At 37.2% G+C, this 126,501-nt stretch overlaps 3 protein-coding genes across 3 annotated transcripts; 2 read left to right on the plus strand and 1 right to left on the minus strand.

Annotated features, from left to right (window-relative positions):
• The first annotated feature begins 2,261 nt into the window (after window positions 1-2,261).
• LOC306866641 (genetic suppressor element 1-like) lies at window positions 2,262-51,679 on the plus strand. The gene is made up of 16 exons (XM_079411908.1): window positions 2,262-2,368; window positions 19,074-19,271; window positions 26,207-26,388; window positions 28,524-28,687; window positions 28,772-28,972; window positions 35,858-36,025; window positions 36,330-36,652; window positions 39,128-39,398; window positions 40,620-41,023; window positions 41,847-41,959; window positions 42,101-42,374; window positions 43,170-43,283; window positions 43,622-43,930; window positions 44,017-44,271; window positions 45,323-45,426; window positions 50,024-51,679. Exons 2-16 carry the CDS (start codon window positions 19,076-19,078, stop codon window positions 50,159-50,161), a joined length of 3,216 nt encoding a protein of 1,071 aa, XP_079268034.1. The 5' UTR covers window positions 2,262-2,368; window positions 19,074-19,075; the 3' UTR covers window positions 50,162-51,679.
• Window positions 51,680-54,861: 3,182 nt separating this feature from the next.
• Window positions 54,862-64,877, plus strand: LOC306866494 (single Ig IL-1-related receptor-like). The gene is made up of 9 exons (XM_079411735.1): window positions 54,862-55,327; window positions 58,312-58,513; window positions 60,007-60,134; window positions 60,243-60,383; window positions 60,468-60,611; window positions 60,777-60,879; window positions 61,846-61,996; window positions 62,074-62,251; window positions 63,622-64,877. The coding sequence occupies exons 1-9, from the start codon at window positions 55,270-55,272 to the stop codon at window positions 63,792-63,794; spliced, it is 1,278 nt and encodes a 425-aa protein (XP_079267861.1). The 5' UTR covers window positions 54,862-55,269; the 3' UTR covers window positions 63,795-64,877.
• A 6,070-nt stretch (window positions 64,878-70,947) lies between these two features.
• LOC306866888 (plakophilin-3-like) lies at window positions 70,948-88,267 on the minus strand. The gene is made up of 13 exons (XM_079412306.1): window positions 87,890-88,267; window positions 84,772-84,878; window positions 83,330-84,144; window positions 80,354-80,477; window positions 80,060-80,264; window positions 77,868-78,042; window positions 76,804-76,921; window positions 76,538-76,702; window positions 76,274-76,456; window positions 75,243-75,396; window positions 74,958-75,153; window positions 74,785-74,872; window positions 70,948-72,191 (listed from the first exon to the last, which is right to left on the minus strand). Exons 1-13 carry the CDS (start codon window positions 88,113-88,115, stop codon window positions 72,150-72,152), a joined length of 2,598 nt encoding a protein of 865 aa, XP_079268432.1. The 5' UTR covers window positions 88,116-88,267; the 3' UTR covers window positions 70,948-72,149.
• Between the last annotated feature and the right edge of the window lie 38,234 nt (window positions 88,268-126,501).

The raw sequence follows: 126,501 nt of genomic DNA on the forward strand, positions 1-126,501 counted from the left end.
TAAGTATGTGTGTGATCTGAGCTTTTTGGTGAACACCAAGGTCAAAGCAGTGAGGTGCATAAATGCATTGTGGGATGCTGGGAGATTGTGTTCCCGCTGAGTAGAGATAAATCATGTCAGTTCCACACACACACACACACACACACATACACATGTTGGTTTTTGTGGTTTATGGGGACTCTCCATAGGCGTAATGGTTTTTATACTGAACAAACTGTGTGTGCTATTGCCCTACACCAACCCTACACCTAAACTTAGCCCTCACAGGAGACTTTGTGCATTTTTAGATTTTCAAAAAAACACCATTTAGTATGTTTTTTAAGCCTTTTGAAATACGGGGACATAGGCAGTGTCCACCTTCATATTGTAATACCTCTGTCACACCCATGTCATTATACAAATTTGTGTCCTCATAAACCACATAAACATGCACACACACACACACACACACACTCTTAAAAGCAGCAGGAGCACATGTGCCGCCCCACAATCCTTCCTTCCTATAGTCTCTCTTCATCTTCCTCTACTGTGTGTGTGTTTCACAGTTACAGGTGCCTCGGTAATCAGTTAACTGTCATGCACACACACACACACACACACACACGTGCAGAGAGACACAGAAACAGGCACAGATTAGGCTGCAGGTAGCGTTTATACCACACACATAAAAGCATCCTCCTCTCCTCACCATTAGCACTGTGGTGTGTCATTTGATCGCACATTAGACACACACACACACACACACATGCATACTAACTCAAGGATGCCCTGCAGGTGTGTGTGTGTGTGTGTGTGTGTGTGTGTTTGTTTGTGTGCCCAGAACACTCAGTTGGAAATGGAGTCTTATATGTGCCAGGTTTAAAACACTTCCTTGTCTTGTCTTCCTGAGAGAGAGAGACTATGGTACATTCTTAAGGGAATACAGACTTGCATCATCATTTTTACATCGTCATTTATTTTGCATAAATAACTCTGCATTATTTACTGTATAGTGAGCTTGTTTTTTTTCATGGGATTCTGTTGTTTAAGATCCATGAATCAAAGTATTTGAATGTTGTCTTTGTTAGAAATATTATTCTGACATAAAATATGTAATATTTATTTTAAATGCAGACAAGAGTTTTGAGCATATACTGGATGGTTTTTGCATTTATTGTGGTAGCAAATCTTGTAAGCACTCTAATTAATTCTGGTGGGCTGTTGCTTATATTTATTATGTTTGTACGTGTTTATGTTATATATGAAGAAAAGGTTTTTATATTTTTAAGTTATATTTATTATGTATGGTATATTATGTATATATCAGATTGTATCTTTTAAATCATTATTGCATTAAATTTTATATATATATATATATATATATATATATATATATATATATATATATATATATTATACATATATATTAGTGCTGTCAATTAATCGCATCCAAAATAAAGGTTTTTGTTTGCATAATATATGTGTTTATTATGTATATATATATATATATATATATATATATAAATACACCCACACATACAATATATATTTTGAAAATATTTACATGTATTTACATGTCTATATTTATATTCACATAATTTATATTATAAATAAATATATTTAAAATACAAGCATAACATATTTTTCTGAAATATATACATGCATGTGTGTGTATTTATAAACAAAAAAAATTATTTTGGATGCAAATTATTGAATTATATAAAATGATATAATTTTAATTGTACCATTTAATTATTTAAATTATTTCATTAGATTATATTATGTAATTAAATTATATGTTTTAAAATTATTTAATTTTTTATTTTTTTTAATTTAATAATTGGTTTATTCAATATTTTAATAAAATTTTAAGTATTTAAATTATTATTTAATTTAAGTGTGTTTAATAAAAAATAAGTGTTTAGAAAATAAGTGTTTATTTTCAAAAAAGTTTTTTTTTTTTTTTTTGTCGAACACTATAGTGAATAATAAAAAATATATATTGTAGAAGAATATAGCATTCTATAGCTTAAAAACGCAGAGATGTTTGTGTTTGTAAATTTACAACATTTACATACAGCATTCCACCGAGAGAACACACACACACACACACACACAGAGAGAGAGAGAGAGAGAGAGAGAGAGAGTACGCTATCTATCTATCTCGGTGTGACATGACCCCCGTCTGGAGGAGGTCCCTCACCCCTGGCTGTGGCTCTGCCCCGGGGGCGGATCAGTGGAGCAGGTGCTGCTGAGTCTCTAGCGCCGCCTTCACTCACTCCACTGCGGCTCACTCCGCGCTCTCGACCGCTGCGCTGCCGCCGGAGCACCGCCATGGATTTACTCCAGCTCTAAATGCGTGGGAAATAGGCTTTTCTTCAGTTTTAAGGTGAGTTCTGTGATAAAGAGGCTCGGGCTGAAGTGTTTTGTCGCGTTTGTTAAGGGCTCCATCGCTCGCCGGAGAACTGCGTGATGAGGGGCGCTTTGTTTTCATTCACAGTCGTTCGCGGTCCATCCTGCAAGTGTACAATTAGCTGTTTTTTGTTTTTTTTTACTTAGTTTAAATATATTACAGTCGCTCCATTTGAGCCCGGAATACTATGGTCTTCCGTGACAGATATTGATTTTATTGGCTTTGTTATTAGAAATGATACGCTTGGTGTGACCTTTGGGTCTCATTCATATTCAAAACTGTTTAACAATAGTCTCTGAGTAAAATGTTGGGTTTTTTAGGCTGAGAGTAAGTGTTTAGAGAGTCGTGCTGAGTTAGATGACCTTCTGCTATTCTGTCACCTCAAGGTTAATTTCCGTCCATCTCAGACCTCCCTTCTGGATCCTGTGTAAAGTGGGTTATTAACTGAATTTGATGTGAATGTGTCGTCTTATGATTAAGCTTGAGCTCATAAAACGAGAACTTATCACTCAAATATTGGTTACATTTATTAATGTTATAGATTTTAGTGTACAATATGAAAACTAGGTCAATATATATTGGTTAGACTGATTATTTGGCCAATTTGAGATTTACAGACATCCTTGTCAATGAATAATGAGCATTTTATGAATTTTGGTGAAGTATTGTGCGTCCATCTGACCGGCCGTCCAAAATATCAGTATTGGCCAAAATGGCAAAAACCCATCATGTTAAACCATAGTTGGTTTGTTCACATCCTGTCTGTTTTACACATGTCAAGTTTTCGTTTTTGAAGTCTCTTGTTTCCTTTTCTGGGTTTTTGTGTGGTCAAGTAAATGTCAGTGTACTGTGGAAAGTCATATTTACCCAGAAGCCTGTCTAGATATATGTACAGTGTATACTGGCACAATGTGAGTTTGCATTATCCTGTCACACTGACTTCCAGAGATCATTTCTAAATAACTAACGGCTGAGGTTTTATTTGATTAAGTGCGAAACTGAAATGTGAGTTGTAGTTTGTGTTAAACTGGAAAGACTGGACGAGTTGGAGGTTATGAGGAGGAGTATTTCAATGAGAAGTTACTGTAATTACATGCTCAACATTGTAATTGAAGATCATCAACAACTGACAGCAAATCGAATGGAAAAACTAATGTCACCGCTGGAAAATATACAAATGTAAAAGTGTTTTTACAGTAAATATGATCTTGTACTGTGGTCCAGTGCTACTCTAATGGTTTGATGTGAGTGTATCTCGGGTGGGGATGGAGGTGAGGGGTTGCAGACGCCGTATAAAGAAACTCCTCATTGACCATCTGACTCCATTAGACTCTTATTTGCTTATGACCAGCTTGATAACGGATATTTGCATTCTTGAATGCTCATTTGACCAGCCAGTCTTTTGTTCTTTGACCTCTTTAAGCCTTTGAGAGTTGTAGGTTAATACACATAAAGGTGTTTTATGTATAGAGCATGTGTTTTTTTTTGTTGTTTTTTTAAGCCACGGTTGGGTATACAGACAGGTGTAAAATATGTGCATAAAAAAAAAAAAAAAAAAAAAATATATATATATAAAATTAATATTATTATTATTTACATTTACACATTTATCAGTAATTGTTATCCAAAGTATCTTACAACAGAGGAACATAAACAATTTGGAATCATTTTTGTTTAATTAAAAAAAAATAATAATTAGAATACTTTATTCACAAATTGTTTAAAAATGTATAACGACATTTTATGTATAAAGCATGGCTTTCTTGATTATACTATATTATAGTGTATTTTATTATATTTACATTTATGCATTTAGCAATTGTTTTTATCTGAAGTGACTTGCAGTTGAACAACATAATTTGTTGTTATTTTTGTAGTTGCTTTTTATTTTTAAATAAGTTTACAGAATGTTGTTATTAAATGTAAAATATCTTTTAATGTTACTTTATGTTACACTTAAAATCTGCACTTTATTGTGCGATTAAAGGCTGGAGTAGTGTTTTTTATTTTTGTATTTATTTTTTATATAATCTCTGGTTTCGCGATTGATTAACAGGGTGTTGAGGATGGATTATAAAATGAAAACCCTTGTACCATGTGTGTGTGTGTGTGTAGTCAGCAGTGTTAAACCCTCAGAGACAGACTATTGGGATTAGCTCAGATTTCTGCTTATTTAACTGTTGGTCAGCTGCTATATGTATTTACACACACACATCGGCTGTTTGCACTACAGTGGTCTTCATTTTAGACATCTCTGTTGGGCTGAAGAGACAAAAGAAAGTGATGATTTTTGGCACCTTAAAACTGAGGGAACTTCTAACTTCTTAAAGGTGGGAGCAGAAAGTTAATGTGGTCTTAGAGGAGCCACATGTAATAAGATGTCAAGAGAAAAGAGGGGAAGAGAGTGGTCAAAAGACAAGAAACCCCCCATCTTTTTATCCTATTTTTGGCATCAGAAATGCTCTCTAGATATTCAAAATGACCAATCAGCGCCGCATACATAGTGACAGTGGGAATATTCCCAAAGCATAAACACTTACCCAGCATACTTTGATGTGTGTCAGCAGTTTTGGGGGCTTAAGAGATGCCAAGTGTCCCTTAGAGGGGACAGCGTGGGATGTAATAAAAGCTTTTACTTTTTTGTTAGACTTTTCCTGCTGCTCAAACACAGACAAAGCTGTGGGACCAACTGATACGAGTATTTATGTTGTAATTGTTTACACCGTATCAGTGAACTGCTTCCTTACCTGCCAGATGAAGCTCCAGTGAGTGTGAGCTCGGTGCCTTAAAGCTTTTGTGCAGTTTAATAATATAACTGCTTAATTCTTTTGAAATGATAAATTCTGTCGTTATTCTGTTATGATTTATGCCTCATCATGCACACGCACACAAGTCTCTAGTGGAGCACCCGTTTATCAGGGATGAAGATGCTTGTGATTGCATGATACTATTTGTTTTATTATTTTTATTTATTAATTTTATATGTTTATATATTTATTTATTTATTTATAAATAACAAAAGAATAAAAAAAAATGTAATATTAAGAAATTTGGTCAAATGTTGTTGTAGAGGGGACCGCTCAAGACCCCCATGATCAAGGTATGAATAAATTTGTAAAAATACAATAAATATGACGTTTTTATGGCAAAGCAAGGTTAGTTCAGGTAGCAGATTGTCATTTGGTTGGACATCCTAAAGCTTCATGTCATTTAGAATCTAAGTCATTTACGATATTTGTAAACAAAATACTTTCTTGGAAAAATATAGGCCTTTTTAATTTTTTTATTTTATTTTTGTTGGAGACTCCTTTTTGGGATTTTTGCCTACACAGCAGCAAAAATAACTTTATGTATGTAATATTATGTCCATAAAGTGTGGGCAAAGCCATTTTATTTGTTAATTAAAGAGAAATATGAGAGCTGTTACATAAGTCTATGCTAGGAGAGTCATCGACATGCTGAACATACCATGCCAAACCCAATAATTACACCGATTTGGATTTTTTGGAACTTGTTGCATTAATGCATTAACCATGTTTATTGCCAATGCAAACCCTTTTTTATCATATCAGTGAAGGGTTTGAAGGGTTGTTGGTGATCTGCATCTTTTATAGTTTAATGTGGTAACTTTGAGGTACCTTGCATGTCTGATGTGGTTCTGTGAGTAGAAATGTTCATCAAAACCTGCTGAAGATTACTCGGGTTTGCTTTTGCTTTCACTTTTAAAACAAGGCTAAATGGTACAACAGACTTTAATGCTTCATTTATGTTCAGAATCCTTACAAAATGACTAACAAGAAAGTACACATGTAATGTAAGCAGTAATTACCAGAACAGGAGGCCGAGGTCATATGCTAAGGTTAGACCACAAGAGCCTTGATTATCAAGACCTGTAAATGCTACAACAGTTGTGTGTATATATAGCTATGCTCAGGTGGCTAAAGATGAATCATCTTGTGTCTTCAGATCAGTCAACCAATTGCAGTGCTGATGGACCGGTGCATAATGAGAAAAAAGGAATGTTAAGTATGCCAGCAGGAAATCTGTGGTTTTGTTTGTTGTGCATTATCATTAAAATATCTTGGGTGTGAGCCTTAAAGAGGTTTAAGAGGTGAAACCTGAAAAGGTGTGTCTCAAGGTTCTAGGTTAAATGTTTGACTTGGGAGACATCTGAAATATACAGTGTTGAGGGTACTCCAGGACCAGTGTTGGGAAACACCAAGCTAGGAGACTAGAAGTAGCGGATCCCTGGGGTGTACGCTGTGTTAAATGATTGACATTACTTCCAGGAGCCTCCAAAACCTCAGGCTGCACTGCTCGAGACTACCAAAAGAAGCTGAACATCAGGGCCCTCAGTGAATACAGTGTGAGCAGACCACAATGCCCCCGGGATGCTCCAGGGATGCTAGGGCCTATGGGCTCCTTTGTACATACAACAAATGTGGGACATGTGGGCCCCTTGGCATGTATAGTGACAAAGGCCCCTCAGAGAGTACAGTCTGATCTGAACACCAGGGTCCCCAAGTACAGTACAAGCTTAACTCCAGGTCACCTCTATAGACATCTGCCCAGGAACCTCTTGGGATAGTCAGAAATGGTGTCTTAAATTTGATTGACTTTAGAGATCTGGAAAGACGCGTAAGATGATAGAATTTCAATAAATAACAAACTAACATAAATGTTAGTGGACAATGACTAGAGTGTGGGTTGTTGGCTAGGTTGGCAAAAAAGACCTTTGTGTATGTCCTGGATGGAGCCTGATGCTTCAGGGCTGGGAGAGCTGGTTGTATAGGGCAACGTCAAAGGTTTTTTCGCACCTAGAGGGGACGACACTGAGACCGTCACCTGAGATAACGATTGTGACCGTGGGAATGCTCATGAGTGGGAAGCAAAGTAACCTATTTGTGACGCCAAGGTTATTATCAGAGAGGTTTATCAGACATGTTCAGACCAAATTATAAGACCTAGGCCTAAAAGAGAATGAGAAATGAGTCAAGTGCAGTCGTAGTAGTAGTGATTAGAGAAGCCACACAACTGCATGATGCACTCTTAAAAATAAAGGAGAATTTCACAGTGATGCTGTAGAAGAACCATTTAACATATATGAAAATTTTCCATTGCAAAAAAGGCTCTTTAGATTATTAAAATGTTCACACTGTCTGGCGGCCTTTTTGAAAGCTGTCTAAAAACTTTCACCAAAAGAGGACGTTTAAGCCTTTATTTTGGGTAAATTTCACTACTTATTGTAAAATTAAGAGATTAATGTTCAGACTTTTGCATATTTTAACCTGGAACTTGGATGTGGGAAATAATTATATTAGATCCAAAATATAGTTTTAGCAACATAGCGCAGATGCTACAGAACACAGTTAGCTGACTAGCTGTACGCTAACATATTACTTCACAGGCATTACTGGCTTGTACTTTTACATTCATAATATTATAAACTGACAGTTTATTGCTGGTCTGTCGTTTTACAGTGCTGTAATTTTTTAAAGATTTCATATTATTTTAAGGTGAGCTTAAAGGGGTCACTACTATGAAAATCACACCGCTTCAGTGTGACATCAATAAGAAAAAGTATAATTTCATAGATATTGTTAATAATAGTTGTTCATATTAAAATAATTATGAACTTAACACATGACCTAGACTATTTATTTAGCACAAATCCTGTCATTTTAATAAATATTACATGAAATTTATAAAAAATTGTTGCTGCTCCGATTAAGCTCAGTGTGCTCTCTTTAAGCTCTTCCACATTGAACGGCTATGTAAATACTTCATAAACACACTTTAAATATTAACTGATGGTCGTCACGTTAAGTTAAGTTAATCGATTTTCTATGGATTCTGTCAACTCAAATCTGCAGACTGGCTCTGATCTTTGGTAACTAGCATCAATGTCTCCAGACTGTAAATCTGTGAAAAATCGGGCAAAAATCGTGTAGTGTATTCCAGCCTTAAGAGACTATAGATAAGTTGACATCCATTTAAAAAAGAGGGTTATAATGAGGCTAGTTTCTGCGTTCATCCCCATGAATTTAATGTTTTATTGGTTTGTTCTATTTGATTTTTTAATGTGTGTTGCTTAGCTGAACATGGACTAGTCTAGAGGTTGCAATGTGCTTAAATGACACACTGAATATATAACTGATCGACTCGAATGCCTTGTTGCTTGATTTTAGTGTTCTGTTTTTTTTGTGATTTAACTTTGTACCTTCAAAAAAACAATTTTTACAATTATTCTTTAAAACTTTTCCTTAAAATAAACAAGAAGTTTTAATAAAACATGATGTGAGCTTAATGGGAACAGGAGTGTGCTTGATAAAGGGTACAAAAATGTACCCATTAAGCACTGCCTGACTTTTTGAATATAATGGTGTATATCTTAATTTAAATGCTTTTGTAATTTAAAATAAAATTAAATATTTTTGTGTGAGAGATTAATATTTTATTTTAACATAAACTTTTTTTACTGAAACCAATATCTTGTGCACTAAAAATGTCTCAATGTAGATTTTGGTGAGATTAATAGGTACGTTTACCCTATAGCTCTAGATCAGGGTGAAGTTCGCAGGATTTTGCCCACGAAAAGATAAGAGCACACATTATTTTAACACAGTTTCAGTTTAATTGAGTCAATCTTTTTTTACCCCCTTTTAACATGGATTTATTTGGAGACCTGAGCACGAGAGCAAACAAACAGAAGTTAGAATCCATCATAGCGGCGCTCACTCAGGAAAAAGGTGGATAATAATAAATAATAATTTGTTACATTTATATAGCGCTTTTCTGAGTACTTAAAGCGCTTTACATGGAAGGGGGGGATCTCCTCAAATACCACCAATGTGCAGCATCCACCTGGATGATGCGATGGCAGCCATATTGCACCAGAACGCCCACCACACACCAGCTTACTGGTGGAGAGGAGACAGTGATGAAGCCAATCAGTAGATATGGGGATGATTAGGAGGCCATGATGGTCAGAGGCCAATGGGCAAATTTGGCCAGGATGGGATTTTCAATGACCACAGAGAGTCAGGACCTCAGTTTAACACCTCATCCGAAGGAAGGTGCTTTTTACAGTATAGGGTTCCCATCACTACACTGGAGCATTAGGACCCACACAGACTGCAGGGTGAGCACCCCCTGCTGGCCTCACTAACACCTCTTCCAGCAGCATCCTATTTTCTCAGGAGGTCTCCCATCCAGGTACTGACCAGGCTTAACCCTGCTTAGCTTCAGTGGGCAACCAGTCTTGGGCTGCAGGGTGATATGGCTGCTGACAAACATTTCTGAAACCCTTATTTTTAAGAGAACATTTTGTGCAATGGAAAGGTTCCATGGATGTTAAAGGTTCTTTATTGAACCATTGATGCCAATAAAGAACTTTTTTTAAGAGTGTGATATAGAGTGATCTGGTCTAAATGAGGAAGTTTAAGGGACTTATTACCGAACCTTGTGGGACACCGGTGTTTGGGGGTGGGCAGAGTGAGCCTTTCAAGGTAACCTGGAAAGACCTGTTAAGACCAAAGTATACTTCACTTTTTACGCTTACACGAGGGACAGCGTACAGTGCGTGTGACGCGAATTTCGTCATCAGAATAGTACGCGCGTACTGTACACGTACCGCCAGATTTTTGTAACCGCTTGTACATTGTACACGCAAGTCGCACATGTGCATTTAACTCTCTCGCAGTAATTAATTTATCTGCAAGGTGGCAACCCTGCCGTGGGGGTATCGATTCACAAGGTAGCCGAAGAAAAACTGCATATACAGAACAAATCGGAATGCGGGTTAGCTACAGCGACAATGGAGGCCTACATAGATGAGAGATTGTGCAAAGAGGTTAGAAAGTATCCTCATTTGTACCACTGTAGCATGAAATAATACAAAGATATTTATGTGGGTTATAACTCATGGTGAGAGATTGCGCAAACACTGTCCTCGTTAGGCCAGGAGAGGTATTGCAATTTGGTGCAAAGCGCATGCGTCGAACGTCTGTGTACGCGTACGAGTCAAATGAAATTGGCCTATACTTTGCAAGGCTGTGAGTATGCTAACCTATGCATAAAAAAGAAGTATACTTTGGCCTTTATCCCAAGAAAATGCAATTCTAAACACACTCTGTCAGCTTTGAGATCAACAGGTTGTAGATACCAGTGTAAATTACAGCAGACAGATCCAGAAAAATCAATACAAAGTAAATCAAGGACATGCGTAAGGGCTTCAGTTATGGCAAGTGGAGTTGTTTTGGTACTTACACATCAATGTAAGGTCTTCAACCTTCAAGCCCTTTGTAACCAGTAGCTTTGTGATCAACATTCTCTCTAGTTATCAATCTTTATTGTAGTCACAACCAATTAGTGCATTTCACTCTCAAAGTAACAGTACTATTCTAGTCCTCATCCATCTTTAATACTGGCAGTGAAACACGCGCACATACACACACTGGGGTTAATGAGCAGAAGGCAGGTGTGTGTGAGGTGCTTTATCTAGTCTTAATGATTGCCAAGGGTAGCAGATCTCTGTAGTCGCCCATGCATCAATGCTTGTCTGTCATCATTATGGACATGTATGTGTGCGACTTTGTTGTGGTCAACAAAGGGCTTTGACACATCATCCATCACCCAGTCTTTTATCCCTGCTGTTTCTCCCATTGAATTTACATGAGCCGGTCATGTCGACAAGGGCTGGGTCAATTTACATTGGCTGTACTGTCTAATGAACAAGCTTATTAGAGAGCCAGTGGGGAGCAGAGGACTGTGGGACTGTTTTTTGCTGACTCCAACCACAGCTAAACCCTCTGGGAAAAACAGCACAGCAGGATTTCATCTTTGAGAGAGAGGAGATCTTCGCATAGCAAGCCTTGGGTGCTTTTAATGAGCCATTTTAAACATTTGGCCATTCATTCTGCATGGCCAGCTGGAGATCTGATGATTTTCGTACAATATCGTTTTTGTGTTTTTATATGTGACTATGCTTAAAGGTGTGAGGTTAAAAAGCCACAGACCTACAGTAAATCCTCCTTGATCAGGGATTAAAATGCTTCTTTTTTGCCGTAGTTTGAGGTGTAGGTGCATCTGTGAGTGCATAGATGTGTAATGATGTGGAATATTTCAGATGACCAATTAACTCCTTTAATAAGGTTGTAGTTCATGCTAAAAACTGCGATGAAGAAGCAATGTTTATTGTTGTCAGAGCAATAATATAGTTTAGGGAGAGAATCTGGAATCTATATGAACTAGGAATCCAAATTTCCTTCTATAAGTACTTTGATAGTAATATATGCAAAGAGAACATCATGATGACTTATGGTACTGTTATGTTGTTTTTGGAGCTTGACAGTCCTACAGAAATTCCCATTTACTTTAATGTAAAGAGCAGCTTGGACATTCTGCTAAATATCTCATTTTTTGTTCCTTGGAATAATATATATATATATATATATATTAGGGATGTAACGGTATGAAAATTTCTAATCACGATTATAGTGACCAAAATTATCACGGTTATCAGTATTATCACGGTATTGTTAAAATGTGCTGGAGATGTTCAAAAAGTACCGAAACATAAATCACTTCACCAAGTTTCATACTTAAAAATCAACAAACAGCAAATAAAATGACTTTTTGTTTGCATAATCACTAAAACAATAACATTACCAGTGAGGTCTGGATTTTAAATGACAATTTGACTGACACCAGTTTAATAGCATGTTCAAATAAATAATGTAAATGTTCAAATAAAGCTTTGAAAAAGTTTAACATAAAGGTAGACCACACATTTCAGCCTTTAAAGAAAAGGGTTAAATTAAAATGATAATTAATAAATGATTATATGTATTTTATCTGCTCCATAAATAATCCTATATAGCTTATCTGAATTGTTTAAATGTACATAAGTTTGTTTTTCATCAACCGGTTAAAATTTACAGCAGGTCATGCAAATTTGGTCAATTTTTTGGCCAGACAGAAACTGCACACAGACTGAATGTAATTAAGTGTCTGTAAATCCACTCTCTGGCAGCAGGTGGCGCTTTATACGGAAAAGCTGAATTACAGCTGATTCCCGTGAACTCCGCGAACACTTCCTTTAGGTATTACATGGAGCGAAGATGAAAACAAAATGCCATCGAATTGTTTCTGAAGACAGTCAGATCCTTCAGAGGTACATTCATATGATTAATTCATTGATATATTAATTTGTATAATTCCCTTAGCACTCTTTTAAAACCTCCCAGCTTTTCCGCCCTATTTTCACTCAGAACGAAACTACTCTGCTGCTGTGCGCACGTGAGACTGTTACTGAAAACTCTGCTTTATGCTGGACAGTATTTATTTATCGCGAGTTGTTTAAATCACGGTAATCGAATACGGTTTTAATGATAATTAAAATATGAAACGGTAATACTAACCGCGGGGAATTTTATCATGATTTATCGTCAAACCGGTAATCGTTACATCCCTAATATATATATATATATCATGTGAGTTTGGAAGAACATTGATGGGTGATTAAATGATGACAGAATTGTTGTTTTGGGGTGAATGAGTCCTTTAAAGCATCCGAGATAAATAAATGTTATCTCTGTCCCACTCCTTGACATAACCGCTTATAAATCGCTCTGTGTTGAGAGGGCCTTCTCTCTCAGAATGGCTGTGGGTTCCGGAAGATACCTGTGGCTTTTCTCATTTCCTCAGCGAGCAGAGACCCTCTGTTATCTCTGATTGACACTATCCTGGAGGGAAAGTGTGAGCGGCAGAGATGAGAGGAAGGGGGTGGGAGCGTGTGTGAGTTCAGTAGCGGATTGATTGAGAATGTTTGTCAAGAGAAGGAGAGAATGAGGGAGATAAAGACAAGAGGCCTGGTTGTAGCACGCAAATGAGTGGAAGGGATACAGCTGTGTTTCATGAGCACATGATATGATGATTTGATTGATAAGCCCTTAACAGGATTGGAGAGCGACAGATTTGCGGTTTGCTTAATGGCAGGGGGAAACCAGTGTCTCAGTTATGATGCTGCACTTGTTTATTATCCTACATGTGAGGATTATAGCTAATTGTTTTGTGAAGCCTATTTGCATAGATATTCTTAATTTACTAAACTTTTTGTTTTGTTTTACTTTTATTTTATTTAAATTTTTAGTTCACTACGAAAGCTCTAAGTAGCCGTAAATGTTTTTTGTTTTATTGATTTTTACTTTTTAACTTATTTAATTTATTTTGTTGTATTTTACTTTTTGTTGTATTTTATTTTTTAGTTCATTACGGAAGCTCTAAGAGCCCACACTTTTGTATTTATTGTTTTTATTTTGTTTTATTTTTTAAAAATCTCTAAAGAGGTTATTCATGTTGTTTTGTTTGTTTCGCTGTATTTTAGTTTTTATTTTGTTTAGTTTTTTTATTTTTAGTTCACTACAAATGCTCTAAGAGCCTTACGTTTTTATTTTGATTTGTGTTTTTGTTTTGTTTAACTTTGTTTCTCAATGAAAGCTCTAAGGCCATATGTTATATTTTGTTGTTTTTTACTCTTTTTAGGGCCCAAGCCAGTAAGGCGCAGGGCCCTATTGTTCTTCTAAGGATTATTATTATTTTTTTTTTTTTATTTTTTTTTTTTTTTTATTTCAATCATCCGGGCACTTTTGGGGGCCTTAACGTGCCCGAAAACTCTCGAAAATTGGCACGCACATTGGAACCTGCGGCCATTAGGACGCCGCTGAGGCTGGGACCCGGGCGTGGCACAGGGGCTCTACGGCGCCCCCTGGAAAATTGTCAGAAAACTTGATGTATAGCTCACACATACTTGCACGTATTCATATGAAACTCGGTACACATATAGAACTCATTGAGCTGAACAACTTCCGCGCAGCATGTCATAGGCTCCGCCCAACAGGAAGTCGGCTATTCAGGGCTGTTTAAAAAGCGCATGCTCTGGAATTTGATATACTCCTCTGAGGATTTCCATACGATTGCCACCAAACTCGGTGAACATGATCTCAAGACATTGGGGACGCTAAATTGCGAAGATATTTTTGATATGTCGAACGGTTTGCCCGTGGCGAGGCGATGAAGTTATGGCGAAAAATGAGACCCAGGAAATGCCTAATAACGTCCACATACATTGTATGATGTAGATCAAACTTCAGTGATTTGTTCGTTGTATGATGCCGATCGGATAGATGTGACTATTATGACTGAAAGTTATAGCGCCACCAACTGGCTGCAGGAAGTGTGTCGTTTTCAAAATGCTTTGAATTCAGCATCTTATTTTTACTCGATTTGCTTCAAACTTCACCAGAATAATGTCAAAACACGGCCGATGTAAAACTGTGAAGGCAATATTGATATCTAAAAGTATGTTGCCATGGCAACGTGTCAAAGTTGAAAATTCGTTTCTGGTGATTTTGAGGCAGATAACATGTTTAGAATGTCATGAAACTCAACACACATATGAGTATTAATGATAGTTAGACACTGGAAAAAGCTCATAAACGGGCGTGGAAGAGGCACTCTATAGCGCCACCTTTTGTCAAAAATGGGGGGGTTAGTTTTAGCTACAGACACCAAACTCGGTACATAAATTGTTCTAATTAATCCGGACAACTTTCTAATTTACAGTCATTAGCTACGACCAACAGGAAGTCGGCTATATTTATTTTAATGTGGGTTTTTTTTAAAAACGGGCTGTAAACAAATTAATACTCCTCCAAGCAGAAACACGGAAATCACACCAAACATTTTTTATCATGATGCCAAAATACTGAAGATGCTAAATTGCGGACGTATTTAGGATATCTTGAACGATGATTTAATGGCAATTTATTAAAGTTACAGTAAAAAAGATAATTTTTTTTTTTTTTTTATCTTTTAAGAGAAGCTTCCAAACACTTCATAAAAAATTACATACACAGAACAATATAGTCTGAGGATATGTGATTAATTTCATGAATTTACAATACACTATGCTTAGGAGAAAATTTAAAAACTATCAGAAAGCTGTTAGACTGCTGAGTGAGAGATCCCTGTCACTGCAGCTGAGTGAGGGGTGGGGGTGGGGGTGGGGTGGGGTGTGAGTGACTGTGTGGATTGAGGAGCTGGGTGAGAGAGAGAAAGAGAGAGAGAGGGTCTGTTTTTTAAAATCTTTAAAAAATGCTTATAAATCATTAAATAAGGTCTCAATTCTTAACATTAGGAAATGCATTAATTAACGTGAACTAACAATGAAAAATATATTTTTACAGCATGTTAATTCTTCCATGATAGTATGAACTAACAAAGAACAATTTTTTTAAAGCATTTATTAATCTTTTTAATGTTAGAAAAATAGTCATGTTCAAAAGATAAACTTTAAAATGTAATAATATATTAACACATTTTGGAATTAATATTGATCAACATTAAATGGTATATAATTATTAATGTTTATATATATATAATGATAGCTACAGACACCAAACTCGGTACATAAATTGTTCTTATTAATCCGGACAACTTTCTAATTTACAGTCATTAGCTACGACCAACAGGAAGTCGGCTATATTTATTTTAATGTGGGTTTTGTTTTTAAACAGGCTGTAAACAAATTCATACTCCTCCAAACAGAAACACGTAAATCACACCAAACATTTTTTCTTATGATGCCAAAATACTGAAGATGCTAAATTGCGGACGGATTTAGGATATCTTGAACGATGATTTAATGGCAATTTATTAAAATTACAGTAAAAAAGAGAAAACTTTTCATTTTTTTTTTCTTTTAAGAGCAGCTTCCAAACACTTTATAAAAAATTACATACACAGAACAATACAGTCTGAGGATATGTGATTAATTTCATGAATTTACAATACACTATGCGGAGGAGAAAATTTAAAAACTATCAGAGTTCTCCTGTCTCTGTGCTTCTAATGTTTGCGGTAGGTGACTGGGTGGGTGACTGACTGTGTGAGTTCAGTGAGTGTGGAGGGGGAGAGAGAGAGAGAGAGGGTCTGTTTAAACATCTCAATAAAATCCTTAAAAAATGCTTATAAAGCATTAAAGGTTTTGATAACACTTTATAATTAAGTCTCATTTGTTAACAGTAGTGAATGCATTAATTAACATGAACTAACAATGAAAAATATATTTTTTACAGCATGTTAATTCTTCATTGATAGTATGAACTTACAATGAACTAACAATGAACAAAATATTTTTTATATTAGAAAAATAGTCATGTTCAAAAGATAAAACTTTAAAATGTAATAATATATTAACACATTTTGGAATTGATTTTGATCAACATTAAATGGTATATATTTATTAATGATGTAAATTAACAACAGTTAAATAATGTTGTTTTTTAACATTGGTTAATTCACAAATAACATTAAATATTAACAATATATTTTTTACTTTATTAATTTGTGTTAGAAAAAATTATTCATGTTAGTTAATGGAAAAATAAATCATTAAAAAATGCTTATAAATCATTAAAAGCTTTGGTAACTATAATAATTTCTCATTTGTTAGCATTAGTAAATGCATTAACTAGCATCAACTACCAATGAAAAATATATTTTCACAGAATTTAAAGTTTTATATGTTCTGTGTGTGTGTGTTTCACAGAGTTGATGGTTTGGATTAACCCTTTAATTGCCGTATCCCTTAAAACCAAACTGCCAGAGGGTTACTGTGATGCTTGTGCTCGCTGGGCACCGTTTTATCGATGCCACCGGGGTGGCGTATGCTGACGGCTTGGGCCCGTCATCGCTGCTCGCAGCTATATTGTTTAATTTTTAGTTTAATATGAAAGCTCTAGAAGCTATACATTTTTGTTTTGTTTTGTTGTGTTTTATTTTATTTTACTTTTAATTTTGTTTTATTTTTATTTGTTTTATTTAAAATCTCTGAAAGACTATGCTTTTTTGTTTTATGTTTTTAATTTTCCTTTATTTTACTTACATTTTACTTCACTACAAAAGTTCTAAGAAGCCATGCTTTTATTTTGTACTTTACTTTTTTGTTTTATTAATTTTTTTAGTTCACTACAAAATCTCTAAGAGGCCATACACTTTGTTATGTATTGTTTTTATTTCACTACAGAAGACAGAAGCTGTACATTATTGATATCTTTTGTCACGTTTTGTTTTGTTTCATATTTGCTTTGCTTTGCTCAAAAGTCTCATAAGATATTTTTGTTTGGTAGCTGATATGTAAAGAGAACAAATTGAGTGTTATATTGTGCCTGAATTATAACACTATTTAAGATTAATCAGATTAATCTGTTCAGTTCAACCACAGGACATATTATGTTCTCTTACTCTGCATGTTTGGATGCGTAAGGCTCCATTAAGTCGTAATGAAGTTGTGGCTGATGGCAGAGGATGCTGCTGCCAGCTCTCCTAACTGCCCTAAGTTCATTATTAATTGTTTTGCTCGGTTCAGCAGAAGGGCAAGGGTGAGGCAGAGTTTATCACGATAAAGCAAGCTTTTGTTTGTTTCTGGTAGAAATTCTGGCAGTGAGTGATAGCTGGAGGTGTGAGAGAGAGATACACAAAGGAAGGAAGTTGTTGAAAACTCACAGTTCAGATCTGGAACTTGACATGTGAAAAGTCTAACATGTCTGTTCTCCCCTCCAAACCTTTATTTTAAGAAAAAAAAAAACCTTGTTCTGTTAATCCTTCATTTCTGAAGTACTGTAGCTTGTACTTTTCTATTCAATTTTTGACCTTTTTTCCCCAGCACCTCTGATGTTATTGTCACTTTAATATGAATCGCTTCAGTTTTAGTCATATACTTTGGATAAAATTTGATAAGTCGGCTAAATATAAAATGCAATGTAAATGTAAAACTATTTTCATACAGGTGGTCTGACCTTGTCATAGTTGAATTCTGGTTGCCGATCAGGTTTTTTAGGCAAACCAGTTAATGTATCAGGCGCTAAATCATTGCAAGCAGCACATGCAAATAAATGTGGTTATCAGTTTATGTAATTTTTACTAGTAAACTCACTCTTTATGCTTAACTGGAACTTATGGTTTATTGGAACTTTAGAAAGGAAAAGGAAATTAAAATGTTTTGAGTATGTTGATACATCAGGATTTTATGGCTGATATATTAAGAATATGGAGCTCAACTCGAGGAGGAAAAAACACCTTTGTTCAGAGTCACAAACTGAGCAAAAATATGCAATTTGATTCAGTTGCTGATTTTTGTATGGTCAAAAAGTAAGATGAAAGTAGAGATCTCAAAAAGTAGAGACACGTGAACCACAACCTCAAAATGCATGTTTTATACTAAAATATATGTACTTACTAAAAAAGTATGAGCTATAAATTAGATGTCAGAAGGTATGTAGTAGATTGTGTATGGTACAAGTACATGTTGATGATTTTCGAGACCTTAGAAATTTGAAAGAAATATGCTTGTAAATGTTATACAGTAGGCTTTTACAGGGTTAATTTTAACAAAACCTGTTTTGTACACACACACACACACACACACACACACAAACACACACACACACACTCCTTCATCTTTGTATCAGAGCTTGTGCAAATCAAAGCATGTGGTTCTACTCACTTGGAGTGGAAATAAAAATAGCGTGAGAGTTTTGATTTGAACTCAATCTTAAATTGAGTCTCTGTGATAGTGAATTTAGTTTTGAACAGAAGCAAAATTTTTCTGTCTCTGCAGGTATGAGCCATGAGCCAAAGTCTCCATCATTAGGCATGATTTCGGCAGCACCATGCAGCATGGCGACTGTAAGCCCCCTCACTCCCTCCCCCATCAGCGGAGCAGTGGTGGCCAACGGGAGCCCCGCGGCCCAGTCTGCACACTCGGGATTCGCCGCCGCTCTCCGCAAGCTCGCCAAACAGGCCGAAGAGCCACGAGGTGAGCGCCCTTTCCTCTGCTCTTTACCCATCAGTCTTTATCACCTCACCCGTGATGCCATGATGAACAGGCAATATGTTGCTGTAGTCAGCAGACCTTTACTAGTAGTACAATAACACTATTTCACTTATATGTCCTGATTCACAGGCAATTTCTACCCATGTTCATGTGCACACACAACTAAAGATCTTTCAGAGTAATTAGCGTTTTTATATTATTTAGATAAGAATCTTGGTAGATATTAATAGATGATGTGTTTTGGGCTTTTGTGTTTGCATTCATTCATTCGTTTGTTTGTTTGTTTTGTATTTTTTATTTTGTTCATTTTCAGATTTTTTTTTACTTTTGTTGTTTTTATTTATTTATTTATTTTTTTAATTTGTTTATTTTTCAGATTTTTTTTGTAATTTTATGTTTTATTTTAGATTTGTGTTGTGTCTGATTTGCTTTGTGATTTATTTCATTTTCTTCTATTTTTGTTTTGCTTCTGTTTTGCTTTTTTATTTCGCATTTTCATGTCTTTTTTGTTGTTCTTCTATGTTTTTGCGATTTTGTTCTGTTTTTATTCTGCTTTTTGTTTTTTATTTTATTTAAATTTTTGTATTTTTGCGTTTTCATTTATTTTTGTTTTGCAATTTAGATTTGTTTGGTGATTTTTGTGTGTTTTCATTTTATTTTATTTGACTTTGTTCTATTATTTGTTTTTTGTTCTGCTTTTTGTTTTGTATTTTGTTTTTTTATTTTTTATTTTTCTTCATTTTTTTTCATTTGCATCTGTTTTGCTATTTGTTTTGTTTTTTGTTTGTTTAGTGATTTTTTTTATTGCATTTTGTTTTTTTGTTTGTTTTTCCTGATTTGTTTTGAAGTTTTGCATTTTCATTTATTTGGCTTGTTTTTGTTTTGCTCTGCCCTTTTATGTTGTTGTTTTTTTCTGATTTCTTATGTGATTTTGTTTTCATTTGTCTTTTGGTATTTTTTCAAGCTGTTTGTTTTTGTATAGTTTTGTTTTGTGATTTTTCATTTTTATTTGTTTTGCCCTTGTTTCTGTTTTGTTTTATGTTTGCTTTGTTAATTTGTTTAGTGGTTTGTGATATTTGCTTTGTCACTTACTATTTTTTCAATTGTTTCTGTTGTGTTTTGCCACTGCTTACATGGCCACTGATAGATTATGCATTGTAACGTCATTACCATTAGCGTAGTTGCAGTAAGTCTTTTAAAGCAGCATGTAAACAAGCCCGCCGCCATATGCACGCGTGTAATATGGACAGCCATTCTTTGCTCAGCGTGTGTATGAGTGTGGGTGGTGGTTTCTGTCAACAAATTGTGAATTTATTTGAATAATATTTGCATATGGGTTTGCAGCATTTCAGATGGCTGGCACAACATTTAGCTGCCCATCTGTCTGTGTAATTGTAATAGTCGACGCCAAAAAAACCTGAACACACACAAAACCTTACATACAATATCAAGTTTTAGACAGTGTTTTCTACTGTTGTCTTGGCATTTAAGATCTACAAAATTGTCTTCTGTCAGAAATGTTTTACTCTTCATTAAACCAAAACAAAATCAGCTGAAAGACAAGACATTCAATGCATTATGATTTGAAGAAAAACAGTGCCGTTTAACAAGCGTCTTCTTGAATGAGCTCAAGCATACATGGTTTGGCCGTGTGTTTATCGACATGATGCATTGTGAGTGATCATTATATTCGTCTCTCCAAAGCTCTGAGACCGAGAGAAAAGGATTATATTGATTGGTTAAGAGCTTGTATGCCAGTAATTTCTATAGAGCTTCTCTAAGTGTCTTTTTACTGCTGTCTCTGTGAGTTTATCACGCTGTGCATACGGCTCTGCCTCTGCTTGTCACTTTATGCGCTCGTACACTCTTTGACTAGGGTAATTCAAAGACAGTCAATGCTCTGTCTCAGATTGCTAAGCCTGTTTGGAAAAGCTGTCTTTTGTTTAAGGCTTTGGTGGCTTTGGGGCTTTTCGTATTGTAACTGACATCCCCTCCAAACTCAAACATGCACACACAACTTTCTTTCTCTCACTTTCTTGTTCCCTCAGTGTTTGACCGATAGCATGACTGCAAACTAGTAAAATATCACCAAAGCTTTCATATACAGATATGGTAAATGTATAGCCTAAAAGAATACAGTAAAATTGTTTACATTTTTTTTGATTCGCATCTGCCTAAGATGCTGTAGGTGGTTGTTTGCTTACTGTAGGGTTTTTAAGGTTTTCTGAGTAGTTTTAGCTCATTGTGAAAAAGATGTACACTATAGCATACTTTGAAAGAACACTTAGTACAGAAACAATATTTTTTAAAAGAATATACTTAAGTGTGAGCTGAATGTAATGTTTTCGGACACTTAATAACTGCATGTTATTTACAGTTAAATTAAAATGATTATATTTGGAGTTAAATTTGTATTAAATACAGTTAGTTGAACTTAAACATGCTTTTTTAACCCACTTAAATACATCTTTATATGTAATTTCATAATTCTCTTTGAAATATGCTTAAAGTGTTACTTCTGAATGGACTGACAAGCATTTATGGTAAACTACAATATACCTTAATATGTATGTCAATTGAAATATGTTTGCATTTCTGTTTTGTTTGATGTTTTTTTTGTGATGTTATATGTATAATTTTTTTCTTCTGCTATATGTTTTTTTTTTTTTTTGTAGTCGGGGGGGAGGGGGGGTTGCATTTCTTTTTTTACTTTGTTCCTTTTTTGCTATTTATTTGATTATGCATTTTGTTTTTTGTTTTGCATTTTAATTTGTTTGCTTTTTGTCTTTTATTTAGTTTGTTCTGATGTGTTTTTTGATGTAATTTGTGTGTGTGTGTGTATCTATCTATCTATCTATCTATATCTATCTATATATATATATGAGCAAAGCAAAAATAAATGAAACCACAATATATATGTGTGTGTGTATATATATATATATATATATATATATATATATATATATATATATATATATATATATGAGCAAAGCAAAAATAAATGAAAACACAATATATATTTATTGAGTTTTCATTTATTTTTGCTTTGCTTATATACACACACACACAAATTACATCAAAAACAAATCAGAACAAACAAAATAAAAGACAAAAAAGCAAACAAATTAAAAAGCAAAACAAAAAACAAAATGCAAAATCAAATAAATAGCAAAAAAGGAACAAAGTAAAAAAAAGGTATGCAAAAAAGATATGGGTGTTGTTAATAGATGCTGATTTACCAAGTGTCAACTTTCTGTTTTATAAATATGGTCTTCAATGAAAGTCTAGGGGATTTTTCACCTGTTTTATTGTTATATCCGTTATATCGCATGATATGAGGTATCATACACGCCTGTAGCAGAAACAGTGTGGGATGAGTGTCTTTGACTTTTGAAAAACCCCTAACCCTGAGTCCTGCCGACAGTAATAGCAACGCTGCCCTTTGTATAAACCACTTAGTATGAGTTGTCAAAGCTTTCTAGATAGAAATGCATCAGATATGTGAAAAACTAAAGTAAAATTGACCACAGAAGGGGTGAAATATAGAAAAGCGTGAGTCTGGAGTCGTCTTATCAGCTCTCGGGCAGACAGCGGCGCTCTGAGGAGGCCTGACCTACTTTACTCTTCATCTTGGGTGTCTTATATAGATACTGCTCTTAGCGGCTGTGGGGTTTTTCTGTGCTGTGTGGTTTTCGAGCTTTGTGTAGGTTTCTGGCTTAATAAGGAAAGTCATTTCTCACACGCACTCGCTGCAATCGAAACCGCAAGAAGTGCATATTATGGAGGGAATGATGTACAGTCTGCTGTTCATTGTCAGCGGCAGGGTGAGCAGAGCTTGTGTTTGGATGCACGTTATCCTGCTTTTTACACAGCTAGGTGCCAGATAGATGAATGTATAGATCTGAACTATTGATTGGAATCTAAATTGTTTCATTGTCTACTACCCCGCATTGAAAATCCCAATCTAAACCATCTGCCTAGCAACTATTACGTGTTACAGTATTAATAGATTAATGCATACAGTATGTTACATAAACTGTTAATCTGAAATTCAAGTTCACTTATTTGTGTGTTTTCCGCTCTCGTCCAGGTCTTTGTGTCCCTCAGCGGCGCTTTCTTCTTCTAAATGACATTTTAGTTTTCTTGCTTCTAGTCGTCGCTCAAAAGTTCATGCTTATTATGAAATAAATACTGTCCTCCAGGGCTGTTTTTACTGGATATGGCAGCTAATAGCTTTGATTCATAAGATGGCAGCAGTTAATATAGATATAATAGATATAATTTTATTTTAATATAGAATTTGATTTGATGTGAAACTATAGAAAGATTGCAGAATGATAATTTTATAAAAAATGTATATGATTTAATCAATTACATCTGATTAATTTTAATTTTAATTAATGAAAATGAATGTTTATATATATTTTTAATATCATATATTATATGGTATTAAAACAATATTTAAATAAGTTATTTATGATGCTATTAATAAACAAACAAACAATTATAATATTTCAAAATCGACTCTATTTTTGTTCAGGTTCCATTAGCCAGTGCATATTTCATCGCATGTTTTCTCCCCAGTAAAATAATTATGTTAATAAATACATTTATATTTGATAATATATAAATATAAATGATGCTGGTGCTGGTGTGGAAAGCAGTAAAACAGGGGTGAATTCAGGTAAATTGGGACACTTTTGTTATTGAGATGACTGGGAAAAACGTCCCACTTAACCTGAATTCACACTCTACTATTCAGCCAACGTTATACAAACATGTTTGAGCACTAAATGCTGATATTGACCGATCGCAATGAAGTATTCTGGAGCTCTGAGTAATAAATAGTGATATAATGTTCACGTTAGGCTTCTCTTTATTCATTTGGTTGTGAGACACAAAGACTGTCTTTGTTTTGTAGTCTGGAGTGTCATAGACCACTCAGACATGTGTGAGTGTGTGCTTGCTTACACACACACACACACACACACACACAAACGGTGTCTGATCACAGTAAAGCGCTGCATTACGGTAGTGTGTGTGTGTGTGTGTGTGTGTGTGTGTTGTTGTGTGTTTACCGCAGGGAGATGGCAGTGTTTGTTTCTTTATCTCTTTAAACTGGCATCTGATCTGACAGCCCAGAGGGGCCTTTGATAGCGGCGAGGCTGGCAGTCAGGGAAGTGAGGATGTATGTTCACTTCATCTGACAAGTTGTTAGTTCAGTCTGGCATGCAAACACATATAAATACATCCCTTGCTTTGCCACTTCTACTGGTCTAGATAGTCTGCTGCTGCCTCTGATATTATTATACGGCACTCTCAGATTGTTGAATGTTGCAGTTCATAAGAAACTACTCTTGTTGAAACCTTAGCACATGAACGGCAAGCTGTTTGAGCTGGGAGAGGCAAACTGTTTGTTTGTTTACTGAAATATTTATAATATTATTAATTTATGTTTTGATAATATATGAATAGAATTTCATAAATTTACATCTAACTTATTTTAATATAAACAAATCACTTATTTTATTTTAATATATGCTTTATTTTAAAGTGTTATTTTAATATCATGTATTTAATATAAATAAATAATATATTAAAATATGTGAAACGAAATCCAGTATTAAAATAAAATATTTATTCATTGTGGTTCTTTTTCAAAATTGTCAAATCTCCTGTCTTACATTTAAATTACAAATAAATTAATATATAAAATGTGTTGTTAATTTATCTAATAAGTTAAATAAATGTACTTTATAATATATATATATTGTGACGAGTCGGCTGCCTCCCCCCTGTCCATCATCACCACCCCGTCCCGTATTCGCCGCCCTTCACCAGGCTCCCGACGGGAGTGGGTGTGTGAGAGAGGAGGGGCGCTGAACACCCAGGGCTGGCGGCGTGTGATGAGGCGCACCTGATGTGAATAGAGCCTCATCACCGCCGCTGTTTAAACACCAAGCGCGCCTCTCCTCGGGAGACCAGGTGTGTTTGATTAGGGAGACATGGAACACATGCAGTGTTGGGGGGCCTCCAGGAACGTGGTTGGGAACCACTGCTCTAGGACCAGGCTTGGGATCCACTGGTCTAGCATAAGAGAAAATTATAGAAGTAAATTTTCTATTAAAAAATTGGATTTTGTGGCTTTTAGTCCATGTAGCGCGCCTCTCCTCGGGAGACCGGTCTCTTCCCCGTGCATGCACGCTGGTGTCCTTGTGGGTCCAGGAAGGGTGCGTCGAGTAGGAAGACTGCCGCACCCGTGAGACGGCTGACGGGCCAGGATGCCGGGCCGTCGAATCCCCCAGAAGCGCCGGGGGCCCAGGAGATGGAAGAAGCCGCGCAAGAGACGCCGCCGCCGCCGCCGCCACTCGCTCCCGGCCCCGAGAGGGGAGTGCGTGCGGCCACCGGACTCCGCCCCTTCCCTGGACCCTTCCCTTCTGAACACTACCCTCCTGCACAAGCCCCGCGGCACAACGAGGACACCAGATTCCCCGTTTAGTTGGACACTTTTCCCCTTTGGACACTTTATTTTCCCTTTTTATTGTTAAATAAAAACCTCTCCGAGGCTTGACGCCACACCCACTGTGTCTGTCGTTTGCTCCTCCCGCCACAATATATATATATATATAATAGTTGTGTATATTATAATATTTATTTCTATTAAGGTAAATAAATAAAATAAATAAATGTGACAAACTAAAATAGAATTAAATATTAATTCTTTTTTTTTTCATTTTTCAAGACTGCTTTACTGTCTTATATTTAATTAAATTCAGTTGATAATGTCTAATTTATTTTAATATAAATGAATGATTTCTATGAATTAATGATATATTATGTTATTAAAATGATTTATGAATGAATTATTGATGTATTTTCTGTTTTCTCCTATAACTCCTCTGTCTTCTCTTTCACAGGTTCCATTAGTAGCGAGTCATCACATGTTTCCTCTCCGGTGACCAATCACATTTCTCCTGTCAGTACACCTAAGCGGGTTGCCATGGGTACGAGCCTGGGCCCGCCCACGAGCACCCCTCCTGTGGTCACCATTGCCCCGACTAAAACCGTCAATGGCTTCTGGAGGTCTGAGGGGCGCCAGGTATGACAGAGTCTCTGCCTTGGCATATATTCTCTAGACCAGTGCTTCCCAATCCTGGTCCTGTTGAACCCCCAACACTGCATGCTTTTGATCTTTCTCTTATCTGACACATACATTTGAGATCTTGGAGTCTCTACTAATGAGCTGATGATCTGAATCAGGTGTGTTTTATTAGGGAGACATGGAACACATGCAGTGTTGGGGGGCCTCCAGGAACGTGGTTGGGAACCACTGCTCTAGGACCAGGATTGGGATCCACTGGCCTAGCATAAGAGTTAAATTATAGAAGTAAATTTTCTATAAAAAAATTGGATTTTGTGGCTTTTAGTCCATGTATGTTTTAAGTTAATCTGTATATGCTAGTGTATTCATAAAAGTATATATATATATATATATATATATATATATATATATATATATTGGTATTTAAATAAATATATAGCATAGGACATTTATTCATTCATTTTTCTATTCTTCAGTATTGCCCAACTCCTCTGTCTTACATTTATTATTTGATAATATGTGAAAGTAAAAGAATATATTTACATTTAATTTATTTTAATAGAAATTAATGATTTCTGTGAACGAATTATATGACAGTAAAATAATATATTTAAATAAATGATAAAAAATGATGGTATTAAATGATATGGTTATACAGTTTATGTGCATTATTTGCTCTTCGTTATGTAACACAGAGAACTACTGTTGACCAACAACCCAATGACGAAAAACGTCGGAAAAAGGCGATCATATGACTTTAAATAATCTTCAGAGATGTCCTGGTGTCCTTAAATATCTCTGTTCATTCAAATAATCTGTTATCTGACATGAGCACAAAGAACTGGTCCAGGCTGTGTGAGGTCATTCATTTGGTCGTGAAATGAAACCCGTATGTTTATGACGGTGACTTTTCCTTTATCTTTGCCAATCGATTCAAACAGAGCCATCTCTCAGACTCTGCAGAGGGACTGAGGGGTTTCAGTTGGGCTGGATTAGTGCAAACGGGCTGATCTGTGGGGGTCCTGCATGTCCATTATTTTGGTGACTCTCAGGCGCGACGGCAAGATCATGCCAGAAGTGTGTGTGTGTGGTTTGTTCAGCTCTCGTTCTGTGTGGCTTTGTGAGTTTATTTAGTGCTGCAGTCAGGGGACATCAGGAAAGACAATAGGCACTTTCCCCTGATCAAACTAGCCTCTCTCTGTTTACACAAAGAGTCTTCTGTAGCTCAGGACTGGACGGGATAGAGGAGCCAAAGCTCCGGATATATTCAGTGCGCTTTCAGTCGCACTGTCTCTCTTCTTTGTGCCTGTCTCGACCCCCCACACACACACACCGTTTCATCCACTGTTTCATCCACAGACTCTATATTTGGCACATATTTGCGATTGAATGGAGTTGTTTTAAAAATAAATACATATGGGTTTCTATACATATTTGTTTGTATAGCAGCAGAACAGTTGTCAGTTCAGCTTGGCCGCTAAATATGGTTCACACACAGTTTGCCTGTGAAGTGAAGAGACTTTTGAATGGCTGTCGAAGGAGAAAGATGTATTTAACACCAGTTTTGTTGTTGTTAACTAAAACTATTAAAAATGATTTTCGGGTTAGTGAAATAAAACTGAAATTAATAAAATATTAAAAGCTAAAATTATAAAACTGAAATAAAAATTAAGTGCAGTAAGCGAATTCTGAGAAACGGCGTTCAAGTTTGAAATCACCAAAACAAACACGCCCCTACCTAAAAGGAACACCGCTCCGTCCCCAAATTCACAAACATGCTATGTAACACAGGCACCTCCCCCTTCATGAGTGGACACGCCCCTTACTACTGATTGGCTACAAGTGTTTTGGTGCTCAGTCCGATCCAGTGTTTCTCAGAAATCACGCACTGCGCCTTTAAGAAAGAACAACTTAAAATTAAACCTCCAGTTTCACTGACAAAGATTTAAATCTAGTCCCAGACAAAGATGTAAATCTGAGCTGTTACATATACTATATATATATAGTATATGTAACAAAAGTATAAATAATATTTTTAATAACATAAACAAATATTGGTGTACAGTGGTATTAATATCTCTGCAACATATTCCCATGATGCTCTAGCCATAAATGTTTTTTTCCTCTTTTAGGCTGATGCAGGATTAAGAGGGTCCGGTCAGGAGCGTCTGGCCCCCGACCGGCCTTTACCAGGCCAGGAGAAGCCCTCCCTCTCTCTCCCGCCGTACCTGGGTTCAGCCCATCCCTTCAGCGTGACGTCGAGTGCTCTGGTGCAGGACCCACGTCTGCAGACCCAGTCAGTACAGCGGCTGTCGCTCACATACTCACACCTGCACATCCTACAGCGCTCTGTCACTCATCCGCTGTTCCTCTCTCTCAGCTTGTCCCGGCAGGTTCCTCATATGCTGCTCTCAGGAGCTCAGGACGAGTTTGTTCGCGATGGCTTTCGCCCGTACGCCTCCGCTGATGAGCTGCGTGTGCCTTTAGGACTCCCTCTAGGGCTCAGCCCAGGAACTGCAGCCGACGCTCTGGCGTACTTTCACTCAGGATATTTGCCTCACCCCTCGCTCGCTTCATACAGGTGTGTGCTGGTTCTTTCGAATAAACCTTCCTATATTAGAAATTTCTGTTATATCTTAAGCAGTGCATGGGTAGTAACTCATTACATGTAATCTGGATTACGTATCAGATTCCAAAAATTAAATACTTGTAATTAGATTACATATTAAAATGGTCATAAACAGATTAGGGTTGCAAAGGGGTGTAACATTTTCGGTAAATTTCCGTAAACTTTCCAAAAATCCCAGGAAGTTAATAATAATAAGAATAAACTTTTTTGCAACCCTAAAACAGATTACAGTTACTTTTTTATGGATTACATGATTAAATATTATTCAAACAATGGCAGTAAATTATTTTAATTTATTGATTCTCCCTAATTCTTCCTTTTTTTTCGTCTTTTAAATTTTCCTTTCTTAAAAGTCATGCTGCTTGTCATACCATTTAGCTTTGACTATATGTACAAATGTTGTGCAAATAAGATTATGGAAGTCTGGACAACAATATTTCAAACCTGGAAATCTTTGAGAGTGTAATGTATGTCACTGCTGTTTTCATATTTGCTCATAATGCAAGTTTAAAACAAGTTTGATAAAAAGTAATCTAAAAGTCATGCATCTAAAAAGTAGTCAGAATACATTACCTAAAACGAGTAACTGAGATTACATTGCTAACTACAGTTTTCAGGATGTAATCTGTAATAAGTAATGGACTACAATTTGTTAGTAATTTCCCCAGCTCTGATCTTAAGTACACTTCAGTTTTGATGCAAACATTTAGCGTATGCATGCAGCAGAACACACCTGCTGCCTTTCAAAGTGTATTTGATATCGTGCACAAACAGGTGATCGTCACATCTTTGTCCAGTACTAGCAATATTTCGTACACTATTAAACACATTATTATTTTCGTACTCTTTTAAACTATAGTTGCATGTATCTGTTAACCGTCTCGGTTTGTTGTTCTTCTGCCTCCTCCATCTCTTTTTCAACTGTGAAACAATGACCCGGACAGTGGCGCCACCTTGTGGACAAACTCATTTTCAGTAGGAATCTACACAATCCAGCAAAAAAATTCTTCACGCAGATTTCACATCAGGATCATTTGGTCATGCATATTCGCCATGTTGCCCTGCAGAATGCTGCTTGGTTTTAAAGCGATATCTGTTTTAGCTGTGCTTCATAGATCACTACACAACTGATAATAAACAGTGGACCGTAATGTCACCAGAATTTCAGCTAAAGTATGGTTTAATTTTGACGTGAATATTTATGACTCAAAATAGCGTACTGCCAAACGCACAGCCTTTCAAAGTGTAATCCATGTGTCAGTGTGTGCAAACATAGCCGCTCGACACATGAGCGCTAGAAAAATTCATCCTTGTCCAGTGTTTGTGCTATTTCTCTCCAGAAGTAATAAGCGATAAAATATCTTTGTACTCTTTTAAACTAGTTGCATGTATCTCTGTCAGTTGTTCTTGCGTCTCCAGTAGTTTGTTGCTTTTCCGTCTTTTCAAATGCAAAATTACTCGTACAGTGTCGCCACCTTGTGGACAAAGAAATTTGTGCTTGAAAAAATTGCCATCAGGTTCATTCGGTCATGCAAATTCACCATGTTGGTTTGAAAGTGATTTCTGTTTAAGCTACTCTACTGATAGAAAAAAAAAAAACTTTTCTGTTTGCTAAGTGTTGCCAAAATTTCATTCAAAATAGACTTTAATTTTGACGCGAATGCTTAGCGTTCACATTCAGAACTCACAACCATTTGTCAGTGTGCACGAACACAGGCGCTTGACACATGCAAAAGATTCATCCTTGTCCAGTGTTTGCGCTATTTCTCTCCACCGATAAAATATCACCATAGTCTTTTAAACTAGGGTTGCATGTATTTCTTAACTGTCTCAGAGGCGTTAATTTTTGTTGCGTGTCCAGTAACTTGTTGTTGTTCCATCTTTTCCGTCTTTCTGTCAACTGTGAAATACCACCTAAAGGACAAACTAATTAATGTGAAAAAATTAAAGGTGCATGCGTAAGATGAGCGTACTAAGTAAGCATGGTTAGAAACAATCTGGATGTGCATGTACAGGAGTACTATGCTGATGATTCAGTTTACTTAATGCACTCTCTATGCAAAAAACAAAGTATACTTTGAGTTTAGTAGTATTATTGGGTCAGTAGACTAATTGGACTAAATGTCGTCTTGTTAAAGGGGTCCTATTATTGATTTTGTTTTGGGGGTGTACTAGAACATGCTCTCATGCATGGTGGTTCGAAAATCGCATTATTTTTCACATAATTTACATTATTACTATACCTTTCTCCCCAGCCTGACACAAACGGCTTGATTAGTTCCGGGTTTGATGAAGGCCCGCCTTCCGAAAAACTAAATGTGTTGTGATTGGTTAGCTGTCCCAGTGCGTTGTGATTGGCGAACAGCTTAGATGGCGTTTCAGTACTGCCCCGCCCCTTGCCAAAACAGCAAGTTTTTTCAATATTGCCATATCAATTCAGACCTCGAGAATATTGAACAAGAGGATCGCGCAGAACCTTTGCACACACGGATATAGCAAGACATATTAAAGTGGTAATGTTATAGTTGTTGTTGTTTTTTGGCTTAATCACGTTTTAGATAGGATGTCAACAACATCATAAAATAACTGCATTGACTATGTACAGATAAGTGCGATGGTGATATGTATTATGTTTATTGTTCTTTAATTCTAACATTATAACATGAATTGCACTGAAACTGTTATACAGTTGAATTTATTTGTACCATAGTCCCACAGACTTACACTATTTGTGGCGGCATATATATGCAAATTAATTTTCTGTCAGCAGGAGGTGCTGTTGGAGCGGGAGAGAGCGAGATTTCCCCGTTAACACTGTACACAAAACAGAGCTCTGCTCACAAACGCTGCTTTATCAGACATTATATTCAAGATTAAATGAAAATGACATCCACAATTTTCTGAAAACAGTTGGTTTCCATCAGAAATACAATGATATAAAAACGCCCGCACTAGGTTTTCGATATTGAAACGTGCAGTTCTCAACCAAGTGTTCTCCCCACCCGTCAACCATTCAAATTTCCGCAGGCGGGATTTAAAATTTGTGATGTCATAAATACAGGAAAACAACTTTGTAGTCCAAATTTGCCAGGTTATTTGCCACATTACACTGAATTAATAACCAATATTACTTCATAGTTTATCACAGTTTAACAGCAATGTGGCACTAACAGCACTAAGGTCATGTATTCACTGAACTCATTCTCAGGGTAAAAAAATGTGTGAAAAATGCTTTGGATAAGTGTCTGCCAAATGCATACATGTAAATGTTCATCTCAGAACTATTTTTGTATGTGTCCTCTGATCTGGCCATTGCTTATATTACACCACAGTTATCACATTGCTGATAGTTGCTGATAGATGAGTCAAATGTTTGGTTGCGAGCCCAGATATTTGACCTTAGTGTTACACCACCAGAGATGGTTACTTGCTTTATAGGGATTTTTAAAAAATGTTTTGATGACACTTTCTCAGCGTGTATTTTAGTTGACACGCAAGGTTATAATGAAATGGCATGAAGTATTTCAAACTGTATTAATACAGTATACTGTATTTGTGTGACTGAACCTTCGGATCAGCTCAGCTGTTCTGTGTGTGAATGTTTGGCATGCTGTCTCGTCTCCTGCACATGATTTAATGGCTTTAATGAGGGAAGTGAACCTCAGGCTTGGACACACACACACACACACACACACACACACATGAACAGATGTATTCCTGTCTGAGACACAAAATCCCAAGATAAAATACACACACGTATCCGAACTTATGTATGTATATATGTCTGTTCTTTTTGTCAGATTTTTCAGTCCTTTAACAAAAATCACTATATTTCCTTAATGTATATATTATAATAGACATTTATTAATATATACAAATATACAATGCAAATGGTATATATATATATATATATATATATATATATATTTGGACACTGACACAATTTTCTTAATTTCAGCTGTGTACCACCAGAATAGAATTAAAATGAAACAATTAAGATGCAATTAAACTGCAGACTTTAAGCTTTAATTCAAGGGGTTAAATAAAAATATAACATAAAATGCATAGCAATTACAACCATTTTTATACACATTCCCCCCATTTGCAGGGGCTTAAATGTAATTGGACAAATAAATATAATCATAAATCAAATGTAAATTTTTTATATTTTGTTGAGAATCCTTTGCAGGCAATGACTGCCTTAAGTCTGGAACTCATGGACTTCACCAGAGACTGGGTTTCCTTCTTTGTGATGCTTTGCCAGGCCTTTACTGCAGCTGACTTCAGTTGTTGTTTGTTTGTGGCTCTTTCTGCCTTTAGTTTTGTCTTCAGCAGCTGAAATGTTGCTCAATGGGGTTGAGATCAGGAGATTGACTTGGCCATTGCAGAATATTCCACTTTTTTACCTTCAAAAACTCCTAGGTTGCTTTTGCTGTATGCTTTGGTTCATCGTCCATTTGTACTATGTTGACTGAATCTGGGCAGACAGTATATCTCTATACATCTTCATCCATATATATATATATATATATATATATATATATATATATATATATATATATATATATATATATATATATACACAATATTATATATTATTTAAATTAAATTAATTGCATATAATCATTAAATATTTTTATACTGCATAACAAATGACCATTTTTCACCCAGTCACTGAACTGGTTTTTGCTACTGTACTTTTTATTATATATAATGTATTACAACAGTATTTTTATTTGTTATTAAATTGTGATTAATTAACAATTATGTACGACATTAATTCCATAATTGTATTTATTAATAAATGACATTAATTACATAGTTAGTTTTAGTTATTTATTGCATATTAATATTTTTTATAATTTTAAACAAATTTTTATACTGCATATTTCGATTATACAGGTGCTGGTCATAAAATTAGAATATCATGAAAAAGTTCATTTATTTCAGTAATACCATTCAAAAAGTGAAACTTGTATATTAGATTCATTCATTACACACAGACTGATATATTTCAAATGTTTATTTCCTTTAATTTTGATGATTATAACTGACAACTAATGAAAGTCCCAAATTCAGTATCTCAGAAAATTAGAATATCAATTAAGACCAATGCAAAAAAAAATATTTTTAGAAATGTTGGCCAACTGAAAAGTATGAACATGAAAAGTATGAGCATGTACAGAACTCAATATTTAGTTGGGGCTCCTTTGGCCTGGATTACTGCAGCAATGCGGCGTGGCATGGAGTCGATCAGTCTGTGGCACTGCTCAGGTGTTATGAGAGCCCATGTTGCTCTGATAGTGGCCTTCAGCTCTTCTGAATTGTTGGGTCTGGCGTATTGCATCTTCCTCTTCACAATACCCCATAAGTTTTCTGTGGGGTTAAGGTCAGGCGAGTTTGCTGGCCAATCAAGAACAGGGATACCATGGTCCTTAAACCAGGTACTGGTAGCTTTGGCAGTGTGTGCAGGTGCCAAGTCCTGTTGGAAAATGAAATCTGCATATCCATAAAGTTGGTCAGCAGCAAGAAGCATGAAGTGCTCTAAAACTTCCTGGTAGACGGCTGCGTTGACCTTGGACCTCAGAAAACACAATGGACCAACACCAGCAGATGACATGGCACCCCAAACCATCAATGACTGTGGAAACTTCACGCTGGACCTCAAGCAACGTGGATTATGTGCCTCTCCTCTCTGCCTCCAGACTCTGGGACCTTGATTTCCAAAGGAAATGCAAAATTTACTTTCATCAGAAAACATAACTTTAGACCACTCAGCAGCAGTCCAGTCCTTTTTGTCTTTAGCCCAGGCAAGACGCTTCTGACGCTGTCTCTTGTTCAAGAGTGGCTTGACACAAGGAATACGACAGCTGAAACCCATGTCTTGCATACGTCTGTGCGTGGTGCTTCTTGAAGCACTGAGTTTTCTGATTTTCTGAGATACTGAATTTGGGACTTTCATTAGTAATAAATAAATCAAAATTAAAGGAAATAAACATTTGAAATATATCAGTATGTGTGTAATGAATGAATCTAATTTACAAGTTTCACTTTTTGAATAGCATTACTGAAATAAATCAACTTTTTCATGATATTCTAATTTTATGACCAGCACCTGTATATTATATGCAATATTTATGGCCATTTTCCACCCTCTCACTGAAACTAAGAATTAAAAAGGCTATTGTTTTGAGCTATACATTTTCTAAAATATAATAAATATATTTTATTCTTTGCTTGTTCCAGCATATTTTGTTATTAAATTGTCATGATTTAATATACATATGTGTGTATTTATGTATGTAATGACTATTTTCTACACTCTCACTGAACCTAAAAATGAAAGTCTTTTCTTGCCACTGTACCTTTAAAACATTGCCTCTGCTCTGATTGGCTGAACTCTGAATAGATGTTGATATGTGAATGTATGCAGTCATAATGCTCTCATGCTTCTGATGTCAATACATTATGAGTTTGACTGAGATGTTTTTGCAGCTTCATTTCAGTATTTGATCTGGATTGACTGGACTTTGTCTTTGACCGTATAGTGTTTGATTTGAAAAGCGCAGGAAATGTGCTGTTCTTCTATATATCTTCTATATATATATATATATATATATATATATATATGGAGAGTTTTTCGGTTTGATTATCTCTCTCTGTCTCTGTCCGTCTGAATAACACCCTCAGCGTGTGGTTATGGTGAGACTCAGTGACAGAAATAGTCAGTGCTGTTCATGTCGCAGGGCCAGAGAGCAGAGGTTAATGAACGAGCCGGTTATTTATAGAGGCACTAATTAACTGCTCTCTCTGTCTCTGCTTCCTGTGGCTGATCAGGATGGAGGACTATTACAGTCTGTCCGCCCTGCGCTCGCATTACTACCCGTTTCCAGAGGGGGCAACCCTGCCAGGCCTCCACCCGTCTGCTGTTCACCTGCCCATGCCCAGCGTCTTTTACCCTCCTGACATCGCACACCAGTCGCTGTCAGCGCTGCACTCCGAGAGGTACATAAACACACACACACACACATACACGCACACACTCACACAGACACACGGACACACACACACACACACACCTGCGGACACACACACAATTGGTGGTAATTATCTGTGTAAATACGATTATTACAACATCATCATATGATATTCTCTCATATCTCACAAAGTTCCTCGTCCTCTGAAGCGAACATCATCAACACTCTGCCGTGTTCCCGCAGCCTCTCACTGAGTGTATTCCTCTGGTTCCTGTCGAGAGTGTTGCATCTCACACCATTTGTGTGCGTGTTTGTGTTTCGACCCTCCGCAGGCTGCAGATGGAAGAGGAGCTTCGCCAGCAGGAGAGGGAGCGAGAGCGAGAGAAGGAGCGAATGCGTGAAATCGAACGAGAGCGGCAATGGGAACAGGAGGTGCAGAGAGAGAAAGACAGAGAACGAGAGAAGCAGCGAGAGCTGGAGATTAAAAAAGAGCGAGGCAGAGACATCCAGGCGGTCAAGGCCGTGGAGAAACGCCACCTGAGTCTGGAGCCGCCGGCCAACACACACTCCATCTCTCAGCCTCATCCGTACACACAGCGGCAGCCCATGAAGGAGCGAGGCAAGCTGGAGGAGAGACTCGCTGCTAACAGAGCCGGTATGAGAGAGAGAGAGAGAGATCCAAACACACAATCAAACAAGCAATATTAACATTGTTCTTCTGGAAAACACAAAAAGAAGATACTTGGAAGAATGTTCCTGCTGTTACAATGGAAGTCAATGGGGTCCAAAAGTTTCAAGCTCCAAAAAGCACATAAAAGTAGTTCATCTGGATCCATTTGTGTGAGGAACAGACTGAAATATAAGCCATGCACAAATAAAATAATAGTATTTTGGCTATTATAATAAATTAATATTCAAATTATAGTATAATGGAAAATATACACTTACTGTTTAAATGTTTGGAATGATTGGGAATTTAAAAAAATATATTTTTGAAAGAGGTCTCTTCTGCTCACCAAAGCTGCATTTATTTGATAAAAACAATACTAAAAACATAATACTGTGAAATATTATTGTATTTGTTAGATCATTTAGTTTAATGTTATAACATTTATTTTAATAATTTAAATGTATAACATTTTATGCAGTACACTTTTATATTTTTTATATATTTATCATATTTTATATTTCATTTATATTTATAGAAACTTATATTAATATTAATTCATGTAATATTTTAATTTATTACTTTGTCAGATATTAAATATTTTATTTTATTTTGATTATTCTATATGTAGACTTCAATTAAATTAATTAATCTCACTGAATTTAAGAATTAAATCAGCTGTTTTTGCTGCTGTACCTTTTTATAATATATAATACATATAATCGTTCTATATTTATATAGAATTTAGATTTTATAATCTATATATCAGTTTTTTTATTTTTAATTATGTAATTAATTGTAAGAATATTATAATGATATATAATACTTTTTAAATTACATATTTAATAATATTATAATTATATAGACTAAATTAAATGTATTACAATTATTATGTATATTTAATTAAATTATTTTATGCATCTGTTCATACTACATACAGTATGTCATGGATGTCCAGGACAGAATTAAATTTAGAATTATAATGTATATTTATATCAGTGTTTTTTAATTAACTAAATATAGTAATACTGTGAAATATAACATTTTTAGCATTGTTTCTCCAGTCTTCAGTGTCACATGATCTTTCAGAAATCACTGTAATATGCTGCTCAAGAAATATTTATTATTATTAATGTTTATTTCTTTATTAATTTAATCATTAATTAAATTATTTTTATCCATTTAATATCATGATGCAATGCATCTGTTTTAAGACATCATTCACATTATTTACTTCTGAACAAGTTACTTATTGCACATTTCATGCAGCTGGTTTCATGAATATTCAACATTTAAATGATGATTGACGTTCATTATTCGTGTGTTTAATTTCTCTGAACTCATATTACCTGCAGCCTCAGTAACTGATTGCGTCGCTCATGGCTAATCAGTAATTAATATAGTCTGATGAATTATCTATCAGCCTATTTTCCTGCATCTGGATGGGTCTGTGTTTGGAGAAACCCAAAGGATGGCAGCTGTTAATCATGGTTTGGCTGCCGTCTCATTGAAGTCAGAAGGTTTGATGGTTGCTCTCCATAATTGTATAATAGCAGATGAATGAGAGCATTCAGGTGAATCCCATGATTCATGATGAAAACACCCTCATGCACACAAATAAACTACTTTTAAATGGTTTCATTCAGACGGATCCATTCAGTTCAGAAAACTGTTGAAACGAAAACTGTTAAAAGTAGATTTTGTCAATTGATAGATAAATAAAATCTAAATTTTAATTAGATAGAAAAACCAATAAAACTTTAGAATAGAAAATAGAATAAATAGAAATGATAGAATAGAATTTAAATAGAAATGTTAAAAGTACACTGATGAAAAACGTTTTTAAAAAACAAAAACTGATAAATTTATAAGCTAATAATAATAAAAATAAAAAAATGTATAAGCTAAATAAATAAATTTAAGCTGAATTAAACTAAAACTGTAATAAATAAAATAAAGCTAAAGAGAAATATAGTTTAGAAAATTAGTAAAAATGCATTTAACAAAATTACTCATATTTACACTTGAAAATTCTAAATAAATAAATAAATAACTTAAAAAGAAATTAGAAATGTTGCCTTGGCAACTAACTGAACATACTGAAATTAGTAAAAAAGGAAATAAAAATAAATTAAAGCTACATAAAATAACATTACAAATATTTTTTATATTAAAAGAATAAAAGCACATACAATTACTAGAATTAAAATTAAAACTGAAAGAAAACCCTGCAAATATAAAAATAAAATCTTTTAGTAAGTACTACAATATCATATAAATAATACTTTAGACAAACAGAAAGACTAAAGACAAACAGTGTTTCTTCATATTAATGTATCATATAAGACGTTGCTATTTTGGTCCTTCTAGTATATTTACTACATATTAATGAAATATTTGTAGTTGTTCCGCTTTGAGAAGAACATGCTTATTCATCTATGCATCTGTCATCTCTCCATACAGACAAAACCAAAGAAACGGCGCTGTTCACGCCTCAGTCCGGTCCATACTCATCCTCAGGAGGTCTTTCATCCATCTCAACCTCAGGCCCCTGCTTCTCTTCAAGTGTGCAGTATGGGAAGAGCCACCGGCCCATGGTCACTCCCATGATGCTCCAGCGGCAGGAGGAGGACAGATGGCTCGGCCGTCAGAGAGCGCTGAAGGTGGAAAGAGCGGACAGACACGGCCAGGAGTTTCAGCAGCAGGAAGCAGCAGATCAGAGAGAGATTCACAGGTCAGTGTTAAAGGAAAACTCCAGCCAAACATAGAATCATCATGATAATATAGCACTTGTTGTTGGAATAACCCCAAAATTCAACATAATGGAGGCAAAAATGCATGTTTTTCTTGAGTATCAGTGCAAATGTGATATTAAATTATTTACAAATTCAACAAGTTAATATTGTGAGTTACAGTTTGTTTAATATAACTCAGCGTGCTTAATGCCTGAATGAATCTGTGTTTTTGAACGAATCAATGATTCGATGATCCATTCATAACAACTGCTTTGTTTCTAAATTATGAACTGTTTGAACAAATCGGTTGAATAAATGACTCACTTGCCGTCATCTACCGCCAGTTTTAGCTTCATATTTAAATATATTTATATTTATTTAATGTATTTCTGTTGAAAATGGATTTTGTTTCTATCATGTTTTATTTGATTGGTCTATATAGTGTTTTATTGTTCTAAATCAATGCATTGATTAAATGAAACTGACCAAAGATAATGGATACATCTAAAAAGAGTAGAAAATTTGTAAACAAAGGTAAATAAGCTGTAAATAACCTCGTAAACGTAAAATGTCCCTTGAAGTCATTTTAAAGTTTCATAAATATTGCCCTTATAAAGCTAAAAATACACCTTGAAAGTCAATTTAAGATGGCAAAAAGATTGTCCTCATAAAGGTAAAAATATCACTTTGAAATCGATTTAAGTTGGCCAAAAAATTGCCCATATCCACCTTTTTCTTCCCATTAGAGCGGGCGCATCCATTTGTAAATTTTATGGGTGTAGCTCCTCATCTGTGTCCAGCTATTTTAAGCTGTACAAAACCGCTCGTTTTGCTGCTTGATATTGCAAATTGGTGTGTCTTGCCATATTATTTTATTATATTATCTTAATTATGAACACACTGGTTTGTAGTGCAAACAGTTTTACCGTTTACTGCACTTTGTAATTCTTCTCGTTATTTCTCTATAGCGGCTAATGAACCGTAAGTCTCATCCATAGGCTTACTTCCGTGTTAAAGAATAAGGTCTGTCCATGACAGGCTCAGACCCACCAATGTACCAAAAACACACTCAGCAAAATAACGTCTATTTATGGTCACAAAAGAAATCCCAGAAAATATCCAGATATGATTTTGTCAGTATGGCACACCCGTCTCTTCCCGTCGCGTGTGATGACGCTGTCCTCTAGTGGTGCTCTGTAGAAATGTTTTGTGTGTTTCAGGTTTGGAGCGGGTGTCAGAGACATACCTCCACCTCTGGGAGCTCCGCCACCTCTCATCACCCCCAAACCTCTTCCTCGGGACCAGCACTCCTCTCCTCCTGCGCCCAGCAGCTTCTGGAACCCCGTCTCCCTCCTCCGCTCACCCTCCGACCGCCCTCTGCCCCACATCCACCCTTACTCAGGTCACAGCAGACCAAAACCTCCAGAGGAGGAGGTCAGGCGGGTCAGCGGCCCAAGCCAGCAGAGGCCCGCCTCCTCCCAGTCAGACAGCAGGCCACCCCAGGGGCCGGCTCTGGACAAGACCGACCCCATGATGGTGTACGACCAGACTCTCCAGCAGCACAAGAGACTTGTCAGCAAGCTGGACCTGGAGGAGAAGAAACGCAGGGAAGCCAGAGAGAAAGGTACAGAGTGGAAAATAAGACTGTTAAACAAAACTTCAGCTTCTTCCTTAAGATGTCTATCAATTGATCTATCAGACAGAGTTCTGAAGGTGGAGAAAGTATAAATATTTATTAGTTGGTTTATTTATAGGACAGAGTTCTGAAAATGAAGTAAAATATTTATTTATCTATCAGACAGAGTTCTGAAGGTGGAGAAAGTATAAATATGTATTTATTTATTTATTTATTTGCCAGAAAAAGATTTCTGAAGATGAAGTGTGTGTGTGTGTGTGTGTGTGTATTTACTTGTTTAATATGCGTAAAGCTTATATGTATGTGTAAAATTATATAATATAAAAATATAATATATAAAGATTTGCTGAAAATTTGTATAAAGTATTTGTAAGTTGTATTTCTATATTTATAAATTCACAATACCATATCAGTTATTTTGGCCAGTATTATAGATTTTCTTTTTTTATCGATATCATTTATTATTATTTTTTTAAATAGATTATAAAATATATACATTTATAAATGTTTCATTTATATATTTTGTTTATATTTAAGTTTTTGTATTGTACAGAAAGACAAGTCAATATTCATTTTAAGATTAGCTAAAGCTTACATGTAACAACGGTGTTATTAAATTATTAGTTATTTTAAAGATACGTGAGCATTAGATGATGGCAAAGGTCATCTAATATCAGAATAGAGGAAATAAGCTGGACAATGAAATATCCAGTAGTAACTGATATTTATCTGCTCTGTACTCAAATATATTCCTCCATCCATCCATATCATGTCTTTCAGTTGTTTTGTAATAATCTTCTGCCTGTTTCAGGATATTACTATGAATTAGACGACTCTTATGATGAGAGCGATGAGGAGGAAGTTCGAGCTCATCTGAGAAGAGTCGCTCAGCAGCCTCCTCTCAAACTGGACGTGTCTACAGAGGTACAGTCACACATTTCATCAGTTAAGGACATCATCTGCGAACACTACTGAATGAACAGCTACTGTCATACTAGAAACCCCAATACTCAGAAAAGCTAGTATTTTATAGCACTCTCACATTCACTGTTTCTCTCTTTGCAGAAGACAGAGTTTCTGTGTTTGTATGGACTGACGACGCTCTCTAAGCGCAATGAGCTGCTGGAGATGAAGAGGAGGAAGAGGAGGAGGATGCTGCAGGAGCGAGTCCCTTCACCCTCAGCGATGCCAAGCAAACGCAAGACTCCGTCTCCTCCTCATCCTCCGCTCAGCACACGCTTCACCCCGGAGGAGATGGACCGCACGGAGGAACTGGACGACAAGAAACACTTCCTCAGCATCTTCAGCCTCAGCCACGTCAGTCAGGAAGAAAGACATAGTACGTATACACACACACACACACCGAATACTGTCACAGTCACACTACCAGTGCTGAAGAGGCTGGAGAACTATACTTAATAATTATCGAATCATTTAAACTTAAACATAAGTAATATAACAATTATTTCATGTAAAATTTAAATTATAATAATATAAAATGATTAATAAATACATTTCTTATAAAATATAAATATATTTTTTTATAATTATATAATATGTAATGTATAATTAATTGAAATGTTAATATATATATAAATGTGTGTGTGAATATAATAATGTTTTTATAAACATCTATGTATATAATTAATTATAAAATAAATATTGACTGTAAATATTATAATGTATATTTTATATATTATAAATAAATAAAATATTATAAATACACAGACACGCACTGAATATTTATTTTGCTAATTTAAAGTAAAATACCAAGCATTTTATGAAATGTAATTATAAATAAATAAATATAAAATAAATATAAAAATGTTAAATAAAAAAACATGTAAACATTTACAATTTATGTAAATGTAAATATACACATTTTAATTAATTTAATATATAATTTTGAATATTTATAACTTTCAGTATCTTACGGAACATGCAGGAACTCCTGGGAATACAGCTTGAGTAATTTTTTTTATTATTATTAGTTCATTAAAACTGCTATATTGAATAAGATATTTCACAAGAATAATTTTGATCATTCAGATTTGTTTTAAAGTCTGAGTGCATCACAATTTGACAAACACAGTGTGGTCCAATTAATTATTATTTATAAATTTTTTTATGTCAGAGAATAAGAAGATCTTGGACATGCTGGAAGCCATCAAACAAAAGACTGTTACTCTAGACACCCTCAGATACGCCACAGATGCGCCCTGTTCCAGCCCAGCCGCTTCAGTGTCTGGTAAGAACAACACATTCAGATACAGCTTTAAATAAACGATCGAGTTTTGGTGTTAAGATCTTTGCAGAGTCCGAAATTCTCGTCTGAAATGCTCACGCTAAAAATAAATACGTCCTCACATGGTGTCAGTCACGTTTACACACTGCCTCCGAAACTTTCGTCCGTCATAAAAAATAAATAAAAGGACCAGGTTCAGTTTTCTGCGTTTTCGTATCCGTAGCATGCATTTTGATAGGAAAGGATGCCGCATACGATAAACTGAAAAAACTCATATGAAAATTTCGGACTCAGTGTGCAAGGACCTTTAGTCCTGATCTCTGCTTTCTCCCATCATGCAGCTGTCCCGCATCTCAATCAGTCAGTCGGTAATGTTCACCCTGAACCCCAAAATCACTCGCCCGAAAACCCTCACCCGCCTCTAGACCCACCGCCACTGGCTCCTCTCCACCCTCAAGGCCAACCCAACCTGACGTCCCCGAGCAGAAGAGGGCCGAGCCTGCAGGCCAGCGCTCCGCAGCCCCTCGGCCGACCCAAAGACCCGCCGCCCAAACTCCCTGTCTGGGAGAGAATAAACTCTGAGGAGTTCGCACAGCACTTCCACCAGTCCGTGCTGCAGTCCACTCAAGCATCCCAGCAGAAACTGAAAGGTGACGATGGCTCCCTCTACCGTCAAATTTGAGAAATACAACCAGAGACATTTTGCTTAATGTTTTTTGCGTTTGTATCCCAACAGGTGGAGCGAGTGAGCAGTTTGAGCCTCCTGCGCTTCCACCTCCAGGCCTCCAGAGAGCGGTAAACAGACTCCCGAATGGACAGAGCAATGGCCACTCCTGCCATATATCAGCCCAACGAGAGTCTCCGGGCGTGAGGAACGACCTCTCAGCCGAGGAGGGCATCAGTTCGGATGAAGATGAGAAAGAGGAATCGTTCGGTCCCAGGTGGAAAGGGATTGAATCGATATTTGAGGCATACGAGGATTACATGGAGGGTACGTTGATGGATAAAAATTGAACATTGTGGACTTTGGTCAAGTTGTTTCGAACCTGTATGAGTTTCTGAATTTTGTTTAGCACAAAAGAAGATATTTTGAAGAATGTTGGTAAACAAACAATTGATGGTCCCCATTGACTTCTATAGTGCTGTAAAAAAAAATACTATGGAAGTCAATGGGGACCAAAAACTGGTTACATTCTTCAAAATACCTTCTTTTGTGCTCAACAGAAGACAGAAACGCATACAGGTTTGGAACAACTTTAGGTCGGGTAAATGATGACAGAACAGACATTAGCCAGATGAAAATTCTACAAACAATGGTAAACGTGAACGTGGAATATTGGCTTTTCAAAGTGAATGTTTGTTTTCTGCTGTATGATTATAGCAGGGGTCAGCAAGTAAGTTTGGCATCAGGACAAAAAAATATTTCACCACTAGATGGCGGGCCAGAGCATAGTCAAAGGATAATTTTAAATATGAATGAATGAAAAATGCAACCAGACTTGCCTGTGACTGACTGAAATCAGTTGAAAATATTCAGAAGGAACAAATAAATTCCTTGAGAAATATAACTTATATAACCGCTCATGTCCACTGCAGTCATCATAGCCTTCAAATTCTTTCTGATTTGAGTGATCCTTTTCTATCTAGCTAGCTAAATATGTTTAACATGTGAATTCTTGCTAAATATGCAGTTATATTACAGGCCGTTGGCATGAATTGTACTCGGGATGGAGTGGTGGTGGAGTGCTCATGGAGCGAGTGAAAACCACGACGCTCCGACTTTTAAAAAAATCTGCTCCTCGTTGCAGTCAGAATCACACCGCTCCACTCGCGCTCCACTCACATACTCTGATTGTAACTGTTGCTGTCATGACATATCTATTTCAGAACCAGCCGTTATCAAAATAATCTGGCTGTGGGCGCGGGCCAGATATTATTGCTGGTGGGCCAGTTTTGGCCCGTGGGCCGCCTGTTGCCGACCACTGATTATACTGTATTGCTCACCTCTCTCTCTCTCTTTTTCCTGTCTGTCTCTCTTTCAGAGAAAAGTATCGAGCAGCAGGTTCTCCAGAGCGAGTGTAGACGTCTGGAGACGCAGCATTACAATCTCACTCTCACAGCCGAACAGCTTTCTCATAGCATGAGGGTAAGAATATATTCTGTATGTATATTTTGTTTTATTTTTTAAAAGATTATTATATTTTTATGTTTTATTATTATTATTACACAGAAAATGGCAGTAAACATTTCTTCACACCCGTTGATTATATCTTGTGGCTGATCCATTGAGTATTTTAATTAATTTAAAATCATTTCCATTGTTATACCTCAGATTTTTCATCATAGTTTTTAAGAATATATATATATGTATATATGGTAAATATGACCAAAGAAGGCTGTGAAAATTAATCTGCATTTTTAATCCTTTTGATCTTTTATTTAAGAAATTCACAAAAATCTAACCTTTTATTGGATAATAAGAATTTAAAATGGGGGGAAATATCATTATGAAATAAATATTTTTCTCAAATACACGTTGGACACAATTATTGGCACCCCTAGAAATTCTTATGAGTAAAATATCTCTGAAGTATATTCCAATTCATATTCACAATTTTGAGCACTCCAGGGTGAATATGAACATGAAATTATCCAGCCATGGTTTACTGTTTCACAGAAATATAAATAGGTGGGAAAACAAAGCCCAAATTCCCTTAATCATCCATCACAATGAGAAAAACCAAAGAATATATTTCTGATGTGCAGCAAAAGATAATTGAGCTTCACAAATTAGTGAAGTGGCTTTAAGAAAAGAGCTAGAGCAGTGAAAATTCCCATTTCCACCATCAGGGCAATAATTAAGAATTTCCAATCAACAGAAAATGTTATGAAACTGCCTGGAAGAGGACGTGTGTCTATATCACATATAATTCTATGTGTCTATATAATTCTTCCAGCCAATTCTATTAAACCTCTACAATTAATCCAAAATGCTGCTGCAAGATTAATCTTTAATGAGCCGAAAAAAAGCACGTCACGCCTCTGTTCATCAATTTGCACTGGTTACCAATAGCTGCTCGCATTAAATTCAAGGCATTAATGTTTGCCTACAGAACCACCACTGGCTCTGCTCCCCTTTACCTAAATTCATTAATTCAGACTTATATGCCCTCTAGAAGCTTGCGTTCTTCAAGTGAACGACGCATTATTGTACCATCCCAAAGACACACAAAAACACTTTCACAGACTTTTTCATTAACTGTTCCCATCTGGTGGAATGACCTGCCCAACTCGATCCGTGTAGCCGAATCCTTACCCATCTTCAAGAAACGGCTAAAAACTCATCTGTTCCATCTTTACTTGACCCTCTAACTCTAGCACTCTCCATTCTAATTTTATTTTATCTATGTCTTTTTATTAAAAATAAATAAATACAAATTATTAATAATAATATTTATCTGTACTGCGTTAGGCTAACTGTGACTTGTAATAGCACTTGCACGTTGTCGCTCTTTTGTTGGTTTTGATTGCTTCTTATGTCCTCATTGGATAAAAGCGTCTGCTAAATGACTAAATAAATAAATAAATATCGTCCTAATGCACAGTGAGAAGTAGAGTATGAGTGGCCAAAGACTCTCCAAGGACCACAGCTGGAGAATTACAGAAAATAGTTGAGTCTCGGGGTCAGAAAACCTTTAAAAAAATGGTCAAACAGCACCTACATCGCCACATGTTGTTCGGGAGGGTTTCAAGAAAAATTATCCTCGCTCATCCATAAACAAACTCTAGCATATTCAGTTATCAGACACGACTGGAACTTCAAATGGGACTGGCTTCTATGGTCAGATGAAACTAAAAAAATGAGCTTTTTAGCAGAAAACACTCAAGATGGGTTTGGTGAACACAGGGAGAAAAAGTACCCCATGTGCAAAATGGGCAGTCGTAGCCTAATGGATAGAGAGTTGGAGTTGTAACCTGAAGGTCGTGGGTTCGAGTCTCAGGTCCGGCAGGGATTGTAGGTGGGGGAGTGAATAACCAACACTCTCTCCACCCTCAATACCACGACTGAGGTGAGACCCTTGAGCAAGGCACTGAACCCCCAACTGCTCCCCGGGTGCTGCAGCATTGACTGCCCACTGCTCCGGGTGTATGTTCACTACTGTGTGTACACTTGGATGGGTTAAATGCAGAGCACAAATTCTGAGTATGGGTCACCATACTTGGCCACACACCGAGAAAATGAGTAAGGTGAACTGAAGAGAAGAAGCACCAACACAGAGCTGTGAATAAAGGATCTGGAGTGATTCTGGATGAAGGAATGGTCTCTGATCTCTTGTCAGGTGTTCTCTAACCTCATCAGACATTATAGGAGAACATTTAGAGCTGTTAAACTGGCAAATGGAGGTTTCAAAAAGTATTGAATAAAAGGGTGCCGTTAATTGTGTCCAATGTGTATTAGAGGAAAACATTTATTTCATAATGATATTTCCTCCCATTTTAAATTCTTATTATCCAATGAAAGGTTAGATTTTTGTGAATTTTTTTAAATAAAAGATCAAAAGGATTAACAATGCAGATTAATTTTCACAGCCTTCTTTCATCATATTTACCAAGGGTGCCGATATTTTTGGCCATGACTGTATTTAATGTAAATACTATCATTATAAATATCATTTATATAATTTATAATATTTAAATTATTCAGCATCTTTCTGAATATTTGCTCATTTATAAAAAATGTTAAATGCTATGGAGGGAATTGTGAAATGACTTGAGTAATGATTTAAATTAAATTTAAAAGAAAAAATGCTTACTACAATACGATTCCTCATCGTCATAATTTCTATATTTAATCGATTGACTGTGACAAAGTTACTACGGTTTCAAGAAACAGTCATAATTAGCTAGTTAGTTTCTCCAGAGATCCATTGAATTGTGGTTAAGCAGTGAATTACTATACAGTGGGGCAAATAAGTATTTGATACACTGCCGATTTTTTAAGTGTTCCCACTTACAAAGAATGGAGAGATTTTCATCGTAGGTACACCTCAACTGTGACAGACAGAATATTTAAAAAATCCAGAAAATCACATTGTATGATTTTTAAATAATTAACTTCCATTTTATTGCATGAAATAAGTATTTGATCACCTACCAACCAGCAAGAATTCTGGCTCTCACAGATCTGTTAGTTTGTCTTTAAGAAGCCCTCCTATCCTCCACTCATTACCTGTATCAATTGTACCTGTTTGAACTTGTTACCTGTATAAAAGACACCTGTTCACACACTGAATCAATCAGACTCCAACCTCTCCACTATGGGCAGGACCAAAGAGCTAAGGACACTAGAATTGTAGACCTGCACAAGGCTGGGATGGGCTACACGACAATAGGCAAACAGCTTGGTGAGAAGGCAAGAACTGTTGGCACAACTATTAGAAAATGGAAGAAATTCAAGATGACTGTTAATATCCCTCGGGCTGGGGCTCCATGCAAGATCTCGCCTCGTGGAGTATCAATGATCCTGAGAAAGGTGAGGGATCAGCCTAGAACTACACGGGAGGACCTGGTCAATGACCTGAAGAGAGCTGGGACCACAGTCTCAAAGGTTACCATTAGTAACACACTACACCGTCATGGATTAAAATCCTGCAGCGTGTGCAAGGTCCCCCTGCTCAAGACAGCACATGTCCAGGCCTGTCTGAAGTTTGCCAAAGACCATCTGGATGATCCAGAGGAGGCATGGGAGAAGGTCATGTGGTCAGATGAGACCAAAATAGAACTTTTTGGTATAAACTCCACTCGCCGTGTTTGGAGGAAGAAGAAGGATGAGTACAATCCCAAGAACATCATCCCAACCGTGAAGCATGGGGGTGGAAACATCATGCTTTGGGGGTGCTTTTCTGCAAAGGGGACAGGACGACTGCACCGTATTGAGGGGAGGATGGATGGGGCCATGTATCATGAGATTTTGGGCAACAACCTCCTTCCCTCAGTAAGAGCATTGAAGATGGGTCGTGGCTGGGTCTTCCAGCATGGCAATGACCCCAAACACACAGCAAGGGCAACTAAGGAGTGGCTCTGTAAGAAGCATTTCAAGGTCCTGGAGTGGCCTAGCCAGTCTCCAGACCTGAACCCAATAGAAAATCTATGGAGGGAGCTGAAACTCCGTGTTGCCCAGCGACAGCCCCAAAACCTGAAAGATCTGGAGAAGACCTGTATGGAGGAGTGGGCCAAAATCCCTGCTGCAGTGTGTGCAAACCTGGTCAAGAACTACAGGAAACATCTGACCTCTGTAATTGTAAACAAAGGTTTCTGTACCAAATATTAAGTTCCATTTTTCTATTGTATAAAATACTTATTTCATGCAATAAAATGGAAATTAATTATTCAAAAATCATACAATGTGATTTTCTGGATTTTTTTTTATATTCTGTCTCTCACAGTTGAGGTGTACCTATGATGAAAATTACAGATCTCCATTCTTTGTAAGTGGGAAAACTTGAAAAATCGGCAGTGTATCAAATACTTATTTGCCCCACTGTACGTCGTTGAACGGGAAACATACAATTGACCGACATTTGGCTTTGTTTACAATCACATTCACAGCAGCATTAGCTCCCTCTTGTGTCAGCTTTGAAACCTACCGATTTTCAATGGGTTATTTTGTGAACTAAATATTATAAATAGTGAGTAAATATTGTTTAAACAATGTATTTTTTCTCTCTTTCCCCCATAATTAGGACCTAATGGCACAGAAGCACAACCTGGCGCTGAAGAGAGATCGTATGCAGGCCGAACTGGAGCACATCAAGAAATGTTTGACATTGCCATTATTGCATTGGCACAGAGGATCCCACAAGAGACCCTCACCGAGGTGACCTGAAGATGGACGACAGCACGAGCCACAGAGATCAACATCTACTGAACGTGTGATGATTTCAGCTTTGGCATGAGGAAGATGCAAGATACATAAGGAAGCTATCGGTTATTATCTGGTGCCAATGTCTGACGCCTCACTGTGACTCATTGCACTACAAGTCCAAGCACTAGATACAACAAAACAGGCATTCAACAGCCATCGAAATATCCATTACTTGACGTACAGACTAAATCTGACAGGATGTTTGCCAAGAGGTGCAGAAACCCAAGCCAGAGCTGGATATGCACTTAATATTGATCTCTCATATATTTGGTGCAAAACTCTTCTACTGGATTATGAGCTGATGTGGAATTGAGTTTAAATGTTTTCATATTTATACAGTTTTTAAAATATGATTGTGTAAAATACTGTCAAAACACATTTTTGTATGTTTTTATTCTTGATGAATAATTATAAAAAGGACTGTAATTTGAAATATAAATATTTTAATGCTTTTTGCAGGGAAAAAAATGTGTCGATAAGGTACTGCTGGTCAGAAATGTTGGTGAAAGAAAAAATGAAGTGGGTTGAATTGAGTTTTCATTTCAAAATCTCTTCAAATGCTTTAGTTTATTCATTGTAGTTGTCAGAAAGCCATGAAAGTGTTTGTCTAGGACAGTGTCTCTATATGTTTTGTTATTTTCTCTTCGTCTCCCACCAATCCAAAATTTCAATGCCATATATATTATCCATTAGTACATGGCTATTTGAAAATAGACACTAAAGTAAACTGATCCAATGTGGGAATCACTTTATAATAACATTCATTAATGACAAATGGCATATAATACTTAACAGACCAGTTCATGTACATTCAAGTATGAAGTCAATCACTCGTGATTCATGATCATGTGGATTATCAAAAAAATCAAAATTATTATATATATATTTTTTTTTTAAATTATAAAAATTATGCAAGTGCAATATTGAAATAATGGCAATTATGAAATAGAGTAATCAATTGCCTATTTTGTTTAATTTATAAATTGAATTGATTTCTGAATCACTTCTAAGATGATTATACCACTAATGGGCCTTATAAATTAACATTCTGTTAAACATTATATGCTTATTTAATACGGTCCGTTATGGACTTGTTATAGTCATGAAAGTAATTATAAAGGGTTGCCCAAATGTTTTTATGTATTTGGCCAATATGATTTAATTTTCAGCCTAGCTGCCATGAGAAGTGTCATTTCATATAGACATTAGTGCCACAATGTTTTGTACAGCATAAAACAAAAAAACATTGTTATTGCTCTATTATTAATTATAATCTAAAACCGAACACATTTCATGTGTTGAATTTTAAAGAAATGTCCAATGCCACAAGTTGAGAAGTGTCTGTCTCAAGATGTCTATTCTCCAATTTTTATTTATAACTCTTATTGCATATTGTTTAAAACACGAATGGCTTCTGAAAAATCTGTTCATCTGGAGGAAATGGAACAGCCATGATGGTTATAGCAAAAAGAGGAGAAAAAAGAAGAAATCTGTAAAGTGTTTTAGTTGTAATTTTTAGTGGAATGAAATGTGAGTTAACATTATTTCTTGAAGGTAGAAATACTTATTTATGGATATATCTGTGTTTATGCTGATAAAAGAATAATGTTTGAAAAAATAATTTCTTGCCATATTTTGTCAACAAAAACTCAAGTAATGGACATGATTCATTCACAAGAGTAACACGATCTTCAGTTGTTTCTTGACTCTATATGATTTGCAAAATAAACAACTTGACATTTAAATTATCTCCAGTCCTGATAATACTGTATATACAGGTGCATCTCAAAAAATTAGAATATCATGAAAAAGTTCATTATATTTTGTAACTTGTTTCAAAAAGTGACACTTTCATATATTCTAGATTCATTAAATGTAAAGTTTTTTGTTTTAATTTTGATGATTAGACCTTACAGCTCATGAAAGTCAAAAATCAGTATCTCAAAATAGAATATTTCTTAAGATCAATCAAAAAAAGGATTTGCAAAGCAGAAAAGTTCAAGTTCTTTAAAGTATGTTCATTTATGCACTCAATACTCGGGGCTCCTTTAGCACAAACTCCAGCATCGGTGAGGAATGGCATGGAAGCGATCAGCCTGTGGAACTGATGAGGCACTATTGAGTCTTCAGCTCGTCTGGATTGTTGGATCGACTGTTTCTCATCTTTCTCTTGAAAATATCCCATTGATTCTATATGGGGTTCAGGTCAGGCATGTTGGCTGGCCAATCAAGCACAGTGATATCATGGTCAGCAAATCAGTTGGAAGTGGTTTTGTCAGTGTGGGCAGGTGCTAAAGTCCTGCTGGAAAAGGAAATCAGCATCTCCATAAAGCTTGTCAGCAGATGGAAGCATAAAGTGCTCCAAAATCTCCTGGTAGACGGCTGCATTGACTCTGGACTTGATAAAACACAATGGACCAACACCAGCAGACGTCACGGCACCACAAATCATCACTGACTGTGGAAACTTCAAACTGGACTTCAAGCAGCTTGGGTTCTGTGCCTCTCCACTCTTCCTCCAGACTTCAGACCTTGATTTCCAAATGAAAAGCAAAATTTACTTTCATCTGAAAAGAGGACTTTGGACCACTGAGCAACAGTTCAGTTATTTTTCTCCTTAGCCCAGGTAAGACACTTCTGACGTTGTTTCTGGTTCAGAAGTGGCTTGGTAGCCCTTTTCCTGAAGACGTCTGAGCGTGGTGACTCTTGATGCACTGACTCCAGCTTCAGTCCACTCCTTGTGAAGCTCTCCCAAGTGTTTGAATCAGCTTTGCTTGACAGTATTCTCAAGCTTGCGGTCATCCCTGTTGCTTGTGCACCTTTTCCTACCCAATTTCTTCCTTCCAGTCAACTTTGCATTTAACATGCTTTGATACAGCACTCTGTAAACAGCTACAGCTTTCAGTAATGACCCTCTGTGACTTACCCTCTGTGTGGAGGGCGTCAATGTTCATCTTCTGGATCATTGCCAAGTCAGCAGTCTTCTCCATTATTGTGGTTTCAAAGAACAAGAGATACCCAGAATTTATACTGTAGGGATGGTCATTTAATTAAACTCAAATATAAATATTCTAATATTTTGAGATACTGGATTTTTGACTTTTATGAAGTGTAAGCTTTAATCATCAAAATTAAAACAAACTAAAAAAAACTTTTGAAATGTTTTACTTTACATGTAATGAATCTAGAATAGATGAAAGTTTCGCTATTTGAAATGTTACAAAAAATAATGGCCTTTCGTGATATTCAAATTTTTAGAGATGCACCTGTATACTGTATATATATATATATAGCATGTATATTTTTTTACTGTATTTAACTTGCAGTCAGTTTGTGTTTGCTGTTAGTTATAAAGGTTACCAGGCTGTTTTTGGCAGTGTCGGTTCCTCTTGTCCTGCTTCACATTGTTCTGTTGAAACTTCTACTCCAGTTCATATCCTGCAGCATTTTTCATCACAATGCATCTTCTTTGCGTGCGTTCAGTCCCTCAGTCTTCCCAGTCCTGAAGGCCACCTTTATCTTGTTCAGCAGGTCATTCAGGTCCTTTCTGATCCACAGCTTGGAAACAATACACACCTGTGATGGGAATAATCAGTCATTTTAGCGTGATCTAAATGATAGATGTCGAGAGCGCATAATGTTACGCGATCATGTAATGCGCGAGCACTGTCTCCACTCGCAAGCGGATTTCCTTCACTCGTACAAAACTGGACGTGTGCTTTTAAATCTACATTGTTCTTTTATGAATTGGCTCGGGTCTCACTCAGATATTGTGTGTATGCTCAAACGTTATCCTCGCATCACTGAAGACCAGAAAAGCTTTTTTTTTTTCTAATTCAAGTGAAGAGTAGGCTTTTCTCACTAAATGGAAGCAAGCTGAATATAGTTAGCCTTCTCTAGTTATCAATTTGATTAATACTTATTTTAGTTGTAAATATGCATTTATTAAATTATTTTATGTAGTACATTTGTATTTTGTTGTTTTTGTATATAGTTATAGAAGCAAATCAACCAGGTTCCAGAAATAATCACTAAGGCTGCTTCTGAAAGGCTGCTTTTCACATATTTTGTCCCTTCTATTGCTATCAATATGCTGCTACTTCGAGAGCAAATCCCGCATAAATATGCAGATGTCATTCCCAAAACTTTGCAACGGGCAAAAAACAAAGTTCTACATTTTAAATGGATTGCTTAGAAAGCTCGCAAAGAGTGCTCATAACCAATAAAGCTGTCACTCTTTGTTCATCGCGATCTCAAAGTTCTGTGCGGACCAATTAATCTCACTCTGTGCAATTAATAGCCTATATAGGCCTATTAACATCGTGTATCCAACCCCTTCCCCCGGCCACCCTCTTTTAAGGCAGTGCCCCAGACTGCCCCTTCTCTCCCCCCCCCCCCCCCCCCCCCCCCCCCCATTTAAAATGCTCTACACACGCCCCTGGATCAAATAAAAGGCTACTGTGTTTAATATGAGATATTTCCTCAATTAACTGTGCAGTTGACAAATAACATTAACTTTAAAATCGGATTGATAATTCCTATAGGCCTATACAAGTGAATATTTAGACGCTATAGTGGTTTTTCCACAAACGTATCTGCCGATGCTTCATTCGACACAGGACACGTAACTTCTTGCGTTCCGTCTGCGCTGTTTTTAGTTTGTGGTAATGGACACATATGCGTCGTTTTTGAACGTCGCGTCGCGTTTCGCAGATGTTGCCGCGTCGCGCACCAATCGTTAAAAATAGTAAAGTTAAAGCTTTAAAAAACGCGTCTCGGCATCGTAGTATTCATCTCACAGCGCGCGCCCAGTCCAGCTGTATTTCACACGAGACCGCGTCTAATGTGAACTCCTGGTTACCTGTTCTGTTCAGAGAAGCGCGCAGGTAAGCAGGACCACGTGACCCTGTGTTCTCAGCAAAGTGATTCTAGGCGACAGACTCGCTTTAACCTTCCGGGTTTACATGCAGCTGGTCAGCGAGACATGTCATCTCCAGTCTCTGCTTGTTAACTTAATGACAAGAGCTGTTTAACTCGAATGAAAGGATTTATGAGAGGACTGCGATGTGGCGTTTTCTTTTGATTCTCTATCTGTCATGTCTCGTGTTTACTCAGTCAGCGGGTAAGTCTCTATCTATCTATCTATCTATCTATCTATCTATCTATCTATCTATCTATCTATCTATCTATCTATCTATCTATCTATCTATCTATCTATCTATCTATCTATCTATCTATCGAGGATAGGCTGCTATATAATGGAGCGCGGGCTAGTTGTCTCAATTTTTACTATAGTGAATATTAGTGTTTTTCAATTTATGTGTAGACAAACTGTAAAGCATTTCCTACAAAATTGTGTTTTAATTTTATTTTATTACATTGATCTTTTGTGGGGCATGTTGTCACAAACTATTGGGTAAGTTGTGACAATGGAATCTGCCCTTAAACAACCTATTATATGTTTTTCTTGGAAATTTAAAAGTAATACAACCATGAAACAGTACAATACAATTGTACAAAAATATAGTAATTAATTTAAGTGATTAACATTTAAAACATGTGACAACTCACTTGCCCTGTTTGAACATTTGAAAACTCCTCTTCTACATGGTTCAACCTTTATGTATATCACTGTAGTTTTATTGTTTCACATGTTTACATAACAAATATATGATGATGACCTGATGACCCCTTACATTGAAGCTGTTTTTCCGGTTACTATTGTTCATTCCATCCATGCAAGCATTAATTCAGCACCTTGTTTGTCTACCAGTATAAAACCCTCTTAACCTGTAATGGGAACTTTGTACCTGGTAACAGCCTGTTTGGCTCAGCTGCTCCTGATTAATGATTGAATAAAGTTACTGGCTGCAGTGCAGAACAATGATCTTACTTAAACATTACACAGTAAAAAAGATGTGGTGCAGTAGTGACTATTCAGAGCTGACAGATCAAAGATATTAAAAATAGTTGTAATTACCCTTAAACAGTTGTAACTAGTGTTATAACCCATGGGATAGGTTATGCAGTAATACTGTAAAATCCTATCAAATGCATTCATACAGCATAAAGCATTTGTCAAACATGTTGTCATGATGATACACATATCGTTCTTCCTCCTATATGAGCTTTCAGCTTGTTGCCATTTGCGTATGTAAAGCATCAGTGATACAGTACGTGATTGACCTACATGGGTAAAAGTGGCCATAAAGTGAGCAATGCGGTGTAAACTTGTTCTGGAACAAGAGTATGTTCTGCTATGGTCAATATTTGCTTTCATAACATTGTTTTTTTTTCTTCTGACAGTTTTTTCCTGCCTCTGAATCCTTGGTATTGACATTATTAGTTTAGCTGACGTATTTGTCCAAAGGCACTTACAGTACAGTATTTTCTAGATATTTATTTATCATTATGTTCATTGGAATTTAATCTTTGACATTCCCAGCACTGTGCTGGACCGGTTGAGTTATAGGAAATACTTGCTATTGTTCCTTCCTACTTGCTTTGAATACATGCAAATTTAGTTCTGTACTTTCTGTTTCATGCTTGAATACTTTATATACATTTACATTTAGTCATTTGGCATTTGGCACTTTATATCTGTCTGGATATCGAAGATATGAGAACTGGTTGAAGGTGGAAACATTTTATAATGGATATACAGTTAATCTGACTTCACATCATAGATTGCCCACTAAAACAGTTTTATTCGATTCCACGGCCTGAAAAACAGTACTTTTCACAAGTACGCACATGCTGGGCCGGGATATTGCAAGCACACATACTTAACCTACTAAACCTAGTAAATTAGTAAATTTGTTATGCGGATGCAGCACCGATAATCTTATGACCGATAACCGATAAATGACCGATATTAAAATTCTATACTGTTTTGTCTAAATGAATTTAAAATAAAACACATAAACTAAAATTTAAAGTTGATAGTCGTCACAATATTATTAATGTACAGTATGAAAAAGGCATGGACACAATGGACCTTTTTTGTCTGCAAAATTTCAGCCAAAGTTCTGTAATGTGATCGCACATGTTTTTCAAGTTAAAACTTTAATTGAACAGTAGATGATGGCAAAGGTATTCTAAATGTCAAGTGTGTACAATTACATACCTGATATTGACCAATACTGTTAAATTTAAAAAAATTACCCAATTACTGATAAAATACTTGATATTGTAAATCCATTCTACTAAACCTGAGGACTCAAGCGGCAAACTGTTGGCTTTTTCAATGTAGAGTAAAGCCCAAAGAGTAGTGTAAAACCCAAGGTATATTTCCGTTTTTCCGCGAATGCTTAGCGTACAAATAACGCTAAACATGTAACCTTTCAAATTGTACTTATGGTTTAATAAAATAGTAGTAAATATATGTTTAATAGCGTGTGCAAACACAGGTGCTCGACACATGTACTAGATAGATTCCTTGTTCAATGTTTGCGTTATCTCTCTTGCAATGTTATGAGCGATAAAAATACTTTGTACTCATTGCGTTTATCTCTGAACCCCCTCAAAACAAACAAGGTGGGTGTCTATTTTTGTTGTATCTCCAGTAGTTTTTATGGACCTACTTCCAAAGTAGGGATATATGCACCTACTTCCAAACACTGCCCATATTGGAGTTTCCCAACCGTGTTGCCGGGAATCTGCATGTACAATATTTATGTTGGCAGTGATGTCTATTAATGGACTGCTTAATGGACATGTCACCAGCCAAGTTTTCAAATGAACCTTCATAATAAATGATCATTATATTAACTTTTTATGAACCCATTTCCATTTTATAGCATACAATACCATATCCATGTTGGCAGATGTTTTTCAAACATGGGAATATGAAGCAGTGCTGATGAGAAACAGCCTCACCTGTGGGTCAGAATAGAGTTTCGCTCATCTCTCCTGAGATTAGATATCTTCCACAAAATTCAAGCATGGTTACGTCAAATAAAGAATTCATTGTTCTTAGCTGAGCACCATTCATGTGTGCACATCTACCTGTATAAAGAATCTAGCAGTTTTCACAAAGTGAAGTTTTATCCATTGTAACACACTGATACTCACTTATTTCTTGTTTTTTCCCCTCTCAAAATAAAGATCCGCTTTGTAGCAGCGTTCCAGAGTTCAAGCATGATCAAACTCAGTCGGTTTTGGCGACGCTTGGTCACAGCGTGGCCCTCACCTGTACAGCCTCCATAGGTTTAAACCGCACCGATTCAGACTGCAAAGACCACCTGGAGTGGATAAAAGATGGTGCACTGCTTACCAACCTCACCTATTCTGAAAATTTAAAAGACTGGTGGGTATATGATGCGATACAGTGCCAAATACTGAATACAGGCAGTGTATCGGTTATTATCGGTTAAAATATTGAAGTGAAAACATATGAAAGACATTTAGTAACTTTAGTGTGAAATCAATCACTATGGCTGTGTTCTAAAAACTAGCAAACTGCATACTGGGCAGTAAACTATGGCAGCCTGTTTGCGTCAAAGTAAAAAAAAAAAAAAGGTAATTGCGACTTTTCTCAGAATTCAAAGTTTATGTCTTACAATTTTTGCATTTCTGAGAATTACAAGATACGAACACAGAATTGCAAGATATAAACTAGTAATTGCAAGAAAAAAAAATCTGAATTGTAAGAAAATACAATTACCTTTTTATTATTGTTTTTGCAATTTTTTTATTTCTTAATTGTGAGACAAACTCAGAATTCAGTCAGATTTGCGATTTCATCATGCAATTTTGAGAAAAATTTTTGAATTGCAAGATACAAAGTCAGAATTGTGAGATGTAAACTCAAGAAAGAAAAAAAAGTCAGGATTCAGAGTTAATATCTCGCAATTTAAGGTTTTTGAGAGTCAATAGTTTAAATTTCACAATTCTGAGTTTATATCACGCAAATGTTTTCTTAGAATTGCGAGAAACAAAGTCTCAATTATAGTATATAAAATTAAGAACTGCGAGGAAAAAAGTCTGGATTGTGAGATTTTTATTTATTTTTTGTCTCATTTATTTCAGCAGAAGCCACCCATGTTTGTTGGAAATAGAAAATGGCTTGTTTTAAATAAATTTTTTAATTCTTTTCGTCATTTAATTAAATAATCAGTGGTCCCACTTTATATCAGGTGGACTTAACTACTATGTACTTACATCAAAAATTACTTATTGTGTTCATATTGCATTGCAAAACATATTCACTGCTATTGAGGTGGGATACGGGTAAGGTTATGGACAGGTTTGGTGGTATGGGTAGGTGTAAGGGATGGGTCAACTGTGTAATTATAAATGTAATTACATGCAGGCATTTTTTAAAATATAAGTACAATGTAAAAACATATATGTACACAATAAGTGCATTTATCAAATGATAAATTCAAATGTGAGTACATAGTAGTTAAGGCCACCTAATATAAAGTTGGACCTAATCAGTGAAGAAGAAGACGTTATACATTTAAGCTGGGCTTAGGTGATTTCTGGTTCATTTGAGTCAAGCAAATTGCATTGTGGGACATACTGTATGCACCTCACAGTGTAATCTTGTTGTACAGTATATAGCATATTTTGGCATTGTACATTATCAGTTTTCTCTGAATGCACACAATTTACATATTCTGTGTAGTATACTTACTAGGGAAATACTATGAGTGGTATGCTAGTATGCTATTTTGAACACAGCCGTTACTAATGCTTGAAAAATGTGCTTCATTTCAAAGCACAAATTAACTTGTTTTAGTCCAAATATTGTTCAATATTCCTCACTCTAATAAATGTAATGTAAACACTTGGCAGGGACCCTGATGAGGGTCACATCATTAAGAGCAGTGAATTAACACTGACCCTGACAGATCAGGCTGATTTTGGTGTGTATTTCTGCGTGGTGAGGAACAGCACAGCGCAATTCAATGTAAAGGAATACAGTAAGAAACAAATGATTTACTTTAGTCTTTTAATATTGTCTACTTCAATAATATACAATACAGTCTCATTTTCTTCATCCATTTATCCTTTACAAATGCACTAAACAGAATCCCCAAGTCACACCGGGGCAGTGGTGGCGTCAGTGGTCCTGCTGCTTGTGCTCGCTCTGGCAGCGGTGGTCTATTCAAAGTGCCGACTCAACTTTAAACTGTGGTATAGGAACATTTACGGAGAGTATGAACTCGACGGTTAGTCTGCATTCTGTATGTTAAAGTCCTTTATCATCTGCAGTAATATATTACATTTCATGATGATTTTTTGCTGTTTCTCAGATGGCAAAATGTATGACGCCTACATCACATATGTCAACAATGAGAATGACAGAAAATTTGTCAACTTTATCCTGAAACCTCATTTGGAGAACAAGTATAGTCATAAACTGCTGCTCAACGACACAAACATCCTTCCTGGAGCCGGTAAATCTCACAAATTATATTATATGAAGTCAATCAAAATAAACAGTGCATACTATACATGCATAAAGGTATAAGTTAGACAAGCTTGTATTAGAGATTATAAAGAAATAAAACTGTAGAACATTTTAAAGCAGATGATTTATATTGTGTGTGTGCCATCCTCAGAGCCGTCTGCAGAGCTGCTGATGAACATTAGCCGCTGTCGCCGGTTGATTGTTGTTCTCTCTCAGTCGTACCTGGAGCAGGAGTGGTGCACGACCAACTTTAGGTAACATCTACAGTGTATTTGCATTACTTCGCGTTGTTTATACTGACTCACACTCCACCCTGATTTTACAGTACCATGATTCAGTGGCCATAACTAAAAAGGCACATCTTACAATGTGTTGTTGATTTATACTGACAAAACATTAAAAGTATAAATAGCAAGAAATCTAAATTAATTGTATTTAATTTTTGTATTCCTTTCTTAATTAATAAATGTCATCTTATGTATATTTCATGTTGCATAATTCATTGCATAATTTGTTTGCAATTAATTTTTTTTTTCTATTTGAATATATCTTAAAATGTAATTTATTCCTGTGATGGTAAAGCTGAATTTTCAGCATCATCACTCCAGTCTTTATTCTAATATTCTGATTTTCTGCTTAAGAAACATTTATTATTATTATTATTATCAATTTTGAAAATAGTTGTGCAGCGTATTTTTGTGGAACCCGTGATGCATTTATTTCAGGATTCCTCTTTGATCAATTTAATGAATTTATTTTCAAAAATAAATCACATTAAAATTCATCCTTTTTTATTTATTTTTTTAATTAATAAATATATTATTGTATTCTTTTTATAATACAAAAATATCTTATTGTGCAAAATTAGTGTAAAGAAATAAGATTTGTGATTAAAATCTTTCACAATCTTTTCATTATGAAACAATGTTTTAACAAAATATAAAACTTTCTCTGACTCTGAAACAACTTTTCTCTTCTGTTGATGTAACCAAAGCCATGTGGCCGGGAAGAATAATATTAGCCAATAATATTGACCTAACATGTTCTCCCACTCTTATGATCAAATCAGATTTGAGAGAGTAAAATTAGGTCCCACCCTACATTATTATTACATTTTCTTCTTAGATGTTTTAAAAATATATATTTTCATAGTACATCAGTACATTTCAAAAGAATGAGAAACATATGAGCTTTAATGTTAGATGCTGTTTCATGTTCAGGCAGGGTCTGTGGCACTTGATGGAGTTGTCGAGGAAGCCTATCTTCATTATATTTCAGTCGCAGCAGAAGCAAATGAGCCTGGATATCAGTCATCAGCTGAGACAACACCAGCCCCAAATCACGACGCTCACCTGGGGTGCACACTCCATGGTCAGACCCTCGCAGTGCTCAATACATCTGAGATTTAGGGTTAAAAAAGTCTAATCATTCTCATTCCCTTCCCACAGACCCCTTCTTCAGGCTTCTGGAAGCAGCTGGCACTGGCGATGCCACGCAAGGTGACGTTTCACAGGGAATCTGCTGGCGATCCGCAGACTCTGCTGCAGGGCGATAAAGATCCCATGCTCACGCAGCAGCCCGATTACCTGGACTGCAGATTGGACCCCGATCCTGCAGGAGACCTGGGTACGAAGCGTGCATCTTCAGTTTATCTTCATTCAGTTTCATTCCAACAACGACATCTGATCTGGACTACGCTTCCTTTAAACGGATAGTTCACCCAAAAATTTAAATTCTGTCATTAATTACCAGGGGCACCGCTACGTTTTTTGGGCCCCCTGGACAGCATATTCACTCGGTGCCCCGCTTTCGCTTCGCTGTATGGTGGGGTCCCCCCTCCATACAGGTCGCGTTCCACATTCCTCTTGGTAAATCGCGTTATGGGGGTCCCCCTCGTTAGAAATCGCGATTGCATTCCCCTTGGTAGAAATCGCGTTTCCCCCATTTTTCTGAACACAAATTAAGATATTTTTGATGAAATCCGAGAGCTATCTGAGCTTCCATAGACTGCAATGCAACTTAAATTTTCAAGACCCAGAAAGGTAGCAAGGACATCATTAAAATAGTCCATGTGACATCAATGGTTCAACCTTAATGTTATGAAGCTACGAGAATACATTCTGTGTGCAAAGAAAACAAAACGGAGTAGTGCAAATAGCCCGCCTTGTTGGCAGAGCCTACCAAAATGTGATTGGGACAGTCAACACTACAAAAGATGGCCATTGAACGTCAGCTTCAAAGCGCGTACCATAGTCTTTTTGACGCGATCGACCCGGGTTGCCAAACTTAAAAAAAAATAAAAATTCAAATCTCATATCACATCGGAAAGGCAATAAAATCTTTCAATAAAAATAGGAAATAATCAAATAGGTGAAAATTAAGTATCGGGTAGGGTTAGGGTAGGTGTAGGGAGGGCTTTATTGTCCCAATAAGGTTGCATCCATTTAGTAATTTGAATTAAAATTATAATTTACACTGAATACGTTATTATTGCATACTGTTTTATAATGTCCTACAATGCTAAAGGTGCAAATAACTATTTGCAATAAGTTGTATAAATAGCAGAAAATCATGCTATTTAACGTAGTGTAAATAGAATATATAGCTATTTTCACTTAGTGCAAATAGCCGCTGCCAAAACAAAATTAACGACTTTATTCAACAATTATATTTTTTGGTTGCAAACAGTTTATTTTAGCTTTATTCAAGTAAAAAAAAAATATTGAAAGTTAGTCAACTAAATTTGTTTATTTAAATATAGCTCAAATAAATTGCAATCAATTAAAAAAAAATTGTCAATTCAACAAGTCATTTTTTTCAATGTACGAGAGTGCCACGACGAAGATTTACATTACAAGCTATAAGAATTTCATTTTATTTTTTGACCCAATAAATACCAGCAGCTGCTGCAAATTGCGTATTTTTTAGTTTACCTATAAATTATAACATTTAATTAATAATAATATAATTAATAATAAATAAAATTTCCTTCACAGGTTTGCGTTTTCCCATCTACAAGACGCTTACCTCCAGAGCTCCAGTACTTCCTGCAGGTCCAGGTGTGCTGGCTGAACCCATACCCCCAGAGATAGACGTGTCTGACCTCGGCTTGAGGAACTATGCCGCACGCACTGACTTTTACTGCCTGGTCACCGAGGATGATATCTGAGACACACTCCTGTTCTTTTTTGCACTTTTAAGTCACTTTTAGCCCAATGATTTCTTGTTACTGTCACTGTTTTCTTTGTTTTTGTTTATCTACACCTTTACGATTATGCATGCACAGTTCTTTATACTTTTATGCAAAATGTTTTATAACATTTCATGTACAGTCATAGGGATTTTGGTTCTGTATGTATTTTAATACATTTTGGGGTCCATGTAAATGTGTGTAAAAATGAAAATATATGTAATTGTTAACATTTCTGCTCAAAACCCGCTTTAAATCATCATTGAGTGCTTGTAATAACTTCCGATTGTGATCTAAAATGGATTTTGATTCTATAATAGGGAGACATGCACTCTTTGTATGTTTTATAATGGACTGTCATGGCTTGTCATGTCATAAACATCCTTTACTTAAAAAAAAAAAAAAAAAACACGAGCTGCACAAAACATATACAGAAAACCTATAAAACCTACAGAAAAACGTTTCTCTTTTTTTATATATACGGAAGGGCAAGATGATTGCATGATTGACAGGTCTAGTGAACACTCACGCTCGTGGAAGATAATGGACGGTGCTCGTCAGATCACATAATCCAGTGGAGAATTAATAGAAATGTTATTCTGTATAAAGAATATGTGAGAATAGTCTGTTCTTAAATACCAACAATAACAAGAACTCAGCATTCACTCTTCTCTCTTGCAGAAGAAGTCTTCTACTTCGATGTTTTTACTCTCGTGCTCAATACAGTCTTCTGAGCTTTTAGCGCCACCGGGTTGACCTTTTGGGTAACAGCAGTTGCTCTGGCCACGTGATATAATGCTCAAATCTTACTGGACGGCCCATGTTTTCACTTTGCGAAACTGAAAAGATTCGTCGGACTGGACGAAAAAAGAACATTTGCATTTTCGGTGCGCGAATGTACGCGATCTGTGTGGAAGATAGGACACAGATAATAAAAAAATAATGTACAAATATACAAAATGGACAATATGCAAAATAGCACAAACACAATATACAAAATAGACATTTCAGTATGTAGAGGTATGTTAGGTGCAAATTTGAAATGTAATCAGTATGTGTGTTAAATAAAAAATAAAAAGTATGATAGTGTTGTGTTTTCATGTTTATTGTTAGGAGTTCAAATGTTCATGAGATGGATTGCCTGAGGGAAGAAACTGTTCCTATGTCTGGCCGTTCTGGTGCTCAGAGCACTTAGTGTAAATAGCATTTAATTGCCATTTACACTGAGTACTTTGTAGCGTCGACCAGACGGTAACAGTTCAAAGAGGGAGTGTGCTGGATGTAAGGGGTCCAGAGTGATTTTGCCAGCCCTTTTGCTCTTGGAGAGTGGGGAGGGTTGTACCAATGATTCGCTCAGCAGTCTGGACTACCTTCTGTAGTCTTCTGAGATCAGATTTGTTAACTGAGCTGAACCAGACAGTTAATGAAGTGCAGAGGACAGATTCAATGATGGCAAAGTAGAACTGTTTCAGCAGCTCCTGTGGCAGGTTGAACTTCCTCAGCTTCCTTTTTGACAATAGGGTCAATGTGAATGTCCCACTTCAGGTCCTGGGAGATGGTGGTGCCCAGGAATCTGAATGACTCCACTGCAGTCACAGTGCTGTTCATGATGGTGAGTGGGGGGGGGGAGCACGGGGGTTTCTCCTGAAGTCCACAATCATCTCCAAATTTTTGAGCGTGTTAAGCTCCAGGTTGTTAAGACTGCACCAGACAGCCAGCTCCTTAACCTCCTGTCTGTAAGCAGACTCGTCACCGTCCTGGATGAGGCCGATCAGTGTGGTGTCATCTGCAAACTTCAGGAGCTTGACAGAGGGGTCTTTAGATGTGCAGTCATTGGTGTAGAGGGAGAAGAGCAGTGGGGAGGGAACGCAGCCTTGAGGAGCTCCAGTGCTGATGGTGAGGGTGTTGGATGTGAATTTTCTTGCCTGTCTGTCAGGACGCTGTTGATCCACTGACAGACAGAGGTGGGGACGGAGAGCTGAGTTAGTTTGGGCAGGAGGAGGTTTGGAATGATAGTGTTAAAGGCCGAGCTGAAGTCCACAAACAGGATCCTCACATAAGTCCCTGGTCTGTCCAGGTGTTGCAGTATGTAATGCAGTCCCATGTTGACTGCATCATCCACATCATCCGTTCTGTAAGCAAACTGCAGGGGTAGTTAGGGTCCAGTGATGTCCTTCAGATAAGCCAAAACCAGTTTTTCAAATGACTTCATGAACACAGATGTTAGAGCCACAGGTTTGTAGTCATTAAATCCTGTTATCTTGGGTTTCTTTGGGACGGGGATGATAGTGGAGCATTTGAAGCATGAGGGGACTTCGCACAGCTCCAGTGATCTGTTGAAGATCTGTGTGAAGATGTGGGCCAGCTGGTCAGCACAGGATTTCAGACAGGCTGGTGTCACACCGTCTGGGCCTGGTGCCTCCCTTCTCTTGTTCTTTTTGAAGACCCGGCGCACGTCATCTTCTCTTATCTGCAGTGCAGGTGTGGGGGAGAGGGGGTTGCAGGAGGTGTGAATGGTGTTTTTTCAAACCTGCAGTAGAACTCATTCAGATTGATTCTCCACAGTGCTGGTGTCTTGTAATTGGTGATGTCTTTCAGACCTTTCCACACTGAAGCCGTGTCACTGGAAGAGAATTGGATCCTTAGCTTATCAGAATAATTCCACTCTGATCTCCTTTTCCAGTGTGTATTTGGCCTGTTTATACAAGACTCTGTCCCCATTCCTGTAAGCATCTTCTTTGGCCTGACGGAGCTGTCTGAGTTTTGCAGTGAACCATGGTTTGTCGTTGCTATAAGTTAGATGAGTCTTGGTAGGAATGCACATATCCTCACAGAAACTGATATAAATAAGATGTTTCAGTCCCTGTGAGCTCGTCCAGATCGTTTGCAGCAGCTTCAAAAACACTCCAATCAGTAAGGACAAGACAGGCTTGTAAAACCCGTTCTGTCTCATTAGTCCATCTCTTTACAGTCCTTAATACAGGTTTTGCTGATTTCAGTTTCTTAATAAGATGAACCAAACAGTGATCAGAGAGTCCTAAAGCTGCCCGTGGGACAGAGTGATATGCGTCCTTTATTGTTGTGTAACAGTGATCTAGTATATTACTGTCTCTGGTGGGACATGCTGTCTGTATTTTGGCAGTTCACGGGAGAGATTTGCTTTATTAAAGTCCCCTAGAATGATTAAAACAGAGTCTGGGTGGTGTTGTTCTGTGTCTGTGATCTGATCAGCAAGTTTCTGTTAAACTGAGCTCATGTGTGCTTGCGGTGGAATGTAGACACTCACAAGAATGAACGAGCAGAACTCCCGCGGCGAGTAAAAAGGTTTATAGTTGATGAAAAACTTTCTAGATCAGAACAGCACATCTTCTTTAACAGTGACTACGTTTACATGGACATCAATACTCCGATATTAATACGATTAAGACAATACTCGGATTAAGAATCTACCATGTAAACAGAGATTTTTTATTACCTTAATCTGGCTAAAGTCATAATCGAAGTAAACACAAATCGAATGAAGACATGTGGAGTATTCCTATTTTAGTCGCATTATTGAAGTGCAGTACAGACATGTACACTTTAATCAAACTATTACCGTCGTTTAGGACTTTTCGCCGCATTTTGCGACAGGATACACACACAGTGGTCAACCGTTTGACGGCAAATAAAAGAGATTCAACACCTCCATTGTCTTTATGCACGTACAAATAATTAACTGCACTTGAAGCTTTTATAAAATAAAAAATGAAACACCCAAAACTGTATATGGCATCATCACGAAGACAAACTATATGTTTATAGGTAAAATTCAGGAGGGGATGTCAGATGGCATCGCGTGGTGACATAATGACGCATGCCATTAATCGATCTATGTACATGTAAAACGGGAACATGAAAGGATTATTCTAAAAGCAACTAATGTAAACACCTTAATCATAATATTGTCTTATTCAGAATAAGGTAATAAATAGATTACTGATGTCCATGTAAACGTAGTCAGTGTTACATCTGTACACCACCTTTCATTGATGTAGAAGCATGTCCCGCCGCCGCGCGATTTCCCCGTTGATTCCGTGTCGCGATCTGCTCTGATCAGCTGGAAGTTAGGAAGATGAATCCTGCTGTCCGGGATGGCATCATTCAGCCAGGTTTCCGTGAAACACAGAGCAGCAGAGTTTGAAAAGTCCTTGTTAAACCGGGAAAGCAGAAGGAGTTTGTCGTTTTGTTGGGTAGAGAGTGAGATTAGCCAGATGGATGCTAAGCAACGACATTCGAAATCCACGCTGTCTGAGCTTCACCAGCGTGCCGTTCGCTTCCCCCGTCTGCGTGTCCTAAAGTGTCTAAAGAGCGCTGCAGCTCCGCCGACTACTATGTTCAGCAAAACATCCGAATAATCGAAAACTGGTTTGAGATTTTGTGGTATGTTCTGCCGAATGTTCATCAGTTCTTCCCTGGTGAAACTGATCGTGTTTGACAAACAAAAAAACAGGAAAAACTAACAAAAACACTAAAACAACTAGAGAACAAAGCACAATGGCTGCCATGCGCGGCACCATCTTTAGATAACAAGAATGTGCATCATTGTGTTTTTTTATTTGGCAGCGGCTATTTGCACTAAGTGTAAATAGCGATAGATGCTATTTACACTAAGTGCAAATAGCATATTTTTTTGTGATAGATGCTATTTACACTAAGTGCAAATAGCATATTTGTTTGTGATAGATGCTATTTACACTAAGTGCAAATAGCATGTTATTTTAGCGATAGAAATTTTGTAGATTTGGGTGGATAGGGAAGGCCTGCATGACGTAGATTTGAATGTCATCAGCATAAAAATGATAGCTAAAGCCATGACTCTGTAGTATCTGACCCAGTGGTAAAATATGTTAAATTGTTCGTTTTTTGTGATAAGTTTGATTTTAGCTAATAATTTCATGCTATAAAAATGGGGTGTGTCGTTATGGTTGATTGGGTCTGCGGGAGTTTGGGTGGGAGTTTGAGTCCGCGGCTCCACCTCACGACACTACTGCGCAGACTCGGGCTCCAAACAAATCTCTACTGCGCAGACTCGGGTTCCAAATGACGTCATTTACTCAAGATGGCAGCGGCCATACTGAGATGCATTCACTTCACTTTTCTATAGTGGAAGGAAGCGGAGATGCGTCGTCCATCTTTTTTTACAGTCTATGCATGAGACAGGATTATGATGCCTTGATGCCTTCCTACCTTGAAATGCTGCCTTTTAAAGCAGCATTTTTCAGTTTTCGGATGCAGTCGAAGTGTTCCACAGGGCCTTACTCTGCACATGCTCAGTGGATTCTCTCTCTGCCTGTCAAAAAGGAGCACAATCATTTCACCTCAGCAGGTATTTAACAAAATTTAACAAAATACTGATTTTGAGGTACAAAAGTTTCTTTTGGATGTAGAGTATTTTTTATTCTGCTGTCTAAAGTTTAAACGACTGCAAATTTAAATGTACATACATTTTATGATATAAAAAAATGTACATGAACAACCTATGCTAATATAGGCGTGGCTTGCTAGCATAGCAAATTTTTATCATGGGGGCAATTGTAACATTGTTACAGTTGCTCCTGAGCCACATGGCCCAGTGTAACACTCCTTGTTTTCTGCGTGTTAGAAGCTACAAGAATACTTTTTGTGTGCAACAAAAAAATAAAAATAACATAATTTATTCAACAGTTCTTCTCATTGAGTTACATAACACATGATTGCGTTGATGGGGAAATCGCGCGCATGTGTCGTGGTACTCTCCAAAATGGCAAAAGACGGTAACTTGGGGAGAAGAATTGATAAATAAACTGTTATTTTTGTTTTCTTTATGCACAAAAGGTATTCTCATAGCTTCGCAAAACTGAAGTTGTGCCATCGATGTCACATCTGGGTCTGGGAACATTTCAGTTGCGTTGCTGTCTATGCAGGGTCAGAGAGCTCTCATATTTCATCAAAAATATCTTAATTTGTGTTGTGAAGATGAAACGAAGGTCTCACGGGTTTGGAACGACATGAGGGTGAGTAATTAATGACAGGATTTTCATTTTTGGGTGAACTAAGCCTTTAAATGAACCCGACAATGGCATTGGAAGTGACTGCTTTAATTTTATTTGCATCCATATCACTAGGTGTCAGCATAAGCCAGCACAAAATATTAATTCCTCCTCCAGTCCTCCAGTAGAAGGCAGCATTATAACATCAGCCGTTTATTAACATGTGACTTTTGCTTTAACAGCCTAAAACCATAATGTTTAAACTAACACAACATATATATCATTTAGATGAACAATTACCATTACATATATTATCAAAAGATATTAAGAAATGTGACTGTGATGGATAAAATCACCAAACAGTTGTGTTATAAGTGACAACATATCATGCTACAAGTGGCAGCAGTAAGCACAATCTCTTCAGGTTTTAGTCCGGAATGGAAGATTAATGACATTACTTCATTTTTTCTTCAAAAACTGCCATCAGTCAACACTAGCAAAAGAACAGTCTGTGACACTCCGCTGTGGGTGTGATGTATAACGCTGAATGTTTTGTACCCTGTAATTTGCTGTTAGGTACATTGCTCATAGCTGCCCTTGTCATTGCCGGGAGCTATTTGCCGTTGAGGTCAAAATGAATAAAATGTTAAACATGCAGTACTAAGAAAGAAAGGCTTTGTTTTGATTCAGATGTCCTCAATACATACATTTACTCAGAATATACAGACATTTTAGGACAGTCTATGATTTTGAGATGTTGTAAATGTGGCGGCTCATGAGGAAGTCAGCGGGTTTTGCAGTAGGGTGTGGTAGATGATTGTTCATGTCGAAGCAGAGAGAAAGTATGTAAATAAGGGTGGGCCGACATTAGACAAGGACAGAAACAGATGCAAAACACACGAGAAAAGGACAGGGTGGGATAAAAGACATTTTAACTGTTTTTGCTGACTTATGACAAACACAAACTGGACTGAAATCAGCATGAATGGGAATTTGTGTTACAAAACACCATACTTTTTTTTTTTATTACATAAATGGAAATTAGTATAGCCTATTTTTAGTGTACAGTCTCTTTAAAAGATGCTAATAGAGCATTTGGTTTCTGAAAAAAAAAATAGTTTGACAAAGACACATTTTATTTCATTTTTATTGTTTTTTTTATATGAACATAGATCTATGACACTCACGCACATGCATTTTACAATGAAATTATGATCAATTATAAAATATACTAGACATTCAATCATCAAAGACTTTGAAAAGAGAACAATCCATGCTTCCTTAAAGGTCAAAGAGTTCAAGACCTCTCTGCAGAATCAAGTCTCCATCCGGTAAAAGCATGTCTCAGATATTTAAAGATTGCAAATCACCCATAACAGTCTATTTCATACACACCAGATTAAATAGATTTTGGAAGGATGCACCCCAAACCAAACATTCAACATCTACAATAAAAAGTTTATACAAAAAAAACAAATACTACATGTAAGTAGAATTGCTTAATATGAAATGAATGCACATATTTCACCATATACAAATTTCGAACATAGAAAAATTCGTAAGTGAACAGAAATGATCCATATGTATTTGGCATATAGTGATGTTTCTTTGTAAAAAACATACTTAATCAATTTAGTCAGTGGGTTTAAATGCAACATTTCCATTCAAACATTCAGATGGTATTTTACCATGCGTCCTCATATCATTACAGTTATTATTTGTACACTAAATCATGACACATACTATATGTACAGCAAAACACCATAAAAGAAGAAAACCCATTAGATTTTAAATCAGACTAGTAAAAAAATAAGCAATTCTGTTATGACAAGAAGGCTGATTAACAGCCCAAATCTGTCCGGCCTGTGTTTACAGCATTTATGTGTATTATAAAACATATTACAATCTTCTTATATCATCTACAGGTATACCCTCACAATTCAAACTTTCCAGCTAAAATGTCTTCCCTACCATCATAATACAGATATTTTTTCTACAAATATATATAAAAAAAAATGCAACTGTTTTTCATTAAATTCCAATTATATAATTATTATATCATGGATAGTCTGTGTTTCTGTATATTAATAGAACAATACAGGCAGCAGCCAGTATAAAAAAAGACATTGCAATAAATCCCTGAGGATTTTTGGGAAAAATAACGAAAAAAACAAGTCTAAATAGGAAGTGTTCATCCTACAGTAGCAATAAGTCTTGTGTGTGTTATCCACGTTTCAGAATATTTATTTTGCTGCTGTTCTGGTAGTGTTTTCTTTATCCATTGTCCTTATTAAATATCTTCTTGTTTGACAATATAATCCACTCAGGAGCCCATGTCTAAAAAGTCAGCTGCCTCGAACCCTTTCTGTAAAACACAAAGCAAAAAACGCCATGAGTGAGTGACGCATTTAATCTTACAGGCACATAGTTGTTTCAGGTAACACACTGGCTAGCATCCCAGATTTGAATTTTTTTTTTTTTTCACCAGTGGCGTTGTATGGTGTGTTAGGACATGCTCACGAGGAAATCACCTGAAATCCACATCGCAGGGTGTGGCTGAACATCTACCTCCCATATCAACACGCTTTAACTGTGTATGTTTGTGTGTTTTGGAAATAAGCAACTAAAATATGAGTGTGTAATTTCCCTTCTGATTATCTAGTATGATATGTGTTCATTCGCATGTACGTGTGAATGTGTGTTTATGTGAACTTTTAAGCAGTCTTCAAATAACTGGAAAATGTCTGGAGGGCAGGGTGGATTGACAGTAATGTGCTGTGCTAGTGTGATTTTGTGATTTTTACCATTTATGAAGCAAATGCGAGTAAGTCACTCCAGGTATTGTTGTTATATGGTTGCTAGAGCGTTGCTATTTGGTTCCTAGGATGTTCTTAGTGGTTGCTGACTGACTCGAATCACTAGTGTCCACTCATGTTTCTATGATATTCTAGTCTCTAGATATGGCTCGAGTCACTCTTTTTAATGTAAGTTTCACTTATTTTCGAAAATCGTACGTTTGGTAGTGGAAGTTTTCCAAACTTTGTGATTTGAGTTATTTCGTGTCAGTAGCACAAACGGTGTGGGAACAGCTATGCACTAAATTTAAATACTTAGTGTAAAGTCCAAGACTACTGCTGCATTTTCAAAGAAAACACTGACACCTACTGGTGTGGATGAATTACACAAAATAAGTTTTCAAATACCAATGCTTTTTCTAGCATATTTGTCATCTGTAATTGAAAATGAACTCTAAGGCCCCGTCCACACGAAGACGCATTTCTCTGTATACGCATAATTTTTTTACTATATAGGCGTTTCGTCCACACGAAACCGGCGTTTTCGAAGAGTGAAACCGATCATTTTTGAAACCGGGTCCCAGGGTGGATAAATTTGAAAACGCCGTTTTCACGTTTTCGTGTGGACGGCGAATCCGTATATTTTCTGAAACGATGACGTCATCAGCCCACGTCTCGCCCCTAATCAGACACCGCTACGTCACATAATAGCGACAACAACAACAACAATGTCAGACTACGTGCCTGTGTTCGTGCTGCAGAACCCACTGAGCTCATTAACTTTATTAAAGCAAAATCTTCTGCTTTGTGTGTTAGTTTGTATTGAGCGCGCAAGGTTTACGCACATGGTCCAAGTCTTCTTCTCAGTTTTTTTGTGTATCTCTGTGGCAGAATTACAGCATTGGTCTGGCATGTGTACTACATCGTTTTCAGTCGTTTTCAGGGATTCCGTGTGGACACAGATATTTCCTGAGACGACTCCGTGTTTACGGAATTTGAGGCAAAAAAAAGATCGGATAGGGTGAAATCTGGCTTCGTGTGGACGTAGCCTAAGTAAATAAAGCGACTTGTATTTAGTTAGTTGAGTGATCTCAAAATGGTGGCCACCAGTAGGGGGCGACCCGCTCCGTGTAGAACAAGTCTCATGTGAGTGTATGTCTATTTTAAAACAGAATTGTTTTATTACTAGAATACTACTAAAGTTTTACTAAGGAAGAATGTTTAAAAATACGTTTAAGTAAATGAGAGTGGTGCTTGCTATGAAAAAGGTCACCTTAATGATTGTGGTGTTTTGGATGATTGCCAAAGTGTTGCTGTGTAATTGCTAAGGTGTTCTGGGTGGGTTACTAGAACTTTGTTATGTGGTTGCTGACTGTCCCAAATCACAAGCATCCACCCCCATGTTTCTACAATGTTCTGGTCTACAGATATGGCTCGGTTTGCTCTTTCAATGTAAATCAATGAGATTTTCGCAAATTTATGAAAATTATAACATTCGATCTTTAAGAAAAGGGCATGATTTGACAATGTTTTTCATTCATGTCTGTAGCATAAACAGTTATGCAGCAAAGTTGAATACTTATTATTTTGCTTCATAATACAACAGTGGTTTTGGACATTAAACTGACACCTACTGGTGTGGATTAATCTGGCAAGAAGGAAAGTTTTCAGCAGTGTTGCCAAGTCTGTGTATTTCCCATGGAATTTGGCTACTTTTTGCTGCTGCAAGTTGTTTTTTAGTCTGCAGGTTCAAGCAAACCCCCACCCCCCGGAACGTGATTTTGGAGTAATTTTTATAGCCGTTTTCCCCTGGAACGCGATTGGGCAAGTTTTGGCCGCGATTGGGCAAGATTTGAGTTCCAGTTGAGTTGGTTTTGTTACGCAGACTGGGCAACCCTAGTTTCAATTACCCATATTATTGTAGTATTGTAGAAATAGTTTATTTACAGGCACATTTGTGTCACATAACTAAGATATAATAGTGACATTATTCCAATAAAGTGATTTGTTTTCGGCTGGCTTGGCTGGTCGCTCCATTGAGTTTCATGTGAATGTATATAAATTAACACATTTGTCAAAAGTACTATTAAAGTTTTACAAAGAACATACGTATATATATATATATATATATAAAAATATAATTTATATGGCCCTAATACTTACCCTTTTGTAATCTCTGTGTAGTTTCTTGTACTGGAACATGTTGCTCAGCACTGTTGCCGCTGCTTTAGCAGCTTTCAATTGAGCAGGGCTAAAATTGAAAATTAAAATTGCAACATTAGTTTGGAAGCAATATAATTTTGTGTGAATTTTTGTTGTATGACTTTTAGTTTTACCTGCTGTCATGACACATCTTGATGCCCATCAGCTTGGTAAGACCATCAAAGTAGGAGATGTCTCGTGCAGCCACCATGCTGCTGGTCACCAGGTTGTTGAGGGCTCCACAGATGTTCACCACCACGTCACTGGACGGCTCCTTCTGGCAGCCATCGATGGGCAGTTTGGTAAGCAAGGGATTTACCACCTTTGTGGCTAAAACGAAAGACACAGAACAATGAGCTTCTCTAAGGCCAGAGAGATGCGATGGACTGAAGTTCTGTAGCTAAGGAAGGAAGCCTCACCCATGTCGTTCTTGTCCTTGGCGTGCCGGGAGAGGTTTCTGAGGAAGCCAGTGAGAGAACGCAGCTCGAGATCCTTGCTGTTACTGATGAGATTCAGAATGACAGGCAACATCCTATTCTGCTCCAACGCCACATGACTCAAGATGGACGCCCACTGAAACATAATGTGATTACTAGTTGGTTACTAAGGTTTTCTGTGTGATTACTGTGGTATTAGTTCTGAGTGGTTTCTAGGTGGTAACGATTCTAGAGTTGTGTCCCAAATCACTCTATGCACTATGTACTCAACTGTTTAGTGTGTGAATTTTATAAGGTTATTTTGTCATTCATAATCAGTCTGATAGCCCCTCCCCCTCCGCAACGTAATTAAAGCTGCGACAGTTAAGTTTATGAAATTCCACACTTCATTTTTTTAAGTGCATCATCCAGGTATTTAAAGTGTACTTTTCTTTCCAATTTTTTGGTGTGAATGCACTACTTGCACTATTTATACTACAAAACATTATAGAATAGTGCATAAGCATGCGATTTGGGATGCACCTAAGGTGTTTTCTAGGGCATTGCTAGAACTAAGGTGTTTGTTAGTTTGTTTTGAATGTTTGCTAGGCAGTAGCTAATTATTAATTATTATCTAAGTATTAGCTAGCTATGCTAAAGAGTTGTGAATTTTTGCTGACTGTTCTGGGTGGAAACAAGCATTTCTATGAAGTTGCAAAGGTATTTTGGGGTGGTTCCTTGAAAGTTTCTGGGGTTTTCAGAGTTGTTGTCAGAACTTTATTTTTGTAATTGTTTTCAATGGGAGTGACGTTTTCAAACGCCAGCAAGGCCTTGAGCATCTTTTTTATGCTGAGCATTCTGGATTTTTTTTCTCAGTTGAAGAATGTTCAACTTTGCGTAAAACAGCACTCAACACTGTTACTTTTCAGTCAGCCGTCATCACAGTCGAGGAGGGGAGGGCTCACAGCTAGGCATTTTCTGCTGGCTAGAAATGCTTTGGTGGATACATGGCTAATGTGAGGTGAATCTCTTACCCTCTTGTCTCCAGCTGTGATGTTCTGCAGGGCTCCGGCCGCGGCCTCTCGCGTTGTGGAGTTGACCTCGCAGCGCTGCATCAACTGGTTATACAGGTCCACTACCTTAGGGTGCCAGAGCCACTCAATGTCTTTGGGCTCCCGTGACACTTCTGTAAATGTGGTGAGGTCCTGATTTTGTCTCTGGAAGAAAAGACACAATATGAGATGAAGCTGAAGTTTGAAAATGAAAACTGTAATAGGAATTTGAAAGCAGCTTCTTACGTCTTTGGCCTTCTTGCTATTAGGGGTGAAGCAGCCGATAGCTTCTCCTTTTGAGGAGCTCTGAGCTCGACTCTGACCCTCCAGCCGCATACGAAATGATGGGGGCATCTCAGTGTACAGCTGGTAGGACAGATTCCTCAACACACACACTACATTCTCCACACCCTGAGAGAGGAACACACTCATGAACGGCCATGTGAACACACACCTCGCAGGCAGAGGCAACAACAGGGCAGAATATAAAAAAGAGGGTGTTACACAATTACCTTCTCCTCCACTTTAGTGTCCAGGAAGCACATCTGAATATAGCTAACTAGAGAATCTATAAGGCCACGGGTCTCTCTCATCTGCTGTCTGGTCTTCTCGTTCACCGAGCTCAAGTTCCTGTATAAGAACACAGAAAGATATATAAAAAGTTGAATCTCACAAAGACCTGGTTTCACCAGAGAAAAAAGTATATTATATAAATACATTTTATTAAAATATATATATTTAAATAAATAAAAAATGTTTTTTAAGATTGTGCATTACGTTTTCTTTAATCTCTAAAATATATTTTCATAAAATAAAGTATTTTCAAAAATAAAGTCACAATGAAATAAATAAATAACAGGCCTAATAACTAGTCGTAATTTTTTTAAAACGTTTTAATTTTCTATAATTTTCTAAAAATAACATCTAAAAATAGAATCAGTTTCCTACAATTTTTCACAAAAATCTAAAAATAAATGTGTATGTTTTTTCTAAAATCAACAGTTATAAAATATGCATAATTCTCTAAAAATGATTTTTCTATGATTTTCTAGAACAAAAACGTCCTAAAAATAGGCATCATTTGCTATGATTTTCTCAAAATAACAGACCTGAAATAGAATTATATATATATATTTACAATTTTCTAAAAATAACAGTCCTAAAACAGGCTTAATTAAAAAAAAAAAATAGCAGTTCTAAAAATAGAATATTTTAAGCTTTTCTAAAAACAATTGTCCAAAAAATAGATGTATTTTTCTATAATTTTCTAAAACTGATGGTACTAAAATAGATTTTTTTTTTAAATATAATTTCTCCAAAAATGACAGTCCTAAAAACAGGCTTAATTTTCTATAATTTTCTAAAATATAGTTTGGGTTGAAATGTGACTCTCAAGCATTCTCGTTCTCAGGTTTCCTAGCAGGGATGTGGCTAGAAGGGATTTTCATTCTGTGAAGTCTGACTAAGTTCCTACAGGAACAGGAACAAGTAAAGGAGAACTCAAAACAGTCTCTGTGTGTGTGTGTGTGTGTGTGTGTGTGTGTGTGTGTGTGTGTGTGTGGGTGTGTGTGTGTACCTGAGACAGCCGGTAGTGTTGGAGAAGATGTCGGACTCTGAGGGGTTCAGCTCAATAGCGTCCTTTTTCACGATGTCGCAGAGGGGAATCAAAATCTTCTCTGTCAATTCGGGAAGAGCTTCTCGTGCCAGCCTTTCTTTCATGTTATCCTTAGAAGACAGATTCCACAGAATACCTACAGGGAATAACAGCAAATGGGAAAGAAAGTGATAAAGAGAATGAGGAAAAGAGCATGAGAATGTGTCGTGGGAAATAGATAAGGAAAAAATGAGAGGAGGAAATAGTGGGGGAAAAATCATAACTACAGCAACCGTTTCAACCAATTTCACAAATCTAACTTCCTTGTAAAAGATTTACAACCTCCTTAGCTTTCCTTAAGATGTCATCCTCTTAAATGCCCCAGTTTTTAGTGGTGGGATTCGCATCGGTAGATTTATTCAGTTTATTGGAGCTCCTGCATATCTAGACACGCACAGAGCCGTAAGTACCGACATAAACCTGACTCACAAACCTTCGCTACAGGAGTCCGCTCATTCCACTGCACATGTCAAGACAACGTTGAGCAATAATTAAAGTAGTTTGATGCAATACTGAGAAATCAGTTGACGCCCTGCGTGCAACGCATACAGATACACATGCACACATCTAGTCTGATGATGAAAAGCTCTTCGTACGTCCCGACTCATTTAATGACCTACACTATTAAAAAATAAAGGTGCTTAAAAGGTTCTATACCATAGAAAGCCATTTTTGGTTCAACAAAGAATCATTCAGTCAAAGGTTCTTTAAAGAACCATCTCTTTCTTACCTTTTTATAATCTGAAGAATCTTTCGCCACAAAGAGCCTTTTGTGAAACAAAGGTTCTTCAGATGTTAAAGATTCTTTATGGAATCATTTAGACAAAAAAGGTTCTTCTATGGCACCGTGAAGCTCCTTTATTTTTAAGAGTGTAAATGGACACTGGACCTCACTACCATGAATTAAAAGTCAATTAAACTTTAATTGAAGGATGTTCTATATTTTCTACATGTTATAAACATACTGTAAAACTGAATAAAAATTAAATCAACATCAGCTGTATCTCTGTATGCAAGGCAGATGTTGATTTACTGAAAATCTGCATACATATCATTCTGTACTGCAAAGTATTGATAAAAACAGTATTTAAGATCATTCAAATGTAATGTTTCAGATAATATTTTTGTGTTATGTTTTTGTTATGCTAATTAGAACACTAAGGGCCAGATTTATTAACAGGTTACATCACCACAAACCCTCTTTAGGCATTAAAAACTACTGTCAAGATTTACTAAAGACATGCATTTATTAGAATTAGGTATAAAAAGGCATGGACAAAGTTATTTTTGCAGCTGACCTTATTGTATATGAATTTGTAGGAGTTTGCCTTTCAGAGGCTGAATTTGTGGGAGGAGAGTATTTAAATAAAATATTTACTTTTAAGGTTTGTGGTAGTCAGTTTCCTGGTATTTACGCCATTATTTAACGCCCCAAAAAAGCATGTCTTAACCCATTTTGTGCCTGTGTTGTTAGCAGATTACATGCACCCAGTTATCATTGCTAATTTGGTAAATTATCTTGCATCTGTGTTCTTTAATTTGTGCATAGATCAACCACAGAACTTTAATTTGCTCTGTTTAGTCAATCTGGCACCTAAATCATTAGCCACTCCACTGGATTCAAATGTGAATCTATATGTGTGGCAAAATTGCTATCTAAATACAAGCATCCCAAATCAGTCTTAATGAGGTTTTTTATTGGCATGTGGTCTTAAGGTTTAGGCTGTTTTGTGAATTTTCGCAGTCAAAATCCAGTCAGAAATGTTACGCGAAGAAAAGATTTCACAATGCTTTCAATTTGGTCACACTGATTGACCACATTGACCAACAGTAAGCAGCTTGGTTTGAAAGTAATAAACTTGAACCCCCTGCAAAATCGAAGGGAAATCTTTCAGCCTTTCGCAAAAGTTTTGATCACATTGAAATGACTGTATTTTGCAACAACCTGACCACAGCTTTAGGCTTCTTATGTGATAAAGGAGGTTTGTTTTGCAGCCCAAGAAATCAAATTGATTTTAAAGGACGCTGGTTATAAAATTGGCTTCAGAAACATGTGACCCAATGGCGATTATAGCGGTAAAGTTAACTAGAACAGCCGTGACTGAAATGCCCACCTGTGATGTTCTTGCGGAGTTCGTCGTCTTGTTCTTTAAGGGCCTCTACGAGCTTGGGGATCCCGCCGGATTCAATAAGGGCCACTTTGTTCTCCATGTTCTCATAGATGAGGTTCCTGGTGGCCCCGGTGGCGTAGCGCTGCACCTCATGATTCTCGCTGTTAAACAGCTGCACCAGGAGAGGAATGCCCTTCAGCTGGTTCACCTGAAAGAAAGAGAAGTTCTACTTATAGCGAAAACACACATTTAAACTTTTCACTCAAATGTTTCTTTGCACATATAGCAACTACATACCTGTTTCTTTGTATCATTGTTATGGTAACACTCATGCTGAATGTAGGCAGCCCCCAACATCTGAAAATTAGGATCGGGGTCATCAAGATAGCTAATGGCAGTCGGCATGTCCAAACTGTTGAGTCTATGCAGGAAAGTACGAAAAATTCAAATATTAAATAATTGGCTTAGTAACATGCTAACATCAAACTTTATTGGAATTAATTGTGAACCTATTTGTGACAAGAGCTGTTGCTTCCTATGTAGAGCGCTCCAAATCAGTAATCAATTAAGTTTGTTATTAGCATGTATGGTGACACATTACTTTCCCAATCATTTTGTCCACATAAACTCAAAATTCAGATCTACCTCCATCCAATCAACAACTGATGGATAGATACAAGTCTACGTCCCACAATTTTTTATTTTACGACAAGTCGTTTCACAATCTGCAAAGTCACTACTTCCATTTTTATTGCAACTTCAAAAAGTTCTTCCTCGCTTTGACTCATTAGGGATACGATATTAGCACATGGTCTTAAGGCGCGGTTAGATTTACCGATGTTCGTTGAATTTAATTCCGTATGCAGGAAAGTACAAAAAATAGAAAAATGTATTTAGTAGCGATACTAAAAATTTACAGGACAATGTCAGCAATTGAAGTGTTAAGATAATATTCATTAGACGGTAATATTCTTGAGTCGTAGTCATAGGTTTGGATCTGGCCTGCGCTTTTTTTCAACCCTGTTCCCAACTTTCCTACCTATAATGTCTTACTTTCTCTACTATTAAAATACCCCAAATATTTTTAACACAAATAATTTTTTTGTGTAAACCTAAAGTGGCATGTAAAAATAGGATGTTTCCTTGTCAAATAATTCAAATATTAGCTTATCTTAATTTCTGGTCACACTTTATATTAGGTGGCCTTAACTACTATGTACTTACATCAAAAAATAAGTACAATGTACTTATTGTGGTCATACTGTATTGCAAAACACTATTTCTGCTATTGAGGTGGGATATGGGTAAGATTAGGGGCAGGTTTGGTGGTATGGGTAGGTTTAAGGGTGGGTTAAGGTGTAAGGGATGGGTCAACAGTGTAATTATAAAGGTAATTACAGAAATTAATTACAGATGTAATTACACATAATAAAAAAAAAACATGTATGTACACAATAAGTGCATTGTACCAAATGATTAATTTAAATGTAAGTACATAGTACTTAAGGCCACCTAATATAAAGTGGGTCCTAATTTCTTAACTAGTACTACTTCCATTTTAAGAGTCAGCATTATTTGAAGAAACTTTTGCTCAACAGGACATTCTTTCATGTGTGTTTGTGTGTGCTGGTGCATGTCGCTGGAGTGCTAGGAAGTATGTGTTTCTTTCCCAGGGTGTATGAAGTATGAGGTGGCTGGACTGGTTTGGGTGTGCCTGTGTAACAGACTCGCTCTTCACTTTTTACACACATATAGGCAGGGTTGGGCAACATCAAACACATTCAGTTAATGCAACAAGGCCAGATAAGCTACGTATGGGTGTACTTACAGGCTGTTAAAGCACAGTATGAATAATTTTATGCTTCAAAGGTCAGTCCTGCACTCACTGTGTGTAATCACTGTTATCCATACTTACACAACTAAGTATTTTTAACAAAAAAAGCTAACAGATTAATTTGCAATCAGTAATATGCAGTGTTAATATGCAATATAATTCAGGCAATTTTTGACCAACAGTAATAAGGAAGCGTTTGGTAACTAACATGTAATTTGTGGCTGAACACATGTTATTTGTGCATTTCAAGCAATTAGACTTACTTTTGAGTGGTGTTTTATGCTACTGGTGCTAGCATACTACTTTTGTGCACATCTTAAAGTCATTCAAGCAAGATGTTTTGATACAGACATCATTAGTTAGCAGTCACTGTAAGATGACCAAAATCTAATATTGTGCATGATAAAATAGTTGGAATATATATAATGTGCCAATTTCAAATCAATTTTGGAATAATTTAGTGAATAAAATATCGAAAAGAAATGATTAGATAAAAGGTACTTGGTATTTGACTGTTTCCTCGCTTAATAATCATTAACTTGATGGGAGCAAACCAAAAGATAAGATTGATCATAAGAAATGAATGAAAGTCTGGTATGAGCACAAAGGAACTTCATGAACCTTATGTAACACCAGAGTGAAAAACAAAATGCTCCAAACAATAAAACTAACGCTGAATTATGATTGGATGAGTCACAATCAACAGCACTGTAAAATATAAAACAGCAATATAAAAGCACATGTGACTGCGCTTCAGTTCAACACCTGAACTTTAATTTGGCAAGTTTCTCTCTCAATTTTGACAAGTTTCTGCTTTGTCTAACAATACCCTTAAAGTCGCCATGAAATGCAAATTAATCTATTTTCTAAATGTTTTTGATCTTATTGTGACCGATTCATCCATGCATATGTTCCATTTCTTAAATATTGTCTTAAATCTGTTGTTAAAAACTAAGCTCAGAATCGATTCGAGAGAGAATCGCAATGCATTCTGAAAATCGCAGAATCATTTCTTGATTCGCGATGCATCAATTTCCCCAGGCCTAGAAGAAAGTATTGAAATAGAAGTAGCTGCAGATCTTTTATTGCGTATTGTGATCGTAAAATAAAAAGTAGGGCATAGACTTTAGAAACAGCCGTACTCTGCTTGCTTCCTGCTTACACACACTTGAGCCTAAAATAATCATTAATAAACTTCGTAAAGTTAGAAGCAAATTACAAGGGTGTTCACAGTGAGCACAGTGTTTACATTAATCTTGTGTAATTATATGTCGCTATTCAGCACTCTTCTTCGTGAGCATTTGAGTTTGTGGTTAAAAACTAGATTAGAGCGCCATCTGCTGTTAAAAACTAAGGTCAGAATTGATTCCTGAGCGATGTACTGATTTATCGTGACATCCCTACTGTCTTCCTCGCCTTGAAAGCACATGTGTTCTTACCCGCTCAAGTTGCCCATGCTTCCCATCATATCCATGCCGTCAAACACATCCTTGCCTCTCCCGACGCTATGTATGCTCCTGACGGATCCGGCGCGCGACAGCCGTCCCTGCTGCATCATGGCCAGGTTGCTCTGGGAGCCACTGAATTCAGCAGTTCCGTACGTGCCTGACGACATGTTGGATGTGCGACTCGTTTGGCGGTTGTTGATTCGGCTGATGGTGCGGTGGGCGGGGCCTTTAAAGGACTGCTGTCTAATGTACACCTCCTGCTCCATGCCGCCTCCTCCGCCGCCAGTGGCCAGAGTCCCGCTGAGGGAGCGGTTCATGGCGGGCATCGTCATAGAACTGACCTGCTGCTGTCCATTCTCAAATCCATTCACCCTAGAGGTCGAATACACGGACTGGCGTGGGTAGGTGTTGGCAGCATAGCCATTGCTCATGCTCTGCATGGAGGGCCGTTGCGTGTAAGTGGCATCTCGTTCTGAAACCAGGCTGCCGTCACTGTCGTTCTGCGCCACCCATGAGGAAACCACCTGGCGAGGCACGCTCGCCATACGCATGGAATGCATGGACTGGGTCTCCGGGTCGCCCCCCATTCGGGTGAAGGATCGAGTCATTGTGCTGACCTGCTGCTGTTGCCCTTGGCCCCCGCCAATTTGGAAACCACCACCCTGGTAACCGCCACCTGCAAAATCTTCTTGGTAATATGCCCCACCTCCACCACCACTTCCTGTATAACTGATTTTGGTTCTTGGGCCGAAATCAATGGCAGAGCGGGATGAGTATCCACTAGAGTATTGGGATGGACGCTGGGTCTAGAAGAAAAGAGACATTAAATGTGTAGAAGAAAAGAGAAATTGAAAAGGTAGAACCCTATAAACTAAAGCTATCAATTTATTAAATTTTTTTATCAAATTGCACGTGTCAATTAATTAATCAATACAATTGATAATAATTATGTCAATATTTCCAGAGAAAGGCCCCAAAATTGAGATAATTCAGATAAACAATTTGGGGTGGTATGTCAAATCTTAATTAGAGAAATAACATATGCAATGGGGAAGTTTAATTGCATATTTTTTAAATATTTTTTTTCATAATTAAAGTTTTTGCATTTTTTGCATTAATTTCATGCATTTTTAATACAATAAATTGACAACTCTACTTCTAACATAGTATCACTTAATAGGAATATAACTGAAAGGGACACTTTGAGATTTCTAAACTTGTGATTTTTCATATGTGGTTGTTGTGGAGCTTCCCTGTGAAATATCACATCTAACTAACACAATCCCCATTACTCATTTTCAATATTTGGACAAGATACACATCCTTACAGTCACACACACAAAAGACCTCTTTAACTTGGCTCAATAAGTGCTATGTTTTTCAAACAAGTAAACTACTGTAAACTATTTATAAAGAAATGGAAAGAATCTTACCATCATTGGTCTGGCAGAGCCATAGACGAAGGATTTAGAGCTGAAATTTGGAGTGAAATTCTGGCTCATTGTTGAATATTTTGTCATCATTGACGAATTCCCAGTCTCTAAGAAAAGAAAAATACAGAGAATTAATATACACGCACATCTAAACTTTTCTCATGGACTACTATCATAAAACATGGACATAGTTTTTACAGCATGAATAATCCTTCCCGTGAACTTTCTCGATGTGCCATCACATTCTACACGTTTCTGAACATGACTGACACACCTAACAGCTCAGCTACAATGTATTTTAATCAAGAAAATAAGGCCTAAGATGTATTAGTTGGTTCAGATGGTAACTAATATCTAGTTACTAAATCACAGATCCTTTGATTAGCAATTCTTGCACTTGCACTGTTTTTCATCAGTTCAAATACATTTTCTCTAAAAGAATATGGCCAATCAGATAACAGTAAAGAACAAAGCTAGATTAAACCAATGGAATTCTTTTATTTTAACAAAATTATTAACTGTCTATACAACCATAAATGGAAAAATTATTGTAAGCACTGCGTATTGTAAACATACTGTTCATGCTACGCAGTAATTAAACATAACTCTGTTGATTTGTTTTATTTTAGCCATGTTTATGATACCTTTGTGCAGTTTGTATGCAAACATGCATGTTTGTCCTTTTATTGAACAATTTAACATTAAAAAACACATTGAATGTGCTGTTTTGTTTCCCTTTAGCCATGTTTATGATACATTTGTTACACAAGTTTGTATTCAAACATACTTGTTTGTTCTCTGATGAAACTACTAAACAAAAAATGTTTTGTTTCGTTTCACTTTAATCATATAGCTTTACATGCAAGTTTTTTTTATGTAAAACCCACGTTTATTCTTTAATTTTTCAAAGAAATGTTTTGTTTCAGTGAAGTCATTTATGATACCTTTGTACACAAGTTTGTATGCATATTTGTTGTTTTAAACATTTAAAAACATTAAAGATGCTGTTTTGTTTCTCTTTAGCCATGTTTATGACAAGTTTGTACACAAACATGCAGTTTTGTTGTTTTAAACATTAAAAAACACATTAAATGTTTTTTTTTTCGCATTAGTCATGTTTATGATAGCTTTGTATGTATGATAGTTTGATGTAAACATGTATGACTGCTCAAATTAATTTAACTTTTTGTTTCATTTTTGTGATACTTATGCATGTGTATATTATAAGACATATAAGTTTATATGTCTACTTTGTGAACTTGCAAGACATGTTAGTTTGTTTGCTTCCTTGCACCCAGGTTTATGACACTATTGTATGCAAGGTTTTATGTCTTGTTTGAATTTAATCAAGTTGCTGAATGGATGGCATTACAAATTATATTGTTCACAGTGGGAAATAAGTTACAGACGTAAAGCCGAAGATTTACTGCGCCGTAAAGTCGTCAAGTCTGTAACTTTACAGAAAAGTCAGTATGCTCAGCATGTGTCTTTGATGGCACGGCAAGTATAAGGCAAACTCGTAGAGTTACATGAATTACTGCAGTGCCAGTTTACCGCAATTTTACGGCGTTTTCTGGCTCAGCAGCAGATGGAGTTAAGGTATCCAGGTTTGTTTCATCAAAGGCTTATTTATGTATCTACGGGCATGCAAGTACATGTACTTGAGTATGTGTGTGTGTGTGTGTGTGTGTGTGTGTGTGTGTGTGTGTGTGTGTGTGCACCTGGTATTCATCACGTCCTGGGGACCAAATGTCCCCACAAGGATAGTAATACCAGTAAATCTTAATCTTGTGGGGACATTTTTTGGTCCCCATGAGGAAACAAGCTTATAAATCATACAGCATAAAGTTTTTTGAAAATCTAAAAATGCAGCATGTTTCCTGTGAGGGCTAAGTTTAGGTGTAGGGTTGGTGTAGGGCAATAGCACATACAGATTGTACAGTATAAAAACCATTACGCCTATGGGATGTCCCCATAAAACATGGAAACCCAACATGTGTGTGTGTGTGTGTGTGTGTGTGTGTGTGTGAATAAGGGAGTGGTATAAGCGTTTCATAAGTGAATAAGTGCGGAGTGAGTTGTAGACAACAGCCAGCAGAAAAGACAGAACCGGTCTGATGACCGGGACACTCCCAAAGTCCCTACCCAAAAAACACACACCCTTCACCCTGCCCTAGTGCTTTGCTTCAAATTAGTAGAATTAAACAAAGAACTATTAAGTTAGAACTAACATTTTGAGTGTTCAAATGCAGTTTTGTTATAAAACAATCCATTTGAGCACCTCTATCAAGCTCTTAGGTTACATTCTTCATCTTATCAGTCACACCAATTGATATTTAAGCCATTATGATTGACGGATCCAAATTACCTTTCTTTTGTGCAATGCTAAGCACTTTTTTTTTTGTCTAGAGCGGGTTGGGTTTTTCTAAGTAGAGCTTTGAAACTTTCATTCTCATGTAGTCGTGTAACAGGAACTGAGATTACACCTGAACCTTGCTCAATTCACTCCTGTGAATTATTAACACAAACCAGAAGTCACATCTGTTCTGCCAGGGGGAAAAATCATGAATTCAAAACTTTTTTAATTTAAATCACCACTGCTAATGTTTAAAAACAACGTTGAAAAACTCTACCACCCCTGATGTCAACTGACTTCCATCTATGACATTATTTTTTGTTATCGCCAGAAAACAAAGGTAAATGCAAACTAGTTCAGGTCAAGTCACACACACACACACACACAAACATTATCTACAAATGACATGTGGGATATTTAGTCTTAGGCTTATATCCAAATAAAAGAACCCATGACCACAATTTTGCTCCAGGCAGTTTTTTCTCATAACTATTTACTGTTTTGCATACTTGCCTGTAAACAGCACAGTACAGCCTGAGCGTGTGAATGTAATAATATAGATTCTTCTATTGATATCTAACAAATAATAACGTTCCCAAAAGTTAATGAAGATGTAATTCAACTCTCACATAATGTATAAAAGCACCGCGCAAAGGCTTTTATGTAAAGTCAACCTGGCAGATGATGAGAAGATTAATAATTCAAAGGCTGTTGTGTTATTGTATATGTATTACAATGAGATCAAAGCGCACAGTAACACACCTGAGGCTGCGTATTGTGACGACGAGCCGTTCTGGCGCGGAAGTGTAGATTTCTCCGCCAGTCTCATAGACACCTGCTGGTGCACGCGTTTGAACCTCGCCTCCTCCTTGCCGTGGGACCCACCGTAAGAGAGCTCGGTTTCAGACGGGACCGCGTAAGTGCTGACGGTCAAGTTGGGCTGCAGCGCCGAATGAAAGACGCTATCCGAGGTCACACCGACACTCATGGCGAAGCGACCGAGTTGAACCACCAAGATTTAAAAAAAAGCTATAGTTCCACCCGAGAGTGGAAAAAGGTAGATCCCCGCGGTGCGAAACAATAAATGCGTCTTGAGCAAGTCAGCTTGTGTTTCTCTGAGCTGAAGTTGGAGCTGTGAGGGCTGACGGCTGCTCTTTTTCGCAGGTGGGAGGTAAAGTGGGCGGGGCTTTGAGGTGAGTCATCCGTTACCTGATCCAGGTAAACTCAAGAACGCACAAAGCAGGCTCTTTTTCATTATATTTTTTTCTGTGTAATTTTTCTTTTCTTTTTTTTCATTATTCTTTTTTTTCTGTGTAATTGTGTTTTGAGCAAATAAATGGAAATTTATGTCCAAGTTACATTTTCTTCCATTTTTCCCCAAAAGAATGTGTAGGCTATAGATCTGTGATGCGTCTGGACGTTTAGGCTACTTTTGTGTTTCAGAGTTACACTCTTAAAAAATAAACGTTCATTATTGACATCAATGGTTCTATGAAGACCCTTGAACATCCATGGAACCTTTCAAATGCAGAAAGGGTTCTTAGAACTGTTAACTGAAAGGTTCTTTTGGGAACCAAAAATGATTCTTCTATGCTATCACACCCTTTTGGAACCTTTATTTTTAAGAGTAGAGTTTTTGGTAACACTTTATTTTAGTGTCGGTTACACGTTACATGTACTTACTAAATTAATAACAGTAAATTATGTGTAATTACATGCAGTAACCCTAAACTAAACCCCAATTCTAATCATAACCATGCAAGTAGGCTACAAGTTGTTCATTTGAGTATTAATGCCCACTGAGTATTATTATTTAACTATATGGTTAGGGTTAGGGTTAGGGTTTGGAAGGCCTGAATTCCTGAGTTCTTGTTACATGTAACGTGTAACAAGAACACCTTAAAATAAAGTGTTACCGTTATTTATTATACAGTATATCAAGACAAAACATGTTTATAAATGATATAAATAAGTTTAATTAAATAATGTAATTTAATAGGCTAACTGTTTTTGGACCTGACAAACCTTTACAGTGTGGATTTTGAAAACTGCATGGCTACAAGTTTATCGTGAATATACAGTAGGATACGTCTTTAATTAATTCTTCGAGACATCTTGTCATCAGTTCAGCGAATCTCTCAGAGAATGTGCTCTGACATGCAGGTGACGCGTGTCTCCGTTTAAAACAGCTTGTTGTTGTTGTATCATATCGTCGCCAAGCAACGTAGAATCAAGTTTCACCTTTATCTAAAAACTCATGCATGCTTTGCTTTCTATAAAACACAAACACTAATTTCAACTATCTGATGAAAAATGATGATACTTTCCAGCTGTATTTTACCAATGTCAAATCAACTCAGTTTGACTAGATTTCAAATAGTCAATAAACTCAATCAATTGCAGTTTGAATACCCCTTTTTAATTAAGTCTGATTCATTTATCTACTTATAAATTTTTGTAAAATACAGACGCACTTCTAAATTATTTAAAACACATAAATGCATTTAAAACCCTGAATTATGTTTTTATATTAGCTATTTCTTAATTATGATGTTTATATTATTTTTGAAAATGTCATAATTTATAAAATATGATCACAAATGGCCACACTCAAAAAAACAAAAATACTCAGAATATTTCTCAGAAAGTAATCAAACTAACTCACAGTGTTGGGAAGTGACTAGTTACATGTAACGGAACTATGTAATTTAATTACAAAATAAAAGTAACTGTAATCAGTTACATTTACTGAGAAAAAATATGTAATTAAATTAGTTACTTATGAAAATGTTAAGGATTACAAAGGGGTTACATCTACTTTATTTATTTTCCACACACACTCCCACATACAGATTTAATTGATTTATTTCATAAATTGCAGTGAGTGCTCTAAAATATGAAACACCAATGTTTCAGGAGTTTATAATATGCTTATTTGATAACTCTTTTATTTCCTATATGGGTTTATGTATATGCTTTATTTTTTAAGATTAACTTTTTTTTTTCTAATGCATTGTTAGATTTCAGTGTTTCCTGTCATAGCTATGCAAAGATTTGATTTCAAAAACAGTATCATAGCTATTAAACTATTATGATTTAAAATATGTATTTAACCTCAGAATGATCTCAAAGTAAGTCTGGTGCAGCTGGATCATGAACGTCTCGGTTACGTATTGTGGCGGGAGGAGCAAACGACAGACACAGTGGGCGTGGCGTCAGGCCTCGGAGAGGTTTTTATTAAACAAAAATAGTATCCAAGGGGAAAAGTGTCCAAAATAAACAGGGATCTGGTGTCCTCGTCGTGCTGCGGGGCTTGTGAAGGAGGGCAGTGTTCAGGAGGGAAGGGTCCAGGGGGGTCCGGGAGCGAGTGGCGGCGGCTTCCTTCAGCGGCGACGTCCTTCTACTAAGCCCCCGGAGCTTCTGGGGGACTCGACGGCCCGGCATCCTGGCCCGTCGGCCGTCTAACGGGTGCGGCAGTCCTCCTACTCGACGCTCCCTTCCTGGACCCACGAGGACACCAGCGTGCATGCACGGGGAAGAGACCGGTCTCCCGAGGAGAGGCACGCTCGGCATTTAAACGGCGGCGGTGATGAGGCTCTATTCACATCAGGTGCGCCTCATCACACACCGCCAGCCCTGGCTGTTTCAGCGCCCCTCCTCTTACACACCCACTCCCGTCGGGAGCCTGGTGAAGGGCGGCGAATACGGGACGGGGTGGTGATGACAATAAGGGGGGAGGCAGCCAACTCATCACAGTACGTAACCCTCGTTCCCTGATGGAGGGAGCGTAGACGTTATGTTGTGACGACATAGGGGGATTTACTTGGAAGCCCCAATCATCTCTGACTTAAGAGAAAACGCCAATGAAATTGGCTAGTGGATTTTGCATACCTGAGCCACTCCCCGTGCATACGGGTATAAAAGGGCGACAGGTGCATCCACTCATCCGGTTTTACCCGCTGAGGAGCCGAGAACGTGTCCCTGGCAATCCAGGCCGGGGTCTCAAGACAACGTGAGAGTAGTCCGGCCCAAACACAAGGCACTCTTCGCTCACCGAAAATGCTTGGAGGTCCCCGACCCTCTTGATGGAAGTGAGCGTGGTCAGGAGCGCTGTCTTAGGCGACAGGAATTTCAGCTCGACTGAGTCCAGCGGCTCAAAGGGACCCCTCTTAAGTCCAGCCAGGACGATAGAGAGGTCCCAGGAGGGCATCAGGGGTGACCTAGGGGGATTCAACCTCCTGGCACCCCTCAGGAACCTCACGAGGAGATCACGCTTTCCCAGGGACCGGCCGTCCACTGCATTGTGATGGGCTGCGATAGCAGCCACATACACTTTCAAGGTGGAGGGTGACAGCCTACGCTCCAACCTTTCTTGCAGGAAAGAAAGCACTACTCCAATCGTGCATCTTCGGGGGTCTTCCCGGCGAGAAGAACACCAGTTCGCGAACAGACTCCACTTCAGTGCATAGGCTTGCCTTGTTGAAGGAACTCTGGCCTGAGTGATGGTGTCTACCACGGCCTGTGGTAGACCACTTAAGTCTGCCGCGTCCCGTCCAGGAGCCACACATGTAGGTTCTACAGATCTGGACGCGGGTGCCATATGGTGCCGAGCCCCTGAGAGAGGAGTTCCTTCCTCAGAGGGATACGCCAGGGAGGGGCTGTCGTGAGGAGAATGAGTTCGGGAAACCAGGTCCGGGTGGGCCAATAGGGCGCGACCAGCAGGACCTGCTCCTTGTCCTCCCTCACCTTGCACAGTGTCTGTGCGAGCAGGCTCACTGGGGGAAATGCATACTTGCGTAAAGCCAGAGGCCAGCTGTGTGCCAGTGCGTCCGTTCCGAGGGGCCCCTCGGTCAGGGAGAATATAGCTGGCAGTGGGAGGACTCGCGGGAAGCAAACAGATCTACCTGAGCTTCCCCGAATCGACTCCAGATCAGCCGGATCATCTCGGGATGGAGTCGCCACTCTCCAGGCAAATTGAGCTGTCGTGAGAGTGCATCGGGCGCACAATTGAGCTCCCCCGGAATGTGGACAGCGCACAGCGATCTGAGCTGCGTGTGACTCCAGAGGGGGATTTGGGGGGCGAGCTGTGACATGCGGCGTGATCGTACACCTCCCACCCGGTTGATGTATGACACAGCCGCAGTGTTGTCCTTACGGACCAACACATGCTTGCCTAGCAGCAGTGGCCGAAACTGCCACAAGGCCAGGTGCACTGCCAACAGCTCCAGGCAATTGATGTGCCAAAGCAGTCAAGGCCCCGTCCAGGCTGCCTGCCCGTTGCATGTAGCGCCCCAGCCCGTGCTGGAGGCATCTGTTGTGACAACAACATGCCGGCACACTTGTTCTAAGGGCACCCCGGCCCGTGGAAAAGCAAGGTCCGTCCAGTGGCTGAAGGAGCGGCGACACTCGCGTGTGATACTCACCCGAAGTGAACCGCGGCACCATGCCCACCTCGGGACTCGGGAGTGCAACCAGTGCTGAAGTGGTCTCATATGAAGCAATCCGAGCGGCATGACTGCCGCTGCGGATGCCATATGCCCCAGGAGCCTCTGAAACTGTTTCAGTGGCACCACCGTCCTGCCTCTGAAGGAACTCAGGCAGTTCAGCACTGATTGGGCGCGCTCACTCGTGAGGCACGCCGTCATACTCACCGAGTCTAACTCCACACCGAGAAAAGAGATTCTCTGCACAGGGGAGAGCTTGCTCTTTTCCCAGTTGACCCGAAGCCCCAACTGGCTGAGGTGCCGTAGCACCAGCTCCCTGTGATCGCACAACTGCTCTCGGGACTGGGCCAGAATGAGCCAGTCGTCGAGATAGTTGAGGATCCTGACGCCCACTTCCCGTAGCGGGGCAAGGGCGCCTTCTACGACCTTCGTGAAGACACGGGGAGACAGGGAGAGCCCGAAGGGGAGGACCTTGTACTGCCATGCCTGACCCTCGAACACAAACCGTAGGAACGGTCTGTGTCGCGGAAGGATCGAAACATGAAAGTAAGCATCCTTCAGGTCGAACGCTGCAAACCAATCCTGGGGCTGGATGCACCTGATCATGCGCCTGTGCGTCAACATCTTGAACGGGAGCCTGTGCAGGCCCCGGTTCAAGACTCGCAATCCCGGATTGGTCGAAGACCACCGCCTTTCTTGGGTACGATGAAGTAAGGGCTGCAAAGCCCCTGCCTCATCTCAGCTGGAGGGACCGGCTCGATTGCATCCTTTGCCAGGAGGACAGCAATCTCCTCGCACAAGACAGGGGCGTTCTGAGCTACCACTGAGGTCTCGAGAACGCCGCTGTACTTGGGAGGTTGCCTGGCGAACTGAATCGTGTAGCCGAGTCGAATTGTGCGCACGAGCCACCGAGACGGGTTGGGTAGCGCAAATCACGCTTCCAGATGCTGTGCAAGGGGCTCCAACAGCACAATCAATGTACCTGCGGTGGTGCAGCACAGGGGAGTAGGGCTGGATGGTACAGAAGGCAGTGCATTCTGAAGCATCCTTACCGAACTCCATGGGTCCCAAAGGGGACTGGCTAGAGGTGCGTGGGGAGGCACTGCGTCCCCGAACCGCACTCTCTTGGCCGCTGGCAAGATGGGTCGCGGTAGGGATGGGTATCGTTAAGGTTTTAACGGTATTACTACTCTTACCGATACTGCTTATCGATCCGGTACTTTAACGGTATTCTTATCGGTACTTTTTGTTTTACTTTATTTCTTTGTTTATATTCTGATGTATATAAAACACTAAAAATGCCTGCACTTCATCAATTTGTAAATGCACCAGTGTGCAGGTATTTTTAGTGTTTTATATACATAAGATAAGATACAGTAACAACATGAACAAAGAAACAAAGTAAAACAAACTGACAAATACAATAAAACAAACACACAAACGAAATGAAATAAACAGTGCTTTCATTTTTCCATGAAGGTCTACTAATATTAATGTTCAGGTAAGTAATTACAAAAGTAATCAAATGTAAATGAGCACTGCATAGTTTTCACTGTATGTACTGATAGATTTATGTTTATTAAAGCTATAACGTTGTTCAGATTAAGAGCGGTGCGTGATTTTCTCTTTGCATTTTGTTCTTTGATTAACATTGATGGCTCAAGCTCCAGTCTGACACTTTAAGACAATACTGACACGCATCGGATTTTCTCCCAACTGTTCTCGTCCACTTAAAACATAAAAGTGAAGACTCTCATAACCGGCCATTTTGACACATTTTGTGTGTATTTTCTGGCATATTTTTGTGTGTTATTTCGACGCGCCCGAAGCTCAAAGTGTACTTTGCTTGTCCGTTTTGGAGCACGCCGCCGCGCAGGCATACGCGCGCATATTTCAGCCTGGGGAACAGCATCACTTGTGCAGATTGTACTTTCAGTGTTTTACTATCAAATATGTCCTGCAATGTAGCAACAGTAAAGACGGCATTTTATAACAATCACTGATTGAGCTGATTCAGATGTTAAGTTTTGGTTCGGAGGAACGAATCCGCGCCGTTATGAAGGGAAGGGAGTTGTGCTAGAAGAAATGTGGCTATAATCCTTGGAAGCCAAAATCGAAAAAAAAAAAATACTTAGCTTAATATAACAGCCACAGGCCTAAAGTGTGAGCAGATGTTTGAATAGTTAGTTCTCTCTTCCATCATAATTAAACAGGACTTTCATGTTGCGTGTTCTGAAGCTCCTCCGCGTGAGCACGATCTGGCTTCTGAATTGCGCATAGCAAAAATGCATCATAGACAAATGTTTGAATATTATTGCACATAAAAACAGCTGGTGACATATATATATATATATATATATATATATAGAGAGAGAGAGAGAGAGAGAGAGAGAGAGAGAGAGAAACAATAAATGTATGTGTGTTTTCTTAATTTCTCCAATACCGACAGAAGTACCGATAACGTCAGAGCTTATCGATACTCCGGTCTTTCATAATTTAGCCCCGAGACCGATTTAATACCGAGTTTCGGTACCCATCCCTAGGTCGCGGGCGAGAGTGAGGAGGCAGCGCATCGCACACTGTCAACCCACGAACCTGATAACCCGGAGGAAAAGGAAATTGCTCTTTCTTTTGACAATGTGGGTACCACTGGCCCTTGAGCCAGCGGCGGAACAGAATGAAATGATTCTCCCCCAGCCCTCCTTCAGGGGAAGGAGCGGCGCTGACCTCGCCATCTCCTGAGATAGAGCAGCTTCCCACATCTCCGGGTTGCCTGTGTCAGGGCCGTTTTATTGCCTCCTTGGACGATATCGGGGCCAGCTGGAACCCGGGGGGCGCCACACTCCTGCAAGAGGCTCGACGCTCCAGCACAAGGCGGAGCAGCTCAGGGGAACACAGGAGGGCGCCCACGGCGACCAGCAGACTGGGGCTTGCCCTGCGGCGGAGCGGTGCATCATGCTGGGGCAAAATGTGCTGGACGGCCTCGATCTGCTGCAGTACTGCCGAGAACTGCTGGGCACAGTCCTCGACAGTATCGACGAACAGTCCAGCCTGGGAGACGAGAGCATCGAGAAAGTGTACTTTGTCGACTTTGGACCACAAGTGTGTGGACATCGCCTTCCCGAGGGACTCCGCTGTGACTTCCATTGCCCGTAGCATTTAATGCCTTGGCTTGTGTACTCGCAGGATAGCCGTGGCATGCAGGGCAGGGGCGGCCTGGCCCGCAGCGTTGTAAGCTTTGGCCGCAAGAGCAGCCGTCAGCCCATAGGCTTTGGACGGGAGACGTGGACGATTCCTCCAAGTGGCGGCGTTTCGCGGGCACAAGTGCACCACGACTGCTCTCTCCACCTGGGAAATGTCAGCGTCACCCTTAGCCATCCCGCCATCGAGGGTAGCAGGATGGAGGAGGCAGACGCGCCGCTTCTGGCCGTAAAAAGGGGCCGTCCACGACTTCATCAGCTCCTCGTGCACTTCCGGGAAGAAAGGAACCAGGGCAGGGCGTGGTAGCGAGCCACAGCCCATGCCGAGGAGCCAATCATCTCACCGCGAGGGCTCGGGACTGGTAGGTGTGCACGCCTGGCTGAGGTTGGAAATATGCTAATATGGGACAGTACATCAGAGGTTGTGGGAGGGGCCTGAACAATATGACATCATATTGGCTTGATAACTGTTTAGGTTTTGGGGGGATTAAAAAAAGGATTTGTAGGGTGGTTGTGTCTATGCACTACTAAGACACCTGTATATGCAAATGAAGATATTTTGCGTCCAATGTCTCCTTTAAAATTAAAATATTACAATCTTCATTCAAGTGATGAAGGATTTTGGAAGTCTGACAGTAATAAGTGTTGAGCACTACTGTAAAGTTAACCCTGCCTGGTTTACATGTTTCAAAATGATTAACAGTTGAAAACATTGAAATTTCAAAAAGTAATCAAATGTAATCAGTTACATTCCTTTAATAAAGTAATTGAAAATTACGCTACTTATTACCTTTTCAGTAGGGTAACTTGTAATCTGTAACCTATTACATTTTCAAAGTAACCATCCCAACACTGCTCACTCAGCACTGAGTCAATGTGACTGATACTGATTTCTGTTCAGACAGCATCTGCATGCTCGTTCACAAAACTGAATCATATTTTGTTCATAAGCTGACAATAGTATCCATTTATTCTAAGATGAAAACCAATAGAAAGTGTTTGATTGTATCTTTACTCACCAATAGGACTATCAGTATTCAGCGTATAATTCCAGTGCTAAGAAAATGTATGTAGTGTGCTGTCTCGCAGATTGCTTGTGAAAATCTGACAGGTGTCAGAGAGAGGCAAGAAGTTATAGAATCTGCAGAGACAACGCCCTTATCACATTAAAAAAGACACGTGTGTGCATTCATGATCACTATTCTGCTTAACAATCCCCTGAATTAAGAAGGTGTGTGTGATAATGTGTCAGACGGTTACAGCAGAGAGAAAGAGAGAGACACAATGGGCAAGTCTGCAAATGGAGGTGTGATGCAGACGTCAGACAGGAGGATCGGAGGGTGCGAGCGGGGCTAGACAAACCTACAACCCCCACAATACTATTACGTGCAGTGACCAGCCAGATTAAATTTACTAATCGCCAATTTCTCGTTTTGTCTTGTTGTTTAGTAAAAGCCAAGGTGCGCATACACAATGCAGTGACCAGCAAGATAAATGTAGCCCATTTCAAGCAATTGTTTTCTGTTATGTGTGTGTGTATGTTTTGTTTTTTGTTTCTATAACCCCAGGTTCATATGCACAATGCTATTCAGTGCAGTGAGCAGCAAGATAATTTACAGCCAATTTTTTGTGTCGTTATTTTGTTTAATAAAACCTCAGTTTTAAAAACACAATACTGTTTAGTGCAATGACCAACAAAACAAAGTTCAAACATGTTTGTGTGAGTGTTTTGTTTGTTTGGCTTCTTTTGTTTTGTAAAAACATAGTTTCAAATGCACAATATCAAATCCACAATACACAAAAATCTGTGCAAGATAAACTTTTGCTAGTTTCAAACAGCTGTTTTTTTGTTTGTGTTTTTGCTTTATTTATTTATTTATTTTGTTTCTTCTTTTGTTCTGTAAAAATGCAGGTTCAAATACATAGTATTTTCTGTGCAGTGACCAAGATAAACTCTTTTCACAAGACTATGTTGACACTTTATTTTCGAAAGTTTTTTATATATATTTTTTAAATGTATGTACATTTATAACACTATACTTTGTATTAAATCACCTTTGCATCAAATTACAAAAAATGCAGCGTATATGGGAGGGACGGTAAATTTGACATCGTTCTCTCTCAATTTTTTTTCCTTCCTTTTTTTGGAAGTCATGAAAAATCTATCGTTGTGTTTTTCTTTTGCTATTTGAGCAAATGGGAATGCAAAAAAATATATTTGTGGTACTCTCCCATTCACTGCTCTCGAAGTTTACCCAACTATGACGACTTCCGCTGCTGAGAAACCCTGAAATGTGAAAAAGGTCTATTGTTTTTATTTATATGTGTGTTTTTTTGTTTTTGTCTTTTCTTGTTTTGTAAAGTTGGTTCAGATACACAGTACTAATCTGTGCATTGACCAGCAAGATAAACGTACAAATGAGAACGTACAAGATAGTTTGACAAAGAAAAAAATACTGTGCAAATGTTAAAAACAGTTGTGTTGTTTCACATTTGTGTGGAAAATGTGACATTTATTTTTAAGGATTCTTTGATGAACAGAAAGTTCAAAAGACCAGAATTAATTTGAAATATGTATCTTTTGTAACATTATACATGTCTTTTAATCAATTTAATGCTGAATAAAAGTATTAATTACTTTTTTTTTTAAATATGGAACCTAAAAAATATTAACCTAAATTCAAAGTTTCCCATTTTATTTGAATGTGTTATTGTACTGCCGTTAGTTAATTGGAACACAGAGTGAAATATTTTAATTAAAATCTCCCACTGCTGTTATTTTAATAATGCTTGTCAGTGTTTTGTATCAGGAGGGTGGCATCCACTGATTACAGTATACAGTAAGTCCTGAACTTCAGTGTTACACCTGAGTCACTTTAAGAAAGAAAGTCACATATTTTATAGCGATTTCCTGAGGCCAGGGCAGGTGGATTCTCATTCAGTTGAAGACAGAATCACTTGCCCTTCCCTATGAGAAAGCATTTTCAACTTTAGTACCACCTTAATCCACCTTAAACGTGGTGTCTGACAGCTCTTGTTCTTTCTTCAAATATGAATAGCCCAGAAAGCCCTGCGAAACGTGCTGTAAATCCATTACGCTAATATAAACTACTGTCACATACACAAAGCATGAAGACACTGTTTGAAAATCATGAACCACTTATTTATGGTTGAACAAACTGACCATCTGCTGCTATTAAAGAAGTAACACAGCTTATGGTATAGATTTCTTTGTACACTGGGGAAAAAAAAATTGGTGTGGAAACTATTTTCACTCAGAAACTGCTAGTAAATTTTATGAACCATTACAAAGAACTGGAAAGTAACAAATGTTAAATTTTGAAGTTTACACATTAAATAGTATTTTCTTGTAAAACATACAATAATATTTGTTTTATGTACAGCTTTGAAAAATCATTTGAAAATAATTTTCCTTTAAATTTATTTAGCTATTTGCTTTTTTGCTTTGTTTTGATATGTGTTGCATTTTGTTTTGTGTTTTTAGTTAGGTGATTTGTTATGTTGTTTTGCTTTTTGCTTTTGTGTTTTTTGTGCTTTTTATTTTTTTGTTTTGCATTGTTTGGTTTATCTTTTAGTTTTTGTGTGATTTTATGTGTTTGAGATTTTTTTGTTTGTTTGAGGTTTTTTGTTTATTTGATTTTGTTTAGTTTTTAATGTCTTGTTTAGTTTTTAATGTCTTGTTTAGTTTTTATATTTGTTGTATTTTGCTTAATTTTTTGTTTTGTGATGATTTGTGGTGTTATGATATGTGTTGTGTTTTTAGTTTTTTTTTGTGAGGTGATTTGTTATTTTGTTGTTTTGCTTTTGTGTTTTTTTTTTGCTTTTTATTCGTTTTGTTTTTTGTTTGTGTTTTTTTGTTTTGTTTTGCATTGTTTGTTTTTATGTGATTTTATGTTTGATTTTTTTTTTTGTTAATTTGTTTTTGATTAGTTTTTAAGTTTTTGTTTATTTTTTTTATTTTTGTGCTGTTTTGCTTGTTTTTCGATTTGTGTGTTTTGTCCTGTTTACTTTTTGTTTTTTGTTTGTTTGGTTATCATTTTGTGTGTTTTGTGTTGTGCGCTGTGTTTTGTTTTAGATTATGTTCCATTTTTCTCTTTTAGATTTTCTTTTTTTATTTATTGTTTTTTTATTATTGTTTTTGTGTTTTGGGTTGTCTGTTTTGTTGTGCTTTTTTATTTTGTTTTGTTTTTTGCTGATAATAGTAGATTAATCTTATTTTTTTTGGGGGGGGGGGGGGCTTATGACTATTGCAATAGTTTATTTTATGGCATGGATTATTGTTGTTACAAAAATTCTTTAGACGTTAGACAATTAAATGTGAACTCTCTTTTAAAGTTTCGGGTTCAATAAATCAAGAACAACACAAGCATTAAAAAAAGTATAATAATAAATCACAATAAATGCACATGACTGTATGTACAGTTATTATGATTACCGTGTGCACATGTGCAATTATGATTAATATTATGAATGAAATGTCTGATAAAACATTTTTGGTTATTCCGTTGTGATTAAGTATTAGTTTTTACCAAAGGCTTTGAGAAGAGATTATATGGCAGTGTCTATCAAGACAAAACATTAAACTACTACAGGTACATCTAAAAAAATTGAATATCATGAAAAAGGCCAATATTTTTTGTCACTCATTTCAGAAAGTGAAACCCATATATTATATAGATTCATTACACATAGAGTGAAATATTTCAAGCCTTTATTTCTTGAAATTTTGATGATTATGGCTTACAGATAATGAAAACCCAAAATTCAGTGTCTCAAAAAATTTGAATATTACATAAGATCAATAAAAAAAATGATATTTTAAACAGAAATGTCAGGCTTCTGAAAAGTATGTTAATTTCTATGCACTCAATACTTGGTTGGGCCTCCTTTTGCATGAATTACTGCATCAATGCGGCGTGGCATGGAGGCAACCACCCTGTGGCACTGCTCAGGTGTAATGGAAGCCCAGGTTGCTTTGATAGCAGCCTTCAGCTCATCTGTATTGTTTGGTTGGATGTTACTTATATTCCTCTTGGCAATACCCCATAGATTCTCTATGGGGTTCAGGACAGGCGAGTTTGCTGGCCAATCAAGCACAGTAACACCATGGTCAATGAACCATCTTTTGGTACCTTTGGCAGTGTGGGCAGGTGCCAAGTCCTGCTGGAAAATGAAATTAGCATCTTCATAAAGCTTGTCAGCAGAAGGAAGCATGAAGTGCTCTAAAATTTCCTGGTAGATGGCTGTGTTGACTGTGGACTTCAGAAAACACAGTGGACCAACACCAGCAGATGACATGGCAGCCCAAATCATCACTGACTGTGGAAACTTCACACTGGACTTCAAGCAACATGGATTCTGTGCCTCTCCACTCTTCCTCCAGACTCTGGGACCTTGATTTCCAAATGAAATGTGAAATTTACTTTCATCTGAAAAGAGGACTTTGGACCACTGAGCAACAGTCCTGTTCTTTGTCTCTTTAGCCCAGGTAAGATGCTTCTGACGTTGTCTCTGGTTCAGAAGTGGCTTTGTAGCCCTCTTCCTGAAGACGTCTGAGCGTGGTGACTCTTGATGCACTGACTCCAACTTTAATCTACTCCTTGTGAAACTCTCCCAAGTGTTTGAATCAGCTTTGCTTGACAGTATTCTCAAGCTTGCGGTCATCCCTGTTGCTTGTGCACCTTTTCCTACCCAATTTCTTCCTTCCAGTCAACTTTGCATTTACTATGCTTTGATACAGCACTCTGTAAACAGCCACAGCTTTCAGTAATGACCCTCTGTGACTTACCCTCTTTGTGGAGGGCGTCAATGTTCGTCTTCTGGATCTTGCCAAGTCAGCAGTCTTCCCCATTATTGTGGTTTCAAATAACAAGAGATACCCAGAATTTATACTGTATGGATGGTCATTAATTAAAACTCAAATGTAAATATTCTAATATCTTGAGATACTGATTTTTGACTTTCATGAGCTGTAAGCTCTAATCATCAAAATTAAAGCAAAACACTTTAGAAATGTTTTACTTTACATGTAATGCATCTAAAATATATGGAAGTTTCACTTTTTGAAATAAGTTACAAGAAAAATTTTACTTTTTCACGATATTCTAATTTTTTGAGATGTACCTGTAGGCCAGAGATCCAGACCAAGATAACCGTTTTATGATCTTGAGTGATATGAACCATGTGATTAACAAGGCGCAGTAAAGACAGAAGCTGTAAAACTACAGTAAACAGACAGTCTTAGCAACCTTTATATTGAATAATTAAAAGTGAATATAGAATTAAGCTATAGAGTTTTCAACAATTATGAAAAGCAGTAGTTCAGAAAGTAAACATTTGGAAATACTGGCAATTCCAGTTGTGTCACCAACTCCAAGTCCAAAAAACTAAAACACTGAGTGGACAAATGAAACTTCCTAATACTCACATTCTCATGAAACAGGTCCATGGACTTTCATTCGCTCGCCACCAGAGGTCCTCTTTTGTTGTCTTAGTCTTGCCTTGCCTTGTGTTTTTCTAGTGTTTTTATATCTGCCCATAGCCTTTGCCTTGCCGTTTGGACTCTGTTTGCACCTCTCTTGGACTGGCGTCTAGCATGGTGGATCCACCGCTGGTGTCAGTACGAGCAGCTGGTATCCCTAAACCAGCACTTATCCCTTCGAGTCCCTATGTTCCTGAACTGATTTCCCTGCCTAACGCGCTTTCCATGATGGGGGATCTCTTTTTGGTGTGTTTGGGCTGCTTACACCACCACCGAATCTCCAAAGGCGGCACCCACTATGGTATCTTCAGAGGTGGCGGCTGATGCTGCAGAACCTTCTGAGGTAGTGGCACTCACTGTTATGTTTCCAGAGGCGATGGCGCCTGCTGCAGTTTCTCCAGAGGTGGCAGCATCTGCTGCAGAACCTCCAGAGGTGTCAGTGGTATCAGTCTGTGAATTCTTGTCCTTTCCTGTCACGGCTATGGAGGCCGTCTGTGAATCCTTCTGTCCCGATTCAGCCCTAGAAACCTTGGCGCAACCAAAGAGATAACCTTTGAACACTTAACCCTGCCTGCTATGAACTCTGAAACCATGAATGAAAACTCTATTTGCTCCATTACTTCTGTCTCTGCCAAAGAGACCACTGGTGAATTGTCTGTCTATCCAGTATCTTCTGGTTTTGAACTATCTGTCGGTCATGATTTAGTCATTGAACCTGTTGCTAAACCATCCATCTGTCCAGTTTCCCTTAATGAGTCCGTTTATGAACTGCCTATCTGTTCAGTCTCAGTCAGTCAGCCTGTCCTTAAACTGTCTTCCTGTTCAGTTCTAGTCAATGAGTCTGATTTTAAAGTGTCTGTCGTGCCAGTTTCTATCACTGAATTGTGTACCAATTTAGTACCAGTCAATGCATCCAATCGTGAACTGTCTGTTGGTTTAAATTCTGCAGTCGAATCTGATGCTGACTTATCTCGTTCATTGGGCTCCAGGGAAACTATTGATGAACTTCTTGTATTCCCTGCCTCGGTCTTTGAAACCGAAAATGCTATGTCTGTCTCTTGTATCTCAGTTTTCCCTAGACTCCAATCTCTGCTATGGGTTCCTGAACTGTCGTGGTGCTCCTCTGTTCCGTCATGGTGCCTCCGTCCCTCCCCCTGTTCCGCCTCTGCTCCATCACATTGTCTCTCACACCACACAGACTGTTATACATTACCCTGGACTGCATTTCCCATCATCCATTGCACTGACGACACACAGCTGATTGCACTAATCACGCTCACACCTGAGAATTATCACACACTCTACTTAAACCATGGACTTCCTCTTCCTCTCTGCCAAGTATTGTTCTGTGTATAGCACTCCCCTAGTGTTAGCTATGAGCCATTCTGTGTTTTTCTGTTTAGTTCCAGTATTGTTCTGCATTTATAACTCTCCTAGTTTTAGCTGCGATACGGAACCCTCTTCGTTGTCTTAGTCTTGCCTTGCCTTGTGTTTTTCTAGTGATTTGATATCTGCCCGTGTTTCCTGGATTTACCCTTTGCCTTGCTGTTTGGACTCTGTTTGCACCTATCTTGGACTACTACTCGTATACCTGGATTATCTCTCTGCCTCACCCTGTTGGATATTGTTCGCCGATCGTCGACTCTCGCTAACCCTAGGATTGCTCTGTGTCTCGCCTGTACCATACATGTTTGCCATCGTTTGACCCTGCCTGTTTTTTTGACTGTTTATTAATAAAAGTTTGCACATGGATCCGCACGTCTCACGTCTCGTTCGCCCCGTTACACACACAACCTCTTTTTTTTGCACAGAGGTTTATTAGTTAACAGCAATTATCAACTCACACCTAGCTTGGGGCGTTTTACATAGATTTAAGCTGTGATTAATTCTCAATAACTGTACTTTTATGTTCTGAGTGTGTGTGTTTACAAGGGCTTAAATCAGTTTCCACAGGTTTCACTGGGTGTGGTTCTGTTAAAATGCAAATAAAACACAACAAATACAATGAAAGGACCTTGCAAAACTCATTAATAATAAACCTAAAAGGCAAAATCGTCATTTACCTATAAATATACATTAATCTATCAATTATATTGATCAGTTAATAAATTGCACAAGGGTCAATAAGGTATTCCTTGTTGTGACAGTGAATGCCATGGAAAATTATAACCATGTTAATCACAATGATAAAATCCCATGAACTCTTTTGGTAAATATACACATACATATATATAATATATCACATACAGTACAGCATGGCATTTCCGGCCAGTGACATTCAAAGAACTGGAACAGGGAGTAGACCATAGTAACATCAAGTTGACTTGATTCTGCGAAAAGATGAATGGTAACACACACGGAGGGGTTTCCAGAATGGGAAGGGGGTGTGTGGGTGATTTTACACATCTAACAGAGAAGCCTTGATCCACCACAGCTCAAACAGCCAGCTATACAATAATAGCAATAACAGAAAAAATCACTGGTGTTACAACTGCTTCATGATTGGTCTTTTTTAATGACAGTGGATGGTTTTTTGGGGGTTCCACTGAATAAAGAAAGTCTTATTGTTTTAAGAGGCTTCTTAAATGTGCTAAATAAAGCTTAAAACAAAGCTTTATTTTTAGTTTATTACATGTTTACCCTGATTTTGTCTATTTAGGTTGGCCGCATGACTTCCACTTTGGATAATTGCTGCAGTCCGTCAGCTGTGAAACACGAGTGTCCGGTAACATGTCCTGCTCCGGCTCACACTCTCATCAGCCGCGGCTGTGTTTAATAGTGTCAGTGGTCGCTGTGTCAGTGGCGCAGGTGGATGCAGTCCGCGGACAGACTTCTCCTTCTCTTACATTGCGGTCAGGCCAGCCTCCACCTCGAAAAACACGGTCATTCTAGCCGCCACGTTATTTTGTGGTGCGCGCATACTAGGCGTTGCGGTAATAGCGTGTAAAACTCAGATCAAAGGAAAAGCGATCTCTGGCATTCATTCAGACAGTTTCTCTAATTAATTAATTAATTAATAAATAAAAATAATGATTTTAAAACGGTCTAATATAAATAAATAGACCAATTAATATGAAAAAAAAATATATGTATGAGAAATAACAAAATAAAAGCATTTTATAACTTGCATTTAACCATTTTTATCTGTAAATACACATAGTTATAAAAATAAAAACCCCTATCTCCACAAAAAAACTCCCTGTTTCCACATAAATTTCAATTCAGATTAATAGTCCACTAGCCCAGGGTGTCACTCAACCAGTTTCAAGACGATAATGTAATGCAACATCAGATCGTTTTGAAGCTGGTTGAGTGACACCCTGGGGCAGTGGACTATTAATCTGAATTGAAACTGGTCTGTGGAAACAGGGAGTTTCCTTTTTAGAGCTGTTTCCACATAAGTTTCAATTCAGATTAATAGTCCACTAGCCCAGGGTGTCACTCAACCAGCTTCAAGACGATCTGATGTTGCATTACATTATCGTCTTGAAACTGGTTGAGTGACACCCTGGGCTAGTGGACTATTAATCTGAATTGAAATTTATGTGGAAACAGGGAGTTTCCTTTTTAGAGCTATGCAAAATCCCAGGCAGAACAGGTAACATATGAGATTTGGAGGGCTTTTATTTTATAATGCAACATCAGATCGTTTTGAAGCTGGTTGAGAGACACCCTGGGCTAGTGGACTATTAATCTGAATTGAAACTGGTCTGTGGAAACAGGGAGTTTCCTTTTTAGAGCTGTTTCCACATAAATTTCAATTCAGATTAATAGTCCACTAGCCCAGGGTGTCACTCAACCAGCTTCAAGACGATCTGATGTTGCATTACATTATCGTCTTGAAACTGGTTGAGTGACACCCTGGGCTAGTGGACTATTAATCTGAATTGAAATTTATGTGGAAACAGGGAGTTTCCTTTTTAGAGCTATGCAAAATCACAGGCAGAACAGGTAACATATGAGATTTGGAGGGCTTTTATTTTATAATGCAACATCAGATCGTTTTGAAGCTGGTTGAGAGACACCCTGGGCTAGTGGACTGTTAATCTGAATTGAAACTGGTCTGTGGAAACAGGGAGTTTCCTTTTTAGAGCTATGCAAAATCACAGGCAGAACAGGTAACATATGAGATTTGGAGGGCTTTTATTTTATAATGCAACATCAGATCGTTTTGAAGCTGGTTGAGAGACACCCTGGGCTAGTGGACTATTAATCTGAATTGAAACTGGTCTGTGGAAACAGGGAGTTTCCTTTTTAGAGCTGTTTCCACATAAGTTTCAATGCAGATTAATAGTCCACTAGCCCAGGGTGTCACTCAACCAGCTTCAAGACGATCTGATGTTGCATTACATTATCGTCTTGAAACTGGTTGAGTGACACCCTGGGCTAGTGGACTATTAATCTGAATTGAAATTTATGTGGAAACAGGGAGTTTCCTTTTTAGAGCTATGCAAAATCACAGGCAGAACAGGTAACATATGAGATTTGGAGGGCTTTTATTTTATAATGCAACATCAGATCGTTTTGAAGCTGGTTGAGAGACACCCTGGGCTAGTGGACTGTTAATCTGAATTGAAACTGGTCTGTGGAAACAGGGCGTTTCCTTTTTAGAGCTGTTTCCACATAAGTTTCAATTCAGATTAATAGTCCACTAGCCCAGGGTGTCACTCAACCAGCTTCAAGACGATCTGATGTTGCATTACATTATCGTCTTGAAACTGGTTGAGTGACACCCTGGGCTAGTGGACTATTAATCTGAATTGAAATTTATGTGGAAACAGGGAGTTTCCTTTTTAGAGCTATGCAAAATCACAGGCAGAACAGGTAACATATGAGATTTGGAGGGCTTTTATTTTATAATGCAACATCAGATCGTTTTGAAGCTGGTTGAGTGACACCCTGGGGCAGTGGACTATTAATCTGAATTGAAACTGGTCTGTGGAAACAGGGAGTTTCCTTTTTAGAGCTGTTTCCACATAAGTTTCAATTCAGATTAATAGTCCACTAGCCCAGGGTGTCACTCAACCAGCTTCAAGACGATCTGATGTTGCATTACATTATCGTCTTGAAACTGGTTGAGTGACACCCTGGGCTAGTGGACTATTAATCTGAATTGAAATTTATGTGGAAACAGGGAGTTTCCTTTTTAGAGCTATGCAAAATCACAGGCAGAACAGGTAACATATGAGATTTGGAGGGCTTTTATTTTATAATGCAACATCAGATCGTTTTGAAGCTGGTTGAGAGACACCCTGGGCTAGTGGACTATTAATCTGAATTGAAACTGGTCTGTGGAAACAGGGAGTTTCCTTTTTAGAGCTGTTTCCACATAAATTTCAATTCAGATTAATAGTCCACTAGCCCAGGGTGTCCCTCAACCAGCTTCAAGACGATCTGATGTTGCATTACATTATCGTCTTGAAACTGGTTGAGTGACACCCTGGGCTAGTGGACTATTAATCTGAATTGAAATTTATGTGGAAACAGGGAGTTTCCTTTTTAGAGCTATGCAAAATCACAGGCAGAACAGGTAACATATGAGATTTGGAGGGCTTTTATTTTATAATGCAACATCAGATCGTTTTGAAGCTGGTTGAGAGACACCCTGGGCTAGTGGACTGTTAATCTGAATTGAAACTGGTCTGTGGAAACAGGGAGTTTCCTTTTTAGAGCTGTTTCCACATAAGTTTCAATTCAGATTAATAGTCCACTAGCCCAGGGTGTCACTCAACCAGCTTCAAGACGATCTGATGTTGCATTACATTATCGTCTTGAAACTGGTTGAGTGACACCCTGGGCTAGTGGACTATTAATCTGAATTGAAATTTATGTGGAAACAGGGAGTTTCCTTTTTAGAGCTATGCAAAATCACAGGCAGAACAGGTAACATATGAGATTTGGAGGGCTTTTATTTTATAATGCAACATCAGATCGTTTTGAAGCTGGTTGAGAGACACCCTGGGCTAGTGGACTGTTAATCTGAATTGAAACTGGTCTGTGGAAACAGGGAGTTTCCTTTTTAGAGCTGTTTCCACATAAGTTTCAATTCAGATTAATAGTCCACTAGCCCAGGGTGTCACTCAACCAGCTTCAAGACGATCTGATGTTGCATTACATTATCGTCTTGAAACTGGTTGAGTGACACCCTGGGCTAGTGGACTATTAATCTGAATTGAAATTTATGTGGAAACAGGGAGTTTCCTTTTTAGAGCTATGCAAAATCACAGGCAGAACAGGTAGCATATGAGATTTGGAGGGCTTTTATTTTATAATGCAACATCAGATCGTCTTGAAGCTGGTTGAGAGACACCCTGGGCTAGTGGACTATTAATCTGAATTGAAACTGGTCTGTGGAAACAGGGAGTTTTTTTGTGGAGACAGGGGTTTTTATTTTTATAACTATGTGTATTTACAGATAAAAAATGGTTAAATGCAAGTTGTAAGTTTTATTTTGTTATTTCTCATCAGACTGTTTTTTCATATTAATTGGTCTATATATTTGTATCAGACCGTTTTAAACTAGACGTAATTTATTTATTTATTAGAGAAACTGAATGAATGCCAGAGATCGCTTTTCCTTTGATCTGAGTTTTACACGCTATTACCGCAACGACGAAACTTTAGCGAAAGAATGCAAATGTTTAGCAATAAACACAAAGTTTCACAAAATTTGTAATACTAACTGCCAAAAGAATGTGATAAAATTCAACCAATGTTGACAGGGACAATTTTAGCTTTTTAAAAGGATAGTTCACCCAAAAATGAAAATTCTGTCATTAATTACTCACCCTCATGTCGTTCCAAACCCGTAAGACCTTTGTTTATCTTCGGAACACAAATTAAGATAATTTTGATGAAATCCAAGAGCTTTCTGACCCTCCCATAAACCGCAAGGGTACTACCACGATCAAGGCACAGAAACATATTTTTGTTTTGGTTTTTCACACAAAAAGTATTCTCGTAGCTTCGAAAAATTACTGTTGTCACATGGATTATTTTAACAATGCCCTTACTACGTTTCTGGGCCTTGATCGTGGTAGTACCCTTGCTGTCATTTTAATACAGCATTTTTGCTTCTATTCTTCTGAATTACTAACGTTATATGTATTTGTTGTTTATATTAATTGTAGTTCCATTAAAGATGCTGTATATATAATATACACAGTACACTCTCAAAGCAGCTAGTGTTATTGTAATATTTGTTTATTTATATACTGTGTGGCGGGAGGAGCCAACGACAGACACAGTGGGCGTGGCGTCAAGCCTCGGAGAGGTTTTTATTAAACAATATTTAAAATAAAGTGTCCAAAGGGGGAAAAGTGTCCAAAATAAACAGGGATCTGGTGTCCTCGTTGTGCTGCGGGGCTGTGCAGGAGGGCAGTGTTCAGGAGGGAAGGGTCCAGGGAAGGGGCGGAGTCCGGTGGCCGCACGCGCTCCCCTCTCGGGGCCGGGAGCGAGTGGCGGCGGCGTCTCTTGCGCGGCTTCGTCCATCTTCGGTGGTCCCGGCGCTTCTGGGAGATTCGGCGGCCCGGCCTCCTGGCCCGCCAGCCGCCTAACGGGTGCGGCAGTCCTCCTCGACGCTCCCTTCCTGGACCCACGAGGACACCAGCGTGCATGCACGGGGGAGAGACCGGTCTCTCGAGGAGAGGCGCGTTCGGCATTTAACGGCGGCGGTGATGAGGCTCTATTCACGTCAGGTGCGCCTCATCACACGCCGCCAGCCCTGGCTGTTTCAGCGCCCCTCCTCTCTCACACACCCACTCCTGTCGGGAGCCTGGTGAAGGGCGGCGAATATGGGACGGGGTGGTGATGATGGACAGGGGGGAGGCAGCCGACTCGTCACATTCCCCCCCCCAAGCGACATCCCCGTCCTAGGGTCGCCGCCCACGCAGGAGTGCTACCTTCCTCAACCAGGCTCCAGCGGTCGGAGTGGGCGGGGCAGGGATTCCTCTCCGGGCAACGCTCCCTCTCGCACCGCGCCGGAACCGGGACAGAGAAACCGGGTATTAGTTGTCAGCCTCAACCAGCCACAGGGTAAATGACCAATAGAAAGAACGTCACTTACCCCTTCGGTGGCTGGGAGGCTGTCCCCGTCGTTCCTCTGTCCCCGTGCGGGTTCCACGGCTTTTTGCGAGCGAGAGGGGATGACGTCATCAGATGTTGCCCAACTGCGCTGTCTAGGCTCCGCCTGCCCGCATTCTCCACCACTGTGGCGGGAGGAGCCAACGACAGACACAGTGGGCGTGGCGTCAAGCCTCGGAGAGGTTTTTATTAAACAATATTTAAAATAAAGTGTCCAAAGGGGGAAAAGTGTCCAAAATAAACAGGGATCTGGTGTCCTCGTTGTGCTGCGGGGCTGTGCAGGAGGGCAGTGTTCAGGAGGGAAGGGTCCAGGGAAGGGGCGGAGTCCGGTGGCCGCACGCGCTCCCCTCTCGGGGCCGGGAGCGAGTGGCGGCGGCGTCTCTTGCGCGGCTTCGTCCATCTTCGGTGGTCCCGGCGCTTCTGGGAGATTCGGCGGCCCGGCCTCCTGGCCCGCCAGCCGCCTAACGGGTGCGGCAGTCCTCCTCGACGCTCCCTTCCTGGACCCACGAGGACACCAGCGTGCATGCACGGGGGAGAGACCGGTCTCTCGAGGAGAGGCGCGTTCGGCATTTAACGGCGGCGGTGATGAGGCTCTATTCACGTCAGGTGCGCCTCATCACACGCCGCCAGCCCTGGCTGTTTCAGCGCCCCTCCTCTCTCACACACCCACTCCTGTCGGGAGCCTGGTGAAGGGCGGCGAATATGGGACGGGGTGGTGATGATGGACAGGGGGGAGGCAGCCGACTCGTCACAACTGTTATAGTATTTTGTTATGTTTTAAATAAGCCTTTGTTTTTATATTTTCAGTAATAATTTAATTTAAGTTTTAGTATTTTATTGTGCTTTTGTCATTTATATTATTATTTTTAATATTTCTATTTAGCTTTTAATTATTTATTTTTGTGTGTGTTTCTAGTTCTTCAACTTTTAATTTATTTCAGTTAACTGCCAAGGCAACAGTTCTAATTTTCATTTAAAGGAACACTCCACTTTTTTTGAAAATAGGCTCATTTTATAAATCCTCAAGAGTTAAACAGTTGAGTTTTACCGTTTTTGAATCCATTCAGCCGATCTCTGGGTCTGGCGGTAGCACTTTTAGCATAGCATAGATCATTGAATCGGATTAGACCATTAGCATCTCGCTCAAAAATGACCAAAGATTTTCGATAGTTTTCCTATTTAAAACTTTCTGTAGTTACGTCGTGTACTAAAGCTGACGGAAAATGAAAAGTTGTGATTTTCTAGGCCGAAATGGCTAGGAAACCTTCTGCATTTTTAGATTTTCCAAAAAACGTAATTTTGTGTAATTCATAAGCTTGTATCCTCATGGAAACCTAAAAATGTCCCCATAAGGTCTAAATTTACTGGTATTACTATACTTGTACTAACATAGTGAATACAGCAATAAAAGCTGAGATTATAAATAATAATGTTAAAGACTAATGACGTTTGTTTCGTGTTCTCAGGACAGCCAGGCCTCTTGACTCCCTGTTACAAGGGCAGTGTGCCGTCTGGTTCATTCGGACCTGTTGATCCAACAGTAGACACTACTTATAAGTTCATGGAAATCTCTTGAAAGAGATGAAGTTTGTCTTTCCTGGCTCTTATGTTCATTTAGGAGGGGATGAGGTCAGTTTTGCGTGCTGGTAATCATTTTTGACACTTAATATTGTTTTGTGTGCCTTATTTGAGCTTGACCGCATTAGCAAGAACGGTGGTGTTTTTATTTATAAGACTTTAGCTATGTTATCTCTCTAACAGGCAGTCGAATCCCGATGTGTGGAAGTTTATGGAAAAGATGGGCTTTGGGAAGGATTTTACTAAACTGGAATAATTCTATATGGAGAGGTGAGTGGAAATGTGTTTAAAGTGTTTAAAAACAAAGTTAACTTCATATGTACAAAAAAGTTTAGGGTCTGTAAGATTTTTTACCTTTTGGAAAAATTCTGTTACACTCACAAAGGCTGCATTTATTTTATTAAAAATATAATAAAAACAGTTATATTGTGAAATATTATTACAATTTAAAATAACAGTTTTCTTGGTGAATATATGTTAAATGTCATTTATTTCTGTGATGTCAAAGCCGAATTGTCAGCATCATCTTCAGTGTCACATTCAGAAATCAATCTAACATGCAGATTTGCTGCTCAAGAAACTGTAACACATTTATTTTCAGGATTCTTTGAAAAATAAAGCATTAATTTTTTTGTGTGTGTGTTTTTTGTAACAGTTTAACTGACTTTACTGTCACTTTTGAGGCATGCTTGCTGAATTTCTTTAACAATTTTCTTAAATTTAATAGATTTTTAATTTCTAAAAATTAATTAAATTCTATAAATTTCTTTGAACAGTGGTTAAAATTTTAGCATAATTTGTTGACTGCTTTTCCCTCATGATCCTTAATTCTTATTTTTATGAATATTTAATAAAATAAAAAATATAAAAACAATGCATTTAATAAAAAATAATTTATTAAATTTATTGTTTTTATATATTTTGATTTCATTAAATATTAATCATTTACATTTGAAATTTAATTTAGGTTTTAATTATTTGAATTATTAAAATTTAAGGTTTAATCCCAGATTCTAAAATGAATAGTTAAAAAATGTGTCAAAAAAAAAAAACTAATATAAACACACCTGTGCCCGTGCATTGATTAAATTCTGTTTTGATATGTTAAGAATGAAAATGTTTTGTCTTCTGATTATAATGGAAAAAAATGTTTACAGTTTTTCTGCATAAACATAACAATTGGCACATTCATGAACACAGTGTTTATGGTTTTTCACTATGTCTCTCTCTCTTTATGTTTGTCGGTATAATGAACATGACTGCCGCTCTCAACAAAACCTCCATTGTTTGGCAGGACTTGTTTGACTACCATGAGCGAGTGAGTAAAAACAGTGAGTCTGCTCTACAGTCACATTAAACGTCATAAAGAGACATGTGTAATTGTAACAGGAATGAGACGCTTCTCTTCTAGCCCAGATCTAAGTACGTGGTGGAGGTTTGGAAACAGGGCTGTTACCTGTGCAAGATGTGCCGGGTGACTAAGGCAGGGTTAAAGGTCATCCTGGCGGCCCCTTTCTACCTCGACCTGCCGATGCCCACTCACAGCTGGGCCCGCTATGTGCGGCCCTTAGCCTTCAGGGGTCAGAGCTTAAGTGCAAAATACTAACAAATACTAGAGACTTCAGTGCTGTGTGTCAGTGTAGTGCTGATTTCTCTCAAAAGTTAATTCCGTCCAGTGTGAAAGTGTGTTGTGTTGTGAGAATCAATCAAACAAACATGCATTGATAAGCATGACTTTATAAGAGTTATTTTAGTATGATTTATATACTATTCAAATATTTATTTATGTTTGGAGGTCATTTTCAGTTTGTATTGAAATTTCATATAAATCATTTAATTTTAGTTCATTTTAAATTGATTTAATTTTACATTTTGTATTTTTATTATCTTTTTAAAAAATATTTTGATTTAGCATTATTATTATTATTATAGGTTTATCAGAGTGTATTTTGTGAAGTAATGACATGGTTTGGATTGGTCATTAATAACATTTTGTTTTGTTTTTATTTAATAAAGTAACAATGTAGCTTTAAACTTAATTAGTTCAGTTATGTATTTATATTTCAATTTAGTAAAAATGATTTTTTTTAATAGTTTTAGTTTTATAACAACACTAGACTTTGTATTTTGGCATTGCATCAGCTAAGCAGGGAATTAATAGTTAATTAAAACCTAAAACTATGAAAAAATAGTTACTTAAAGTAAGCGTTAACTAAAATAAATAAATAAAATCAAAGTTATTTTATTTCAGGTACATTTCTCATTTAGTTTATCTTTACATACTAGAATAACTGAAAAAAAAATTTAGACATATATATAAAAAAAGTAATAATTACAAAACACAACAAAAAATACTAAACTTTAACTAAAATAAAAAAATAGAAACTAATTTAAAATATTAAGGAAAACTATAATAGTATCACCATTCTAAAATGACACTGCAACGAAGTAACTAATACAATGTGGTAGGGATGTAACGAGTCACTCAACTCACGATTCGATCCGATTCAGGATTTCTTTTTTTTTCTTTTTTTTACAAAATGAAATTTAAGACAAATTTTAAATTAAATGTGTCCTTTTATTATTGCTTGGACAAAATGCTGCACGTTTCTTTGTGAAATTGAAATATAACACTGTAATAATATACTAATATAGCACTTGCATATCATTGCTCTTTTGTTGGTTTTGATTGCTTCTATTCTCCTCATTTATAAATTGCTTTGGATAAAAGCGTCTGCTAAATAACAAAATGTAAATATAATCTAAATAACAAATCTAAATAGAAATTTTAAAACAAGCCCCAAATCAAATAAATAAGCAACACAAAAAAAAAGAAATCTCTTCATATAAACAAAATAAGGCTTTGTCTGTGCTCTTTCCATTTAAAATTAGAGGCAACCACAGCATTTTAATCATGATCCAAACAAAGATGCTGCATACATGCAACATAAGCAGTTTTTAAATCTAAATTAGATTGTATAATTTTGAAATTTGAAGCAAAAACAGAATGGTCTTCAGTTTTGTGAAACTACTCTATACATAAAAAAATATCTGCATGAAATGAAACAGCAGACGAGCTGAATGAGACAGATTACCAGCAGGTGGCACTTATGAACTTTAATATGCATTACAATGTGGGGGTGTTTTAAGAGTAACACATGAATGAAACACCTCAGAATGCAGCATGAAATCCTGTTGTCACGATCATTGCACTTTGTAACCAGAAGGTGTCAATCAAGAGTCGAGGTGAAACACAGTGTCATTAGACTGTACATGTCACACAAGTAGGTTCTATCAGAAGATATGAAGCAAAATTAATCAATATAAGTTATTTAAAAGTCGGAACTGTGGCCTAGTGGTTAACCTGTTGAGCTCTGGTGCTCTTTTGGCATTTTTGAGTTTGAATCTAGCTTGCAACATTTTTTAAATCTCGTTTCATCCTCTTCTTCCCATCATTTTCTCATCCTCCCTTCACAAAACACCCTGTAAAAGCCTCAAAATGTTGCATTTATGCAGACGAATAAAGCAGAGCTGGTTGGTAAATCCCTAGAGGCTGATAAAGCGTGTGACCCAGTGTTTGCGGCTGTCTCAGATTCCACAGGACACGGTTCTGGAGATCTGGAAGGGTGCAAAATGCCAGTCTGAACTGAGCAGGATGACCCAGGCCGGGCACAGGGTCCTGCTCTCTGCCCCCTGGTACATCAACCACATCAGCTATGGCCAGGACTGGCGTGACTCCTACGCAGTGCGGCCCCAGAATTTCTCCGGTGTGTGGAGTTGAGTAGCATGTTATGCTGGGCTCAGATGCTTTCCAGCGCTTGCTCTTATTGTATAATATTTAAATATTCAATATAAAATATTAGGGATGCACCGTATGTTCGGTAACCGAAATTGTTCGAACAAAAATAGCAAAAAAAAGTTATTTCGGTGTTCGGCCAAATAAGCGAAAATACCGAACAATCAAATAGAATTGCGCACTAATGCAGCAAACATGTCGACAGTGTGGAGGCATTTATAAATGTCAGAGAAAGGTGCAAAAAGTATTCCAAGTACCGACAGCCAGAGACTGTTTAGTGCTGCATCACATGTCTTCCATGAGAAGAGGAAGGGGTGGTTGTTACTGGTTACTGTATGATGACTGAAATCACAAAATGGCCTTAAACAGTTAGTAAATAAACGGCAGAATGTTGTTTTGTAATACATGCACTAATTGTACGTATTCTGATAGCGATGACGAGCTCGTTAGCCAGGGTTCAAAGTCCAAAGCGTGAGGAAAATCTGCGTCGCAACAGTGTTACTCGTCAGTTGCTCAGTAACATTTTTATGAATTTTTGGGCATGTGACAATGTATCATTTATCATTTATAAATCTGCTGTTGTCAACAAAAATAAGCACTGAGGATTTCCTGTGAGTTTCTGTCAAAAAAAAAAAAAATGATTTTTTTTTTTTTACTAAAATAAAACAGTAAGACAATAATAATGATAATAATAATTACAACAGCTCTATTAATACATTTATTATAACATTCACACATAGTCTTCAAATTGGGATCTGTAATATATTCTAATGTTTTAAAAGAATTCTCTTCTGCTCAGCAAGGCTGCATTTATTTGTACTGTAAAAAAATACATGCCTGATAAGGGATCTCAGAAATGGCCAAAAAATATTATTTTACTAACTTATTAATTTTAAGTGAAATTGTGCTTTGTTAGTATAATGTCTGATAGAATGTTAAAAAATGTTGAGTGTTAAGAAAATATTTTTAAATTGTTGTTTTGTAATTTTTTCTTTGAAAAGCAAGACAAAAAGATTTTGGCTATTTAATTTATGCAGGGGGGAAAATAATTGCAAAATACACAAAGAAAAAAACGTGTTCGGTATTCAGCCAAGTGTTTCATTTTGTTCAGCTTTGGCCAAGAATTCTCATTTCGGTGCATCCCTATAAAATATCAGTCCCTAAAAGCAAACAGGCGATAAAAGAGAAATCATGATGACTTTCACGTATTTTAAGTACTGGTTAATTTCTCACAGAATCAACCACTTCTTGATGTTGTTTGTTGTGCAGTGCTGGTGTGTTTTCAGCACATGTCTATTGTGCTTGTTTAAATATATGCATTTTTTCTATGATTTAGGCACAGACGAGCAAAAGAAGTTGGTGATTGGTGGAGAGGTTGCGGTAAATCATTTAAATAGAACCTGTCCGGCAGATGAGAAACAAAATAGTTAACATGTATCAGTCTGGAAAGGGTTATAAAGCCATTTCTAAGGCTTTGGGACTCCAGCGAACCATGGTTAGGGCCTTTATCCACAAATGGAGAAAACTTGGAACAGTGGTGAACCTTCCCAGGAGTGGCTGGCCTACCAAAATTACTCCAAGAGCGCAATGACGACTCATCCAGGAGGTCATAAAAGAACCCAGAACAACATCTAAAGAACTGCAGGCCTCACTTGCCTCAATTAAGGTCAGTGCTCATGATTCAACAATAAGAAAAAGACTGGGCAAAAACTGCATCCATGGGAGAGATCCAAGGCAAAAGCCACTGCTGACCAAAAAGAACACAAAGGCTCGTCTTACATTTGCCAAAAAAATATCTTGATTATCCCCAAGACTTTTGGGCAAATATGTGGACTGATGAGACAAAAGTTGAAATTTTTGGAAGGTGTGTGTCCCGTTACATCTGGCGTAAAAACAACACAGCACTTCATAAAAAGAACATCATACCAACAGTCAAACATGGTGGTGGTGGTGTGATGGTCTGAGGCTGCTTTGCAGCTTCAGGACCTGGACGACTTGCCATAGTTGATGGAACCATGAATTCTGCGCTCTATCAGAAAATCCTGAAGGAGAATGTCTGGCCATCAGCTTGTGACCTCAAGCTCAAGCGCACTTGGATTATGCAGCAGGACAATGATCCCAAACACACCAGCAAGTCCACCTCTGAATTAAGGTTTTGGAGTGGCCAAATCCAAGTCCGGACTTAAATCCGATTGAGATGCTGTGGCATGACCTTAAACAGTCTTTTCATGCTTGAAAACCCTTCAATGTGGCTGAATTAAAACAATTCTGCAAAGAAGAGTAGGCCAAAATTCCTCCACGGCGATGTGAAAGACTCATTGCCAGTTATCGCAAACGCTTGATTGCAGTTGTTGCTGCCAAGGGTGGCACAACCAGTTATTAGATTTAGGGGGCAATTACTTTCTCACGTAAGGGCAGGCAGGTTTGGACAGTTTTTTTTCCCTTAATAAATTAAATCATTATTTCAAAACTGTACTTTGTATTTACTCGGGTTATCTTTGTGTAGTATTAAGGTTTGTTTGATGATCTGAATCATTCAAGTGTGACAAATATGCCCCCCCCCCCCCCCCCCAAAAAAAAAAACAGGAAGGGGGGAAAAAAAATTTCACACAAAACTTTCATCAAAGTTGTCCTACGACAAGATATATATATGTATATAAGTTCACTGATCAACTACTAAAACCCAAAATACAATGGCCCTAAAAAGTCACACTTAAAAATGTATGAATAACAAATTACTGTATATAAAAACTTTAAGCTATTATCGTAGTGCCAGATGTAAAATGCATAACTCAATCAGTTAATTCATCAATTCATTAACAAAGGTTAGGTTTGGTCCTGATTTCCCACATTTGGAGAGCATGAGGTAAACGGCTGATGTAAAGTACCTACACATTTAATGAAATCGCCTGCCACTACGACAGCAATCCTGTGTCACAGCCACACGGCAGTAGATCCTATTAACTCTGATGGGGTTTATACACTAGATAAAGTAGGACACGAGAGGCGTGAACGTCCACATCTACACACTACTGCTGTTAGAGTAAATCAGTCAATGGTCTTTTAGTATTATTTATAGAGCATTTAAAATATTTTATTATATTTTGTTTATATTTTTCACTTTATTTAAGTTTTAGTAGTATTGTTATTGGCTTTTGTAATTTCTTTTTTTATTTTATTTTAGTTTTAGTATTTCTATCTAGCTTTCATTTTTTAACTTTGGTTTTAATTTGAATAATTTTAGTACTTTTTTAGTACTTTTTCGTTTTAGTTCACAATAACACAAGCTGTTTTATATTGAATTTTTGGGTCTTTAAAAATAATTTGAAATAAACTTATTCTCACACATTACTAAATAAATAAGTGCTGGGCCAGGATTAATCACAATTAATTGCATCCAGATTTTAATTGCATTTTTGTGTACATAATATATATGTGTGTACTGTGTGTATTTATTATGTATATATAAATACACACACATGCATTTAAGAAAAATATATGTTTATATATTAAATATATTTATATACAATATAAATTATATAAATATATACATGTAAATACATTTAAATATTTTCAAAATATATACTGTATGTGTGTGTCTTTATATACAGTATACATAATAAATATACACAATACACACACATATATAAACAAATTTACTTTGGATGCGATATCATTGCCCAGCACTAAAATAAATAAATTAGAAATTTTATTATAATTATATTAATAATAAATAAAATGTAATATATAAATGTAAAATCAAACTGTATATATATATCACATTTAATTATATAAGTACATATATATATATATATATATATATATATATATATATGTTTTATTTTGAAAATCATTTCATTACGATATATTAAAATATTAAATAATTTTTGTAAATTAAATGAAATTAAAATAAAATTTTAAAATATTTAAAATAAACATGTTATTTTAAAATGTAAAATGAAATTAGAAAATGTTGTATATTTGCTACTTATATTTTGTATTAAGACAACATCTACAGATGTAGCAACCTATTCTTTTATTTTTTTATTTCAGCAGCAGTTATTACTGTGGGTTCATTTTTTTTCTCAGTTAATAGCTGCTTGATCCTTTTTTGATGATTCAGCAGCAAGTTGCACATAATAAATAAGCCTCTCGATCCCTTGCTCAGCACTAACATGGTCTTTTAACTTAAGTCCTCCTAATGTTTAAGTTACTTGCCAAAATGATCTTACATGCCTTTAATATTTACTTAGACAATTGATTTTCTCATTGACGGGATTATGCTGCTGCTAGCAGATGGCAGGGATTGGCTAATCCCAGAAGGCAGCGCTGCACCCCGTTCCCACCTGCCCTTCTCTGTCCCCCTGAATCCACACGACCAGACTGACCCCTACATGACCTTTACTTCATTACACATGCAGGACTATGATAACCTGGAGTCACCAGGAACGCTTTAAGGACAGACAAACAAATAAATATATATATATTTTTAAATCTATTTATCAATTGTCCTAAAAAATGGTTTCAGTTGCTTTCTAAAAATTAGTTTTAATTTAATTTTATTGTCTGTTCTTTTTTTTGTTTTAATTTGTTTTCGTGACATTCTCACATGAGACACTGTTTATATGGTAAAAACGTCTAATTAAGCATATTTTGCACATATTAAAATTATAATAAAATATCATCCTACAGCATTTGTTATTTAGCTGTAATTTATATTTTCTTCTGTTTGAGTAATTTTAGTTCTGCAACTATTTATGTTCAGTTAGTTACCTAAACAACATTTCAAATTTTTTTTTCTATTTTTATTAACATTTTAATGAAAAGTTTTTCATCAAATATTTTTCCGTAATTATTTTAATAATAATAACATAGAATATTTTATGTATTGCAGCTTTATTGCAGTTAGTGAAAACAATGCCAATACCAAATTATATATTTTTTTATTATTATTTTTATTGCGAATTTAAGGTTCTTTACATTTTTATATATTAATATATTTATATAATTTATTTTTTTCCCATATAAAATAAACTTATTCCTGCTCATAATAAATAAATATGTAATAATATAAAATATGTAATACATTAATATTTATTTATTTATTTTTGTGTGTGTTTTGTTTCATTTCACCTAGACATGTTTTTGTGAGGTTCATGCATACTGTGTTTACTGCTCACAAGCATTTCTTGCACATATCGAAATGATAAACTATCATCCTACAAAATTGCATATTATGTGCAAAAGACAAATCCGCTGAGATGTATTGCACACAGGCGAAGAGATTTCCTGCCAAATCGTCCTCACTTGGCAAGCGACCTGCAGTTTCTCTGTCGGTTAATGAATATTCGGAAATCTAGTTAATAATCTTATTAGTTAATTAGTGCTAAAACAAGGAGTGTTGTTTTGTGTCAGTTTTCATAACAGTTAAACATGAGTGCGCGCAGCGTATGTCCATCAATGCGTTTAATCCCAAACACAAAGATTAATCTAGATGAGTCACAGATTTATAAATCGCTGGCTTCCTTCCACCATGCCAGGCATTAAGGCCTCTTCTGAATATGATAAATGGCCCTAATTAGATTTTAGAGCTTATTATTTATTTCATGATTAGGGCCTATTATTGGTCACTGTATGCCATAAGCCGTACTGTTAGAAGGACAGCTGCATTGCTTCACTCTCTAACTGTACTAAAACTCATGTGCAAGTATAACTCATGCAGAATGGGATTTTTTATAAACTCAAATAGAGTAAATGGCTGTTCTGGGTTATATACAGGTATGAAAGTGTGCTCATAAGCTCGTATACAGCAGTTGTAGGATCTGTTTGCAGAGTTTGTTTTGTTGGAGACTCATATCTGTCGTCGAGTGATTATCCCGTCTCTGTCTAATTTGCTTTGCTCAGTGATCTGTGTGTAGTTTGTCAAGGCAATGACTTCAGAAAGCTGCTGCACGTTTTATTATTTTAATAGAATTTAAATAATTTTCATTACTGTAATGCAAAAAAATTTCAAACAATCGCTATATATAATTATCCATATAATTTAAATATATAATACTGAATTTATAAATATTATATATTATAAGTTTACTTAATTTAATTTATTTTGGCTTCAATATTTTACAGTAATGTAAAAATTGTAATACAGTAAAACAAATACATATTTCTTCTTAGAATCTAATTAGAATCATAAATGTGATTATTGAGAGTTACAAAAACAACAGCATGGATGAATGAATGAATGAATGAATGAGAATGTTGGGGGAAATTAGCTTAATTGCCATAAAAATAAGTAAATAAATAAGTAAATAAATAAAAATAAAAAAATTTGGGGGGAGATTAGCTTAATTGCCATGATAGATAAATAAATAAATAATAAATCAATGAATGAATAAATAAATAAATAAATAAAAATGAATTTGGGGGGAAATTAGATTATTTGCCATGATAAATAAATAAATTAAACAAATAAAAAATGAATTTGGTGGGAAATTAGCTTAATTGCCATGATAAATAATTAAATAAATATTTTGTGGGAAATTAGCTTAATTGCCATTAAAGTAAATAAATAAATAAATAAATATTTTGTGGGAAATTAGCTTAATTGCCATTAAAGTAAATAAATAAATAAATCATTTGGGGGAAATAAGCTTAATTGCTGTCATTGATTGATTGATTGATTATAATTATTTTGGGGGAAATTAGCATGAATGAATGAATGAATGAAAAATAAAGGTGACTTTAATTTCTTTTTTTTAAATGTAGAGATTTTTATTTGTTTTGTTTTGGTGAGATGTGACCTTGTTTTGTGAGGTTCTCATATTTACCAGAAATGTGTGAAAAGTAAAGTAAAGAAATGAAATGCTGTTTTGAATGTCGGGCTCAAGCACTGTGAATGTACTGCAAAAAACACTATGCTGCAGTGAAATCCTATCAGACATTAATGATCCAGGTAAATCTGCACGTCTGTGATGCAGTCGCCGTGTTGTTTCATCAGGCACATGTTGTTGCACGCTGTAAAAGTTAGCTGCACTCTTTGACAAGAGCTGACATTCAGAGAGATTATAGGCAAAGCGCCTTATGTGATGCACGGAGATGTGAACTTCTGTCGATACAGCTTCAAGGACATTCAGATCAGCTGCAGAAAACACGCGGACTCCTTCTGCTGCACAGGTGCCTCTCACTCTGCTCTATATTCCCCATCCCATCCGCATAATACAGAAAACACAAATCCAGAAATAATCAAAACTAATAATCATTAATGTATTATTATATTGTTAAGAGTAATAACAAACAACAGTTATCAAGTGTCATATATTTTCTACAATATTTTGCAATAAATAATTTTCCATTTTACACAATATTAAAAATATATTGTTTGTTAATAGCCTATCTGTGTTTTTATTTGTATAGCCTAGTTATTATGATGTTATATTTATAGTAATAACTTTTTTGGATTTACCGTATGTGTCATAAATTTCTTTGAGTGTCACGTAATTACCATGGTACATGAATATGATAATCAATCAGTAGCATGGTATATCAAAGGAGCATGGTATATATGGTAATGCATCAAATGCATTTAAAATGTACAAGTTTTTCTTCATTTCCCATGCCACTGTAAAAAAAAAAAAAAGTTGAGCCAACTTAAAATTTTAAGGCAACCAGCTTCAGCAGATTTTTGAGTTTTCTCAACATGTTGTTTTAAGTTCATACAACAAAAAGTTGAGAATCTCCTACAAAAATAAATAGAGAGAACTAAGAAATCTGCTGAAGCTGGTTATCAATTTATCGGTATTTATTTAAATAATTTTGGCATTTCTATCTATCTATCTATCTATCTATCTATCTATCTATCTATCTATCTATCTATCTATCTATCTATCTATCTATCTATCTATCTATCTATCTATCTATCTATCTATCTATCTATCTATCTATCATCAAAATATTTAAAAATATTCAGGTAATCTTAGGAATAGGATGAGTTTTTTGCTGTAAATATGCCACGTCTTTATTGATTTTCTGCTTTCTTCCGCTCGTGTCGGAGGCGGCGCGGCCGGTAATCCGCGGTGATCCGCCGAGCGCTGCGTTCTGCTGATGGCAGCAGCGGCATCTGTTCCGTGTCAGAGATCTAGGTCAGGAGCGCTCCTGCTCACTACACCCCGTTCTCCCTCCAGAACTCTCCATAAGCCGCTGTTCTCATCCACAGACGCACGATCAGTGACGGCCTTCATTACTGAAGATTTAACTTCATTTACATTTAACTTGTGAAAATACTTGGCAACTACAACTACCAAACTTTCAAAATACATAAATAGAATAAATTTAAAAAGAAGCAAAACAAAAAAAGCCAATTAAATGTTACTGTAAAAAAATAAATGTTGTTTTTTATTTAATAAAATTTTTAAAATTGCGTTATATTAGGCTACATAATGTATTATACATAGGCTATATAATAACACTATATTTAGCATAATTATATATAAGATGATCAGAACTTGCTTAAAAAAGACTTTAAACCTGTAAACATTACATGACACAAAAACTAAACATAAACACAGTTGTAACTGATAACAAAAAGAAAATATTTTTCTACAATACTTTTCCATAAAGGTGTGCATAATGTATTGTATAATGCATCATATAAATATAATAAAGCAATAAGCCCCAAGAAGTCATAGTTTACAGTGAATTTATAACAGCTAAGGGGCTTTGTTAAGATGTATGTTTATAGAGTAATTTACAACAGCTTCAAACTTGGCTCAACCAATCAGAATCAAGGACCGAATCTATCTGTTTTGTAATATAAAACACTCCATTGTACATTGTAAAAGAAACAACGTTTTTTTTCCACTATTTCCTATATTTTCCATAAAGGTGTGCATAATGCCTTGTAACACCTACACTGTAAAAAAAAATCCGTAAAATTTACAGAAAAAAACTGGCAGCTGTGGTTACCAGAATTCTACCGTAAAAAATACGGTAGCAACGTTTTAGGTTTTACGGTTTTAACTTACATTTACAGTTAAATACCGTAATTTCTTTAACTGATATAATCTTAATATACCAACCTATTAAAGTACTGAAATCTGTTTTGTTCTTTTGATATACATTGATAACCACCAAATGCAGGTGATGATGAGAAAGTCACATGATGAGCCAAAGCCCATCACAAGCAACTTTTAAACAATAGCATTTACAGAAGGTGCACAGTGTCATTCACATAAGCACTAAACACCATCATGGTGAGACTCCTTAAACTGAAATATGCTATAAACATTAATTTAACAACATTAGATGCAACATACAACCCTAATAAACATAACCGATAAGAAAAAACTAAGAAGAAACATAGTTATTTCAAAGAAAAAACGTCAAATTCAAACAGATTTTGAAATGGAACGCAGGGAATTCTGGGAACGTCAGTTTACGGTTTTTCCCTGTAAATTTTACAGGAACTTTCCGTTAACCATGTAACAGGTTTTTACCGTAACATTTTCACAGTTTTTTACAGTTAAAATCACGATCATTTTTTACAGTGTACCATATTAATATAATATATATTTTTTCTCCTTAATGTTTTTATTTTTATCTTTTCATCAAACATGAATTTTTACTGTACATTGTAGGCCAACGTAAGCAGTTAACAATTCTCATTTTTTATCTCAGTCGACATTTCTAACATTTTTACAGTGCAGGTAAAGTTAATACCAAAAATGTTTTCATTTGCCTTTTTATCTACATAAATATATTTCCCTGTACACTCTAAAAAATATGTTTGGTCAACTATGGACTAACCCAGCTGTTGGGTTCAATTTTTACTTTAAATTTGTAACACCAATGTTGGGTTAGTCCATATTTGACCCAAAGTTGGGTTGAAACAACCCAGGCGTTTTAGAGTGTACTTCAAAGCACTAAACCAAAATACATTTTAAAATATTTTAGTTTCCTTATTTCCCCAATGCAGTTGTTTGGCTAATACTTTAAGTCAGCTGATTGGTTTGTCACCGTGGCTATAGAAGTATTTGTAATATGTTGTGCTGCAGCTAATCTGTGGCGTTCGTGGTCTTCTCACAGACAGACGAGAGACGTTCAGCATATGGTTATGTAACAGCTGCTGAGTTACACTGTCAGCACTGCACAGATCAGACTCTAAACCCCTTAAATGTGCCCCATGACCGCTCCACTACACTAAACCCATCAACATGAAACGCCAGTGCGATCAGTGTATGTCTTGTGTTAACAGCTATAATCTGAATATCTGATATCTAATTTAAAGTTATAGATTTAGCAGTCATTTTATTTTAGTTATTTTATCATTTTATATTATTTGTATTAATAGTAATTATTAGTGTAATTTTTATATTATATATTATTTTATATTAGTTCTAATTTATTTATATATATATAAATATATATATATATATATATATATATATATATATATATATATATATATATATATATATATATATATATAATTTTATATTTTGGGTTATGGCTAACTACAATGGTTTCCCATACAGAAGCATTAAAATAAAATTAAATATCAAATAAAACTAAAAATATTAAATATTAAATTCAATTCAATTCAATTAACAAACAAACAGCATCATCATCATCTGGCCAAAATATATTTCAAATATATGCTGTTTATGTGAATGTTTTTTTATAATAATAAAAAGTAAATAAAAACAAATAAATTTTAAACTATTGTATTATTAGTAATTTTAATATATTATTATTTTTTATTATTTTATATGTTATAC

Source organism: Barbus barbus (genome assembly GCF_936440315.1).
Source record: "Barbus barbus genome assembly, chromosome: 48".
Lineage (NCBI taxonomy): Eukaryota > Metazoa > Chordata > Actinopteri > Cypriniformes > Cyprinidae > Barbus > Barbus barbus.

Bases quoted from the DNA above. Each gene is read 5' to 3' on its own strand.
- LOC306866641 (XM_079411908.1), top strand. From the start codon at position 19,076: ATGAGCCATGAGCCAAAGTCTCCATCATTAGGCATGATTTCGGCAGCA. The intron at 41,024-41,846 runs GTACAGAGTGGA...TGCCTGTTTCAG, and splicing joins CAGGGAAGCCAGAGAGAAAG to GATATTACTATGAATTAGAC. The intron at 42,375-43,169 runs GTACGTATACAC...TTTTTATGTCAG, and splicing joins CAGTCAGGAAGAAAGACATA to AGAATAAGAAGATCTTGGAC.
- LOC306866494 (XM_079411735.1), top strand. From the start codon at position 55,270: ATGTGGCGTTTTCTTTTGATTCTCTATCTGTCATGTCTCGTGTTTACT. The intron at 55,328-58,311 runs GTAAGTCTCTAT...CTCAAAATAAAG, and splicing joins CGTGTTTACTCAGTCAGCGG to ATCCGCTTTGTAGCAGCGTT. The intron at 60,612-60,776 runs GTAAATCTCACA...TGCCATCCTCAG, and splicing joins AAACATCCTTCCTGGAGCCG to AGCCGTCTGCAGAGCTGCTG.
- LOC306866888 (XM_079412306.1), bottom strand. From the start codon at position 88,115: ATGAGTGTCGGTGTGACCTCGGATAGCGTCTTTCATTCGGCGCTGCAG. The intron at 74,873-74,957 runs GTAAAACTAAAA...TTTCAATTTTAG, and splicing joins AAGATGTGTCATGACAGCAG to CCCTGCTCAATTGAAAGCTG. The intron at 72,192-74,784 runs GTAAGTATTAGG...TGTGTTTTACAG, and splicing joins TACACAGAGATTACAAAAGG to AAAGGGTTCGAGGCAGCTGA.